This window comes from Eurytemora carolleeae, unplaced genomic scaffold, assembly GCF_000591075.1.
Source record: "Eurytemora carolleeae unplaced genomic scaffold, Eaff_2.0 scaffold544, whole genome shotgun sequence".
Lineage (NCBI taxonomy): Eukaryota > Metazoa > Arthropoda > Copepoda > Calanoida > Temoridae > Eurytemora > Eurytemora carolleeae.
The window spans coordinates 51,693-195,871 of record NW_019396452.1 but is presented as its reverse complement, the minus strand read 5'-3'; the positions used below and the strand labels follow the sequence as shown (position 1 = coordinate 195,871).

General features: G+C 32.1%; 7 protein-coding genes and 1 long non-coding RNA gene across 14 annotated transcripts; 4 read left to right on the top strand and 4 right to left on the bottom strand.

Annotated features, from left to right (window-relative positions):
- The first annotated feature begins 7,974 nt into the window (after positions 1–7,974).
- On the top strand, positions 7,975–22,478 carry LOC111703559 (uncharacterized). Its single transcript, XM_023475530.1, has 17 exons — positions 7,975–7,993; positions 8,383–8,439; positions 9,559–9,588; positions 10,332–10,386; positions 10,877–10,924; positions 11,035–11,116; positions 12,431–12,503; positions 12,987–13,023; positions 13,288–13,361; positions 15,924–15,965; positions 16,652–16,705; positions 17,226–17,292; positions 18,040–18,096; positions 18,858–18,908; positions 19,741–19,773; positions 21,531–21,614; positions 22,040–22,478. The coding sequence occupies exons 2-17, from the start codon at positions 8,388–8,390 to the stop codon at positions 22,119–22,121; spliced, it is 921 nt and encodes a 306-aa protein (XP_023331298.1). The 5' UTR covers positions 7,975–7,993; positions 8,383–8,387; the 3' UTR covers positions 22,122–22,478.
- A 7,664-nt stretch (positions 22,479–30,142) lies between these two features.
- LOC111703558 (GTP-binding protein 2) lies at positions 30,143–47,603 on the top strand. The gene is made up of 23 exons (XM_023475528.1): positions 30,143–30,249; positions 30,471–30,527; positions 30,922–31,013; positions 31,515–31,568; positions 32,095–32,227; positions 34,645–34,701; positions 35,189–35,284; positions 35,697–35,796; positions 36,276–36,343; positions 37,181–37,254; positions 38,267–38,348; positions 38,639–38,729; positions 38,850–38,914; positions 39,090–39,146; positions 39,355–39,435; positions 40,320–40,441; positions 41,096–41,192; positions 42,010–42,096; positions 42,918–42,976; positions 43,246–43,366; positions 44,698–44,811; positions 46,215–46,303; positions 46,925–47,603. The coding sequence occupies exons 1-23, from the start codon at positions 30,205–30,207 to the stop codon at positions 47,001–47,003; spliced, it is 1,920 nt and encodes a 639-aa protein (XP_023331296.1). The 5' UTR covers positions 30,143–30,204; the 3' UTR covers positions 47,004–47,603.
- A 2,725-nt stretch (positions 47,604–50,328) lies between these two features.
- On the bottom strand, positions 50,329–52,410 carry LOC111703552 (uncharacterized). Its single transcript, XM_023475522.1, has 4 exons — positions 51,919–52,410; positions 51,526–51,665; positions 51,135–51,221; positions 50,329–50,512 (listed from the first exon to the last, which is right to left on the bottom strand). Exons 1-4 carry the CDS (start codon positions 52,255–52,257, stop codon positions 50,392–50,394), a joined length of 687 nt encoding a protein of 228 aa, XP_023331290.1. The 5' UTR covers positions 52,258–52,410; the 3' UTR covers positions 50,329–50,391.
- Positions 52,411–60,581: 8,171 nt separating this feature from the next.
- Positions 60,582–80,663, bottom strand: LOC111703551 (uncharacterized). Of its 2 annotated transcripts, none has more exons than XM_023475521.1 (25): positions 80,645–80,663; positions 79,993–80,111; positions 78,509–79,152; positions 78,008–78,123; positions 77,498–77,606; positions 76,952–77,050; positions 76,133–76,221; positions 75,271–75,376; positions 73,888–73,991; positions 73,598–73,678; positions 72,612–72,778; positions 70,898–70,983; positions 70,196–70,291; positions 69,733–69,850; positions 69,280–69,410; positions 68,962–69,021; positions 68,366–68,487; positions 67,495–67,657; positions 67,072–67,185; positions 64,413–64,543; positions 63,564–63,696; positions 62,638–62,769; positions 62,120–62,253; positions 61,548–61,606; positions 60,582–60,670 (listed from the first exon to the last, which is right to left on the bottom strand). In XM_023475521.1, the coding sequence occupies exons 3-24, from the start codon at positions 78,797–78,799 to the stop codon at positions 61,558–61,560; spliced, it is 2,631 nt and encodes an 876-aa protein (XP_023331289.1). In that variant the 5' UTR covers positions 78,800–79,152; positions 79,993–80,111; positions 80,645–80,663; the 3' UTR covers positions 60,582–60,670; positions 61,548–61,557. The 2 variants fall into 2 exon arrangements, with proteins under 2 accessions (XP_023331289.1, XP_023331288.1); XM_023475520.1 differs by lacking the exon at positions 80,645–80,663 and adding an exon at positions 80,545–80,621.
- Positions 80,664–81,863: 1,200 nt separating this feature from the next.
- On the top strand, positions 81,864–109,643 carry LOC111703548 (neurochondrin homolog). Its single transcript, XM_023475514.1, has 30 exons — positions 81,864–82,000; positions 82,821–82,887; positions 83,569–83,651; positions 84,425–84,557; positions 84,794–84,872; positions 85,359–85,426; positions 85,674–85,708; positions 86,160–86,248; positions 87,285–87,401; positions 89,447–89,507; positions 91,903–91,949; positions 92,200–92,254; positions 92,406–92,493; positions 92,572–92,657; positions 93,271–93,331; positions 94,034–94,099; positions 94,617–94,677; positions 95,037–95,134; positions 97,994–98,103; positions 98,790–98,873; positions 99,050–99,145; positions 99,567–99,638; positions 101,994–102,074; positions 102,307–102,363; positions 103,108–103,188; positions 105,961–106,065; positions 107,384–107,512; positions 108,242–108,321; positions 108,645–108,783; positions 109,317–109,643. The coding sequence occupies exons 2-30, from the start codon at positions 82,839–82,841 to the stop codon at positions 109,443–109,445; spliced, it is 2,439 nt and encodes an 812-aa protein (XP_023331282.1). The 5' UTR covers positions 81,864–82,000; positions 82,821–82,838; the 3' UTR covers positions 109,446–109,643.
- LOC111703550 (uncharacterized) lies at positions 95,923–97,987 on the bottom strand. Its single transcript, XR_002765628.1, has 2 exons — positions 96,302–97,987; positions 95,923–96,124 (listed from the first exon to the last, which is right to left on the bottom strand). It is a non-coding gene; the product is annotated as an uncharacterized LOC111703550 (long non-coding RNA).
- A 495-nt stretch (positions 109,644–110,138) lies between the features above and the next one.
- Positions 110,139–123,775, top strand: LOC111703549 (uncharacterized). 4 transcript variants are annotated; one of them, XM_023475515.1, is made up of 12 exons: positions 110,139–110,145; positions 110,676–110,683; positions 117,389–117,444; positions 117,770–117,837; positions 118,447–118,511; positions 119,866–119,916; positions 119,962–119,997; positions 120,142–120,181; positions 120,845–120,894; positions 121,113–121,169; positions 122,170–122,235; positions 123,648–123,775. In XM_023475515.1, exons 3-12 carry the CDS (start codon positions 117,402–117,404, stop codon positions 123,649–123,651), a joined length of 480 nt encoding a protein of 159 aa, XP_023331283.1. In that variant the 5' UTR covers positions 110,139–110,145; positions 110,676–110,683; positions 117,389–117,401; the 3' UTR covers positions 123,652–123,775. The 4 variants fall into 4 exon arrangements, with proteins under 4 accessions (XP_023331283.1, XP_023331284.1, XP_023331287.1 ...); XM_023475516.1 differs by lacking the exons at positions 110,139–110,145; positions 110,676–110,683 and adding an exon at positions 114,268–114,293 and having other exon boundaries at positions 117,392–117,444; XM_023475519.1 differs by lacking the exons at positions 110,139–110,145; positions 110,676–110,683 and adding an exon at positions 115,344–115,362 and having other exon boundaries at positions 117,392–117,444.
- A 4,606-nt stretch (positions 123,776–128,381) lies between these two features.
- Positions 128,382–140,560, bottom strand: LOC111703546 (uncharacterized). 3 transcript variants are annotated; one of them, XM_023475511.1, is made up of 13 exons: positions 140,452–140,560; positions 139,747–139,815; positions 137,678–137,747; positions 136,743–136,816; positions 135,222–135,464; positions 135,135–135,164; positions 134,819–134,906; positions 134,070–134,160; positions 132,632–132,683; positions 130,815–130,844; positions 130,165–130,240; positions 130,030–130,118; positions 128,382–128,992 (listed from the first exon to the last, which is right to left on the bottom strand). In XM_023475511.1, exons 1-12 carry the CDS (start codon positions 140,541–140,543, stop codon positions 130,038–130,040), a joined length of 996 nt encoding a protein of 331 aa, XP_023331279.1. In that variant the 5' UTR covers positions 140,544–140,560; the 3' UTR covers positions 128,382–128,992; positions 130,030–130,037. The 3 variants fall into 3 exon arrangements, with proteins under 3 accessions (XP_023331279.1, XP_023331280.1, XP_023331281.1); XM_023475512.1 differs by having other exon boundaries at positions 128,382–128,946; XM_023475513.1 differs by lacking the exon at positions 128,382–128,992 and having other exon boundaries at positions 130,029–130,118.
- Positions 140,561–144,179: the final 3,619 nt, after the last annotated feature.

The following is a 144,179-nucleotide window of genomic DNA, read 5'->3' as shown; positions in this document are numbered from 1 at the left end:
ACGACGTTTTAGCGATTATTTCGGTGTCTCTTTCGCTTAGTATCAAACTGTAGTTGAACCAGTTAAACCATAGTTCAACTACAGGGTGTCCCATGACACATGACATTAGCAAGATGACTTGAAAGTGCAGTCTTTGAACCTAGAATTGATTTGTGATATTCAGTCTTCAACCTTCTTTTACATGTATGATTCTTGAAACATTAACCACACAATACTCCTTGTCCAGGCATTTCCAAAATGTGGTCTGCCTTTTCTGTGCTGTTAATTTTACCGGAGATATTAAGAATTTCGATCAGATTTTAATTTTATTAAATGAAAACAAAAATGTCAAAATCTAAACGAAATTCTTCATATCTCCGGTAATATTGAAAGCACAAAAAAGGCAGACCACATTTTGGAAATGTCAAGACTAGGGGTATTTTGTTAATATACACTTTAGAATTCCACTTCTGAAATTAGGTTTAAGAAAAATGCCGCAAATTATTTCAAAGATCAAAGAAGACCTTCCATTCGTCTTGCTACTGACATGTTTCGTGGGACACCTTGTACTTTCCACGACTACTATTTCTACATCTCAAAAATATGTCTCTAAAGATTAATTATTTTTCGTGAAAAAGGTTAACTGCATTTTCCATTATTAAAAGTTTATGAACATTATTTTGATATTTAACTCACATCTTGGGACGTTAACCCTGTAAAAACGCTTATAGATAATTAACAAAAACTTTAAAAATTATTATTATAAAAATCATTATTGGATCTAAGCGATACAATGAAAATATAACAGTAACAAAATCAAAGGGTAAATTATTTATCAGAAAGTGTGTATATATGTTTTTAATAAAAAAATAGACACATTTTAAAATTGTTTAAGTTCTTAAAAAATGTAAAAAAAATTAGTCGAGTTTAAGACAGAATCAGCAAAAACATTTGAACAAAATAAAAACAAAATTAAAAGATCTAGAAAAACATTTAAACAAAATAAAAACAAAATTAAAAGATCTAAAAACATTTGAACAAAATAAAATGATCAGCGAAAGTTTAAAATGAGGAAAATTGTTATCGAGGTAATTTAAATTTAAGAGTTATGAGATCAGTGGCCGAATTTAAAGAGTTTGAGCGGCGGTTTAAATTTAAGCCGAGGCTTAACTATGGTTGGTTCCACTTAAAATTGTATCAAATGTTTCAAGATTTAAACCGGCGCTTAATTTAAACCGGGTTTTGGTAGATTTAAACCGCGGCTCAAATTCTTTAAATTCCATCTCTGGAGATAAGATGCACATATATTGTGTACTTTTTTATGTATCAGTAAAAAATGGGCGTTTCACCAGAAATTCATTAACGTGAGCTAGCTTTGAGGAGAAATGTAAGCGAGGTAATCTAAGTTTGAGATTAAAAATGTGATGCATCTACATTACATACATTTACATATAGTCTTGGGCTAGTATGCATCCGAAATTCTATTAGATACTAAGGACTCAGTCTATGTACAAGCAATCTCATTTTCCTTGGTTAGTAAGCTCAGCTCATTTTCCATGTTGAGGTCAAATTAATATACAATATGAGCATACTATAGAATTGGCTTTTTCGTGTTTGAAACCAACAGCCATTTTTGTTGGTTAAATTATATCTGGTACATATTTAAGATTTCAGGAAATATTCGAAGATGGTGGTAAAAAATACCAGAAGAAAAGAACCAAAACAAAGACAATTTTAATTAACAAGGGGCGTTTCACCAATTACTAGTTTCGCGTTATATGCTCACTGGATGACATAGATCAAAGTATATATTGAGACGTAAGTGAGCAAATTTCGAGTATTTAGATCTCTGAAAGGCATAAAATTCCAAAGCTTTATTTTTAATAATTTGACTAATTTTCAGTAGGTTACAGTTAGATAATGAAAGAAAATGAGCTAGATTAGTCTTTTTTAATTTGTGATGTTAATAAAATTTAGACATGATTAATCTAGCAAGGCTGAAATAAATTGTAGCCTCAATAGTTGACGTTTCATCTAAATTATTGACGTTTTTTTAATTATGAAAATGGCCAATAATCGCGTAGTTTTTAAAATGTAAAAATTCTGAAGAATATTATCATTATCATTAAAGATGATTGCAAAAGTTTACGATTTCAAACCAGTTGTTAGGAGTTATCAACAGAAATTGAAAGTTTTCTAAATGAATGATTTATTTTGCATTTTCTTTAATCGATAATTTTCAATGTAAAAATTGTTGCAACGTGCTTTTATGTTGAAATCTCATCTATTATACATTTTCTGGGCTTCATTTAGATCTTTCATTCGTTTTATTCATTTAGATCTTTTCATTCGTTCTTTGTTTCTGTAGTGCAAGTAAGTGACAATTACGTGAAAACAAATCTATAATTGATAAACTCTAAGTTGGAAAATTGTTGCTTGATGTTTTTTTCCAGGATTTTTCTTCAGTGAAAATTTCGAAAATAACAATCAACAAAAATTTAGTTAAAAAATTATGAAAATACATTATTTGATTGAAAGGTAATTATAATGTAAAGATAATTATTTCAGAGGTGTACGCATTTTTCGTACTGCAGTGTACTGTCTTTGGGCGGTAAAGTAAACACAAGACGGATGTCACAGCCTGACATGGGATCCATTTTCACATAAAAAATCAATCAAATATGCTGGTCAGAGGAATCTATTATGTGGTGAATTATCAAAATTATCAAAATTGAATGCTTTTAACCTCCTTGGATAGTAGAGTAACACTGATGCATCTGTTCTTGTTTACAAACAACGCCCAAAGATCCCAGAGAGCGCCATTTAAAATATTATTTGAGACACTTTTGCAGAAATACGAAAAATGCGCAATTCAAGTAAATCGATAAAAACGTTTTTAATCGCTTTATGTTCTCTTTAAAAGAAAGAAACGCGAAAAATCTCTTTTAAAAGAATGGAATTTATGCAGAGAAAAATTGTGAAAATAAATTTCATAAAATTTTTATGGTGAGACCATCAAATGTTTATCCCCAAACTTTATCCCAGCTTTATCTACACTTTTTATCAATGGCTATTATAAAAATCTAAGAGAGAAACACAAAAAAAATATTAGCGTAAAGTGGCTTATAGATTGATTAATTGTCTCATGCTCGTTATAAATCATAATCGAAAAACATAAAAGATTTGATTTTCTGTATCAAAAACGGGTTGGGCATTTTTTCATTTTATTCAGGCTTGTATCTTATAAATTGCAGAGACTATACGCGTAATTTCAAGAAACATCCATACAATGTCCGATTTATAATGGTACATTTGAAAGCTTTTTCCGATTAAGTATAAATTAGATATTAATGTTTACGATTTTGAATTTCTACCGCGGAAAAAAAGTTTAGGAATTATCAAAAATATTTAGTTTTAAACCAAGAAAATCGACACTAACTTCCATATTAATGAACTGATAAGAGTTGCAAGGGCACCGTTGTGAATCAGACATTGCCATCTTTGCATGGAGGGTCCCTTCAAGTAGATTTCTGAATGTTGAAATAAAAAAATGAATAAACGGTGCCAAACATCCGTAGATTATAATAGCAAGGAAATTAAATGGAGAAATGAGATTCTGAAGGGTAGATGTGACGAAAGAAGAGAAATACATACACTTCTCCTCTCCCTTACTGATATAAGAAACCCTAACCGAAAGTATTTTCAAAGTATAACGATCATTTGTTCGAAATGTCAAGAATAAGCCACAAATTTTTCTTAAGGATGAGAAATAAAAATAAAAATAAGAGTGTAAACACCCTCCACATAAGGTTGTTAATCGCTTTTGAAATCGATCGGTTTAAAAACGACCGTTTTTAAAAAATGATTTTTAAAAATTGATCCTTTCATTTTTCGTTTTCTCGTCGTCATTTCATAACGAAACGATCGTTTTAAAAAAATGAAAACGATCTATCCCTACCTCCACAATGTGAAAGAAAACTGAATAAAAGTTTATATTTTTGTACTTTTGTATTTTTGTATTTTTGTATTTTTGTATTTTTGTCCCCTGCCTTACCTAGTGTTCTGTTCAGATTGGTTGGTGGAGTGAATACTCTCAGTATTTATACAATCTCGGGGTGGGGGGGTACTGCGGAGAAAGAGGCGCCAATTGTAGACTCTTTCACCGTCATAGAAAAAATGTGGGTTAGCAGAATGGTTTTCATTATTTTTAACATTAAGTTCTTTTTCTTAACAAAATGTTAAACATTTTCAACAATAAATAATTTTTTAAAGATTTTTGCAAAATACTGACCGCTTTATTAGAAAATCTAAACTATTTTCTATGCAGGTCCAGGTCCAGTTAATGCAAGGAAAAATTATGTTTCTTTTTTTTTTGCAATAAATTCTATTTTAACCCTTGTTTATTTTTCCAGAAATTTGTTAATCTGGGTCTAAGCAAATATATAACTCTTTAAACAACGTACAATTTCCCAGGCGTATTATAAACATTTCTAACTTACAGTGGGACCCACATAACTGTAGAATAATAAGACGATATGATGATCTTATTTGAATTTTAATTTACTAGTATACTTGAAAATCAACTTGTCAACTGAAATGGGCCTGTGTACAGTTACACTTCGCAATTACTGTGTTTAATGTTCATTTGACTCTTAATATGCCTGTTTGATAGCTATGCTCGTGTCGCTGTGTAGCGTTCAGAGCACGATTAATAGCTTGTTTGATAGGTTGGCTTGTTTTCGTTGTTTCCCTGTGTGGCATTTAGAGAACGATTAATAGCTTGTTTAATAGCTAAGCTTGTGTCCCTGTGTGGCATTTAGAGCATGATTAATAGCTTGTTTGATAGCTACGCTTGTTTCCCTGTGTTGTATTTAGAGCTCGATTGATAGTTTGTTTGATAGCTACAAAGTTCACGGGATTGTAACAGTGTGGATGGTGTCCTGGTTGACTTTGATAGCATACGGGTTGTACCTGGATAGATACGTGCTAGAGAAACCGTTCTGGAGTAGGGTATTTACTACAAACTTATCCGTTTGGACACTACCCAAAAATCTTTTTTTTTAAATGTTTTTGTTTTTTATTTGAATGATTTTTTCGCATTTTTAAAAACTCTATTATTAGATTGAAATTGCGTACTTATCTTGTAAACATCAAAGGTAGATATATCTGATAAGAATTCAGACGCGGTTGGATTCTAAACTAAACTTTTTGGATAACAATACAATCTACAGGGTATCATTCGTTCTCAATTCTTTTCCTTCTTTAGATCGTTTTTAAACAAATCCCAACCCTACGCTTTCTCAGTAGAATTACATCGTTTTCTTCTCAATATATTTCGCCAAAAACTTTGGCATCATCATCAGGAGTTCATCCTATAACTATTATTGAGTAAGCAAAAATCAAAAAGAATTTTAGACAATGAATCTTTAAAATTAATACTATCAAACACAAAACCAAAGAAAAAAAAAGAAAATTTTGTAGCAATTCACAACAAAGAATTTGTCAAATGAATGATGTCAAAACAAATAAAACTTGTGGATACAAGTGAAATACTAGAAAACCATACCTTGATTACATGAGTTCTATCAACACATCATATAGGAATTACTGTAAAAACAAACATATATTTCAAATACGAAAAGCTGAGAGTTTTTATAATAATAGTTTTCTATTAAAAAATGTTTCACAAGTAACACCGTCTTATGCACGCAGTTTAAACACGTGTTTTTAAAGAAATCAGGGGGCGTTTATAGGAAATAGAAATTTGACCTGGGCAACAATTAGCCAGTTTTTTCAGCTTCCAAATGGGGAGAAGATTTCTTACCCCCCCCCCCCCCCCGGGCCGAGGAAGGAAAAATTTTTTTAATATTAATGGGGGGGGGGGGGGGGGGGGGGCGCTTATCATAGTCCAAACCAAAGGTACCTGCAGCCCTAAACCAATTCCTTCATATATAATTTTACTCTAGATAAGAGTAAATAGGTTTCCAATATGGTTGCATATATTTTAGTTACCAAATACCTTTTGCAACGTATAAACGGAAATCATTAATGACTTCTCAATATTTGATTTGACGTTTCAATGCGGAAAAAATCTCTAGGAATCAAAAATACCTGACGTGATTTTACGTGATAAATTTTCTTTTGATACTTTGAGAAATAAGAGATTTTTCTCCAGACTTTTTACTTCCAGGTTTTTTATTCCCCCTCCCCCTCTCATCTTTTTTCTTGATATTATTTACACATTAACTTATTGAAAATATATCTATTAAAGCTCTTCACTGTATATTTATATGAAAGCTAAATCTCTCAGAATTTTTTTTTTCTTCAAAATTTGATTTTTTTCCCAAAAATCTAAATTTTTAAAAACATGTATTGAAAATTACACGGGCAACGCCGGACACTTGAGTGAATCCAGCTAGGAAAGTTATTAGGAAAGTTATTAGGAAAGTATTTAATAAGAAGTAATTGAAATAAAAACACCAGAAAAAAATCAGAAATCAAGGCCTTAAAAAAAACACATGAGATAAAATTTTTAACAATGACTTTTTAAAATAAAATAAAAATACAATATTTTGAAAAAAAGTACATATTTCCATGACTTTTTTCCGCAGGACTTTTTAGTGCCAGAAACTATGACTTTTTGGATTCTGACTTTATTGAATGTTACCACCAACCACATATATATAGCTAGTAATATCGGCTAGTAATATATTCATATAACACTAGAGAGATAAATCCATGAAATGTTTTGTAGTTTTTATACTTTAGAACTCTCTTAACATTTTCATTGTTGTTTTCTAAATATTATTTTTATGCAAGTTTTAAGTAAGATCTTTTGAGACCTGGAAAGATAAACAATAATCACATATTGACTTTACAAACAACGATTTTTACGTTTTTTGTTTAAAAAAAATTTAATTTACAATTGAATTGAAATAGATGTGCACGAAGCGCCCTGAAAGCCTAGTAATACAAATATGCATAATATATAAAAAACGTTTACATTATTTAAGAACTGAGCAGTGGCGTACGTGGGGAGAGGGCCCTTGGTGCACGGTTTCCCCCACCCCCTACATCTGGAAATAAACCTTGGATTCTTGATTTTGGAGGCAGTACATTTAAAGCTTTTCATTATACGTTTTAAGTCCATTTTTTTAAAGTAAGGGATCATGCTGTATTACTGTGAAATACACTCTTTGAACTATTCAAAGGGGTTGAAAAAATTATACCGAGGAAAAATCATCTAAAATATATTCTCTACGCTATGATGAAAACACATGGCAAAAGTAGACATTTCACGGGCTGTCGTAGTACATTTGAATTTCCGAGCTGGGTCAACCATTCCGGTCCCCGTTTTGTACTGTACCGCACGGACATTGGCTTCATTAAGCAGGCAATCAACAGGACTAGCCGGTTCAGCAAGGTTGACGCGATCAGACTTTATGCTTTATATATGTTGAATTTACTTTTACTAAAGGGGCAGAGGTGCGTGATTTGTTAGAATTATTGTACTTGTTTATTTCTTTTCGGAATTTAAATGACAATATTTGTTTACAAAATATTTTAAAATGTAAACTAAATGTGCAGTACACTTTGCTTTAAGCTTTTTTCAAGAAAGTGAAACGAGGAAACCCTTTACATTTGTTTAACAAACAAATGGTACTTCGGTTTTTGGCATGGAATTTTTATTAAACTCCACTTTGATTTTAGGGACTATAAGTGCAATCTTTGTTTTAAACTTATTTCCGTGTTATTTATAAATTAAAGCATGCAAAAAAATTTTAAAAACAAAATATATTTTTTCCCTAAAGAATATCTAACCCTGACATTAAAAAACCGGTTACTAGTTTTTTATTGCTAAAGATTGAGAGATATTAAAATCTGGTTTTGTAGTGTATAGAATTTCATCCCACGATAAGCATCAAATTTATATTTATACTTAGGTTAAAAAATCCACGAATTATTTTTTTAAAATCCTCCAGTTTAGTTTATCTGATTTACTCACACGGGAAAGGTATACAGTTAGATTCTTATAAAACAATATCTATATAATATACAAACAATTTTAAGTTTAAATACGGTGTTCTTTAAAGTTTAAAACTTGGTGATAACCCTGCCAACATTCCAGATATAATGAAATTATAAAATATTTGACATGTTTTTTATCATCTTTACACTATAGTTTAAAATAGCAATTAAAAATGTAAACAATTTTCTGCAATATGAAGGATGCACGCTTACATTTTTCTTCAGGTCAAATAAAAGTCAAAATTGTTTTATAGGTTTAAATGAACAGTTTTTGCTGCATGTTTATATAGTTTTTTTTTATAATATTATTTCATTATAAAGGATTCAAAAGGCTTTTATTTTAAAAAGTGACGACAAAAAAAAATTTTTTTTTAGATAAAATGCTAGAGCTTATTGATCCGTTGATTATATTTTTAAACTTACTACCAGCAGGTTACACGTTATTTCTTCATAACTATTCTTAGCCATAAGCAGAGGGGGCTATGCGGCTCAGCCCCTGCCCCTCCCCTTGTTCAGTGAAATATATGGGAGTCAGGGGGTTTTGGAGCTCCAACGGATGCTAACCCCCCACCCCGAAAGAAAGAAAATGTGAGCCCCCCCCCCCCGGACAAATACATGATTACGCCCCGGCAATAGGTTCTAATTTAGATACATTTTAATGTTAAAAATTGTCAAGTTTTTTTTTCATTCAAAACCTATAAGAAACGCGGTTTTAAAATTTAAACAATCAACTTTTTTTTCTCCTTTTAAAAACCAATATCAACGAGTAATCAAAAAACGTCTGTTTAGGTAATGTTTTGCAACTAAATAAGGGAAAATAACATTTTTCCTTTTGTTTTGAAACAGTTCCCACGGTCCCACCCCCACATCAAGATCGAAGTTTCTAAAAATTATGTAAAAAAGATATAAAGACGACTTAAATTTTAAGAAAATAGACTTTACACCTTAAGTTTGTTTACTACAGTGGCCCCCCACATAAATCGAAAGATTTTAAATAAACCAAATATAATATTTGTAATAGTTAAAAAAACAAGTAATTGAAAAAACTTCAAATAAAGATGCCAATGCTAAACTCTCATTCGTACCCTCTAAACCTTTGTCTGATCAAGTAAGAATCATGATATCAACGTTTATCATTTTGAAAACTGATTGTTTTCAGTTATGGTTTCTCTACTAAAGTGACTTGCGCATTTCTACTGCAGGGTAGCGCAGGGATTAGGCATTGCCATTTTTGCATGAAGGGTCAAATGAAAATACGCTTACAGTCCCTGTATAGCCCCCCCCCCACACTTCTTTTAACATTATTTCTTTTAAAACTTTCTAATCTGTTTTTCCTTCTCTTGTTGAACTCAACTTCATTTGAATTCTGTTGGGAACCATTTTTATTTGATTATTAAATTTCACTTTTCTTCAGCTTCCCCTTTACTTCTCTTACACAAGATTTTATATTAAAAAGTTTTAATATTTTTTATGAATTTGACTTTCTAAGTTGCCAGATGGTGCGGAGCAAACTTTTTTATTATAATAAAAATTATTTTAAAACTTTCTTAGTGCTCATGACGGAGTCCCAGCAAGAAATAGGTAATATTTAAAAAATATCTTTTTTCATTTGTTTAAATAAAAAAAATGTTGTACTTTGATTATAAATATATTAACATTAATATAAACCAATTATACAATGTTTACTCATATATATTTGGCTTGTTGGTTTGTTAGTATTCAATTAATGTGAAAATGATTGAATCTGGTCCAAATTTCTCGACAAAAATATGTAAAAACTAAAAACTCATTATAAATCCACAAACAAAAGCAGAAAATTCCTCAAAATTGTACCCTCCCCCCCCCCCACCATTAAAAAAATTATCTAGTGGCACTCAGGGTTGTTCAATAACTCATTATGAAAATAGATACATAGACAACTAAATGTTTTGTAATTTTTTAAGCAAGAAAACATTAAATGAAAAATAGAAATATTATCAACATAAGTTTTGATAATTGAAGTTTCGGTATAAAATGACAGGATGTTGAATAACTGTCAATCTTTTGGTTTATTTTATAAATAATGATAAAAATTTATAAAGAAGCTAAAGCTTTCTTCTTATCTGTGTGTATGTATGATAAAAAATAAGAAAAAATCTATCTCTAAAATTAAAAAATGATTAAAATTACCACACCGTATTTCCACCATCCAAAAGCATACTTCCTCGTAATTAAACATCCCATTAGGACGTTAAACTACCTTTTTAATGAGAAATGCTTCTGAGGAAGGATGTCTTTGAATGGTACAGAAGAATGTGCTAAGGAAGTAAATATTTTTTGTTTAGTTCCAAGGACGGAGTTTGTTGAATATAGGCCTGGTACTATTAACCTGGTAATCAGGTATAGATGATAATATTATCCTGGGGGGGGGGGGGGCGGGGGTTAACCTTGGACTAGGAAGACTTTAAACAGTCCCATGAATATGAGAAAATGCAATTGTATAGTGTGCAGTGTAAACAGACCCATTTAACTTTATAAGTGATTTAATAAGTTACTAGTAAAACTTTTTGCTTTGTAATAACATAATAATAATACCATAATTTGCTAAAAATATACTAATAACAATGTTTTAATTTGATATAGTAAACTTTTAATATCTTCTAATAATTGAGCATCTTTTCTATTTACATAAATTAGTAAATTCTCTTTTTTTTCTCCGAGTAAAACTCATAAACTCCTGCAGACCGATTTGCCTCAAACTTAAATCAAGGATCTTTGTAGCACCACAGCAGAATTTTAGGCCTAGTTTGGTTGATTTTTATAGGCAAAACTCCAGGCAAAGCTGGGATTCCATTTTCTAATAATTTTTAATATTTTTGTTTATTTCTAGTATTCCACATGGAGGAGAAATAAGACCTCTGTACTTAACCAATAGAAGGTAAGAAATTCTTGTTCTTGTTTTTATTCTTGTTATTATTAGTATTATTATTATTATTATTATTATTATTATTATTATTATTATTATTATTATTATTATTATTATTGAAGTGAAGGGTGTAGAATGGATGGTAACTGTGTTTACAAAAATGATGAATTGAGAACAAAATGTCCCCCGTCAAATATCTGCAAGGTAAGAAAATAATATATCAATTAAATGCACGTCTGAAGTACACTGTTGTTGACGGATAACAGCAAACACACCAGATAAAGTTGAACAATAGGCCCGTCGGAATTCTAGTGGGGGATATTTATTCTCCCCAGACAAATCTTTCCCGGTTAGCCGCAAACACACGCAACAGAGTAACCCCCCGTCTCAAGAAAATCGATAACAAAAGCTTTATTTCCTAAAAAATAACAGAAGTTCACTAATTCTTCATATAAAAATATTCTATGTTTAACTTTTGAAATGGATTCACAATAAATGAGAACAAAGAAAAAGGGGGCTGGAATTATTTGGTTTGGTGTCTCGGAGAGGGGATTTAAGTTAAAGACGACATTACACGGAGGTCTTAAAGTTAATGGTTAACAACTGTATCGTAAACTGTAAGATTCAAATCTTTATGTTTTCTGTCATAACACATAGCTTATTGTAAAGCTATTGAGAAGAGCAAAAAATTTCAATAAGTAACCTTGCTTATCTCATAATCAAAACTAGAGGAGCTACGAGGTCACAAAGTCGTAGCAGTAATGTCGCATAGATTTGACCCTCTTTTTCTGTCTTGTTCCCAGTGTATAACTTTCATGTTTTCAAACAAAACTCTATTTTGCGAATACCTTTATGTAAGAAGAAAATATACGCAATTACAAGAGTGTAAAATTTATTTTTTATGAGTTATGAGGTCTCAAATTAGATTGAAGTGAACTATGTGGCATGATACCATGTATGATCATTGATCATTTACATTCAGGCTACAGCTTTTTAAAAAATAATTTGCATCTACTTCCATATCCTCACCCGAAAACATATACATATTTTTATCGGTTTATAAGGAAAAAATATATTTTTATTGAGTTATATAAGGAAAAAACATATTTCATTGAGTTATAAGGAATAGATATTTTATAATGAGTTATAAGGAAAAACAAATATTTTTATTGAGTTAAAGGGAAAAAAATATTTTAACATAAAAAACTATTGGAAAAAATTCAACCGTTTTTTTTTTTTATTTTTTTCCATCGATATTCTCCTAGTTGTCATGAATTACATTTTTTTCAGTATAAAAAATACAAGACTCTTGAAGCGTTCTTGAATTAATGTTAATGGATTCTTCAACAATAAGCAATAATAACGTAAAATAACAAAGTTCCTGTGAACTTAACAATTTCAATTTTTTTTTGTTTTCTGCAACAATTCCTTTAAAAGTTCTAGATTTTTTTTACTTTGTTTTTCGTTTTCAAGAAGTAATTGGCAAAATTCTTATCGATGGAATTGAAATGTTTGTAGATTGTGACTGGTGGGGATGAGTTTACTGTAGAGCTGGGAACAGCAATGGTTCAACAATATAAACGGATTACAGGTGCACACAGTTTATTGATACTTATATATATATATATGTAGTAGTAATCTCTGTTTGTTTTTCTGTCTGTCTGTTTGTATTTCCGGTCATAACTCATAACTGGACTGATTTGCATAAAATTTTTATTTGGAACTCGGGAGCACCAAGGAAATGTTTTTAGCTTGGCTTTAAGATTCTAAATTAAGAATAAGACCGCGGGTAAACGGCTGGAGTAACTATGAGTAACTTGAGCAACTCTGGGTTCCCAAGTTAGTATATATATAGAGTAGTAATCTTTGTTTGTGTGTCCGATCATAACTCATTAACCCCTGGACCGATTTGCTTCAAATGTTGATTGGGGAACTTGGTAGAACCACGGGTTGACTTTTATAGTGAAAACAGCAGACATGTTGTAGCAGAAAGCACAAAGCCTGATGTAAAAACTTTTATCAAAATTTTGGTCTCTCTAATGCAATATATTTTAAAGCTGGTTTTTTATTTTAGGAGAAACCCCTCATGTTGTTGTGGCTAAGCTGCATAGGTTAGTTAAACATCATTATCAAGGATGGTTGTAAGCGATCTTTCAAGTAACCTTCGATGCAAAGATGGCAATGTCCTGCTTTGTAGATTAACAAGAAAAACTCCGACATTCTTTATTAAGGGTATTGTTGTGAATCGGGGATGCCTCTGCTTGCATGGAAGATCACTTGAAATAACGTGAACAGTCCCTTTAAATAAAAAATTGATAAATCAGGATGGAAATGTGAATTGTTTTGTTGACAAAATGTTTTATTTTTATTTTCAGAACCAAGGTAGATTTTAACAGGGGCGCAGACGAGGGAGCTCAGGGGGACAAGCAGGCTCTAGATATTCATAGAGGTAGGATTAGAATAGTTTAATTCCAGGCTCTAGATATACATAGAGGTAGGATTATAATAGTTTAATTTTAAGCTCTAGATATACATAGAGGTAGGATTAGAATAGTTTAATTCTAGGCTCTAGATATTCATAGAGGTAGGATTATAATAGTTTAATTCCAGGCTCTAGATATACATAGAGGTAGGATTATAATAGTTTAATTCTAGGCTCTAGATATACATAGAGGTAGGATTAGAATAGTCTAATTCTAGGCTCTAGATATTCATAGAGGTAGGATTAGAATAGTTTAATTCTAGGCTCTAGATATTCATAGAGGTAGGATTATAATAGTTTAATTTTAGGCTTCTAGATATACATAGAGGTAGGATTATATTAGTTTAATTCCAGGCTCTAGATATACAGAGAGGTAGGATTAGAATGGTTTAATTCTAGGCTCTAGATATACATAGAGGTAGGATTATAATAGTTTAATTCTAGGCTCTAAATATTCATAGAGGTAGGATTATAATAGCTTAATTCTAGGCTCTAGATATTCATAGAGGTAGGATTATAATAGTTCAGTTCTAGGCTCTAGATATTCATAGAGGTAGGATTATAATAGTTCAATTCTAAGTTTTATAATGGCCGTCGTTTTCGTGAACGTTTTTAACTATTCAATTTTTTTTAGACTTTTCAAAGGCTCTATAAGAATCTGAGATGTGAATCCTATTGCAAAATTACACGCTAGACAATTTTGCTTTAAAAGGGAGTGACCGGCTATATAAGGTAGTTGAACTGAGTATGAAGTTTTGTGGAAAGCTTCTTTCGGATTCATTTGAGACATATTAAACTATTTAAAGATCTGTAAAACCTGAGTTTAAGCGCAAATTCGACGTTCAAAACTCCTTCTTTGGGGGTGGATATGTTTTCAGAATTAGTTTTTTTTTAATTATTAAATAACGACAACGAAAAATAAAGTAAAAATTATACAGTAGTCTAATTAGATGGTTAGGAACATTTTTCTCAAAAGAAATTTGTCCATAAATTAACGCTCAAATCGATTATTTTGTTTTTATTATTATATTGAATTTCTAATTTTCTTTTTTGAATTTATTCGCAGATTTCTTCAAATTCTTCAAATGTCGTCTTTTCAATAATGATTTTAGAAAATCTGCAAAACTCTTTGTGAATAACGAGAAACTAGAAAAATGAGATAATAGAAACTAATAATTGAAAAAGATTACTTATTTTCGATGATAAGATTAGTTTTTATTTGCTAAACATGTTCCTATACATGACGTCTGTAGTTTATTGTAGAACTTTTTTTACATTTTATGTCGACGTTATTTAATAATTTAAAACAAACTAATTCTGAAAACGTATCCACCCCCAAAGTAGGAGTTTTGAACATCGAATTTGCGCTCGAACTCAGGATTTACAGATCTTTAAAACATTTAATATGTCTCAAATGAATCCGAAAGAAGCTTTCAACAACACTGCATACTCAGTTCAACTACCTTACATAGCCGTTCACTCCCTTTAATTACCATTATGCAACATTTTTTATTCTGACCTTATCATGACCAAATATCTGAACCAAAACGATGTTTAAAAACACCTGGATAATCGTTTTTCTTTTAGAAAAATTGTTTTGGTTAATTTTTTTGATAAGAGAAAATAATTTACATAATGTTAGTAAAGCAAAGTTATTGAGAATACAATTTTGCAATTTAATTAATAACTCGCATTTTTGTTAAACACTTTTAACGTCAAAAATATCTAAATGTCTGGAAACGTATCTCAAAAAGTTGTCAATCAATGGTTCTCAGGTAGTAAGGTCATTTTACAATAAGTTCATGATTTACTGTCAAATGACCTTATCAAGGTAATAATTATTATAATTCGTACTAACCTTAGAACTGAACTTAATTTTATTAGGCAATGTACTTCATGCAGTATATCGTGCACTGACTGTACTGATTGTAAACTTCCTTTCAGAGATATAAATGATCCTGCAAGAAAGTTCAACTGTTTTTTAAATCAGAGGAAGTGCGATTGCTAAATACAGTGTATTTAGCAGAACAAGAATATATACGTTTAGAGAACAGCAGAACTATAGAACCATTTCATTTTTTGTCTTGAAAAAGCATAAAGAAAATTTATTAAAAATGGTCTTAAAGGGATTGTAGAACTAATTTCAAGCGACCCTAAATTTAAAGAATGGGTATCCTACACTCACAACGGTAGTGTGTACTGCATGTACCCTTTAAACTTTTCTCTAAGCTATCTGAATACTCATCATTCCCAACTATGGGCTCAATATAATTGCGACTTGTACTTGTGGATTTATGCAGCAGAAACAGACAGGGAAATTGTCGAAATCTTACTCTTTTCTGAATAGAGATGACATTTTACTCACTGTTGCTGAGATACGGGTGTAAAGAGACTAGTGTAATTTCAAGAGACAATTACTTTTGGAAAGAGACACCACAATTGAAAATAATCAGTTTTCAAAATGCATTCCTTTAATTTCAAATATTGATTTTTTAAATTGTTGTGAAATTTTTATAAAGTTTATTTTAGATTACCATGATACGCTGAGAAAAGTAAAAGACAGTTTGAAAGGTAAGAACATAATTTTTTAAAAACATTTAAACCTAATCCATAATCAGCCGAATTTTCATAAATATGTCAATCTTTTATTCTTTTTTTTTGATTGATAAACTTCGTAAATGCTTCTGAAAACTTTTGAAATTAATTTTGGGATAAAGGATGTCCCAATATACATGAAATTAATTTTGGGATAAAGGATGTCCCAATATACATGAAATTAATTTTGGGATAAAGGATGTCCCAATATACATGAAATTAATTTTGGGATAAAGGATGTCCCAATATACATGAAATTAATGTGACGCACTTGTAAATTATTTTAGTAGCTGCATTCAATTAATTATTTAACAACAAAATTTTGAAAAAGTATAATGATCAATTTAAAAAAAATAAGGAAACCGGGATTTTTAAAAGATTATATATATGGTGTAAAATCTTGCACTGATACACTTTTTGTCATTTGAAAACTGTCAAAAATAAATGAAGATTTATAAGTTTTACTTAATTCCCATGGTTATTGGGACACCCTGTGTTAGTTTTGAGAACTTCTAAATACTAAAACAATTTTCAAAACCTCTGGAATACCATTTGTGTTAAATACTCTTTAAAAAAAATCAAAAAGAAAAAAAGATCATATCAAAATAAAAATACATGAAGGTCTGACTTGCTAATAAAAAAAATTGAATAAATAAAAATAGGTGTTGGGCTTGTTATTGATCTACACGGACAAAACCACGGCAAAAACTCAACAGGTTTAATAAGTTTTTTTTCTACAAAGATTTAAAAAGTATTTCAAACTGGAAAATTTTTCAAACTTAAAAATATAGATTTACATGGATACCCACAAAATATAGTCTTTTTAGGGCCATTTTATTGATTGAGCAAAGAAATAAATAAACTTACAGTTATAATTTTTTTTGGTCATACAAAGCTTTTTGGTACCGTTGGAGAAAAAATGAAAGCTTTCACTTGCAATTACGTTAACAGTCCCTTTAATTTAGAGTTATGGTACAGTCTCTTTAATTTAGAGTTAGGGTACAGTCCCTTATATTTAGAGTTAGGGTACAGTCCCTTTACTTCATAGTTAGGGTACAGTCCCTTATATTTAGAGTTAGGGTACAGTTCCTTTAATTCATAGTTAGGGTACAGTCCCTTTAATTTCATAGTTAGGGTACAGTCCCTTATATTTAGAGTTGGGGTACAGTCCCTTTAATTTAGAGTTAGGGTACATTCCCTTATATTTAGAGTTAGGGTACAGTCCCTTATATTTAGAGTTAGGGTACAGATACTTGACAGAGGAGCTAAATACAGGGATATTCACAACTACACCTAGCATTAGGAATATTTCAAATTTAGAATTTTATCGTATTTTTTAAACATTTATATATTTCTTATGTTTACATTGGTTTTATCAGTTTTCATTACAGCTTTATACCATTCAGAAATTCAAGGTTTCCTGATTTAATAATATGTATTTAATTACCTTAAACATGTTTTGATGTTTTCTGTTTCTGAATATATTGCTTTATATTTGTTTAAAACATGTCGTTTGATGTAAAAAAGGAATATATTTTAGTTTTGGACAACGCTTCTACAAAAATTACCAAACTTAAATTCAAAAACTCTCTATGTCAAGTGTAACTGTAAGAAAAAGAAAACCTGTTTTACGATTATATCATAATTGATTTTAAATTTTTACAAATGCTCTCCATTTTTCTGTTCTAATGAAACTTTCAGTTTAAAAAAATATTAAGTCAGAAATTGAAGGACTAATAAAAGGAAGTCTGAAGATAGCTATCCAAAATTTGAATAAATCAAACCCAATTGACTTCAAAAATGTTTAATATTACCTATGGAAAAGTTACAATTTCATTAAAATACAATGATTTCAAAATTGTTAAAAAAAAATTATGTTTTAAAAATCAGTTCTACGTTGTAGATCTTAGATTTTGTCTACTCAATTTTAAATTCATTTATAAAAAGTTTTTCATTAATTCTGATTATTTCTAAAAATGAAAATCTTTAAATAGATTTTTTTTATTTTAAATGAAAAAACAGAAAAATGTGATCAATTTGAAAATGAAAGGTCTCTGATGTCAAGAAAAGAATTGAACGTTGAAAATATACTTTACGGCGATGAAAGGTAAATTTAAATTTAAAACATAAAAATTATATTTGTTGTAACTGACCTTCCATTAAAAGCGCTTTTTTTCTTGAAAAGTTTAATAAAAGTTTAATCCATGGTTTCTGTATTTGTAGAGAAACTATGCAGTTACAAATAATTAATTTTCAAAAACATGGAAAACTGATTTACTCTTGATCAGACAAAGCTTCTGTAAGGATACCGTTGTCAATCAGACATGCAAATGTTAAACAGAGTTTCACTTAAAATTATAATAATAATATAATGCGATGATGTCGTCTTTCTATTCCATTGTTTTCTTTTGATTACTGTGCAATTTTTAAATATAAATCTTTTCAATTCATTATCATTTAACGAGAGGAATGAATATTTTGTTGTTCTTATACAGTTTAGCCCAGAACTTTAGAGATATTAACAGAATAAATAAAATGTCGTCATCTTATCCTACTGATTAATAATAATGGAATATGCTTCAGATATTTATTTTTTTAATTGATTATTTATATGGAGCTCTTTAAAACTGTTCCCGCATATTTCATAGCTATTTATTTATTTTTACTATTACTGAGATTTAGGTTTAATAGTGTAAAACGTGTAAAACCCATTGTAAAATTGTCAAGACGACATTGCATAAATTCTTTCGATTTCTCCGAATTTCTGAGTTAAACTGTACAATACCATCCTCGTAGAGCTGTAAAATTTCTGTAATATAGAAGAAAAAAAACAATATTTATTTATATGCTATCTTTATTATGTTTTAGTCTTGGAAAACTGTTTGAAGATGAAGGTTATAAAGCACTTCCGTCCCCGAGGTAGTTTTCGCAAAAATGAAAGAGAACAGTACAAAAATAGAATTTAGAAATTAGCGATTGTTTAAAATAATAAAGATTTCATGAATCAAAATGATATAGAAAAGGTGCTGGTTAAAAAGAAAGGATACTTAGAGAGACCCAATAAACTGTGGAATAGGAAGTTTAGAGCAAAATATTTCAACAGTAAACTTAAAATTCAATTTATTTAGAGAAATTGGGTACACTGCACAATATGGGTAAGCGCCGTGCCGCAACGCTATTTTGTGAGTCAATTGCGGGATGAAGGCTTGCCTTCCTACCCTCGTATTACTGTTGCCTTTCTATCACATAGTTTTATGCTTCTCACTGTAGTTGATTATAGAGTGGGGGGGGGGGGTATAATAGCTGTGTACATGCCAGACTTTTTAGCTGTACTGTACATATACAACTGTTTACTAATAATATGAAATAAGGAGATTGTTCCCTTCCCGACAAAGTCCAATAAAAGCTTACTTACTTACTTACTTACTTACTTACTTAAGCCTGTTATACGATGAATTAATTATCATATAATTATTTATAAGAACTATGCACGTCCTGAAAATGAATTAGTGAACTTATTTTATGTTTCAATGTAGAATAGGCAGAAAGAGAAGGTAGAATTTATGCCGTATTACTGCCGTAGTTTCCCTAGTTTTGATTTTAAGCAGAAGTTTAAAAAATAAAAGTTCTCCGGTTATTGGAAATTTATAAGTCTTGAATTAGAGGATTTCTAGGTGAAAACGCATAATACTTTAGTCTCACGTTTAAATTACTTGAGTCTATTTTCTGTTAATTATTGTTATTTTTTCAGGCAACCAAGCCCAGGCCAGGATAAGTATTACAGGTACAAATATACATTCTTTTGGGATTTTATTAAATAAATCGTATCAAACTTAAATTTTTAAATGTAATTAACAACATCACAGATTCTCGTGAAAAAACATAAAGGGACTGTTAGCTTAATTTCATGTGAACATTATGCAAAGATGGCAATGCTCATTCACAATAATACCCTCAAAAGCTTTGTATGATCAAGTTTGAATTATATGTAAATGTTTATGACCAAGAAAACTGTGGCCGAATTTAAAGAATTTGAGCGGCGGTTTAAATTTAAATCGCGGTTTAAATATGGTTGGTTCCACTTAAAATTGTGTCAAATGTTTCAAGATTTAAGCTTGCGCTTAATTTAAATCGGGTTTTGGCGGGTTTAAACCGCGGCTCAAATTCTTTAAATTCCATCTCTGATTACTTTAAATTGTTGTTTCTCTAGAAATGTGAACTGCGCATTTCATCTACGACGGTATCTTCCACATTAATTATAATGCTGTGCTTCGGGCATTGCCATCTTTGAATAGAGGGTCATTTCAAATTACGCTTACAGCCCCTTTAGGATTTAACTATCCTTAAAAGGCTTGATGAGAATCTATTATGTTATTTACATTTACAAATTTTGTTGTGAACAAACCACAGTTTTCTAGAGTTTTACTCTCAAAACTATCTAAAGGTCAAAACAAACAAAAAACAAAAATAAAAAACGGGTTTTAAATTGTTTTGGAATCTTCTGTTTTGTCGGAATATCAAAAGTCAAAATAAAACTGTATAATATCATTCAAATCATTTAATTCACTAAATATTAATGTTATAGGTCAAAATTCGTCTATGTATTCCTCTTCCTTTTACAACTGTTACATGCAAAGAATTTGAAAATGGGTCTTGTGCACTTGTATATTGTCTTTTTGTTTAGCAATACAGTTTCCAATTACAAAGTTGAATAAATTAGAACAGTAAGATTGTGTATTGTTTATGTTTGCCATTTGATCCAAGGCTTACATGTGCCTTGTGCTTAGCCCACGTCTAGAGAACATATGATCCTCAGATAAGATCAGATAAAGTTTATTGCTAAAATAAATGTATCTGTATACAGATAGAGTTTACAATCACAAAATTGATGACTATATTAACAGTACAAGTATAAAGCAATTAGGTGGAAAATAGCTCTTGGCTGTTTTGATTATTTTTTCCACCTAATGTTAGTAATAATAACAAAATATTTCAATTAAATAGATTTAAGGAGAACGATTAGAGATCAGGGTGCGAATTTATCATATGCAAAATAGTTTATACATAAATTCGAATAACTAGAGTTTAAAGTAATTTTCAGACATGTACACAACAAATATCAAAGCATATTAAAACATATCTAATTAGTTTTACATAAATAGCAATTCGGTTTATAACACATTGTCCTATAATTTTCAAAAAGAGAATTTAGTAGTCTTTTTTTAAATATACTTAGAGAGTTGCTTCTTTTTAAGAGAGCTTGATGGTAAATACTGTAATGAGCACATTTTGAGAATGTCAAGTTGATAGTTAAGAGATCTTTCAAAGTTTCCAAGCTTTTTAAAAATATTTTCAAGGCATAAAAACGTGTTGGTTCAACTTTATATTGCACTCTAAATTTCGAAATAAAAAAAAAATCATTTATATTTACCAAAGAATCACTTATTGACATATATATTTTCTTAATATCAAGTCGGGAGGAGAAGGGGTTGGGGGTTAATTATTAATTACAAAAGCACCTAAATTATGTAATATTTATAGAGGAGGATATATAACAGAAGAATATGGGTCTAGTCAAGGAGGTGATGTTGATGCTATACAGATAGAAGTTCCAGGAGAAATCAGGTACATAAAGTACATAGAGTTCATAGAGTATATAGAGTACATAGAGTGCATAGAGTACATAGGGTAAAAGATTACATAGAGTACATAAAGTACATATAGTACGTGGAGAACATATAGAGTACATAGAGTGCATACAGTACATAGATTAAATAGATTACATAGATTAAATACAGTACATAGAGTACATACTGTACATAAAGTACATAAAAAACTTAGAGTAGAGTTCATAGTGTACATAGAGTGCATACAGTACATAAAGTTTATAGAGTACACCACATACATTACATTGATTACATCGAGCACATATAGTACATAGCATACACAGAGTACATAGAGTACATACAGAACATGCAGTACATAAGTATACATACAGTTTTTACAGTTTCTACAGTACTTACAGTACAAACTAATATTTATCGTTACAGGAGAGATGAGATGGTTCGAGGATTGTATGCAGATAGTTTAGCGAGGATACTTAGCACATTCTTTAAACAAAACTATCTTTAATAATACGATAACAAAAACTACCAATAGTTAAGTATTATAAATACAGAACTATCTTTAATAATAAAATAACACTAACTATAATAGTTAAACATATTCTAAATACAGAACTATATTTAATAATAAGATAACAGTAACTATTAAAGTTAAACATATTCTAAATACAGAACTATATTTAAAAATAAGATAAGAATAACTATTATAGAGTTTAACATATTCTAAATACAGAACTATATTTAATAATAAGATAACAATATCTATTATAGAGTTTAACATATTCTAAATACAGAACTATATGTAAAAATAAGATAAGAATAACTATTATAGAGTTTAACATATTCTAAATACAGAACTATATTTAATAATAAGATAACAATATCTATTATAGAGTTTAACATATTCTAAATACAGAACTATATTTAATAATAAGATAACAATAACTATCAATAGTGAAAGATATTTTAAACACACAACTTTCTTTCTAATTTAATTGGCAAAAACCTTCAAATTCGAAACACATTCTTTTAACAGAACTATAAGATCTTTATTATTTAGTTAGTAATAACTATCCTTTACTCTTTAAACAGATTACTATATTTAATAAATAGATAGCAATAATTATCGAAGTTTTTCTGATTACGAATTTTTTTTTGAATTTATTATTTTAACCCATTGTTGTTAAAATAGAACAATTTAATAATTGTCAATATTAAAAAACATGCTTTCTGAAAATATTTAAATATTTAAATACATGCTTTCTGAAAATATTTAAATATTTAAATACAGGCTTTCTGAAAATATTAAAATGTTAAAATGCATGCTTTCTGAAAATATTTAAATATCTAAATACATCTTTCTGAAAAAAATATTGTTAACACCAAGTTAACAACCGTGAAGGTCTAGAATAAAATGAACGTTTAAAAATTCCTGATAGCAGACCTACTTTTAAAATTTCATAACAAATGTCATATTTGTACATTGTAAATTGTACATTGTACAGTGTACATATATATTGTTAGTATGCATAGTTAACTGTATCTATATGTTCCTTTGTTATTGAAATTATAATAACAATTATATATCTTAATAAATATCGCTATTAACGCATGGTTTTCATACAGTCAGGGCCGTAGGAGAGCATTTCTGTAGGGGGGGGGGGCACAACATTTTTTTTGTTGTGCCCTCTCTTGGCAACATTGTGCCCCCCTTAAAAAAAACTTTTTTGAAAAAATATTGATACCTTTTTTAACTATGTAAACTATTCGATCATATACACACTCATTAGATAATCCCTCTTAATACTGTGGTGTAAGCTTCAAGGGATGAAAAATAGAGATAGAAACGTTTCTAAAAAACATCTATATTTTCATAAGATCGATACACATTGTTTTATAAATTATGATATCAAATATATATTTACACTGAAGGCAGTATTGATTAAAGCTTTTTTTAATGAAACCTTTTCAGTTAACGGCAAAAGTGAGATTTTAAAGTATTTTTTTTTTTCGATGTAATTATACTTAAATGGAATACATGCGTAAATTCAAGTGACCCTCCATTTACAAAGTGGCATGTCCGATTTACCTTTGAAACTTTACTTTCTCCATCGTTTCTGAAGCAAGAAATACACGAGTCACTTTTGTAGAGAACACAAATAAAAATAATCAGTTTTCAAATTGGGAAACATGGATATTTAATGCAATACTGATTGTAGAGTACACATTTCGAAAATGTATAGGGTCAGAATTTCTTCTGGTTGATTTTACGGCTTAGTCTATCAATCCTCGTTTATCCTTTACTAAAAGGTATAGGAATGTCCGGTAGATTGAAACATTGAGGGTTTAATAACATTAACTCTCTCCATTAGCTCTTCAGGCTTGGATAAATATAAAAAATTCTCATTCTCTTTGAAGTATTATCTAGAATGGCCATCCCTTGGTTATTTGAGATTAAAAATTAACATATTTTTGCCTGAACTTAATGTGTTCAGCCGAATTTTGCCGATATCTCCTGAAAAGAACAGTTATCTGGTTTTTTAAATTTTACGGTCTAATAATAGGTTCCATTGGACTAAATCCTATCCTATTATAATAAAACCATGTTTTGAAAAAGTTTAATCTTTATTTTGGAAAAATTTGTAATTTTAATAATTTCAAAACCGTTTACAATTAAATATTCAAAAAGTGAAATTAAAAATTAGCTAAAAAGTGATATTGGTCTTTTCCACATGTTCCAGTGCAATGGAGCACCGGTCATTGTCGGTTGGGTTTGCCCGTTTTTAAAGGGAAAACTCCCGCATGGGTCCGGTGTTCATGGAGCTTCGGGGACCAATTTTCCTTTTTTGCTTGTCTCCATATACAACAAAACCCGAAAACCCGGTCATGATATTTATATTAATTTCATAGACCTTTAGTTTGCTTATGTTGAGGACCAATTTAAAAACCAAGTTGTGTTTTCATTTTCTTTATTGTGAAGATAAATTACTCCAATTTTGTTCCTGGGATTTCTACAGGTAAGTAATAAAGCTCTTTGTTAATTGTTGAATGGTTTATAACGTTTTTAACAAATTTATGTCTCATACTGACACTGTCAAAAACTGTTACTCCTGTAAACCTCCTTTTCTCTTTTATTTCCTTGTTTTTCGGTATTTTTGCCAGACTTTTAATGAATTTTAACGGAAAACCTTTTTCTTTCGGAATTGAGGTGACTATTTGATTTTGTCGACTTAGTTCTTCTTCAGATGTTGTATGTGTCCTGTTTGTTTTAAAATAACACAATCCTGCCATTTTCTTATATTTTGGGTTTACATTGGAGTTAAAAGGAATGACATCACATTTAGGGTTAGATTTTCTTCACACTGTAGTTACTGGTTTTGTAGTTGCAGGATTGTTGAAGATTTTAATATTCAGAAACCATATATTATCTTAGTTTCAACGTTGGATTGTATCGCATCTGGGTAAACTGTTGTTAAATTTTTTACTATTTTTAACATTGTTTGTGTATTTCCTGTCAGATGTAACGATACGTCATCACGAAATCTCAAATACCTCTTTACATTCTTATGTAGTTTTAGTTCCTGTAGTTTTTTAATATTTTTAATTCAAATATTCTGAGAACTATTTTGCTGCCTCTTGCTGCGGAGTTGTCCCCCATTGGTAAGCCTTTGAGTGTTTCATAAATTCCACTTCTTTAAAGTAAGAATGGTTCATTGCCATAGACATTTGTTTGGCTAATTTGCAGCTATCTCTTAAACATTTTTCTAATAAATCTTTATTTCAATTTGAATATAAATCATCGAAATCACCTTCTAGTTCTAATGATTCACCCCGGTTACCCCACGGGCAGCCGTAGTACATTAGAATTTCCGAGCCGGGTCATTTTTTCCGGTCCCAGTTTGTACTGTACCTAGCTCTATAGACAGTACTAGCCGGTGCAACAAGGTTGCCGTGGTCACAGACTTTATGCTTCATATAGGTTGAATTTACTTTTACAAGAGGGGCAGAGGTGCGTGACCCGTGTGTGTTTTCCTATTCCTCTCTATGGCCTCATCAATTCCAGTTACTGCAGGGTGATAAACGTCCATGTAGTCTCCAAAACTCGTTCTCCATACAATACAATAAATGACTGTATATTTATCCAACGCTTTTTGAACCATTTTTAACGGATCACGCATTGAACTATTGATACCTCTGCAATTAAGGTTTTTCACAATCTCTTTTAATATAACTTTTAGTTTCAGTATTTTAGGCATTAGTCTTAACGTGCCAAATTTAAGTTTTTGTTCTGTCTATTTAAAATCTGCGCTGTATATTATATTCGCCAATTCATTTGGGACAATGCTTTAAAGGGTATTGTTGTGAATCAGAATATATTTTATTTCTTTTCTTGATCTTTCAGTTTGGGTGAGTGCAATGCAATGCAATGTAGAAAGTAGATTGCCTGAGGAAGGGAAATTCAAGCAGATGTAATATTAAAAGAGCCCCCCTCATGGAGGCCCCCCCCTCAGGAGGGGCACGCGTAGGGGGCCGGGGGTCTCTTCCCCCTCGTAAGCCCCTGGTTCACTAGAAAACAGTGAACTGATTGCCGTCGTCTTTAATCGTACTTTAAACTATGAGACATGAATTTGGATTAATCAAATTTGTAACAGCTAAAATATGACTGAAATTGTTCAGGGGAAAGCTTATAAAATTAGCTTAACTAGGAAAAAGTAAAAGAACTCAGAGATGTTAATCATTTATTTTTTTTGATTACCACTGTTTAACTAGTTTGAATAGTGAACAATTGGTCCGATTTGAGGGTTTATGGACTTTGAAAATGTTCCACAAAATCTGAGAAGTTTTAAAAGTTTCGTTTATTTATTCTTAACCCCTAGACAAAATATATTCATTAAACGAACCAAACTAAACCCAAACTGAACCCAAACTAAACCCAAACTAAACCCAACCGAACGATCAAGAACGATCCCATCAGGGGCGTACGAGGGGGGGGCCGCGCCCCCCGCCCCCCTCTACGCGTGCCCCCCCTGAGAGGCTGATGGGGGGCATCCATGGGGGAGGCTCTTTTAATATTACATCTGCTTGCATTTCCCTTCCTCAGGTCAGGCACAGTGGTGTACCTAGGGGGGATTTGTCTGAATTCACTGTTAATACAAGGAGAGAAAAGTTTTAGCCTTCTAAAGAGAATACTTCATTACACAAGATGTACTATGACGGAGAGCAGACTTAACGATCTTGCACTTATTTATAGCTTTACACCCTGTCTGAGCTCTCTATAAAAAAGGTATTAATATTTTTTCCAAAAAGGGGTTTTTAAGGGGGGGGGCACAATGTTGCCAAGGGGGGGGGGACAAATTTTGCCACCCCCTAAACAAAAGCCCTCGTACGCCCCTGGATACCATTGTTCCAAAAAAAGAACGAACGCATAGAACGCGTTCTTAAAACTATTGGAACGGAACGGGTAAGAAAGAAATGGAACGGAATGGATATTAGCTTAAAAGAACGTTCAAAATTAGGAACGCATTTTTATTATCAAGAGAACACGTTCTAAGTCAGGAATGCGTTTTAAATCAGGAATGTGTTCTAAATCATCTAAATAATCTAACTCATATAAATCATTGTAAATTGTGATTGCTTATTTGTAATATCTCAAGTAGGTGAATAAAAATATGAATGAATGAATGAATCTAGAATTTATTAAAAGACCNACTCTATACCCCCCCCTTCCCCGGCCTCTCTCTCGCGCGAGGGAGGGGAGGTTCAGGTTGAAAGAAATTATCTAAGCTTATCCTTTAAACCCTAAATGTAAATCTTTTCTACAAAACTTTTGTCTTGGACACCCAGAGATCAAGAGATACATATAATAAAAGAGATAAATTGTAAAGCTCAGAAATAAACATAGTACTTGGACTAAGCAGTGTACAGGATTTAAAAAACATCCAGTATGACAGCTCTTAATCATATTCATTTTTCATTTCCTACATTGTACATTTTCTACATTGTACATTTTCTACATTGTACATTTTCTACAATTGTACATTTTCTAGAATACTCTGAAGAAGAAAAGACCAGGAAAACGGTCACAAAGCTTTGAAAAGCTGGCCATCACATTAAAATATTTGTAACTTTTTAAAGTGGACAGTTCTTTTTCAATTAGCTTATACACAAGAATATATAAGTACATGGTGTTTCAATAAACATGGGAACTTAGAGACGACTCAAGAATTGTCTTCGATTTCAGATCTTGGTAAAATGACATGGAGTATATCAATTCAGCAATCGGCTGAGCAATTAAAACAGTGTTATAAAGTTGTCTGATAATCCAATAAACGTCAAAACGGCTGAACCGATCGGGCCCAATTTTTTTGTGGGACCCCAGGGAAGGTTTATGAATGATCAAAATTTCAAATATTTGTCTCCATCAAAATTCGATCTTCATTAAATTTTTGAAAATTTTGAAAATCCACGAAATTTTTTGTGAAAATCCGCGAATTATTTCTGTTTTGTTTTACGAGANAGAATAATTGGAAGGATAAAGAGAGAAAAATTGGAGGGATACAGGGAGAATAATTGGAGGGATAAAGAGAGAAAAATTGGAGGGATACAGGGAGAATAATTGGAGGGATAAAGAGAGAATAATTGGAGGGATACAGGGAGAATAATTGGAGGGATACAGGGAGAATAATTGGAGGGATACAGAGAGAATAATTGGAAGGATACAGGGGACATAATTGGAGTGATACAGAGAGAGGATAGAGAGAAAATAATTGGAAGGATACAGAGAGAATAGTTGCGAGAGATACAGGGAGAATAATTGCAGGGATACAGAGAGAATAATTGGAAGGATACAAAGAGAATAATTGAAGGGATACAGGGATGATAACTGGAGGGATACAGGGAGAATTACTGGAGGGATACAGAGAGAATAATTGGAGGGATACAGGGAGAATAACTGGAGGGATACTGGTAGACTGGAGGGACAGGGAGAATTACTGGAGGGACACAGGGATAATCTGGAGGGATTCAGGGAGAATAACTGGAGGGATACAGGGATAATAACTGGAGGGATACAGGGAGAATTACTGGAGGGATACAGAGAGAATAATTGGAGGGATACAGGGAGAATAAATGGCGGGATATCCGGAGAATAACTGGAGGGATACAGGGATAATAACTGGAGGGATACAGGTAGACTGTAGGGACGTAGGAAGAATAACTGGAGGGATACATGGAGGATCTGGAGGGACAGGAAGAATAATTATGGGGGTTTGGAGGGAGAAAAAGTAAATTATTTAAGAAAGTTTATTGTCCTGTAGCCAGTACCCTGTAGGCAACAGACAACATGACGTCTTTGTATCTCTTGTTACTACCTCGAACCTGACAGTTTTTTTTTTACATCCGTGTTAGGTCATTTTGTGATTTTTAGTCACGTCAAAATATTTTGGAGATTAAGTTTTCAATAATACTTTTAAAAATTGCAATTGTAATTTTAATAAAAGAATAATGGTTAAAAGTATATTGAAAAAATGAGTCCCGAAAATGTTATCTAAAATCACACACCCCATTTACTGGTCTGAGACACTGAACACAGTACACTTCCAACTTTCAAGTTATTGACATTTAAATGTCAAAATTTGTTGATAAAGAAACTGTATCAAACTTGACATTTAAAGGACAAAAGTATTCATTTTGTAATATTATTTCGACCATTAACTTAATAAATTCCTCAACATTTATAAAAGAAAGTCGTTATCTATCGATTTTTATGTTTATAAATCCTATTTATAATTATTGCAACATGCTTCGCAACAGAAAGGTGTTAAATTAGTAATAAAATTATTTCTGCGTCTGACGAAATTTTCTTATCTGATAAAATAGATAAGGTTTTATTGAAGCAATACCTTTAACAACCTTCATAACACAAAGGACTTTTCAAGGTATATCAATATTGTCAGAACAAAAGTAGGGTACGTCCAAGTATACGATTTTTAGGGTCTGTCCTAGTATACGATTTTTGGACCCCCCCCAGGCCCCCCCCCCCTCCTATCAATTTTGTACATGACCATTTTTTTTTCAGCAAATTTATTATTATTTATTTTTTTGTTATTTAGGGTTAGGTTAGGTTAAGATACTTGGGACCCCAGGGAAGGTTTATGAATGATCAAAATTTCAAATATTTGTCTCCATCAAAATTCGATCTTCATTAAATTTTTGAAAATTTTGAAAATCCACGAAATTTTTTGTGAAAATCCGCGAATTATTTCTGTTTTGTTTTACGATGTACAGAAAGATAACATGTTCACAATTAATTTAATGCCTAAGAGGTAGGTATGACTTTATGGATGACCAATAAAGATTTTCCAAGTTTTGTTTAGAAACAAAGGGATTGAGAGAGAATAATTTGGGAATCAGAGAGAATAATTGGAGGGATACAGGGAGAATAATTGGAGGGATACAGGGAGAATAATTGGAGGGATACAGGGTCGGGGGGTCAAAAGTCGTTCTCTAGGACAGACCCAGATCATGTATTTCAGTATTGTTCAGTACAAAAGTATGTATTTCAGTATTATTAAGTACAAAATTTTTAAAAAATGGCTGGTTTTGAAGCGTTTGGACTGTTTGACCCAGGCTCTCAGGTAATTTGATAATTAACTTATCGGTACATTTCATGGTTGATTGCATTATCGATCGATTGATTGGTTGATTGATAAGTTAATCGATTTATTGATTGCTGGAAAGAGTGAACGATTTATTGATCGATGGCTTAATTGATTAATTTCTTGATCGATTGATTGATTGACTGAATTATTTTATGATCGAAAGCTTGATTAATTGATTGATTGATTGATTGGTGCAGGATGAACCTATCGATGACGATATATTTCTCTCTGCTTCTGAACTCCTGGAGAAAAAGGTAAATCAAAAATAAGTTTAGCATAATATGAAATGAAAATATAAAGGAATTAATCGGAAATATGATCGGAAATACAAACAAACATACAAACAGGCAAACAATCAGAGATTACAACTTATATATATTTATATATATATATACATTATTATTTTTAACTATAAAGCAATAATCAGCGAAGCGTCTCAGATTTCATATTTATAAATAACAATTGCTCCTCTTCAGTTAATAAACATGGTTACAATTATTAATTTAAGTTAAATAAATTTTCAGCATTCCATTAACTTGCATAGAAGAACTGTTTTAGCGTCCTAGTCATGAAAAAAAAACTTTTCCGGTAATGTTGAATTCAAGAAATTACAGTCACAATGCCATTACGAAAAAATATTTATTTCAGAAACCAAAAAAGACTACCTCTACTCTTGCAACCTCAATGACAAGATCCAAATCTGGATTGAACTTTAAGAAATCTACTACAGGTGTTTCCAGGTAGGCTAGAAAGGGACCGTGCGTGGTAAGTAAAATTGGTGCTAGACGCATGTATCTGATATTTGGATTCTATTGTTGCTACAGTGATAACCAGAAAACTGAAATAGGAAGACGACATTAAAGCAATACTTAAGCTTTGTTGATGTTTTTAGAATTGAAATAGTGTTACTAGAAACTTAATTAACCATGGTCATTAGGTTAAATGGGTCTGTTTACACTGCACAATTGCGGTTTCTCTTGTTCATTGGACTATTTAAAGTCAATCCCTTGAAAATCCTGGTTTCCTCTTGCTGTTAAAATCAAAACAATCTATTTTTATTTTTGTAAAATATTGTTCCGCAAAAACTTGTTTCCTTCGATAGTAATATTTTTATGTGTTTCTTCGCCAATTTTTATGATTTGAAACAAAGCTATTAACTCATTTTGATTTTTTTTTCAAAGCATTTCTTTTTTCAATGTCAGGAAATCTTTCTTATCAATTTTATAATTAAAATTGTTTAGGTCTGTTACCAGTATAGATCTGAAGGCAGCAGTCAGGGCGGGTAAAGGTTTAAGGTACGTAATTGCATCATCACGTATATTCTCGGTATCAATTAATCGCTTGAATAATTGATCGAGTTTAATAATTAATTGATCGAGTTTTTGTTTTAATTGATCTTTATTTTAATTAACTGATCGTTGGATTTATTAATTGATCTAGTAGTTAATTACTTGGATATGATGTTAAAGTGATTTTCAATGTAATTTCAAGTGACCCTCAATTTAGACAGACGGAGAGATATGCCTTGTCCGATTTACAACCTTACTCTCAACAATAATGTGGAAGATATCGTCGTTTTTTAGCCTGGAAATGTTTACCTTCTGACAATTTCGTCCATTGTTTTTAAAGCAAAATGCGCAAGTTAGTTTCATAGAAAAATTAAATTGAACAAAAATCAGGCAGACAAAGCTGTTAAGATTACAGTTGTGATTCAGACATGCCTATGAATTAAGGGTCACTTTAAATTGAGCCTACTACTGTCCCTTTGAGCTCTGGTCATTATTTATGAACAATTTTTATAGAAAAAATACTTTTGTTAAGGAATCGAACTCAGTCCGAGTTTACCGAAGAGGATTACAGTTATCTACCTCCAGAACCACAAATGGGGAACATTGAGTATAAACTCAAGCTAGTCAATCCTAGTGCTACCAGGCTAGAACATCTAGTCACACAGGTAGATAGTTAGGTAGATAGTAGGTATAGATGGTTAGATAGGGAGACAGGAAGATAGGTAGATAGGAAGATAATTAGATAGGTGATAGCAAGGTAGGGGGTGTATTGAACAGATTGAGAGCCGGGGATGCAGGGCTTGGAAATCGACGCCCAAACATCCATGGCTCTGCCACTAAATGGTGTCCGCTATGCCTAAGGAAAGGGATAGTTAACCACCTTTCGGAGCGTTGTATCCTGTCAAGCAGTAGCCTATGAGAGGTCTAAAACAGGGCTAGGAGCCCTTATGTCAGGGAGGCCACGGAGCAGTACGGCAATCCTTACTGGGATATTAGGGGGAGATAATGTCTCAAAGGAAGTGCTGCAGAAAAGGATCGAAAAGATAAACTTACTGCTGGAGCGGTGGATGGATTTGGCAGGAACAGCTTAAATGCGGGTAACTTTTCTTCGCCTAAAGGGTTGTTTGATACCAACCATCCAATGGAGTTAATTGATGAGCCACTGGCTGGATAGTATCACCTTTTTATCTTCTGACAATGGGCTAATTGTTGTGGGTATAAAGGTCCAGTTAGAGTAGGTGTGGGACGGTGCTTCCCATGCCTGCCGGCGGTCTGGGGGGTTCATAACGGGACCTCTTTTTCAGATTTCTTTTCTAATAGTTTCTAATAGGTGAGGGGTAGATAGGTAGATAGGAAGATAATTAGATAGGTGATGGGTAGATAGGTGGATGGGTAGATAGGTAGATAGGAAGATAATTAGATAGGTGATGGGTAGATAGGTGGATGGGTAGATAGGTAGATAGCTAGATAGGTAGATTGTAAGATCGTTAGATAGGTATATTAGTAAGATCATTAGATAGGTAGATAGGTAGATAGGTAGATAGGTAGATATGTAGATATGTAGATAGGTAGATAGGTAGATAGCTAGATAGGTAGATTGTAAGAACGTTAGATAGGTAGATTAGTTAGATCATTAGATAGGTATATAGGTAGATAGGTTGATAGGTTGATAGGTTGATAGATATGAATGTAGATAGATGTTAGTTAAGTAGATATGAGAAAAGGAGGATATAAGATGATATTTGTATATGTGGATGTAAGTTGATAAGAGTTAAGTTATAAGTGAAAATGTAGATAGGCAGGCTGATACCTTGGTTTACAGGTATAAAAATAAGTTGCTGGATAGCTGCGAAGTAGTTAAAAGGTAGATATTCTCATTCTATGGAATAGATTCGTATTTGACCTCTTTTTCAGATTTCATTTCAAATTAGTTCAAATTTGATGAAGAGAAAAAAGCTAATCGAGGATCCTGGATTAGGGTTTTAAGATTTATATTTAGAAAACTTATCTTCCCACGACGTACAGCTTAGTTTTAAGTTCAAATTTTCAAAATAAGAAGTACTTAATCAACATAATGTACTAGGTTTTTTATTATCATTTTACTTATTATCATTACTAATGTCTTTTTCCTCTTCTTGTAACAATTCTAATTCTAATTCTGTTGATAGTTAATTATTAATAACAAGCTGTAGTGCCCGGTGGAAAAAAAATTCAATTTTTTTTGTTTAACTTACGTTACCCTTATGGATAACCCTGGGTTTCCTAAAAAAATGTCAGCCCATTCGGTTCAGCCGTTTGGCCGGCTATATGAAAACTATATACGAATGTTTTGATTTCTTATATAAATGTTATTCTAGTTTTTTCCTTTTTGGGTCCAATTTTTTAGTGATTTGGGGTCAGTCGGGAATAAAAGATTAAGTTTTTTTAAATCATAATTTTTTTTTGTCTAAGAGAAAATGTTCGAACAATGTAGAAAAAGAAAATAATAAGAATTGTAAAATATAATTAGGAAGTGTATGCATCACTTTAAATTCCCCTTAAAGCTAACGTCCAATATATATGAATCTTGCTATAATTAGGTTAGGTTTCTTAATAACTTATCCATATTCTGATAATTATTCATTATTACTAAAAATACATTTCCAAGTTATTAATATCTGCAGACAGAGGTGGCTTAAGGGGGGGGATGGGGGGACCTCCCCCTCCCTGGAAAATGGGGGAGACGTAGACTCCCCCCCCCTTGTCCCTTTGATTTTAATTTCAAGAGTAGATCAACGTTTGGATGGAAAATGGACTTTTTCGTACTTTAATTTTTTTTAAAGTTCGAAATTTTAAATGATTACCAGTCATAAGTGATAAAGTATTGCGGAGGTTGAAAAAAATTTAGTTTGGTAAATATAAATTCCAGGAGATGCAGGTTGGAGTAAATGTACATTAGGTGATTTAGTTTGTACACATATTTTGGAAATGAATGAGTAAAGAAGTCGAACAGAGAGAGAGAGGGGTTGGGGGTGTTGTTTCAATAAAAATGGAAGTTGAGAATGGGAAAAGAAATTTATAAATGTGAAATGGATCTGTTTAGATGAAATGGAGATTGAGAGAAGGAAATGGAGAGGCGCTTTACAATATTGGAGTTGAGGTATTTTTTGTAGGTTTTAAAATGTTTGTATTTATTAAATACTAACTGAAGTGCCTAGCTGGCCGGAGTTGCTCATGGCATGGAATAAAATTCGTATTTTGATGATGTATTAAAAATTACAATTTTTTTATTTATTTATCTTACAAAAATTTTCAGCCAATTTGATTCAGTCGTTTGGTCAGCTTTAGCTAAATATAGCTAGCTTGAATCCACCACAGCAAACCTTATAGGCTTATACCGTTAGAAAAACGCCGAAAGAACGTCAAATATACGTCAGAAGAACATTAAATAAACGCCGGAAGAACGTTAAATACACGCCAGAAGGACATTAAATAAACGCCATAAGAACTTTAGATTTTTGGCATTTTTGGTCAGTGCAGTGCAGACTAAAAGAACCTTCAAATGAGGACGCACAACGGACTGTCCTACTAATAAGAACGCACAAAAGATGGACATAATTTCATCTTAATTTGAAGTTATATCCTAGGATAACGGTGAGATGACCGGACTATCTGACGAGGATATGTCCTGCTCACTAGATACCCTTCAGGAGATGGCTAGGAGGCTGGCAGCTACAGTACAGGTACACTATAGGACAGAATAGGACAGTTGTACTGGATAAAGTACAGGAATTAAGTACAGGATTAATTACAGGATTAAGTACAGGATTAAGTACAGGATTAATTACAGGATTAAGTACAGGATTAAGTACGAACCAATTATCAAGAAGTTCAGATAGTTCACAACCCTGCTTCCATAAAATGATAACGATGTTAATATTTGTCAGGTTCTACGGCAGCGACGTTTCCCTAAATGATAACGATGTTAATATTTGTCAGGTTCTACGGCAGCGACGTATCCCTAAATGATAACGATGTTAATATTTGTCAGGTTCTACGGCAGCGACGTATCCCTAAATGATAACGATGTTAATATTTGTCAGGTTCTACGTTAGCGACGTATCCCTAAATGATAACGATGTTAATATTTGTCAGGTTCTACGGCAGCGACGTATCCCTAAAACAGATGTTAGTCCTGAGAGGATAGTTGCGGAAATACTAGTCAGAAAAGTACCTGAGGATCAGGAGGCAATAGGTTAGTAACAAAAAAATTAAAGGGACTGTAGGCGTAATTTCAACTGATCCTGCATTTTAAAAATCCACTAGTCACACTAATGAAGAAACCATAATTTCAGTTAGAAAGACCATGATATCTCACTCATTGATAAGACAAAAATTCAAGAGTGCACCGTTGTGATCCGGAAATTATTCCCCTTATAAGAAGGAATAATTAATGGTAAATTTACCGGTTGATCCAGTGATCCATCAATCATGAATTGGATATTCAAAATGTGAAGTACAAATATTTAGCACATTTTTCAGGAATCATCTGTAATCTTGAAATAAAAACATTAATGATTACAAAAGAATATAATGTTGAATATGATATTGCTGAGGGCATAAGATATAAAATTTTGGTTAAATATCTAAGGTTTAAAAGTAGTTTTGCATATTTTTCTACTTTTTAAAAAGAGCTTCATAAACATTTCTGAAAATTAATAACCCTGTTTTTAGAATTACGGCTGTGTGTACTTGGGAGCGCAGATGTAGGGAAGAGTAGTTTATTGGGTGTACTTACACAGGTACTAGTACACAGTACATAGTACAATGTATACTAACACAGGTATTTGTACACTGTATACAGTGCAATATATACTAAAACAGGTATTAGACATAGTACACGGTACATTATATACTTACACAGGTACTAGACATAGTACACAGTACAGTATATATTTACACAGGTCCTAGACATAGTACACAGTATAGTAAATACTTACACAGGTACTAGAAATAGTACACAGTATAGTAAATACTTACACAGGTACTAGTACACAGTACAATATATACTTACTCAGATACAAGTACACAGTACAATATATACTAACACAGGTACTAGACATAGTACACAATACATTATATATTGTGCTGAACGACTTTATCTCATCTAAATTTTTCCATCTTTTTTTGTTTGTTAGCCTAGTACTCACTTTTTCTCCATTATCTCTCTTTTCTCTCTCTTCTTTTAATTTTTTTCTTGTTATTTGTAAAAGAATAAACTGTTTTCACTTGACCCTCCATGCAAAGATGACAAATCCCGATTAACAATGGTACCCTTGCAACCTTTATCTTATCAAAAGTGCTAAAGATATTTTCGTTTTTCTAGGTTTGAAAGTGTTGAATTCTAATACTTCCTTTACATTTTCCAGCAGTAGAAATGTGCATTGCGCAAATCACTTTTGTAGAGTTCACACGGCTAAAAATAATTAGTTTTCAAAATTTTAACATTGACATCTAATTCATACTTAAGCAGACAAAGCTTTTCACTTTTCAGGGTATCGTTGTGACTCGATCATTGCCACCTTTGAATTGAGGTTCACTTGAAGTTACGCTTACAGTCCCTTTAAATTTATATTCAGGGTGAGCTGGATAATGGGCGGGGGAAGGCAAGACTAAATATGTTCCGACATCTCCACGAGATTCAAACCGGCAGGTCGGCCATCTTGTTATAATTAAAGTAAATCAAATCATGCAGAAAGACACTAACAAAAATAATGTTAATTTTCATATGAAGAACGATTGTTAAAAATGTTTTTTTTTGTTGCATATAATTTGTTACTTAGCCACATGTTTTTCTTTATTTACACTTTTTCAAACCATGTTTTCATTGATTCATCATTCCATAGACCTTATATTTTAAACGAATGGTTATTTCATTTTCAGGATATTTATTGATTAGACACTTTATTTAGGACTAGTTCTTTATCCTACTATGTTTAGTTCTTTATCCTGTTCAGGACCTGTTCTTTATCCTACTATATTTAGGACTAGTTCTTTATCCTACTATATTTAGGACTAGTTCTATATCCTACTATGTTTAGGACTAGTTCTATATCCTACTATATTTAGGACTAGTTCTTTATCATACTATATATTTAGGACTAGTTCTTTATCCTTCTATGTTTAGGACTAGTTCTTTATCCTACTATGTTTAGGACTAGTTCTTTATCCTACTATATTTAGGACTAGTTCTTTATCCTACTTTATTTAGGACTAGTTCTTTATCCTACTATGTTTAGGACTAGCTCTATATCTTACTATATTTAGGACTAGTTCTATATCCTACTTTATTTAAGTCTAGTTCTTTATCCTACTATGTTTAGGACTAGTTCTTTATCCTACTATGTTTAGGACTAGTTCTATATCCTACTATATTTAGGACTAGTTCTATATCCTACTATATTTAGGACTAGTTCTAAATCCTACTATGTTTAGGACTGGTTCTATATCCTACTATATTTAGGACTAGTTCTATATCCTACTATATTTAGGACTAGTTCTATATCCTACTATGTTTAGGACTAGTTCTATATCCTGCTATGTTTAGGACTAGTTCTTTATCCTTCTATGTTTAGGACTAGTTCTTTATCCTACTATGTTTAGGATTAGGACTAGTTCTATATCCCACTATATTTAGGACTAGTTCTATATCCTTCTATGTTTAGGACTAGTTCTATATCCCACGAGATTCTGGGGTTTGACAGTGAAGGGAATTCACGAGATTATACAACTTGTAAAACTGCAGACGTAAGAAATTATGAATTTGCCTAAATTTGTTTTAAAATTTATATTGTCGATTTGAACAGCATTGAAACCAAACTTTACGGTCCCATCTAATTATAAGTCTAGTTCTAAATCTAAGTTCGCTTTGGCTTGATTGATAATGCAGTTTAGAATAAAGAAATCAGAGATAAGAGATTAAATTTTACAGCTCCGCAGCTTATTTGTCTCAAGGAAGTTTGAATACTTATGATTTTAGTTATTTTATCGAATGACGGGTTTTCATAATAATAATAATATTTAATTTTATTTTCCAGGAGATTGGTGAAACCTCAACGAAGATAATTACATTTATTGATTTGGCCGGTCATCAGAAATATTTAAAAACAACAATATCCGCTCTTACAGGTCAGTTCTTAAATAAATTATATTTTTATGAATATATAATTGTATGTATAGAAATAAATGAACTGTACTGTACTGTACTGTACTGTACTGTACTGTACTGCACTGTACTGTACTGTTCAGGATATTGTCCTCATTATGTTGTACTGGTTGTGTCAGCAACTGCAGGGGTTGTTGGAATGACTCAGGTAAAAAATAAAATTTAACCATGGATGAAAACTTAACATTGATAAATATGTTTTTATAAAAATTGATGTAAATTGAAGAAATTCTTTTACCCAGATGTGATTAATTGATTTGACTTATCCAATAATTGAATTTTCGAATGGTTCGAGTGATCGATTGATTGATTGATCTGTTTAGGAGCATCTAGGGATCGCAGTTGCCCTGGAAGTTCCTTTCTTTATTGTTATAACCAAGGTAAATTTATCCAAGCTAACTTATAATCCCGAAAAAATTAAAATATGTATAATCCCAAAAATATCTTGAAAATCTAATGATCAATCCTAGTTGTTGTTAATTTATACGAGATAGAAAACCTCTTAATATCCATCTATTTATTTAACATAGCCTGCAGGAAATGATACTTTGTACTGATAATAATAATGATGATAATACTTGTATTAAGATTGATGCAACTACAGCGGATAGGTTGGATAAAACCCTGGACTCTGTTGAGAAAACTTTAAAATCTGCAGGATCAAGCAAGGTGAAATTATACTGCATATAATATTATATACTAAATATTAAAGGGACTGAAAGCGTAATTTCAAATGACTCTCCATGCAAAGATGACAATGCCCTATTTACAACGGTACCCTTGAAACCTTAATCCGATCAAAAATGTGGAAGATAACGTTGTTTTTCTGACTCTAAAAGTGTTTATTTCTGTGAGGATCTCAATTGCTTCTTATACACATGAAATGCGCAACTCACTTTAACAAAGAAACATCAAAAGAAAAAAAACAGTTTAAAGAAACAAAAACATTGATATCATATTCATGCTTGATCAGACGTTTAAGCGTTTAAGGGTACCATTGTAAGTTGGACATTGCCATCTCTGCATGGAGGGTCAATTGAAATTACGCTTACAGTCCCTTTAAATTTGAAATCTTTTACGACCTAGTTAGACCTAATCCCAACATATTGCTGTTCAGTTAAAATACGGGGGTTCACCAAAAAGTAATCAATTTTCATTTTTAAAAACGATGTCCTGTGGCCGAATTTAAAGAATTTGAGCGGCGGTTTAAATTAAAGCCGCGGTTTAAATATGGTTGGTTCCGCTTAAAATTGTATCAAATGTTTCAAAATTTAAGCCGGCGCTGAATTTAAACCGGGGTTTGGCGGATTTAAACCGCGGCTCAAATTCATTAAATTCCATCTCTGGACGTTTTTTTCTTTTAATGTCATGAAATAACCTTAAAACCATAGAAGGCAAGTCGTGCTCCAGAACAGCCATGGCAGGAGGGTGGAAAATATTTAAAGACGACATATTCACCGTTGTTGGCTTCCTAAAAATTTGATGTGAATCGGTAACGACACTTTTTAAGTAATGGTCAGTTGAAAAAAAACGATAATAGTCCCTTTCTTTAGATCCCGCTACGAGTGAACTCCTCTGACGACTGTATAACCGCTGCTAACAATAGTCTAAAGAACAACACTGTTCCAATCTTCTGTGTGTCCAGTGTTACTGGCGTAGGACTGGATCATATTAAGTAGGTTCAGATTTATGTCAGTCCAGTTCAGTTCAGGGGTTTATCTGCTGAATTGGGGTAAATAATAAATTTTTGGGTAAAAAGTATGAAAAAGAATGAAAAAATGTGTCTTTTAACTTTTAGTTATCCCTCCCATTATTAATTGAAATATACAGCCCTGCGGGGCTGGTCCGAATATTCAGTTAATTTATATCATTTATCTTAGCACTCGACTGATTGATTGATTGAATGATTTTTATTTGATTTATTATTGATTAAAGAATTGTTAGATTGATTGATGAATTAACAATGGGATGATAGATAAAATTATTGATATATTGATTGTTTGATTGATACCGAGATTAGTTGATTGATTAATGAATTATAGGTTAATATTTTGAATTGAATTGACTGATTGATGGAGTAACTGATGAATTGGTAGATGAATCGATTTCTTTATAAATTGATTGATATATTGATTAATTGGATGTTTGTTGATGAATTATTGATTAATTGATTTCCATATTGACTAATTGGATGATATTTATTGATTGATTGAGTGATTGATCAGGCATTTCCTTCACCTGCTCCCTCCAGGGGTTGGGGAGAAGAAGGTGGAGAAATTGGAACAAGAAACTCCTGATATATTGATTGATTGATTAATTGATTGATTAGGAACTTCCTTCACTTGCTCCCTCCAGGGGTTGGGGAGAAGGAGGTGGAGAAGTTGGAACAAGAGACTCCTGAGTTTCAAATTGATGAACTCTTTGAGGTGAGATGAAAATAGTAATGTAAGCGCGGTCATTTTCGGTTTTTGAAATCACAAGGGTGTATATTTTTCAGAATCACCCTCCTCTTTTACCAATAATTTTTAATGATTTGGGAGAAAAAATGAAAAATTGAACATAAAATTTTAAGCAAGCATATTTAACTTCTGGGAAAAAATATTATCGGGAAAATATACAATACACCCCTGTAGATTAAGTAATAAGATTGCCTTTTTTACTATTAAAAAAAAAGGTTTTCTCTTTTTAAATGTTCAAAATAATATGTTTTCCATTAGAAACCGATGAAACATTTTCCATTAGAAACTAATGATTCATTTTCTTTTAGAAACCAATTATTTACGTTTTTCATTAGAAAATAATCATAGGTTTTCCATTACACCCCAATGATACGTTTTCATTTAGAAACCAACGATACTTTTTCAGCAAGAAACCAATGAAATTTTTTCCTTTGAAACCAAAACTTTGTTTTCCATCAGAAACCGATGAAATGTTTTCCATTAGAAATTGATGGTATATTTTCATTAGGAACCTATGATACGTTTTCCTTTAGAGACTAATGAAACGATTTTCATTAGAAAATAATATGTTTTCCTTTGGAAACCAATGCTATGTTTTCCATTAGAAATCAATAATACTTTTCCATTGGAAACCAGTGATGTTTCCATTTAAAATCATTTTCATATATTTTTCATTGGAAATCAATGATACTTTTTGAAATCATTAATACTTAGAAAAATTTAATGTTACTTTAAAAAAGAAAAACATTGATTGAGTTCCTGTTGGAAACCCTTGATTGTTTAGGTGCCAGGTGTAGGTACAGTAGTAGGAGGACTAGTCACCCAGGGATATATTGTAGAGAATATGCAGCTGGCAGTTGGACCATTTGAGGTAAGATATCAATATTTCTACAATTTTAGAATTTTAGATTAATTTGTCCCCGTTTTCCATAAAGCATGTTTGATTTACTTAAAGGGAGTGGACGCGGAATTTCAAGTGCAAAGATGGCAATGTCCGATTTACAAAAGTTCATTTGAAACCTTTGTCTGATCAATAATGTGGAAGATTATGTCGTTTTTTAAGTTAAAACGTGTTTTATTATGATATTTATTATATGTTTTTCTGCAGTATTTGTAAGTCACTTTTAAAGAGAAACCTCAATTAAAAATTTAAAGCTTTCATAATTGTTATCATTGATATCTAATTCATAATAGATCAGACAAAGCGTAAGGGTACCGTTGTGAATCGGGCAATGCATATTTGCATGGAGGGTCGCTTGAAATTACGCTTTTAGTCCCTGTAAACAAGAGTTTAGTCAGTTTTGCGTTTAGCACAATTTCTTTTGCCATAGAATTAGGAACAATTGATATCCTGGGGTAATGCATTTTTTTTGAGGGGGGCAGACTTACTTTTCGAGATAAGAAAATAGAAGGTTTAAATAAAAAAGTCCCATACAAAATTTGGGCCTGATCGGGTCAGCCGATAATGATAAAATGCTAAGAATGATAATGATGATAATAATGATAATAATGACAATAATGACAAAAATGACAAAAATGACAAAAATGACAAAAATGACAAAAATGACAAAAATGACAAAAATGACAAAAATGACAATAATGACAATAATGACAATAATGACAATAATGACAATAATGATAATAATGATAATAATGATAATAATGATAATAATGTCGATCTTGAATTGTCAGGATGGTAAGTTTCGTGATGTGAAGGTTACAAGTATAAGAAGGAATAAAACTGCATGCAGGTAAGTCGATTGTCGAATAAAAAGGAGAAATTTTTAAAATTTTCTATTTGTGGTCCAATCAATCAAGGGTTTACAACAGATGCTTTTTGGGCTTTTTTTTCTGAATGACGAAGAAGTTGTTTTTATAAGTTCCACAAATTTTGGCAATTTTCTTTTCTTTTCTTTATACAATACATCAATCAAAAATCAAAAATAAATATTAATTTAATAAGTACAACAAACAAGAAGAATCTCAATCTAAAAATTAGATTTTAAATATTTGGTTCTAGATTAGTTCGAGCTCAGCAGTCAGCTGCGCTAGCCTTAGATATTCCTCTGAATCAGCTGAGGCGTGGCATGGTGATGACGTCACGACAAGGAAATATGCCAAAACCATGTCAGCAGTTCCAGGTATGGTGGTAATGTTTAGTACAGTTCAGTGCACGTATATTGTACAGGACTATTTACTGATTAGATGCTTCCTAAGCTGAAATATAAACGGATAAAAAAAATTTGTAAATCGGTTATTTGCCATATTTGCATAAAGGGTCATTTGAAATTACGCTGACAGTCCCATTAAGACAAACAGAGAAATAACCTTTGTTAACCAATAGTCATCATTTTTGTTTAAAAACATGCGAGTTTTTTTCCATTAAAAGATAGGAATAATAAGACGAATTAAACAAATTGAAATTATCAATATTAATTTAGTTTAAAATGAAAAACATTAATTTGTAATTCAATCATGTATCATCATTCTGTTTTCACCAAAGATTTAAGAATTTTTTTAATGAGACAGATAGGTAAAGTTAACGATTTGGTTAATATTCAAATTCTTACACTGGTTCAAAACCTCATTTTTATCTTTCAATATTGGCAGGGGTGTATATTTTTGGAAAAGGAAGGGAAAGGGGCATAGGAAATGGAAAAGGGGAAGAGGAAAGGGAAAAGGGGAAGAGGGAAGGGGAAAAGGGGAAGAGGGGAAGAGGGAAGCGGAAAGGGGAAGAGGAAAGGGAAAAGGGGAAGAGGCTAGGGGAAAATGATAGGTAAAGTTAACGATTTGGTTAATATTCAAATTCTTACACTGGTTCAAAACCTCATTTTTATCTTTCAATATTGGCAGGGGTGTATATTTTAAAGGGAAAAGGGGAAAAGGAAAAAGGAAAAAGAGAAGGGAAAAAGGAAAAAGAAAATGGGAAGAGGGAAGGGGGAAGGGAAAAGGGGAAGAGGGAAGGGGAAAAGGGACAAGAGGGAAGGGATAAGGGGCAGAAGGGAAGGGAAAAGGGTCAAAAGGGAAGGGAAAAGGGCTCATTGACTCAAAAATGGTCTCAATTTTGAAAATCCGAACAAAGTCTGCATAGACCATTATGTGAAAACGGAGATTATCTTTATTTTTACCAAATTTACTTACTTAAGTTGGAAACTATAGGAGCCTTGAAAATTGTCATTTCTAGATCTACAACCCTAAAATTGGGCTCATTGAATCGAACATTGTACGTAGATTTAAAAAGATCTCAATCTTATTACATCAATCTGTAGACCCTGATTCCCAATTTTTTTTTGAGACATCCTGTTAATTTTTTTTTCAAAATTAATTTTTTACACATTCACACTTCGTAATTAAATCATGATTTTTTTAATCTTCAAACTTCTGGAAAGAAATATATTTTTTTCAATATTCATATTTCCTAAAATTTTTAGATTTTAAAAAATTCATTTACTAATTTGATTTTGTTTAATAGGCTGAGGTTTGTCTACTCTTCCATCCTAAGGGAATAGTAAAAGGATTTAGGACAACTGTTCACATAGGAAATATTAGGCAGACAGCTCACATCACAGAAATGACACCTCTTAAGGTATTATTATTATTATTATTGTTATTATTTGGCAGATTAAAAGTTTTATAAAACAAAAAATCAAAAGTCAAACTTTACAAATTAATAAATCAATTCATTATAGAGGTTTGATAAAATTACAAAATTTTGCATCAAAGATCAAAGGTAGATGTACATTAAGTACAATATTCAGAAATATATATCAAAATGTTAAGTAAAAAAGTAAAGAATCAAAAGATTTAATATTCTACATATTTGTCGATGAGATCAACAACTCAAATGTAATCTAAAGACGAGTAAAAATATCGGAGATTTGTTCCATTTCAAATCAACAATTTCCTCGCATCGTTTCACGTTTGTTTAAGTTATTGGAATCTGTAAATCTGATTTATTCTAGAAACTAGAGTTTAATCTCCTGATATATTCTAGAAACTAGAGTTTAATCTCCTTACATATTCTAGAAACTAGAGTTTAATTTCCTGATATATTCTAGAAACTAGAGTTTAATTTCCTGATATATTCTAGAAACTGGAGTTTGATCTCCTGACATATTCTAGAAAATAGAGTTAAATTTCTTGATATATTCTAGAAACTGGAGTTTGATCTCCTAATATATTCTAGAAACTAGAGTTAAATTTCTTGATATATTCTAGAAGCTGGAGTTTGATCTCCTAATATATTCTAGAAACTAGAGTTAAATTTCTTGACATATTCTTGAAACTGAATTTTGATCTCTTAATATATTCCAGAAACTAGAGTTTAATTTCTTGATATATTCTAGAAGCTGGAGTTTGATCTCCTGATATATTCTAGAAACTAGAGTTAAATTTCTTGATATATTCTAGAAGCTGGAGTTTAATCTCCTGATATATTCTAGAATTTAGAGTTTAATCTCCTGATATATTCTAGAATCTGGAGTTTAATTTTCTAATATATTCGAGAAACTAGAGTTTAATCTCCTGATATATTCTAGAAACTAGAGTTTAATTTCTTGATATATTCTAGAAGCTAGAGTTTAATCTCCTGATATATTCTAGAAACTAGAGTTTAATCTCCTGATATATTCTAAAAACTAGAGTTTAATTTATTGATACATTTTAGAAACTGGAGTTTAATTTCCTGATATATTCTAGAAGCTGGAGTTTAATCTCCTGATATATTCTAGAAATTGAAGTTTAATCTCCTGATATATTCTAGAAACTAGAGTTTAATCTCCTGATATATTCTAGAAACTAGAGTTTAATCTCCTGATATATTCTAGAAACTAGAGTTTAATCTCCTGATATATTCTAGAAACTGGGTCAATCTCCTGATATATTCTAGAAACCAGAGTTCAATCTCCTGATATATTCTAGAAACTAGAGTTTAATCTCCTGATATATTCTAGAAACTAGAGTTTAATCTCTTAATCTGATATTTTCTAGAAACTGGAGAGTTCAGACCGAGCTCTTGTCACATTCAAGTTCTTAAAGAACCCGGAGTTTGTCAAGGTTGGGACCAGGATACTTTTCAGGTCAGGTTTTTTTTGATTTTTGGGTGACCCAATTTTTATTTTTGGCCCTTTTTGTGGTATTAATCATCTTTTTGTGGTTGATGGTAACCTGAAAACAGTTTAAAGAGTTTCTGGGTCTTCTTTATTATTGAGTATCTCATTTGGTAACAGTATCTCTTTTGTTCTTAAGTATTTTTTTATTTAGTATCTCATTTGGTAACAGTATCTCTTTTGTTCTTAAGTTTTTTTTATTTAGTATCTCATTTGGTATCAGTATTTCTTTCAGTATTCAAATCTCTTTTGTTATTAAGTAAAGTATCCTTTTTTTATTTCATAAAAATGCAATTTATCTTTTCATATTTCCAGTTTTTTCAATTGTCAAATTTTTGGTCGTAGAAACAATTCAAGGGGCTGTAAGCGTAAATTATAGTAACTCTTAAAACCTTTATCTGATTAATAATATGTAAGTGAATTTTATAGAGAAACCACAAAAAAAATAATAAGTTTTAAGAATTATGAACATTGATATTTAATTCATACTTGATCAGACAAAGTTTTTAAGGGTACCGTTGTGAATCGGGCATTGGTATTTTTACATAAAGGATCACTTAAAATTACGATTTAAACAAAATAATTTGCTAGGGAGGGACGAACGAAAGGGATAGGACGAGTGACGACTGTGGTTCCGTTTAAATATCTAGACGCAAATCCAGACCGATAAACAACAACAATGACAACAACAACAACGACAACAACAACAATGGACGCAAGAGTATGTCAACCGAATTTCAAATATCTCAGAACTTTTAAAATATAAGTCTGTTTATTGTTAGAATTACGTTAATATCGTTTTTTTCCGTTCCCGTCTTTTCAAAAACTTCTATTTACAAACCACAACGGTAACGGTGTCCTAAACCGTTCTCTAAGAACACATGCTAAAGATATTTGAACGAATATTCTGGTAAAAAGAACTTCTTTTCGTAACATCACAATCATATTATTCAAAGTCTAATTAAAATTCTAGTTTTTAGATAATCAAAAAATTTGAATTTTATTCAAGATTTATTTAAATTCACGTTTTTTTGTTGTACTTAATGCAAGTGGTCCCATAAATGTAAGAATAATATTTGAAATGTGACATTAAACTTTTTAATCTAAACCGTTCTGCCGAACGAATCATCCTTTTTGAAGGCAATATGGAAAAACTTAAAACTTCCGTTAATTCCTATATAAATACGCTAGAAAATTATTATATTTCAATATTAACCAAACAAATAGTTATTACATCTACTTTATAGTCATTTTCAAATCACTATTTTCAGTACTTGATGCTTTGATTTAGATAAAAATAATTCCATCCTCAAATGCTCACTGATTTTATTTGAGTTTATTTTCTATCCCAACCTGCAAACTGCACAGACAGAACTGCGTAAAGTATATACTGTTATGTACACTGTACAGTGTATAGTCTATACTGTACGGTGTACAGTGAAAACAGTCGTAAATTATTGTGTTATTTAAATTAATTTTATGTATTAGTTTTAATCCAGTTTTTTGTTAGTTGCAATACACACGAGCTAAATTGTAAAACCAAATTTAAGCAATGTTGAAATTTTATTATCTAATGTTTTTTCGATTAATTTCCAAATATTTTTCCACTCAATCAACAGCTGCCATAGAAAAAAATAAGAAAATGTTTTAGTTAAATTTTTGTGTTGCTCATTCTAAGTCTTTCTTCATTTTATTTTGTTGTAAGTGTTCTGAATTATTGTAATTATTGTGTACATTGTTACACAGATAAATGGTATGTACATTCAGCAGTAATGTACAATTTTACCATGACATTTTACTTCCATCACTCTGTATTATGTAGATATATATATATCTCAAGTTTATTGTATTAGAAAGTTGCAAATTTTTGCGAAATTTTGTTAAAAAATCTCGTCAATTTTTTCTACTTTCGGTTAGTTTGGTTCATATGGATTGTTTAGTTTTAAAATCAGTGATTTTGAATGAAAATCCATATATTGTACATACATTCATAGTAAATATATATTTATCCCTTCATTTCAGTTTTTATCGAATTTCATCCTGCGTTAGAGAGAAAGAGGGTGTCAGCATATTTTCAATACAGGGTGTGTGTAAAGTACCGAACTAAAGGTGTGTACTGTAGGTATATACAGTACATACGAATCTCGGTATTTGTTTTGTCTAGGAGAGTACATTTGTTTATTGTTAATTGTTTACTTTAAAATAAGTTTATTGTGCATGTAATATATTTTTTACATATTTGTCAACACTATAATTGCCAAATTTTCATGCAAAGAATATAATTTGATTTAAGTTAACAAAAAATTATACTCGTTATTTAAGCTTCATTAATCGACAACATTGTTCTCCACTTTTCTTGACTGTAGTCATGTTGTGTGTCCGTACAAAAAGAATCTGTAAAGTTTACAAACTTGTCTGCAAAACAGCGCGACTGGCTTTCTCATGCCAGACCAGCGCCAGTTCCTTTCTCTTTATTCCTATTCCCAGGCCTGGGTTACCCACAAAGGATAACCTTTTAAACTTTCAGTTACTGCATCCTGCAGCTGCACAAGTTATTACTTTTTTGCCAAATTGTGTTGTTAAATAGTATTAAATGTAGTGTTATGCTTTGTTATTACAACGATATTAGTCAACCTTAGAAGCGAAATACTCAATTGTGTCAGAAAAAGACAACTTTTTTCGGATTTAGGGAGTAAGTCTCAATTTTTTCACTTCGCGCTGAATGTCGAATTCTGTTGTTGAATTTCAGCGATATTTTTACAATTTTAAGCAAGGGGCTGAGTGACTTGGGCAACTTTCCATTTTGACTTTTAACTGATAGAGAATTTATGTTGGCCTGTAATAAGGGCGAGAAAACTCTTCTTTACAATAATACATTAACATTTTGACTATAAAAGTTGGAATAACACACATTTAAAAATGTGTTAACACACATTCAAAAATGTGTAACAAGTATCAATATGCAGAATCTACATATTGGCAAAGCTAATATTGGTAATAAAAGATTAAACCTGTTCTGAGAAAGAAAGTTTTGAATTAAGCAATTTATTTATTCCAAGACATATCTTTAACCTCTACCTTTCAACATATTGCGTAGAATCATCTGAATCTTTACGGATAAACATTTCTTAAAAATACATAATTAAACAAATAAATATTTTGATGAAACCATATTTATTTCAAACATTAAGTTTAATAAAACAATAATAACCCTGCATCCTATTATCATCAATATATACAAATAAATAACAACGTTACAGGGGGAAAATTACAAGGTTGGATGCTAGGGAGAGATTTTAAAGACAAAAACATGATCTAAATCACAAGATATTTTCTTATTTATATTTAATTTTTGAATTCTATGATTTTACGCCTAATGAATAAAAGGAAAATACTGTTTTGTGGATAGTTAACGGACCCAAACATTAAATGAACTAAATAGAATTTTCTAGGGCCCTAACATTTGAGGGAGAATGAACTAAGAAAGGGGGAGAGGGGTGATCATGAAAAATCCAGCCCGCCTCCCCTTCCCCTTAATGAAGGCTCATTACTGACTACTGTATGTATAGAGTGTGTAATGTAGAGAGGAAAAGTGCAGATAAACACAGACACAGATTAAATATATCCAACATTACAAAATACCCTCAAATGAACAAAAAGATGTTACGGGGCATTAATACTTTTTTGGATGAAAATTGCTGGATCAAATCGCATTCGTACCTCCGGAGAAGTATGGTTAATTTTTAAATTTTCATTAAATTAAATAAATGTTTAAGAATAAATTCAGTGAATTAAGCTGAATGAAACAAAATTCACTTAAATCAGTGAGATAACAGCGGAAATTATTAAAATTGCGGCATTTCCGAAAATGTCGCAATTTTTTTCACAAGATTTTAAAGGAACCGGATTTTTCCTTAATATTCAGCTATGTAAACATTGGTAATTATTCTTAATTTATACTTCAAATAATGGATATTTAAAACTTTTATCCAATATTTTAAGATATTTTCGCTTTGCGCATTCATTTATTTGTTTTAAGCAAACTAAGCAGCATAAATCTATTGGAACTCCAATGGTTGCTGAAGAGCCCGACAAGCAGTGCATATATCCGAACCATTTTCAGCCTCTACGCAGCATAAAGTAGATCTGATTGTACCACGCTCCTCCTGTACTCCTGACCTATACACAACATATAAAAGGATAGACAAAATAAATAAAATAAAATTGTTTAGTCATCGTAGAAAGACGACTTTCGATTTCAATGTTTGACCTCTACCAAGCTTTTAAGAAGCATGGATACAAATAAACATCAAAACAAAGAGAAAATTTTGATTTACAGCTTCTCTTTGTTTACTTGTAACTTGTAATTTGAAAAACGGTTGTTATGTTTCAAAACTTGAATAGTAAATTCGTCTTCTTTGTATAAATATTAATGCCGACCACTTCTTTGTAGAATACATAATTATTTTTTCGGGACGTTTATCATTTTCTGTCTTCCGTTTGATTTTGAACTTTCAATTTCTAATTTTATTATTGGCAATATTAGGCTTCCAGAGCGCTTCGAGCACCTTTATATTAACAATTTAGCTTTACACCGTTGCTCTTCAAGCTGCCATTTTTTTGGTATTTTGTATTTCGCAGATTTCTTTGTTTAAATTGACGCACTTTCAAGAACAACAAGTTTTCAGGCAACGTTTTTGAAATTGGGGCCATGTGAGTTGCTACAAAAACCAGTTTTGACGTTTATTGGAAACAAACAGACAAGTAAGAGTATATATTTAAAGATTGGAGAGTATTTAACCTGTATGTAAAGTTTTCATCCACAACAAGAAGTCTAAATAGTTTTCTTGTCTCAGGGATTAATCTTCCTTGATGGTTTAACAGAAACCTTAATAAAACAATCAATCAATCAGGTATTACAGAGGTCCACAAAATTACGAAGAAGATTCGGAATTAAAGGTTTAAAATTCCACATAAAAATATTTAAAATATAAAAATACATAGCTACTAAGAACCTGTTTCATTCGTTTTTGCGCTTAAAAATGGGGTTACAAAAAAATTGAAAAGTGAAAAAAAGAAGAAAATTTATGGGTCTTTTCATAGATAGGACATTTCATAAAAGTAACAAAAGCAAACTTATTCTAAAATTCTTAACTTTTTGGGGACTCATTAAAAACCTAAATGTAACTAACCTAGTCTGATGAACTAGTCTACTAGCTGGATATCCGACACAGAGGCGTAGAGCAGCTACACTATCCAACAAGGGGCCTAGCTGACGATCCAGAGTAAACTGAGGGAACTCACGAGTAATATACGTGTTGTTCAACTCAACCTAAAGTAAATCTTATTTTGTCTTAAATCCTAAAGTTTTTGTCTAGTTGGTTTGACTCCTCAAGTGCTGACGGCTGATGTTTAACATCTATGTACAATAAATAGCTTCTATAAAAATACATGGACTGCTGCTCTATCTTACATTTTAACTCTATGATCAATCTACAATTGTAGTAGCTTCTACATATACCTTGAGCACTAGTTTGTCAGATATCTACTCTGTGATCTACAATAGTAGTAGCTTCTATAAATACCTTAAGCACTAGTTTATCAGATATATCTACTCTACGATCTACAATGGTAGTATCTTCTACATATACCTTGAGCACTAGTTTGTCAGATATCTCTACTCTTTGATCTACAATGGTAGTAGCTTTTACATATACCTTTATCACTAGTTTGTCAGATATCTCTACTTTATGATCTACAATAGTCGTAGCTTCTATAAATACCTTAAGCACTAGTTTGTCAGATATCTCTACTCTATGATCTACAATGGTAGTAGCTTCTATAAATACCTTAAGCACTAGTTTGTCAGATATCTCTACTCTATGATCTACAATGGTAGTAGCTTCTACATATACCTTAAGCATTGGTTTGTCAGATATCTCTACTTTATGATCTACAATGCTAACAGCTTCTATAAATACCTTGAGCACTAGTTTGTCAGATATCTCTACTCTTTGATCTACAATGGTAGTATCTTCTATAAATACCTTTATCACTAGTTTGTCAGATATCTCTACTCAATGATCTACAATAGTAGTAGCTTCTACATATACCTTGAGCACTAGTTTGTCAGATATCTCTACTCTATGATCTACAATAGTGTAGCTTTTACATATACCTTTATCACTAGTTTGTCAGATATCTCTACTTTATGATCTACAATAGTCGTAGCTTCTATAAATACCTTAAGCACTAGTTTGTCAGATATCTCTACTCTATGATCTACAATGGTAGTAGCTTCTATAAATACCTTAAGCACTAGTGGTTTGTCAGATATCTCTACTTTATGATCTACAATGCTAACAGCTTCTATAAATACCTTGAGCACTAGTTTGTCAGATATCTCTACTCTATGATCTACAATGGTAGTAGCTTCTACATATACCTTAAGCATTGGTTTGTCAGATATCTCTACTTTATGATCTACAATGCTAACAGCTTCTATAAATACCTTGAGCACTAGTTTGTCAGATATCTCTACTCTATGATCTACAATGGTAGTAGCTTCTATAAATACCTTAAGAACTAGTTTGTCAGATATCTCTACTCTATGATCTACAATGGTAGTATCTTCTATAAATACCTAAAGCATTGGATTGTCAGATATCTCTACTTTATGATCTACAATGGTAGTAGCTTCTATAAATACCTTAAGCATTGGTTTGTCAGATATCTCTACTTTATGATCTAAAATGGTAGTAGCTTCAATAAATACCTTAAGAACTAGTTTGTCAGATGTCTCTACTCTATGATCTACAATGGTAGTATCTTCTATAAATACCTTGAGCCATAGTTTGTCAGATATCTCTACTTTATGATCTACAATAGTAGTAGCTTCTATAAATACCTTAAGCACTAGTTTGTCAGATATCTCTACTTTATGATCTACAATGGTAGTAGCTTCTATAAATACCTTAAGAACTAGTTTGTCAGATATCTCTACTCTGTGATCTACGATGGTAGTAGCCTGAGCAGATCCTACAAAGGCGTGCGGCAGGGATGTGTTGAATGTCTGCACCTATTACAAAACAAGCATCAAAGGTTGTGGATATGACGAGGTCATATTTACCATTTAGGCCTTTGTATATTATGATTTTTAAGGTTCCAAGATCTGGTTGGGTAGGAGCATATTTTAGAATTTCTAACCTGTGGACACAGAAAGCTGCATCCTTTCTCATCCGTAGTATCAAGCTTCCAAACAGACTGGTGACTGGGTTTACTGGCATTCAAACTTCTAGATCCAGAACCACTTAATACAAACAAATATCAATAGAATATCTTTAAAAATCGCTAATCAATTGTGATTTGTGGGTAATTATTTTTTACTAAATCATTAGGGCTGGGCATGACTTCGTTTTAAAAAGATTTTTGCAGAGCCTTACAAGCTCAATGTGTTAGGTGTTTAATACCGAACCAAAGTAAACGTACAAAATTATTTGTAACTTTAAAAGAAAAGTCAGAAATCTATCAACTTTATTATGAAAAGTCACAGAACAGGATGGTTAACCACATCACAAGAGCCAGCTAGTTAAATGACCAGGAGTGTAAATTCTTCTGTTTGCCCCCCCCCCCCCCGGGCAGGGCTAAAAATGAGCTTTCATTGGGTTCTGGAGGGAAAAATGAAGAAAAAAGGAAAAAGGGGGAAGAGAAGGGGAAAAGGGGAAAGTGAGAAGGGAAAAGTGGCAAAAAGGAAGGGAAAAGGTGCGAGAGGGAAGGGAAAAGGGGGAAGGGAAAAAACCACAAAAAAATACAAAATTAAAGATAACAGTATCAGAATCGCTTTAAAAAAAACTCAGGGGGGACACTTTAAGTTGGTATTTTTAGGGCACCAAAACGCTCCATTTAATCTACTAAAATCCCAAAATTTTCTTTGCAAGGGGGGTTCCGTCCCCCTCCACCGCAGCAATTTTCTTAAAAGCTTGGGCGGACCTCGGAAACCTGTAAAATAAACCTGCATTTTAAGTTGTGGATTTCGGGAAAAAATATGGTTTTGAAAGGGGGGGGGGGGGGGAAAAATATGAGTTTCACAACTGATATACAATTTTTGAAGGACATAACATCTTGTCACAGAAAGTGAGACAGTCGACAGATAGAAGAGATGATTGGAGAGAAGAAAAGAAAGAGTAAAAAAAACAAACAGTAGAAGTAGGTGATAATTAAGAAAACGAGTATCAGTTTTTCTTTATGCTAACCTTTTAGAACTGTTGAGGATAGCCCCCACCTCCCCGGCCAAGATACTCCTGTTGATAACAAGACCGTCCAACTTCGTACACGACAAACACCTGTAGATAAAAATAAACTCATGGGGTCAACATTGGATTGGTTAATTCTTTGGTCAAAGATTGAATTGATCAACTTTTTTTCAAGATTGAAGAGGTCAACTTTCGGGTTCGAGATTTGAGATGTCAACTACTGGATTCAATATTTGGGAGGTCAACTACTGGTTTCAATATTTGGGAGGTCAACTCTGAAGTTCAACATCACGGTTCAACTTTAGAGTTCAATATTATGGAGGTCAATTCTTGGGTTCAAGATTGGATTGATCATCTCTTGGATTCAATATTGAAGAGGTCAACTCTTGGGTTCAAGATTGGATTGATCATCTCTTGGATTCAATATTGAAGAGGTCAACTCTTGGGTTCAATATTGGATTGGTCAAATCTCAGGTTTAATAATGGAGCGGTCAACTCTTGGGTTCAATATTGGAAAGGTCAACTCTTGGGTTCAAGATTAGGGAGGTCAACTCTTGGGTTCAACATTGGATTGGTCAAATCTTGGGTTTAATAATGGAGAGGTCAACTCCTTGGTTCAATATTGGCGAGGTCAACTTTTAGGTTTAATATTATGGAGGGCAACTCTTGGGCTTCATATTATGGAGGTAAACTCTAAAAATTTTAAATAAAAGACTAATTCTTGGGATCAACGTTAAAGAATTCCATTCTTGAGTTTAATATTATAGAGGTCAAATCCTGGGCTGTACATTTAAGAGGTGAACTCTTAGCATCAACATAAGACAGGTCAACTCTTGCCTTGAAATTGCAGAGGTCAACTCTTAGCATCTATATAAGAGGGTTAATTCTTAGCCTCCTCATTAGAGGTCAACATATTAGCATCGATATGAGAGGGGTATACTCTTATCCTCGACACTTGAGAGGTCAACTTCTTGTATTTACCTATCTGTAACCCTGCTCTCAGCCAAGAAAGTACAATCAACGGATCTAACTGTCCCAGCGTAAGTCCTTCCATGACTGCTAGTTCCTAAAAATTCAAAAATTCAATTATGCTCTTTTAAACTTTTCTTTGAGAGATTGACATAAGTTTTATCTAAATGGAGAAAATTTTTAAACAGTATTTAAAGGCCAAGTTTTAAAAGCGTAAGTATAAAGCCTACATCCCTAACTCTCAACTTTAACGTCAAAAATTAGACCCTACTAATTAAATTGAAAACTAATTTTTTTATTCAAAACTAAATAACTTGCCACGATAACTTTCTTATTACTAAATCATGGATTTCAGTCTACCAAATAGAATATAAAGTTTTAAGGTAAAACATCATGTATTCTTTTGGAAAAAATATTTTTCTTCAGAAAATTGTTTTTTGACATTTGACTACAAATCATACTCGGCATTCAATCTAAGAAAAGGTTACCAGGTAAACAATAATATTTTTTATAGGTAAACTTTACCTATAAAATTTGTATCAACAGTAAGAAAACTGTTTCCTTGAGATTGTTCTAAGGACTGGTTAACAGACTCAACCTGTTCAGGGCTAAAGGAACCAAAACAAGGTCTAAAATATATTAGAATATTATTATAAAAAATTCAAATAAATCAAAAAAGGGGACTGTAAGCGTAATTTTAATTAACCCTTCATGCAAAGATGATAAATGACGATGCCCGTTTATACTCAATTTCCGATCTAATTGGATATCAATGTTAATAATTTTATAAACTGATTTTTCTTCATTTTAGTTTCTCTGCAGAAGTGAAATGTGCATTTCTTCTGCAGGAAAACAGTAAGGAGTTATTGGAATCTAAATACCATAAAAACGACAATATCTTTGAGATTATTGATTTAAAAAAAAGGTTTCTAGGGTACCGTTGTATCTCAGACATTGCTATCTTTACATGGAGGATGAGGTTTTTAATATTAAAAGGAAATCATTTAGCAAATTTCTTTCTTGTCTTCTGCATGAATTTGAATTTATTTTTGCCGAGAACCCGTATTACAAAAGATCATAATCATTTTCGGTTAGACGAAGGGTTTGAACATGTTTTTGAGCCTGGTGTAATTCTTAAACTAAGGTACATTTTAATACTTCCGCACTTCCAAATCGGAAGTCATAAAAATAATCTGAGGGGGGGGGAGGGGGGTTACCTTAAACTGATAAGCTGATAAAGCAAACTAAGACTGCCTTCAGCTAAACCCTTCTCCACGATCTTGTTAATTATCTCGCTGTTGATCCTCCTGAAATAATATTTATAATATCAAAAGATCTTACTCACTATTCACTTCACATCCAACCTTAGTGCAGTCATCTGCAGATTTTAACAAAATGCTTGCAAGTTTATCTACTTCAAGATTCAGAGGATTGATGAAAATTACAGAACCTTGTGGATCTCCAGTACTTTATATTTTAATTATATTCACCTATCATTTATACAGAGGTAGCCAGTATCCCTAGATATATATAGATCGTATCTAAGTATTGCAGCTACATCTGGTTGCAGAAATGACAGTTTCCTAAACCAAAACCATTTATTCTAACTTTGAAATATTTCATTTCTTTGAAAAAGCTTTACCTCATTAAAAATAATTTTCTCCCAATTACAATTTAAAGAAAAGCCTGTCAAAATTACAATTAAGTCTGATCAATAATGTGGAAACTACTGGTCATGATCCATTTAATTGTAATGCTGATCCAGAATCCGCACTGGAAAAAATGGATCCGAATCCGGATCCAGGTCGTTTCTTAAAGATTTTCTGTATTTCTTTTTAACAAAGCAAAATTTTCAAATGTTTACGTTGAAATTTGATGAACCATTCAGAAATCAGGACATTTTTTAAAATTTCTCTTTTTTAAATAGTACAGCTTTTTTTTTTGCAGATTTTGGCTGATATTTTGCCCCTAAGATCCGCATATTTTTACGGATCTGGATCCAGGAAACCATAATCTTGCGGATCTAACGGATCCGGATCCTAAGCACTGGTGGAAACTTTCATATTTCTTATTTAGATTGATAAGTGCTTAGTTTTGACCTTTCATGGATTATGTAGTATCAATCAAAGGTTTCTAGAAATATCTTAAGTATCTTTAAGTTAGAAATGTTTAAAAGGATTACCATTGCTAAGTAGGAAACAAAATTGTTTTTAAGGTCAGAAAGTAAGCTGTAAACTTGGTTCAGACAATTACTAAAAATGGCGCACATGACAAGAAACTTTTTAAATGTAATATTTTCCAAGTATTAGAATAAATTTCCTGCTTGCTCCGTATCCGGGTCTAACTGATAGATGAGTAACTGGTTGTATGCTAACCAGCTCCCAGTCTCCTATATTACCACCAACCTCACCACCTAGAGAACAAATCACGTGAACACATTTTTCTGTTAAAATGTTAATGGTATATAATATATATGTATTATTCTGGAAAACCGATTATTTTTACAAAAAGTATGTTTTATTTGGGTCTTATTTGCTGAACGGGGAAAATAAATGATTTTTGGGGAAAAGTACTTGAATTTTAGGATACTAGAAATTCAGGGCGCTTCTCGCCCTTCTTTCTAGGCTTTTAATTGTGGCTTTATCTGTGAGCATCATCTCTTTGTACAGTATAAAACAAAAACAAAAAAAGTTTGCGGATTTCATAATATTTTTTTCGCGCATTTTCAAAATTTTACAAAAATAAAAAACTTTTGAACACAAATTTTGAAAAATTTCAATCATTCATAAACATTCCCTGGGGTCCCTAGATGTCCCACAAAAAATTTGGGCCCGATCGGTTCAGCCGTTTTGACGTTTATTGGATACAAACAGACAGACAAGCCAAATTTATATATAGATAAAGTACCAAATGAGATGGGAAAAGTCTTAATTCAATCAATTAATCAATCCCACCTGCCAAAGAGACTAGTTCAGCTCTGATTTTATCCATAGTTCCAGGAGTTTCCCCATCAAACATTTGTAAAGTAGCATCTTCATCTTCATTCTCACAACCTGCAAATATATCTTCGTTATTCCAATTTTCCGATTCCGATTCCGATTCCGATTCCGATTCCGATTCCGATTCCGATTCCAATACCAATTCCAATTCCAATTCCAATTCCAATTCCAATTCCAATTCCAATTCCAATTCCAATTCCAATTCCAATTCCAATTCCAATTCCAATTCCAATTCCAATTCCAATTCCAATTCCAATTCCAATTCCAATCCCAATCCCAATCCCAATCCCAATCCCAATCCATCCCAACCCAATCCGTTAAAATCCAATCCAATGCAGATAAATCCAATCCATTATTCAGAATATGACTAACTCAAACTAAATTAACAAACTATATCTTCCATTTTGAGGCTCTTGTACGTTCCAAAGAGATTTAAAAGAATTCCCGACTCGGAAACCACATTGTGCACTCCCCCCTCTACCTCACCTAGATGACTCTGATCCAGTTCCTGATCTGGTTGATCTCCTCCTTCTCCTCCTCCTGGGTTGAACTCATCATCTGAATTATTATCCAGCTCCAGACCACTCTCCTCCTGTTCAGTATCAACCTCCAGACCACCTCCAGCCTCCTGTGCACAGATAAATAGATTTAGATGGAGGATATATAGACATAGATTGATAGATAGGTAAATAGAGATAGATAGATACTGATAGATAAAAATACATTAAACTTGATTAAATAGCATTTTCATATGTTTTTACTATTTATTGTCTACATAATATATCAATTCTCTCTACTATACAAGCTCGTCATATTGTCTGCTGCTCTAAATGACGCACTTCCGACTCATATTCTCACCTTCTTGGCCAGGAACAGCTGATTCCATTAGTTTTTATTTCAATGAAACCGTGAGCTGCCGCCAAAGTATTTTTAGCTAGCTATTGTTACTGTAGAGCTCGTAGATTGAGAGAATTCATATTTTTGGCGTAGTGTCCTCTAAAACTCAAAAAATGTAGCAAAAAATGTTTCTTGTTTTTAACAATTTTCAGGGCAATAGATACATAATAATTTTTTCATGTTTTTCAAACTCACATGAAACCACAACAAAATCCGCGAACTTTCTTCTTCTCAAATTCTAAAGTGTCGAAAAGAAAAAATGTGTTAATGAATAATTTCTATCCATCCCCCTATAGATAAATAAAAATATTTGATACATCTACTATTGTATTATAGAGCAAGATGAACCTGCCGACTTGAAAGATAGATAGATAAATGAATAGAAAGATATTTCAACTAATTTATAAATTTTTTAATTTTAAGATAAAGCAAGGCGAACCTGAAGACTTCTAAGATATTCTGAGACCAGTCGGTTTACAAGATTCAGACGGAAATGTGACATCCTAAATAAAATCAAAATAATAAATAATCCAAGATCTATATCATTAAATCACTTAAGCTCTGAAACTGTTCCACTATGAAACCACCGTTATAAAGATTGTTATAGAAAAAAAACCCTCCAAAGTAATATAAGAAAATTGATTGAGAAATTAGAAAGGGTAATTTATCTATTTGTTAGAATTGGTTAATTAATAATTAATTTAGAAATAAATGTATTAATTGGTTTATGTAAAATAAAAAGAGAATTGATTGATTGAATAATTTTACCTGATATGAGACCTAAGCCTGGGTTCCTGAACGGATACAGCTGACAATGAATCCCTGAGTAGAAGGGAGTGTGCGTCCCTACTCCTTGTTCCATCACATTCCTGTATTATTATTATTTTTATAACTATCATTATTATTACTATTAAAGGGGAATTATTTATGTTTTCTCGATAATCATCAATGATAACAATAATAATAATAATAATAATAATACTTGCCTGTGAGAAGAGTGAGAGTAGAGCATGTATCCCAATAAATCCTGTAGAATCTGAACCTTTCCGCTGAAAATCCTTCTCAATCTCCAAACCTTTATCTGATATACTCTCCGCCAACTGCTCCGTCTCCAGAACATCTAAATGCTCCGCCCACTCTGACAGGGCGGAGAGGCGGGACATACTGAAGCAAACTTCTTTATCTAGGTAAAGACGACCCTCGCGAGATATTATCGGAATCTGAAAAAAGTTTGAAATAAAAAAACAATTTTAAGTTTGTAATAAAACTCGTACATAAATCATAAATCCTTTATATATCTATGTTTGTAATACGTTATCTGTACCCTAACTACGATCATTAATTTCTGAATGAACCTTTCGGTCTATATATTAACATGTACTATCCATTTCAATTTCGAATTCTATAAAGCTATAAATAAGGAACATAAGAAAATGAAATTTGAAAAAGAGGCCCCGCTATGAACCCCCGAGACCGCCTCCATTAAAGGGACTGTAAAGGAAAAATGAAATAGGAAATATAGGATTGAACCTGAGAATCTCAGGCGTTAAACGATGCATATAAGACATCTATCTGATGTTAATGTCTCGAGAAATGGATATAAAACGGTGTCAAAATTATACGAAAATTCATATTTATACAATTTTGTATAAAAGTAGTAGATTTAAACAGATCATATTCAGCAAATATGCAACCAATCTGAATACGACGATATCCCACATAAGCCTGAGCATCTCAGGTTTGCTCCTATTATAATTTTGAATTTTTATTTTGCATTTTTAATAGATATAGATAATATTATTACATATACTTCAGCCAATGGCAGTGCAGTATCATTGTCACGTGATACAGACGGAAATTACATGATTAGTACAATGCACTGCCATTGGCTGAAGTTCTGATGACGTATTACGGACTATACGGACTATGTCTATATGTAATAATATTGTCAATTACATCCATTAAAAATGCAAAATAAAAATTAGAAAATTATAATTTTTAATTCAAAATAATCATTTATTTTTTTAATTCAGAAATATCCACCTGACTAAATTTAAGAAAATATAAACCCAAATTGTAATATTTTGATTAAATCACCTTATGATTCTCAACCAACAGAGTTTCCTGATTTCCTAGAACTGCGCAAACAGAAAATTCTAAAATAAAAAATTAGCTAGATGTAGCTGAGCTAGAAACTAACTATATCTAGAAGTAGCTGAGCTAGAAACTAACCTATAGCTAGAAACTAACCTATAGCTAGAAGTAGCTGCGCTAGAAACTAACCTATAGCTAGAAGTAGCTGCGCTAGAAACTAACCTATAGCTAGAAGTAACTAAGCTAGAAACTAACCTATCGCTAGAAGTAGCTGAGCTAGAAACTATCCTATAGCTAGAAGTAGCTGAGCTAGAAACCAACCTATAGATAGAAGTAGCTGAGCTAGAAACTAACCTATAGATAGAAATAGCTGAGCTGAGCTAGAAACTTACCTATATCTAGAAGTAGCTGAGCTAGAAACTAACCTATAGCTAGAAACTAACCTATAGCTAGAAGTAGCTGCGCTAGAAACTAACCTATTGCTAGAAGTAGCTGAGCTAGAAACTAACCTATAGCTAGAAGTAGCTGAGCTAGAAACTAACCTATAGTTAGAAGTAGCTGAGCTAGAAACTAACCTATAGCTAGAAGTAGCTGAGCTAGAAAATCTCTTGTTGAGAAGGACTAGGAAGGACTCGTTGGACTCCAGGAGTAGGAGAAGAGCAGGAGCTGAGATGTAGGCAAACACTTCCTGCTGGTTGGATAGGTACACCTGCAATGATTACATCAGTTTGGTATCTCCTTATCTTATATACATAACTCGCCTGAAAAACCCAGCATTCTCTGGAAATCTAAACTTTCCTGCGAGAACTTAGAATTTTGAAAACCAACCTATCATTTCCGTAATTCTACGGAGTCCCAAATAAAATTTGAAAAACTATTTATTTCCCCAATTCAGCGAATAAAACTATAAAAATTAACATTAAAAAATAATTTTCAAAAGGGTGGGGGGACTATACGCCCCTGTAAAGGAGATCCAAACACACCAGAAAACAGATGTAAATGGTTGGTTAAATATTCCTGAAATTTTTATTTGATTTAATTTGATTTGTAGAAAATACATTTTTGATAACAAAATTCTAATTTTATTTCTTACCTGAGAGAAGTCAAGCCCAAGATCTGTAAGAATAGCGTTGAGCGGAAGAAATCCCTTTTTGTTTCCTAGAACCAAGCTCTCTAGTCCGATACAATCAAATACAGTTTTACGATGGAAATACATTCTACCAGCCTGATCAATATATACCATAGAGCACTCTATATGGGAACCCAGCTTTGCCTCGAGATCTATACAATTTTTTAAATCAAGCTAAGAACATTTCCGTGGTTCTAGCGAAATCTCCAATTAAAAAAATTCGGTCAAGGCGTTCATAAATTATGATCGGACATACTAACCGACAAACAATATATGTACTACTGTACTAGTTTGTAAACCCAGCTTTGCGTTGAAACAAAGTATTCTAAGATCCATTCTATTCAACTAGGAACTTTAAAACCAAGCTAAGAACAGATAAGAACATTCCCGTGGATCTAACAAGTTCCCCATTGAAAATTTGAGACAAATCGGTCATAAAGTTTATGAGAGGACAAGTAAACAAATAAGCAAAGATCACTACTGAAAATTAAAAATATACAACCACCTCATTAGAGGCATGTTTCAACCAATATCAATCAACCAATCAATCAATATAGACAAGGTCTGTACTGAGGTGTATCAGTGTGTAAAGTTTGAGACGATGTAATAACTTCCTTTAGAATATTGTCCCCGTTTTTTTTTTATTAAGTTATGAAGATTTACTTTAAACTATAAATAAATTACCCGATTTTAAATGGGCTTCATGTTTTGATTATTTTAACCCAAAATATGGATTTTAAATGGATTAACCCCAAAATCAATTAGTTTTTTTTTGTTGGGTGTAAAATTTCTTAGTTCTCTCCGGTTCTTAATATTTTTTTTATATTAATATCTTTTTCAATTATGATTATTAAATAGAAGAGCTAAACTATTCAGTGTTCTATGGGTTCCTTGATTTTGTATTTTAGATTAGGAAATCTGTTTGATATTTTCAGCGTGTTCTGGACGCAGCGTACTGATCCTTCTCCCGGTTTATTCAGTATATTTCTAGCGTGTGCAGCAAGAAGAAGTTCCTTCTTCAGCCTAAAATAATAAACAGATTATTTCATGTTCCAAACTTATTCACAATTTTTTTCAGATAGGTTTGAATGGTTTGAACAAACATTATCACAAATGAATTGAATATATAAAAGATAAGAAGCTTTTATGATGCTAATTTTCTTTTAAATCGGATTTTGGATACTGAGGATTCAATTTACTGTTATATATGTACAAAGGATCTAACGTAGTGTAATAAATACAGAAGATCCTACGCATTAAAATAACTGCAAAGGATTCTTTCACACGTTTTAAATACATAGGATCCTACACCGGCATAAATAATTAGAGAGTCCTACGCACTTACAAATGAATATGGATCCTGCACTCTGTTATAAGTGAAAAGGATCCTGCGCACTGTTATAATGCGGAAGATCCACACACTGGTCTAAAAGCGCAGATCCTGCACACTTTTACTACTGTGTAATGGGTCCTACGCACTGTAATAAATCGACAGAAAATCCTATGCTCTTAAATAAATGGGCAGAGGATATTTTTCAGGTTTTTAAATGGTTAGTGTACTAAATGAGCACTGTAATAAATAGGAAGAGGATGCAGTGCAATTTAATAAATGGGCAGAGGATCCTGTGCACTGTAATAAATAGGCAGTGGATACAGCGTACTGTAATACTAAATTAGCACAGAATCCTGCGCACTGTAATATTTTGGCAGAAGATCCTGTGCACTGTTAAAATACAAACCTGTGAGCTTTCTCCTTCTGTTCTGTCTCGTGTGAGTACTGGAGCAGTATAAGAGAACTACGCAGGTTGATGAATGCGTATTTACTGTTACGTTGCTTCAAGAAACAACTAACCACGTTTATACCACGATCCTAGAAAATCGATCAATCAATCAAACAAAAACGAATTTAATCAAGCAATTGAGTAGTTTGATGGAAAATTAAGTAGTTTAGAAACAAGTGATCTTATCAAGTCCTGAACTAAGTGAAGGTTAAATTAAAATCAATTAAAACGATGTCAATGGAAGGTTCTAAAGGGGTTTGAAGGGTTTGAAGATGTAATTTTAAGTGACAAGGAAGATCATGTAGTTTTTTTCAGCCAGAAAAATGTTTTATTCTGATTAATTCTGCATGGTTTTCCTGCTGTAGAAATGCGCAAGTTAATTTCATAAAGAACACACAATTGAAATTAATCAATTTTCAAAATTATTGACATTGATATCTAGTTCATAAATCATAAAAAAAGCTTTTAAAGGTTCCATTATGAATGTGAATCAGATATCTCATAAATTATTTTTATTATTAAAGGACAACCCATCATTCAATGAAATAGGGGTCGGTGCTTCTCGCCGCCGAAACGTATCCAAGGGCTGACCGAACAGGCCACCCTAGGCAAGGGTGTAATGCAATGAAAGTTAATTACGGTCGAATATACTTTGCGTACATATTGAAACCCTCTTTGGGCGGAATTTGTAAACAAGAATAGATGCATCAGTGTTCGTTTAGATCCGAGGAGGTTAAAAGCGATAATTTTGATAATTCACATAATAGTTTCCTACGATCAGAATATTTCATTGATTTTTTTATGTGAAAAATGGATCCCATGTCAGGCGGTAACATCCGTCTTGTGTTTACATTACCGCCCAGAGACAGTACACTGCAGTACAAAAGATGCGTACACTTCTTAAATAACTTTCTTTGCATTAAATCTTTGACCCTAGGGAAGGTATCTTGCGTATTCCGTATTAGTCCCTGAGATGCGGCCAGAGAAAAACAATAAAATGACAATACCTGAAGGAGCTTTTTGACGAAAGAGTTGGCTTTGCTTGGTGAGTTTCTGACAAGACTGGGATGTATCTCAGCCAGCTTCATAAGTTTTAGTGTATCAAAGTATACTACACCAGCCTAGATAGTTAAACAATAGTCACTGAGGTGAAATAGTAGAGCTTTGATAGTTAATAAAAGTCAATGATATCCTTGATAACAATACCTTAATAACAATAATAAGATTAAATATAGCGGTTATACTAGTAAATACGTCGATAATAGTTATAACAAATTCACCAGCCGATAAAAATCTTATTTTGACTTTGAGGAAATGCAAGGGGGGCCAAAAGCTAATTTTAGAAAATATTGGGTCACCAGAATACTATTGTAATGTGAAAATGTCTGATAAAAATAAATCCTATTCCTGATTGTGTGTTGATTACTAACCTGTACTTGAAACCTAATAGTTCCCATAGTTTTGAGCTGAAGATGTTTAATAGTTGTCAGGTTGTCAATATTTCCTTCAATAGTCTCCAACTCTACCAGGAGATCATCTAGCTCAACCCGTCCCAGCTCAGTAGATATATCAGGGACAGAACCCAGGATACACCTGAGATAATATAAATCAATCAATCAACAAAAACGAGGCCAGCATCCAGCTCAACCTGTCACAGTAGTAATCAGGGAAAATCAACCTGTCCCATTTCAAGAAAAGATCCGTAGATACATCTAGCACAATATTATCTATCTATCTATCAATCAATCAATCAATCAATCAATCAATCAATCGATCAATCAATCAGGAAGGCATCCAGCTCAAATCGTCCCAGCCCAGAAGAAATATTAGGGACAGAACCCACGATACACCCGCGATAATGCCTATCAATCAATAAACCAATCAATCCATCTATCAGCTAACCAATCTTATTCATGCACCCGAGATAATGCCAATCAATCAATCAATCAACAAACGAGGACAGCATCCAGCTCAACCTGTCAAAGCTTAGTAGTAATCAATAATCATCAACCTGTCCAAGCCCAATTAATAACAGGAAAAGATCCGTAGATACATATAGCACAATATTATCAATCAATCAATCAATGAGGTCATCCAGCTAGACTCGTCCAAGCCCAGAAGAAATGTAAGGGACAGAACCCACGATACACCTGAGATATTGCCAATTAGCCAATCCATCAATCAATCAACCAATCAATCAATAAACCAATCAATCCATCTATCAGCTAACCAATCTTATTCATGCACCCGAGATAATGCCAATCAATCAATCAACAAACGAGGACAGCATCCAGCTCAACCTGTCAAAGCTTATGCATCAGTGTTCGTTTAGATCCGAGGAGGTTAAAAGCGATAATTTTGATAATTCACATAATAGTTTCCTACGATCAGAATATTTCATTGATTTTTTTATGTGAAAAATGGATCCCATGTCAGGCGGTAACATCCGTCTTGTGTTTACATTACCGCCCAGAGACAGTACACTGCAGTACAAAAGATGCGTACACTTCTTAAATAACTTTCTTTGCATTAAATCTTTGACCCTAGGGAAGGTATCTTGCGTATTCCGTATTAGTCCCTGAGATGCGGCCAGAGAAAAACAATAAAATGACAATACCTGAAGGAGCTTTTTGACGAAAGAGTTGGCTTTGCTTGGTGAGTTTCTGACAAGACTGGGATGTATCTCAGCCAGCTTCATAAGTTTTAGTGTATCAAAGTATACTACACCAGCCTAGATAGTTAAACAATAGTCACTGAGGTGAAATAGTAGAGCTTTGATAGTTAATAAAAGTCAATGATATCCTTGATAACAATACCTTAATAACAATAATAAGATTAAATATAGCGGTTATACTAGTAAATACGTCGATAATAGTTATAACAAATTCACCAGCCGATAAAAATCTTATTTTGACTTTGAGGAAATGCAAGGGGGGCCAAAAGCTAATTTTAGAAAATATTGGGTCACCAGAATACTATTGTAATGTGAAAATGTCTGATAAAAATAAATCCTATTCCTGATTGTGTGTTGATTACTAACCTGTACTTGAAACCTAATAGTTCCCATAGTTTTGAGCTGAAGATGTTTAATAGTTGTCAGGTTGTCAATATTTCCTTCAATAGTCTCCAACTCTACCAGGAGATCATCTAGCTCAACCCGTCCCAGCTCAGTAGATATATCAGGGACAGAACCCAGGATACACCTGAGATAATATAAATCAATCAATCAACAAAAACGAGGCCAGCATCCAGCTCAACCTGTCACAGTAGTAATCAGGGAAAATCAACCTGTCCCATTTCAAGAAAAGATCCGTAGATACATCTAGCACAATATTATCTATCTATCTATCAATCAATCAATCAATCAATCAATCAATCAATCGATCAATCAATCAGGAAGGCATCCAGCTCAAATCGTCCCAGCCCAGAAGAAATATTAGGGACAGAACCCACGATACACCCGCGATAATGCCTATCAATCAATAAACCAATCAATCCATCTATCAGCTAACCAATCTTATTCATGCACCCGAGATAATGCCAATCAATCAATCAATCAACAAACGAGGACAGCATCCAGCTCAACCTGTCAAAGCTTAGTAGTAATCAATAATCATCAACCTGTCCAAGCCCAATTAATAACAGGAAAAGATCCGTAGATACATATAGCACAATATTATCAATCAATCAATCAATTTGGAGGTCATCCAGCTAAACTCGTCCCAGCCCAGAAGAAATGTAAAGGACAGAACCCACGATACACCTGAGATATTGCCAATTAGCCAATCCATCAATCAATCAATAAACCAATCAATCCATCTATCAGCTAACCAATCTTATTCATACTCTTCTAAGAAATTAATCCCACATGAACACATTAACAAATACTTAAATATATCAATATTTCCTACTTGACAGCATGTGTTGATATATAGTTGGCAATCCTTCCTTCATACAGAAATGCTTTCTCCAGAGGAAACTCAATCTGAACCAACAGTTTCTCCAACCTTTCGCTACTTTTTCTGAGGGCATCCTAGAACCAATTTCAATTTGACATCTTCTAGTTGTTGCATGTTATATATGTAACTTGTATCCATGCTGTTTAATAGCTTGGTAGAAATAAAAAAATTAACATCGAAAGTCGTTTTCATTGTATCGATATATACGACGACCCTGTATTGAATACTTTGGGTCAAAAATAAAAGATTTTTGTACGATAATGAGTTAAGCGCTCAAAAAAATGTATGTATGTTCGATTATAACTCAGGAACCCCAGGACCAATCTTGATTGGGAAACTCGGGAGAACCAGGGAAATGTTCTTAGCTTGGTTTTAAGATTCTAAGTTGAGTGGGTCGACTTTTTGAAGAAAAAATAGCTAAAATCGTGATTTCTAACCATGAGTGGGTAAACGGCGGGAGTGACTATTGAGTACCCTGGGTTCCAAAGCTAGTTATTATGTAAACGTCCTAAAAAGTATTTTTCTATTTATTTTTAGAATTTATTTACCTTGATATGAAGCAAACTGAAAACAAAATGTTTCTTCAAGAAAACCTGCCCATTTGCAACCTGGAAACATATCAGTTATTAATATTAAGAGATATAATGTGACTAAGGACTAATAGGTGGTTCTCAACAGTACCCCACTATAACCCATAACCAGTAATTTTTCTGTTTACAATGGATCAAATTTCGAAATTTTTTTAGTCTGCTGTGCTGTAGAAATCCATGAGTAGCCTTTGTCAAAGATTGTCTAGGGGTGTATATTTTTCATTTAAATGGGGAAAAATGAAAAGTTGAACATCAAGAGGTTATTTTTTATCCTACCTTGAAAGGAACCTGCATATTCTGAATAGCGACTGTTTTTATCTGTTGTTTACTTTTAGGAACCGGTTTGAGGTCAACTACTTTATGTACCGACTCAGGGGAACCAACTGGTGTTTCAACAAGCCCACTTTCTGTACAATCAACATTGAAAAATAGTACACAAAAAGGCAAGAGGGGGTGGGGGGATGGTAAATACGATTTCTTTGTCTGATCAAAAACAAATAAGATGTCAGGGTTTTCAATTAAAAAAAAAACTAATGATTTACAACTGTGGGTTTGATACTAAAGTGATTTGCGCATTTCTGCTGCAGGTAAACAATGTAAGAATGATCAAAAAACAGCGTTTGTATCTTCAATGGTACCATTGTGAATCGTGTATGTCCCTCTTTTAATGGAGTCTTATGAAATTACGCCTACAGTCCCTTTAAGATTGATTAAGTACAATGTGGTTTCCTTCAGATTCTACTCCAGAACTACTCTGCTCATCCTTAGTAATATTCTCATCCTTAGCCTCCTCTTCCTCCTCATCCAGATCATTCACTAGCTCATCCATCTCATTCTCCACCTCACCCTGCACAAACAAATCAAGAATTAAACAGAGATATGAACAGAAAACCCCTAACTTCCATATGCTGAGTCTAAGTTAAGTCCGGTTGAGTTACCTGTAGAATAATAAATCTGAATCTAGCTTAGGCTTGAGTCTTAGTTCGGGCTTTACATGGGCATGGACATACATGTTTCACTAGTACGGCTATAGACTTAAAAGTCATGTTTTACTCAGGGCTATGCTTTTAAAATATGAACTAGGAAAAGAAATGAGTTTCTATAAAATAAAATTAACATTATAGTGGAACAATAAAGATTAATAATAGATCACATTTCTTGTAAAATTGTTAACTGTTAACCTAATCTTCACCTGGTTAATATGTGCGCAAGGAGGAGGAGGGTTGGATGAGAACTGTTCTAGTCCAGCCAGCAATACATCTTGTCGACCAGGCATCACAAAGTTAACCTACATAATTTAACTAGCTTGAGAACCCAGCTTTAACTGGAAACTTAACCTAATCAATAAAAGTCGACTCACTCAACTTAGAATGTTGAACCGAGCTAAGAACATTCCCGTGACTCCACCGAGTTCCCCAATAAAAATTTGATAAAACTTCTGATTGGAATTACAAACAAACAGAGATTTCTTCTTTATTTTATTTATAGATCCAGAGTTCCCAATCCTTTGTGGGTAACCCTTTGAATACAATACTATGCTTTAATAGTCTTTACTGGCGAACATCTTTGTTTTTATAAAAAAAATTGGAGAAGTTATTGTGAAATTCATGTTTTGATAAAAATTGCTGCCAAAGTTTTTTCAAAAAAAAAAAATAAGTTTAAACTTGAACCAAAACTAAGTGAATTTCCTGAAAACTTTAATGACAACTTGAAACTTTTAACATGAAACATAACGAAGATAAAAAATATGGCCTGCAATGTTGTAATTCATGTGAAAAGTTCACAAGTTGGAGGAAATCATAAATGTAAGAAAAAAGATTAAATAAATCTCGAAAAATCACCTCTGCTGTCCCATCCTTTGTGGATAACTCTGCACCATTAGAGTCTAGATTACCTGGACTAATAGAGTGAGAGCATCAAGGCTGACATGATTCCTACGGTTTCTACCCGCAGCGCCACTTCGCCGACGAGACTTCTTTCCTGCAATAGTTCAATCATTTAGGATCAAATATATTAAAGATAAGTTTTGGCCACAAACTTAAATTTTTTAATCCCTATATCTTTGCAACCCGATGTCATAGACCTTAAATATTTCAAGCTACAAATTATGTTAGATAAAATAGTCTACGTTTGAAATATAAAAGGTTTGCACCATCAGGTTGAGAGGATATAAGAATTAGAAAATTTGAGTTTTGTGGCAAAACTTCAAATAATAAATAATTCAATATCTTAAAAATCAATTAATTTAGATTTAATATGGAACTAACTAACAGATCATTCAATAAGAGAAACAATTAAGCATGAGCAAAGTAGATTGAAAAAACTAACAAAAGTGAAAATCAAATAAGATAAATTTTTTGTTGAATATTTACAAAACATATCAAAATTTTGCTGAGAAATACTTCGTGATAATTTCACTTAAAACGAGTGATGAATGAATATATTACAGCTGTCTGGTAATTAGAGTACAAAAGGTATTAAAATCATCTGTTTTCATTTACTGAATCTACATCCTACACATTATATTATTCATTCCGTGTTGCCAACATTATCGTCATCAATTTCTTTTCTTTTCGTTTTAACTTTTACTTCAAGTCTTTTTTGTTTAAATAGCGAAATTATGGTTTACTTAGACATTCTTCTTTTTAGATATAAGATTTTTTCATTCTTCAAATCTTCAACAATAATTAATTTTTTTTTCTCACAAAATCTAAGAGTTCATGATCTAAATAACTTTTACATTACCAAAGGTAAATAATATTTTTATACAGCAAAGGAAAGGTCTGCAAATCAAATCATGCTGTCAGAGAGTCCTACTATTGATGTTAGGTACTTTCCCAAAGGATTTCCCCAAAATGGCAACTTCCCAAGGGTATTTTCCCAAGTGGCAACTTCCCAAATGTGCAATTTCCGAAGCGGCAACTTCCCAATTCCGTCCTAGCCGCAGTGCTCGACCCCCTAGCCTATCCTAGCATTAAGGCGTAATTTTAAATGACCCTCGGTTTGAAGAGTAGCATGTCCGATTCAACAGAGTACCATTAAAGCTTTGACAGATCAATTATGAATAAGATATACATGTCTGAGTTTTAGAAAACTGATTATTTTAATAAGTGATTTCAGTACAAGAAACAATAAAATTATAAAATAAAAGAATATCACTTTTTTCCTCAGTATTGATCAGATTAAGACTACATTAATTGGACATGTCCATTTTAAAAGATACCTAAGATTATTTCGTGTATGTTTCAAACACATGTACTACCCAACCACCAGCACTGAGTGTTGTCGGTCAAATGGACAAGTCAGATTTAATCAACCGAAATTGGGCAGGGGGAGGGGGTGAGAACTTCACTGAGTAGTGGTTATATTGGTAGAGTGGGATCTTGGGGGGGGGGGATGGGATAAACAAAAAACCGGAGCATAATTTCAAAAAAATAATTGAACACGTCACTAACTCATCATTGGCAACCTGGTGTCGTAGACTTTGATATTTCAAACTTATCAAAAAAGTTTTAGTATGAAATATTAAAAACCTGTTTAAGTTTTGGGCTGGTGTTAAATTTCTTCAAGAAAAACCCATTACAAATTAAGTAAGACGAATTTCCTACCTATATCCTGCTGCAGAAATTCGGCGGCTGGACTTAGTCCGTGCTCGATCAGTATCTTATCCACTCGACGATAGTTGGAACAACGGATTATATTTGTTTTGCCAATGGCCTCGAATGCCGCGCACTTCTCCAGGTATATTTTCCCCTGGTGATACATGAAGGGGATTCTAGGTAACAAGTCAAGATCTTAACAAAAAAAGGAAAAAAAACTTTTTTTGCTTTTGCGTAACAAAAAAGACATAATTGTTAAAATACAAATAAGCTCATAAAAAATAAAGACATCTCAACATACATTATTTCCTTCTATATTTTAATAAAATAAGATTTGTTCTACATGGTAATCCATATATCGAGGTTGTTCCACGAAGTAATAATAATAATAGATGATCTATAAGGGAACCCGAAATGGGACATAATACTTCATCATGGGAATATTATGTTGCTTAATATCATATTTCATGATAGGGAAATAATGAACATAAGGAAATGGAATCTGTAAGATACCACAATGTAGACCCCACCCCCACCCCAATGTGGACCCCCCGACCCCAATGTGGACGCCCCCCCAGACCGCCGTCATGTGTGTGAAGCACCACCCACACCCGTTCCAATGCCGGGCCTTTAACCCCCCCACAAGCTTTTCCCCAGCCGGTGGTATCAAGGAGATACTTGGTGGTTGGCAAACCAATTAAATCCATCGGTTAGTGCGTGAAAGGGATATAATATTGCATAATAGGGACATTATTTTTGCATGATTGGGACAAAACATTGAATAAGAGGGACACAATATTAGAAAACTGTAACATAATATTGCGTAAAAGGAATATAATATTGGAGAACAGGGATATAACATAATATTGCAAAAAAAGAAACATTATATTGCGTAACAGGGACATTTCATTGCAAAACAGGGACATAAAATTGCGTAACAATATAATATTTGAAAATGGGGTGATAATATCTGTCTAATAGTCTTGAATTGTTTCCTTTGATCCATGAGGTTTAGAGTATGCTCCCTAGTGCAGCAGCTCAGGATAAAGTGATATGTACGCCCGCACTGTATGTTACTAAACAGTAAATTAAGTATATTTTAAAGGGATTGTTTGAAAAATTCTAAACTTGTGTTAACTTTTATGACTCTTTGTCATAATTTGAAATGTTTTCTAAATATCGATAGCAAGGATTTTTCCCTTTAAAATTTCACTTTTCTACATTTATTAATTTCATTTTATATGATTGATCAAAAATAAAATGTGTAAGAAAACATTGTACTTACTTGCACTCTTTGTAGGTTCGTTTCGGTACATAACTTGAATCCGCAACATGTACAGTTTCAAGAGTGGATTTAGACTCATTATCGGTACTGTCGTACGTACATGCCTAAAATAGTCAGCTAAAGTACAAATTATTCAAATATTTTGCATAAAAATGTTTAAAAAGAAAAGCTGAAAAAAATTAATATGAATGTTTAAACAATCTAAGAAATATTCAACTGATGGTCTATTTAGGGTTATAATTCTTTATATGATTTTAAAATTATCGGCCCACCCCCTAGGGCAAAAAATTATTTTTGAGTGGAAAAATGAGTTCTTAAAGGGAGTGACCGGCTATGTAAGGTAGTTGCATTGAGTATGCAGTGTTGTGGAAAACTTCTTTTGGATTCATTTGAGACATATTAAACTTTTTAAAGATCTGTAAACCCCGAGTTTGAGCGCAAATTCGACGTTCAAAACTCCTACTTTGGGGGTGGATACGTTTTCAGAATTAGTTTTTTTCTTTAATTATTAAATAACGACAACGAAAAATAAAGTAAAAATTATACAGTAATCTAATTATAAACTAATTCTGAAAACGTATCCACCCCCAAAGTAGGAGTTTTGAACATCGAATTTGCGCTCAAACTCAGGATTTACAGATCTTTAAAAAGTTTATATGTCTCAAATGAATCCTAAAGAAGCTTTCCACAACACTGTATACTCAGTTCAACTACCTTACATAGCCAGTCACTCCCTTTAAAAAAATTTCTGAAATTATTCTGAAGTTGACGTCTCATTTTTAATTTTCTACTCGTAAGCTATGAACAAAAAATGTTCCAGGGGTAAATTCAAAATTGTTCATAAACTTTTTTCTCAAAATTTTATATTTTCATGTAAAAACTTAATTCCCCAATTATGATCTCGATATTTTGTTAATCTTTAATCGTACCTTGAAGAGATAACTGAAATGAAGAAATTAAGGATGGATCCACAAGTAACATTAAAAAGTGATCACAGTGTATATCGATATTAATCGATCGGGTATTATTGGCATCCGAAACATTGACTAGCAACCGCCATATTTAATGCGTCAATTCTGTGTACTGCAGTGGGAGACCAAAACAGAGAATACAGGGGGGGGGGAGTTTATCAAGATCTGCGGCATGAATCGTGAAAACATACGCTTTAAAGACAGGAAAGTGAAATGACTGTTAGCAAAGAAAAAATCAAAATGATTTCTTCGATATTTATTGCCACAGCACAAGTTTGAGAACATGACTGGCTTTTTTTAAAGCTTTGTTCCTAGTCTAGAATTTGTTTATATTGTTCCCAGACAGTACAGTTAACAGCACGTTTGAGTTTGGCGTTTCTACTCCTAGTGTAGTTCCTTGACTTAAACCAACCTGCTCTGTGATTCTCTGTCTGTTGATCATAGAGACGGTCTGCTCCATCTCCTTTTCCATTTGCTCCCTCTTCTCCTTCACACCCTCAACCTGCTTCAACAGGTGCCTACACATGTTAATAACTGTACATCCACTGTAACATAGTGATTTCGAAAAATTGTAACATAACATCGAAACATCAAAACATTGCACCATTTAAAACGTAATATTGTCACATTTAAGACGTAACATTGTAACACTTAAAACGTAAAATTGTAATGTAACATTTCAAACGTAACATTGCAACACTGTGAACTGTATCATTGCAACATTGCAACATTGCGACATTGCAACATTGCAACATTGAAACATTGAAACATTGTAACATTGTAACATTGTAATATTGTAACATTTTAACATTTTAACATTGCAACGTTGAACATTGTAACATTGTAACATTGTAACATTGTAACACAGTAACATTGTAACATTGTAACATTGTAACATTGTAACACTGTAACATTGTAACGCTGTAATATTGTAACACTAACATTGTAGCACTAACATTGAAACATTGTAACATTGTAACATTGTAACATTGTAACATTGCAACATTGTAACATTGTAACATTATAACATTTAAACATTGTAACCGTAACATTGGAACATCTACCTTACCAAACCGAAAATCAAAACAAAAATAAATAAAGATCAGAAAGGAAAAGCATTACATTTACCAAAAATAAAAAAATTAAAAATTCCTTTAAAATAGTACTTAAAGGCCCCAAATTGTATTTACCTGGAACAAGTAAAAAAAGGCAGAGGAAAACGATTTTAGGCCAACGCAAACAAAATTGAAAACAGATTTAGTGGATTATCCCACCTGAGAACAGATCCCAGTTTGGTGTCCTTGACCTGCTGCTCAATATCCTCGAGTCTCATCCTCATCTCACCATCCACTACCCCGTTCACCTGTAACAGTTCAAGTCCATGAGTATATATTATAGCCAGTGCTTGGGGGATCTAAATCCGGTTCAGCAAAACTATGCTGATCGACGGATCCGATTCCTAAGGGCAAAATATTAATCAAAACAAATCAAAATTGTTAACAAATAAGAGATTAATAAGAAGTTCCTATTCTCACTAAGCTTCAGACTAAAAATACGCGAAAAAAGAAAAAAAGGATTGAACACTATTGATTTGATAAAAAGAAAAAAAGGATTGAACACTATTGATTTGATAAAAAGAAAAAAAGAATTGAACACTATTGATTTGATAAAAAAAATCATGATTTTCCCAATCCGGATCCGCAACAAAATGAAAAGGGTCCTAAATTTTTCTCTTTCTATATTTCAGGATGTTTCTTTAAATTGCAGAATTTGGGATAATAAATTAAATTTAAGATTGAGTTTTGAAAAGTGATAAACATAATGTTTTAATAATGTTCGGAGAGTCAAATTGCGTAATGTTAAGATGAGACAAGTCAAAAATAAAATGTTCCAACATAGCATAAAACTCAAAGAAAAATGATTGATCCATAAATGTCGAAAAAAAGGTGTAAAATAAACTCAAAGTGTGTAAAAAATATATCAAAAATACTAAAAAATGTCTAAAAAAAGGCTGGAGTTCATTGCTCTAATAAATCCTGTTTTTTTAGTAAAGGTTTGTCAAAGACGGTATAAGAAAATAAACTTGCGAATACCTTGTATAGGTTTGAATTATTTCTTCCTGGTTTAATAGTGTTTACTTCCTCTCCGCGCTCCCGGCATACGCGCATCACATCTTCACAGCTCAGAAATACCTTACACAAGCAGAATTCAACATAAGCGCAATGAAATTAGATAGAGGGAGAGAGGTGGGAGGATATTAGTTTTAAATATATATGAAAAACTGGATGAGAAAACAAATCAAGACAAACTTTATTAAATTCAAATAATATTAACAAACAGCAATAGTTCTTTATTTAAAAAAAAACAATATGACCTTCTTTTGATTTTTTGAAAACGTTTTAAAATTCATAGACGGAGAAAGTCCGACAACTGTTCATAAAGTCAGTTTTTGGCTTGTCATTTGCCTGATTTAACAAATATTCCAAGACGTAGTTTTTAATATGCATGTTGATTGATGTATTAGAAAAAAAACCACTTGCACCAGGAAATTTCTCTTTTCTTTTTCGAAGTATTTAAGATTTGCTTTTGCATAAGTAATAAAGATTTATTTTTGCTGTTACGTGTTGAATCCTCCTTTCCTTGCCGTACTGTACATAGAACTGTATTCCCTGGTTTCCTATCTTGAGTACACCATTCAGGGTGCATAATTCATTTTCACCATCAAATCGGGGACTCTTACCAAATGGTCTAAAGCAGAGTTAAATAGTGTTCTATTCTTAATATAGGCTCCCAAAAATGGATAATAAAAGGGACAACAAGCCTAACTTTAAATGACTCTCCATGCAAAGAAGGCAATTCCAAATTCACAATGATACCCTTGAAACCTTTAACTGATTAGCGATCATCAAAAACGTGGAAGATATTGTTGTTCTTTGGGTTAATAAGTGTTTAAGTGTAATAATTCCAATGTTTTTCTGCAGCAGAAATGCGTCACTTTCAAAGAAAGAACAGAGTTAAAATTAATAAGTTTAAATAATTAAAAACATTATTATTGAATGTCTTCTTGACCAGACAAAGCTTTAACCAAAATCTTAAGTTGACTATTTTTAAATAATTATTTTGATAAGTAAAAAAAGTCAAGTGAATACCTGTAGTGGGAAAGGATATTCCCCAGTGCAAGATCATAAAGTGATCCTTTTAGGAGTAGCTTCAGGGACCCCCAGGATATTAATGAACTTTTCAGAGGTTCTCCTCTGTTCTGGGTCTGTGAAATTTAACAAAATTGATCAACTAAAGGAATTGAGTATTTGCCAAAAACTCCAACTTTCTGTTCCTTAAATCTTAGCAACCTGATTGTTTAACCCTTTGATATTTTAAACTTAAGACTATTTGATCTAACAGGATTAAATATTTGAAATATCAAAGGTCTACGACAAATGGATTAGATTTTTTTTAAGATAAAAAGTATTAAAAAAGGGTGAAAAAAATTTTAAGGGAAAAAGTGTTATGAAAGGGTTAACAACACTTTTCAGAGAAAAGTATTATAAGAAGGTGAAAAAAAACACTATCATAATCTCTCACCCCACACAAAACGTTAATATTTTTTTTGCTAAATTTCTTTTATAGTTGTTTTGAAGAAGCATCCTCACCTGTAAACTGTTAATAATTTGCTGTAGATCAGCAGCAATTGGAAGCCAAGCTCTAATCAACGCTACCACAGCAGCTGTACTGAATAGCAGGATTTTACCGCAACGACGATACGGTATATCTGTACCAAACAGCTGAACAGTGGGCAGTAGCTGCTCCTGTACACGCTGCCCTTGCTCCAAGCTACCAGGGCTGCTGTCGTCACTATCCTTCTCCTGTTTAACTAAATTGTTCAAGTCGATCTCGACTTTGGGTTTCTTAGCGCTGGGCTCAAAATTGTTTTTGTCCGGCATTTTGTCAGACCGATTGTAATGCTTTAAAATCTTTGGTTTCTATTCCCAATGATCAGTCTTAAGCACTTTTCAAACCACCATAAAGATAACTACCCGAGTAGATACCTGGTATGGATATAACTATCACTAGCTCACTGTAGGCTAAACCTCTCTTCTAGAAGCGTAGACAATTGTTCAGTAGCCGTGTTACTATCACTAGAACTGCATTTAATGAAAGTTACTAGGGCCCTGTTGGGCCTGCTGAATACTAAAACCCCCGCCTCCAGGCATATAATCCACACAAACAGATACTCCCAAGTAGTCCTTCACACCAGAGGTGGATGCTGATGCTGCTGATGTACCCCATATACTCCCTAGAAAGGTTAAAGGTACTGTAAGCGTAATTTCAAGAAACCCTCCATGCAAATATGACAATGCCTGATTTACAACAGTAAAGTTAAAAGCTTTGTTTGATCAAATATGAATTATATTATATATATTAGCACGATTTTGTTTATTTTTATTTATGGGTTCTCTGTATAGGTGACACGGCATTTCTTGCTTTTGCTCCGAATAAGATTTCAAGGGTTGTAAATCTAACATTGCTGTAACTGCATGCAGGGTCACTATAAATTACGCTAACCGTCTCTTTCAAGCTTGCATTTCAATGCATTTCATTATGATTTCCGAAAATGAGATCCTCGGGAGTGTGAGGAGTGGCAAGTTATTTTTCTACCTTAGATTCTTAATATCCAAAAATGTATCTACAAACATTTCTATCAAGTTAAGAACAGGCGGGGGGAAGGGGTATTATTATCCAACAAAATATAAACATACTCCTGGTGTTTTCTCAGATTACCACTTCAAAACTTACAAAAGGACATTTCTTAATGACATTAAGGACAAATTCATGTAAAAAAAATTATAGTTTTGCTGAACAATAAGGGGGCGCGGGGGGAGGTCCAAAAATCTATCTCTCAGATAGACTCAATTCCCTTGGATAAAAAAGTAATTTGAAAACATTTAAATGCAACGCTGCAGCCAGTAATTCATAAGTTATCCAGATTTAGTCAAATAGATTTGATCAGCGACCAAATTTTTATAAAATGCTATGAATAGATAAACTACGTAGATAAGTTGAAATTCACAGGTTTCATTTTAAGAATAACTATCTACGGATAATTTGAATAGGCAAATTCCAGCTGTTTTCTTACCTAACCATAGTGTCGGTATTGCTATTGTTGTTATTGCTGCCATTTTAAATCACAATTTTTAACTTTTAAAAACACTTTTACCACCAGTAATTGGAGCGAGTGAACACCTGTACGTAGACCTAAAAAGTAGGATGGTAAAATTTTATTACATAAATCTCATTCACAAAGCAAACAAAAATACCGTTTTTTATTTCAAGGGTCTGTCCTAGAGAACGATTTTTGGACCCCCCCCCCTCCTATCAATTTTGTACAAGACCATTTATTTTTCAGCAAATTTATTATTATTTATTTTTGTTAATCAAATTTTAGTTATCGTTTTATTTAAAGTTTAAATTGGTTAAAAATGTTTTTTTTTTAATATTTTTTTTAAGTTGCTTCGTAGCTGACCATAAATTAAATTATATTTTAGGCTGTGGTAAATGTGAAGATTATATTTTAGGCTGTGGTAAATGAGAAGATTATACTGTAGGCTTTGATAAATGTGAAGATTATATTTTAGGCTGAGGATAGAGTGATGGGGGGGGGTCCAAAAATCGTATACTAGGAATATACCTAAAAATCTATTCTGATTAACCGTATTTAATGATATTATTTAAAATATGGCCTAATTCAGTTTATTTGATATGTTCTACTTTTTTAACCGTTAACTCACTTCCCGACTTCCTTGTGTAAATTGAGCGCAGTCATGAAAAAATGCCGCGTTCAAAAATGTTTTAAAAAAGACGACATATTTTGTAAAAAAATACTTAAATGTTGAATTAATGATTCATTGCCTTTTCAAACAAGCTAATTTTTATACTTTTTAGAAGCTTAGAGTTTTATCTTAATTATTTCACATATTTTCTGTTATTTTTTGTTTCATTGGAAAAATTTAATTAAAATGCGCACTTGCCGCGTTGTGTTCTTACAATTAAATTTTAGGGGTATGTAAAAATATTTTTGTTTTTTCACTTTTTACTATTTTATGTTGTAATGTGCATTTTGTTACTATTTTATTATTTAGAAAAATTAAATTTTAAATATCCTCCCCCTTTTCATATTTTTGGTCTTTCTTCGAAAACGTTCTGCATAAAAATCAAAACACGCGGGCTTTCTAGGATTCCTGGGGGATTTCGCTCTAATTTTAGGGGATTTTGGGACTTTGCCAACTTTTTAATGAAAGTGCTTATGCAGCTGCTTTATAAACTTACTCAGCAAAAATAATTTTTTTTATCCGCAGTTCTCATCATAAGTGATCTGAAATATTACGAGTCATATTTGATAATATATTATTTTTCCATTTTTATTTTCATTTATTTCGAAAGACTGGACCAGCCATAAGCGCTGAACCATTGAATCTCAGTGACCTATTTAGTACCTCAATTGCGTTTCTAAATAATACTAAAGCATTTTTAGTAAAGATTTAAAATGAAATGTTTAATTAAGTAGTTTGGNGACCCCCCCCCCATCCTATCAAATGTGTACATTTACTTTTTTATTATTGAGGGTTAGATTAGGTTAAGACAATTACTGGGCCGAGCGCTGCGGTTAGCACAGGCTAGGGGGTCGAGCGCCGAGGCTAGGACAGGCTATAGGTGGCCAGCGCTGCGGCCTCATGATCAATTTTACAATATGTACAAAATTGATAGGATGGGGGGGGGGTCAAAAATCGTTCTCTAGGAAATTACTAGTATTTTAAAAATCTTAGAATGTTATAGCACATCTCATTCCCGAGGTTCTCCAGAGTTTCCTAATCAAAATTTGATGCAAAGGTCAAAAGGTTAAAGAGTTATGATTGGACAAACAAACAAACAAATACTGTATATGCGAATATTGATGTTAAGTTGACAATTTGATTAGATATGCTTTCATTTTATTCATTAGTCTTTCATTTTCCATTTTTTCAGATCACAATGGTTGTTAAGTAGTGAATAATTAATTTATTAAAGGTTGAACTAATTCTATTTTCCAAGATAGTTAGAATAAACAAAATAACATCTTCATGAAGTGAACAAATTATATTTAACAGGTATGTAATGTATTCAAGATAATTAAATGTATATGGTCTTTCAAACTAATATAGATATTTTGCTTTTATTATTAGGTAAAATTTTAAAACGTCGACAACAATTTTAAAAACTTTATATAAAAAAAGTAATATTTTGGCATGGTTTTCTTCAGTGTACGTTTTTAATGATATCAATTTGCATGGTAAATGGAAGAATATTTTTAAATTAAAAATATTTTTAAAACTAAATGTATATAAAGAAGGTTATATTCTAGGTTGCGGTAAATGTAAGAATATATTCCAGGTTGTGGTAAATGGAAGATTATATTCTAGGATGTGGTAAATGGAAGAATATATTTTAGGCTGTGGTAAATGGCAAGATCATATTTTAGGCTGTGGTAAATGGCAAGATCATATTCTTGGTTGTGGTAAAAGTTAAATTATATTTTAGGCTGTGGTAAATGAGAAGATTATACTGTAGGCTTTGATAAATGTGAAGATTATATTTTAGGTTGTGGTAAATGGGAAGATTATATTTTAGGCTGTGATAAATGAGAAGATTATACTGTAGGCTGTGATAAATGTGAAGATTATATTTTAGGCTGTGGTAAATGGGAAGATTATATTTTAGGTTGTGGTAAATGTGAAGATTATACTGTAGGCTTTGATAAATGTGAAGATTATATTTTAGGCTGTGGTAAATGGGAAGATTATATTTTAGGCTTTGATAAATGTGAAGATTATATTTTAGGCTGTGGTAAATGGGAAGATTATATTTTAGGCTGTGGTAAATGTGAAGATTATACTGTAGGCTTTGATAAATGTGAAGATTATATTTTAGGCTGTGGTAAATGGAAGAATGACAACATCTCTTACAACCACCAGAATGGCCTCAGACGGTTCCCAAGGTGCAAGATAATTTTTTTAACACTAAGACCCATTCAAATGTGGAATAGAAAGATGGTATTTCAGCAATTTTATGTGTATTTGAAGCTGTTTTAACGTAAATAGTTTGACCAGTCGCCTGAAACCCAATCTGTGTAAGTTCACTGCACTATTGCTGTGTCAAATATAAATTGGACTATTTTATAAATAACTTGAGTCTAAAGGACGTCTTCTTATTCCACAGTTTTAAGAGCCTCACTTATTGGTTTATTTTGAACAAAATTAGCACAATTTGTCTTTTAAGTAAAGAAAATAATTTTTGAATTTGCTTTTTAAACAAGCTACGTAGGCTAGGGTTTGGAAGGTTGTTTGTTTTAGATTTAAGAATGTTCTAACTTCAATATAGTTCAATATGGTAAATATCTTTTGGACTCGATACCTAGACTTTTACAGAGATGGGTCACATGGGGGGGGGGGGGCATTTTCTCTTTGTAAAATATAAAACAATGACATAGTTTTATCATATTATTTTGTAAATTTCAAAATTTTACGAAGTCAAATTTTTTGAAGACAAAATTTAGTCAAAATTTGCCTCAAAAATTTTCTTATCATGTTTTGCGTTTATTGGACACAAACAAACAGACAGACAATCAAATTATATATTTTATATATAGAAGTCCAATATACAATGTTAATCCATTTAGCCGGGTATTCTAACTCTCCTTCAGAGACCTCAGCCACTGAGAGCAGATCACATTTGTGCGAACCTGTCAGGAAATGTATAAAGGTTAGAATTTTTTCGAAAAATAATTCCCCCCTCCCCCCCTTTGAAAATAAGTTTATTGGTCCAGAAGTTGTTTCTGCAAATTTTTTTTAGGGTTTTATTCATTGAAATGAATTTTTGGGTAACAAGTTTCAAAAAGAATAAAGATAAGTAACCTTTTGTTGTCAATTTTTTTTCCAAAATCATCAAAAATCACCCCCCCCCCCCCCCCCCCTAGAAATTACCTTTTTGATCTCAAAACACAGATCGCAAATTCCTACTGACGTCTGGTTTACCCTAAACAGACGGGGGGAGGGGGTCACCTTGACCTCCCCATCTGTTTCCATTTCGTACCTTGCAATGATTGTTGTGACATACTTTATGAAAGTGAAAGTGTCAATGGAAAAAAGTCTTAATTATTTTACTATTCTTGGATTTACCCTATTTTTTATTTAGTTGTCATTCCATTTGAAAGATTTTTTCTTGGATTCAGGTAAATCCAATGCGGAATTTGTTCAAAATAAGCGCCATTTTGTGTTTACATTGTGCACCTGCTGTGTACACTGTACGGTATTTTTAACAATTCATGTATAATTTTTTTTTAAAAATTTAACAAAAGTTTAAGAGCGGTGAATTTTTTTTTTCCTTAACTGTTTTGTCTTCTTTTTCTCTGATCATACATTTGTTTTCTGTTCTTCTCTTTTAGATCTACGCATTCTAATCTCTTGAAAGCTTGATGTACACTGACACTGTATGGTAAAGATAATTTTTTGCGGCATTTTAAAGTTTATGTACAGGTTCTGGAGAAAGCAGAGACAGATACAGAAAGGTTTGCAGCATTGTTCCTGGTACCTAAACTAGTCAAGACAGGGGATTGTGATAAAAAAGCAAGGATGCATTTAGTCGAAGCCATTGGATATTCATTTCTAGGTAAAGATTATCAAAACTGTTATTAAAATTAATGGTTTTTAAATCTCAAGTAAGTCTGAAGGATTAAATGTTTAAGAAAAAAAGATTTAGACAAATATAAGCATTTTTCATTTATTTATTTCAAAATCATTAATTTGCAAATTTGTTATGTTAAATCTGAAGTTCCAAACTTTTAGTTTTGAAAGCTCTTTAAGGAATGAAAGCTCTCTCTTTTTTATTTGTTTTGTTTATTTTAGCTCGAATGCTTCGGAGTAAAGATACCCCAGAGGGATGTTCACCAAGAATGTATCAATCCGTTGCTTTATCAGTTCTAAGGTATTAAGGGCATGTTTCGCCAAACTCTTCTTCATAATTTTTTTAGTTTGAATTTGGGGGGGGGGGGTTAAACAATTCTTGTTTTAAAATAGGCCATGAAAATCTGCCAAAATCAAGGTTCCGACTAAAATTGTTATAATGCAATTTATAATGTATTTACAAACAAAACGTTTTGTCAACAGTTTTTATAAACTTACTGTTCTAAAAATCAGTGTTTATCAAATTTTATCTACCTTTTATATACTTGCGGAAAAACAGAGTGATCATAAAAATCTGTTGAAATCAAGGTTTCGACTTATATCCTGTTAGTTCTCTTTGCTTGTAATGCACTTTATAATGTATTTACAAACAAAACATTTGGCAAATGTCTTACTTCTTACGGGTTCTTTATATGTTCTAAAAAACAATGTTAATCAAATTTTAGTTATCGTTTTATTTAAAGTTTAAATTGGTTAAAAATGTTTTTTTTTTAATATTTTTTTTAAGTTGCTTCGTAGCTGACGAAGAAATAATGACGAATCCTTCAGTGCTTTTCAATCTACCCGAACTGCTAGGAAAATTTCAAAAAAAAAACTCTATTTTTGACATTTTTTCTGAATTTTATTTTGCCATCAGAAAAAACATGCTCAAGTTAAATATTTTTTTTATTTTAACAATGGTATCTAAATAAAAAAAAATTTCACTACGATGTTTTTTTGACAAAAAAGGCGAATAGAGATTTTCAAATATTTAAAGTAATTCTTATTTTTGTTAACAAAATATTTTAGTGATATAATATTTTTAGTTGAAACTTTTTTATAGATATCATCGGAGATGCAGACAACGAAATATTCGAGGAAATAATCAACAACAAAATCGTCAAAATACGCAAACTTTGAAATGATGTTTTTTAAAAAATCATCTGAAAGACTTTTTTCATGTTAAACAAAATTCTGGCGAAATTATATATTTTTGATTAATATAAAGATATCTTTGATTTTTTAGAATATAATTTCAAGTATTTTTGATATTAAATAGATAATTGTTTTAAGATTTTAGAGATATCTTTAATCATTATGAAAACAATTTCAAATCTTTTTTGATAATTTTTACTGTTAGGACAATTTTAATTATTATTAGCATAATTTTGATTATTATTAAGATAGTTTGGATTATTATAAAGATAATCTTGATTATTATTAAGACAATTATGATTATTACTAAGATTTTTTTAATTATTATTAAGATAATTTTGATTATTATTAAGATTATTTTAATTATAAATAAGATAATTTTGATTATTATAAGGATAATTTACTGCTGATAAATGATGCGTATCAAGTTATAATGGCGGTAGTGTCTACGCAGAAAGGGCGCTTAGCTTTTATCTCTAACAGGGATCATACATTTATTCAATAAAATATTTTTAGTTATAAACATTTTTTCATTAAAGTTATAAGCAACAAATTTTTTAAAACCAGGCATCTTTTCTGTAAAAATAACAAAATTCCTGTTTCATTGGTGAATTTTGTATCTATAAATTATCCAATTTTGAATTATTCAGACATTCATTCATTTAATTATTCATCCTATCTTCTCTCCAGCAATATTAGCAATATTAGTAATTATTTGTAATGTCCAACATTATTAAATTCATTGCTTTGATTAAATTAGTTAATTTCTATCATTACGGATATAATTAAACTTGATTTCTGACAGTTGAGGTAAAATTTGATTATCTTGTCAGTTAGGATCTGTAATTAAAAATAGTTTCTAGACAATTCATTTAATTTTATTATATAAAATGTTTTACCTAAAGTTAATACTCAGTGAACCATCTCTCTGATAGAGGATGAATAAAAGAATGAATGAAAATATAACAGGGTAAATGAAAGGATAATGAATAAGTGAAATGATGAAAAGTCAAACAAATAAATATATAAATGAATAAATGAATGTATTTATAAATGATTAAATGCTTGAAAAAGGAGAAGAATAAATACATAACTGAATAGATGAATAAATAAATAAATAAATAAATAAATGAATAAATAAATAAATGAAAAATTGAATGAATAGAAAAATAAATAAACTAATGAATTAATTAATAATAAATTAATAAATAATTAAATAAATAAATAAATAAATAAATAAATAAATAAATAAAAATAAAAAAAATAAATAAATAAATAAATAAATGAGTAAATGAGTAAATGAGTAAACAAATGAGTAAACAAATGAGTAAATAAATGAGTAAATTAATGAGTAAATAATTAAGTAAATAAATGAGTAAATAAATGAGTTAAAAAAATGAGTAAATAGGTGAATAAATGAATTAATGAATTAATGAATAAATGAATTCATGAATTCATGAATTCATGAATAAGTAAATGAATGAATAAATGATTAAACGAATAAATGACTGCCATATAGAGGAATCCATTACCTATGTGAGATCAATGTGAAACAAACCTTCCAATGTGAAGACGCTCTCAAACTTATTCTAAATATTCTCACACTAGAGGGACATAAGTGCTGGCACTACTATAGGAATATAACACCACTCAGCTAAATGTTCTTAAACTTGACATTATTTTTGATTTTGACATTATCTTTGATCTTGACATTACCTTTGATCTTGACATTTCCATTTATCTTGATATTGCCAGTAATTTTGACATTAACATTGATATTTACTTTGCCACTGATCTTCTCATTACCTTTGATCTTGACATTACCTTTGATCTTGACATTTCCAATTATCTTGATATTGCCATTGATTTTGACATTAACATTGACATTTACTTTGCCACTGATTTTCTCATTACATTTGATCCTTAAATTGTCTTGATCTTGACATTAAAATTGATATTTACTTTGCCATAGATCTACAGAGTGAGTAAAAAAAAGGGGGAATAGCGAGATCTTGCATATATTAAAGCATTTTTTGGTAATCTTATTTTTAACAAATATGTATGAATTTTTTTATATTTATTTTTTGAAAAGCAATCTGATAGACCATATAAAAAAAACCGTGAAACTATTTTTTACTTACTCATCTTTAACAAATCTGTATGAAATTTTTGAATTTTATTTTTGCTAGGCAATCTGATAGACCCTAAAAAAAAACGCGAAACCATTCGTTCACTCAAAATTAAAAGAAATGAAAAACAAAAGTGCGGGAATATATTATTTCTATCACAACTTAAAATCTTAAACAGATCAGATCTGTCGTTTCGGAGAAATGCAAGAAATTAAATTCAGAAAATCCGAAATTTTATTTTTGAAATAAATCATTTTGATACATATTTGTCAAAAATGAAATTACCAAAAAAATGCTTCTATAAAATGCATGAATTCGCTATTCACCCTTTTTTTACTCACCCTGTGTATATTGCCTTTGATCTTGATATTGCCATTGCTCTTACATCACCTTTGAACTTGGCATTTCCTTTGATCTTAATATTGCCATTAATCTTTACTTTCCCGTTGATCTTAACATTGCCATTGATCTCAGCCTTTCTATTGATCTTGTCATTGCTATTAATCTTTTGCTTTTGATCTTTACATCGCAAATGATCTTTAAAGTGCCATTTATTTTAACATTGCCATTTATCTTTGCCTTTGATACTTGGTCTATGTTCTTAATATTGTCATTGCTCTCGACAAGGCAAATGATAATGGCATTGTCATTGATCTTGGAATTGTCATAGATCCTAATATTGCTAATGATATTGGTTTATCCATTTATCTTAACCTTGCAATTGGTCTTAATATTGCCATTGCTTCTTATATCGCCAATCGCCATGGACATTGTCTTAGGTCTTGACATTTTCATTAATCTTAATAATGCCAGTCTGGAGGTTCCACTTAGGCTTTCCTTTCAGATTTACACCTGATTTGATTTAATCCAGATAGAGCCAATAAATTGCTTTGAATGTCGAGCCATTATTTTCATTAATTTTGTCATTGTCATTTAATCTGACATATTGCCACAATGACGTCTATCTTGACTTTGACTTCGATCTTATCTGTAACAGTGAAGTCGATCTTGATATTGACCTTGACCTACACTGACGTCTATCTTGATATTGACATTGACCTAAAATGACGCCTGTCCTGACATTGATCTTAACCTACAATGACGTCTATCTTGATATTGACCTTAACCTACAATGACGTCTATCTTGATATTGACCTTAACCTACAATGACGTCTATCTTGATATTGAACTTGACTTACAATGATGTTTGTCCTTATATTGCTCTTGACCTAAAATGACGTCTATTTTGATATTGACCTTGACCTACAATAACGTCCGTCTTGGTATTGATCTTGACTTACAATGACTTGACAATGAACTTAACCTACAAATATTTCTATTTTGATATTGAACTTGACTTATAATGATGCCTGTCCTTATATTGATCTTGACCTACAATGACGTCTCTCTTGATATTGACCTTGACCTACAATGACGTCTATCTTGATATTAACCTTGATCTACAATGACGTTTATCTTGACATTGACCTTTACTTCTACATCAACGGGTTGACTCATATTCCCATCAGCTTGATGGGGTATATGTGTTCAGTGGACCTGAGGATTTCAACAATCTGATGGTGAAATTTTGCCGCGAGTTTTCCATACTGCAGGTATAGGAACAAAAGAAAGACAATAAACCAAAGTCTGTAAATCTTTTTTAGATTTTAGATGTAAGATATTTATACTCTTCTCTTGCCTCTATTTATAGAAGTTAATCCAAGGCTTAAATTAAGTTTATTAGATCCAGAAAAATAGAAACCACTTCCTCCTCCACCTTTCTCCCCCCCATCCCCCCCTCCCTCATCTTGTTCAGACAGTGTGGCCAAAGTACTAAAGTCCACTTATCGTAAAAATAGTTTTGTCTGTTGACATATACAACGGAATAACTTAGTGTCTAATCCCTGTATACTAGCAACTTGATAGCGTAAACCTTTTCATATTTTAAAAATCTAAGGGACAATGGGTTACAAAGATATAGAGACCAGAAAATCAGAGTTTGTGCCAAATACTCAATTTTTTTACTTAAAGCTTCTTAAACCCCTAGCGGAATTACTTTTTATTTGAACACCTTTGTTTTCCCTAAATTCAATTTAAAGTTCCTAAATTTTATTTAAGAGTTTGTAGTTAATATTACTACCATGTACCAGCATTTATTAATGAATACCATCTTTAAATTTTACCTTTTAGAAATAAAGGTCACGTGATAAGTCGGACCGTACCGATTTTCCCTCCATGTTTATTTACTCCGTGAATCTCCATGGAGGATAAATTAATTTAAAATCTAATCTTGTTTGTCTTTTTCAATTATTTATTCTAGACATTTTCATTTCCTTTATCAGGTTATCCAGCTATATCTGTTTATCTAACTATTAGTCTATTTATCAATCTATATATCTGTCTATCTGTCTATCTATCCCTTTATCTATTTATCTATCTGTCTATCTGATTATCTATCCCTTTATCTATCTATCTATCTGTCTATCTGATTATCTATCCCTTTATCTATCTATATATCTGTCTATCTGATTATCTATCCCTTTATCTATCTATCTATCTGTCTATCTGATTATCTATCCCTTTATCTATCTATATATCTGTCTATCTGATTATCTATCCCTTTATCTATCCCTTTATCTATCTATATATCTGTCTATCTGATTATCTATCCCTTTATCTATCTATCTATCTGATTATCTATCCCTTTATCTATCCCTTTATCTATCTATATATCTATCTATCTGATTATCTATCCCTTTATCTATCTGTCTATCTGTCTATCTGATTATCTATCCCTTTATCTATCTATATATCTGTCTATCTGATTATCTATCCCTTTATCTATCTATATATCTGTCTATCTGATTATCTATCCCTTTATCTATCTATCTATCTATCTATCTGATTATCTATCCCTTTATCTATCTATCTATCTATCTATCTGATTATCTATCCCTTTATCTATTTATCTATCTGTCTATCTGATTATCTATCCCTTTATCTATCTATCTATTTATCTGTCTATCTGATTATCTATCCCTTTATCTATCTATATATCTGTCTATCTGATTATCTATCCCTTTATCTATCTGTTCACTTGTTAATCATTTTATATTAAGTATTAATCTCTGTTTGTTTGTTTGTCCGATTAAACTCAAGAACCCTTGACCAATTTGTTTGAAATTTCCACTTGGAATTCTAAGGCATGTTTATAAAAAACTTTCTTCACAAAAACCGGAGTTTACATAATTAAAAATTTTTTTTTTACCTAACTCGGGCAAATTTCAATGTTTTTTGATTCTTAAAATTGATTTGAATTCAGAAATTCAATTCGGTTCAACATTATACCCGATTTGATAAGTTTCTTAAAATTTTCACTTTCACTTTCATTAGTGACTTTTTTCACATTTTTTAACATTACCTAGGCAGACTGAGCCTCCACTTTGCAGGCCGTGCCTCTGCTATGCAGACCGTGCCTCAGTTATGCAGTAAACGAGCCTCCAATATACAGCACAGCTTTTTGTCTGTCTAAGAATCTGCGTTTATGTCTGCTTGTCTAATGTCTAACCGTATTTATGTCTGTTAATTTTCGTAGATTTATATCTGTCTGTTTTTACTTTCCATCCATTTTTCTACTTGTCTTCATTCTTTCAAATTGTATATTGTTCAGAAGTTACGTTTGATTGTTTAAAATTATTTTATTTTTATACAAGTTTGAATGTTTATGTTTATCTTAACTTTGATTGTCTGATTGACCTTAAGTTTGATTATTTTAATTATCTTAAGTTTGATTGTTTTGATTGATTTTAAGTTTGAATATTTTGATTGATCTTAAGTTTGATTGTTTTGATTGATATTAAGTTTGATTGTTTTGATTGATCTTAAGTTTGATTTGTTTGACTGATTTTAAGTTTGATTTTTTTTATTGATTTTAAGTTTGATTATTTTAATTGATCTTAAGTTTGATTATTTTGATTATTTTGATTGATCTAAAGTTTGATTGTTTAGGATGAACTAAAGTTTGAGCTCTGTGATGTGATCAGAACAATTTTAAGGAAAACAATAAAAAAAAATATTTTAATTTTTTAATATTTTAATATTTTACATGATAGGTAAAAATAGATTAAATTCCATAGAAATTCAGTATTTTGAAGTTTTGGATATTGTACCAAGTTCAAATAAAAAATTATATTTCATGTGGGATAGAACTAGAATATTTTGTTGAGATTTGTTTTTCTCTTCCTCGTGTTTAAATATTATTCACATTTTGCGCTTTCTTGTGTACATTTTTTTTATTGATTTTAGAAGTTTTCCAAAAAGTAATTTTGACGATGAAGCATGGTTACCCTGGCTTCAGAAGGAAACATTAAAAACTACATTAGAATAAAATAGAAAAATTTTCATGATTTTTTTTCATCGCTAAAGTTTAAGGCTATCCAAAACAAAAGTTTCAAAGATTTTCTTGTAAATTTGGTTGATTTTGACCTAAGTTTTGAATGTTTCTGGTCTAGGGTTTACATGATATCCTATTTTCTAAAATTACAAAAAAACAAAGAGATCCAGCAATGATGCTGGTCGCATCCGTTATTGAAGTCTCAGGTACAAATCTTCTTAGTCATTTTTTGCTTGTGCATTTTAAATATTTGTTTGGCGCATTTATTAGTTTCTGTTTTGTAGATTTTGAATGGTGTTTGACGGATAACTCTGAGACCCAGGAGCGAAGTAGATTCTTTCTTATTATTCTTAATCTTGCTACAATAGAGGTATAGTTTATGTTCTAAGCTTCAAGTTTCTTTTTTCTAATCAGATATGCCGTATAGGCAAGATACATTCTTGGTTTTACAATGGCCCCTTTTGAAGAGCTATACTGTTTTCAGATTAAGTTATGATATACCCCCCCCCGTCAAAAGACAATCAATTTTTTTAAAAATTCTCAATCAAGCAAAAAAAAAACTTACTTTTTAGATGTTTTCAAGGGTTTAGTGCTGTTGTTATATTAATTATATTGTTGTTGATATGTTATTGAACAGATAATGATGTTGTTTAGGTTGTAATATTTTACCATGTTGCTGTTGTAGTTTTTTGTTTAATAATGTTGCTTATTAGTTGAATGTTGTGCTTCATATAACGTTGTTCTACGGGGATTATGTTATTTAGTTGATAATCTTGTTAAGTTGATAATGTTGACCTATTATGTGTTTTTGTTGTTCTTTAGTTAGTAATGTTGTCATCAAAGTGATATTTTTGTTGTTCAGTTAATAATGTTGGTGTGTATGTGACGATGTTGTTGCTCAGATGATAATGCAGGTGTTTAGGCGACACTTGTTGTTGTTCATAAGATAATGTTGTCATTCAGATGATGATGTTGTTGTTTAGGTGATAATGTTGTTAGAAGAACTCACATTAGATGAAATCATGGCTAACAGCGAACTCTTAGGAATCTTGACTATTTAGTATTTATTGGAAATGGTTTTTTTCTAAATTACGCTTTAAGATATTCAATATTCATTTATAAGTTCATAAAATCTTTCAATTATATAATTGATTCATGTCTTCTTTCCAATTAGCTTCCCATACATCTAAACCCTTTCGCAACAAGAGGTCATAATTGGGCTGGCTTTGCACTTGAAAGCTTCTTTAAAAAAACAAGTAACAAAGTGGCTATTCAAACCTTCAATTGTATGATCATGATTTTAGAAGAAAAAACTTACTAAGTGCAACATTGTTTAAGAATATATGAAATAAATTTTTTTTTAGTTTTTCTGTATTTCTGGACACCAACATGCATTTCCCCGTTGGTGCTAAAGGGCTAAGAAGTTCCTTTTTATCCCCTTTTTATGCAATATGTCAATATTCATTAATGATTTTGTTACGCAATTATGTAAAGAGGCTAGTTGCTAACAAACGAAAAAACTACTAAGGCCAATAAAATTTCCGAGTATTAGACCTGATTGTCTTATTTTGGTTTTGGAATCTAATTTGAGCTTGTAAAAGTTCTCAAATAATGGGTAAAAGAAAAATTAATTGTAAAATTGCAACAATAAAAACCATTAATTAGGATGTGGACTGGCCAGTGACAATATCTATGCACTAATCTGTGAAATTGTATTTCAAGCATAATAATAGCCAATGTTTTCAGTTAGCTGTTATTATATAATAGAGAGTGCTGTATCCTACATGGCAAGTGATAGGTTGCTCTTATTAGGTAATAGTTGCGTTTTAATTATTTAGGGGGATGTCAATGATTGATGATAAAGGTTTGAAATGTCAAGGGATTGGCTGAGATAGAGTATAGAGGTGGACTAGCATGGATGGGTTTGACAGAAAGATGTAAAATGTCTGTGGAGGCCCTTTAGTGCTTGATTTGATTTGATTTGATTTGATTTCTTGTTGTTGTTCATATATAATTGTCACATCGGGATTTGTACATTTTGATTGAGGTTGAACTTTTAACATGAGCTGTTAGTTTGTTCTTTACATCTGGTACTCAGAAACAAAAGAAATTACTGCTCCGAATTCAAAGAATTTGAGCAGCAGCTTAAATTTAAGCCGTCGCTTAAATATGGTTGGTTTTACTTAAAATTGTATTTAATGTTTCAAGATTTAAGCCGACGCTCAATTGAAACTGGTTTTTGGCGGATTTAAGACGTGGCTTAAATTCATTAAATTCGGACACTTCATATCAAAGTATTTAAGTGACAATGACCATAAAGATTTTCCAGATCATGGACAGAGAGGGCAGTTATATACAGCTATGAAGAACGGATTTGCTTCAATACTAAGGTACACCATAAAGGAGGGTTCAAACTAAAATATAAGTGGTAGAGAATGAACCAAAATTTAGTCATGCTACTTTTATATCTAACTTATATGATACCTCATAGGAAAGGAGTATCTCTTGTTAGTTAGCTAAATCAGAAAGAAACTAGTTACCAATGCAATTTAGGGTCCATATACAATATACATGGATTAAGGTAAATAACAAACTTTCCATATTCAGGAATATCAATAAAAAAGTAGTGCCATTTGAATTATGAATCAATTATGATTTATCCTATATCCCTTACTCAATTAAGATTGCACAATCCAAATACCCTGACTATTGGAACCCAGGAAATGCTAAACTAACCAATTACTTTTAGATTTCTGCAAGAATTATCAGAAACCCTGGGTAACCAAACACATCATCTGGAAGATCAACAGAAGAAATATTTTGTTTGTGCAACCATTCGTCTATTAGGTAAGCAATAGGGGCTTTTTGTACATTGATCAAATTAAACATGCAAGTATTTATGCAAATAAAAATGTGTTATCTTGTCTGTAATTCTTTTAAAATGTTCCAATATTTCTACCAAAAGATGTTGATTTTAATCTTCCCCACTGACCCTACATTTCAGTGGAAACCAAATTAGTGATAATGACAATCACTGGAATAACTGCTTGTGAGGTAGTGGGCACACTTGTTTCATTTCAAGTTTATTTGCTATTTACTTCTGATTTAAAAAGTGATCTCTAATTTGAGGAAGAGATGGGTAGATAAATAGATGTTAATGTGGTTGCAAACTCTTTTGGTTCTGAAAAAACATCAATGGTGTCAGTAAGACCTGTTTGAATTGGACCTTTCTGAACGGTTGAAACAAGAGTGATGTGGTGTGTGCCAATTTACAGCAAAGTCTGAAAGAAATGTTAAAAGGCTTCATCCATAATTAAATTTGAAAATGAACCGTTATAATCTATAGGGAGCAGCCAAATTCTGTTACTCATGAATGCCAAAATAAATTATAAGAAGAGAGAGATAAGTATATATTTTAGGGTTAGGTTAGGTTAAGACACGTTCTGGGCTGCGTGCTACAGCTAGGAAAGGCTGAGCACTGGGGCTAGGACAGGCTTGGGGGCTTAGCGCCATGGCTAGAACTGGCTCCCTCTGTCTTATAATTCATTGTGGCATTTTTGAGTAACAGGGTTTGGCTGCTGCCTAATCTATATAGCCCTCTTTTTATTTTTTTGGGAACACAGTAAGCACATAACTGAAATTTATATATATATATTTTAATTTAACATGTGAATAATTGGTAACAGCTACTTGGTCTGCAACAAGAATTTCAATTAAACTGGAGCATAATAACCAAATAAGCAATGGAACTGCTGACTATGGTCATAAAGGTTGTCTTCTCCACATAAAAGAGCCCAAAAGCATCGAATGGGTCCTCTTTGTCTAGCATGTTGATGACTAAACAATTAGTTAATATTATAAGGCTTTTTATTCCTGATTTTTTTTCTTATTGGGAAATTATTCAAATAGGAGTTATGTTACAAGTCAAAGTCCCATTTTTCCCCTTATGCTTTAGGGATAAGCGGATGTTGAAAATTTATACCCTGTAAATTTTACTATTAGTAATAAAATTACCTATTTGGATTCTAATCATATCAAATTCATCACAATCTAAAGCCATCAAACTAAATATGTTTCATTTCCAACTTAAATTCTAAATTTATAAATAGTTTTCTCAATAGGTTTGACAGAGTTGGATCACCAACTGCTTTCCTGAGATTTTAATGTTTTGAAGTTTCTTATGTAAAACAACATAATTTTCTTAAAAAAAAATTGAAAAATTAGATATAAAGAATGTCATAAAATGATCAACTTTTGTCTTTTAAGAAAGAATTTTAACACAAAAAAACCTGAAAAATCCTTGAGTGCTCAGGTAAAATGGTTAAAAATTATGCTCATAATATGTACCTCAGATTGTGACTAAATGATGACAGAGTTTGATGAGATTCATCACAGAAGCTTATAATGTAGTAGATAAGTAGAAGCATATTCAAGACACTTAGCACATCTGGTACTAAATACTGGTACTCTCCCTTAGCTACACCTCTTATGCCAATAAAAGTAATGTAAAGCATGTATATTGTCGTAAAAGAAAGTATGGTGAAGAGTAGAGGACTGAATCCCCTTTTTATTCTTCTTGTTTTCTCAACATGGGTAACAGACCTTTTAATCATTTCATGAACATCAGATATCTGTATGTTGGTTCCCTCTTCTATGATTGGTGAACAAACAAAGCTAATTACTAGCATGTTCACAGTAATTATTATTACATTTAACAAATAGGAGGTTAAAATTAAAATTTGAAGTGATAAATTATTGGAGGAATTGGAAACATTTATAACAGTTACAACTGCAAACATGATGACATACAACAGTAGCCAATGCTTTTTGGCTAGTTTCTTTCTGCTCAGTGATACTTGAGACTTGTCCAGTAAGTGGGCTGTAAAAATTGGACACAACAACGAAACTACAATATTTTGAATGCTGTTAAAGTAACCAGCAATCTTTGCCATTAAATTTGTCTGGTGTCCTGAAGATATTTCATCAGAAACTTGTATATGGGTATAAACTAGGCAAATGGTGGGTAAAATACCAAATGCCAGATATGCCATGACAGTTTTCCATGACAAAACTTTGAACTTCAGGTATCCTTCTTTATCCTCAGAAACTGGAATCAAACCTAGAATGATAAGAAATAGACCTGAGAAGGGTTATTTGTCCAACATGAAAAGAACAGATTCCTTCGGGAACAAAACTGATTTTGCTCGTTAATAAAATTTTTAATCCATTTGGAAAGAGGTTTTTTTATATATGTAACACCTTTTTTTTGTTTTTAACAGAAAGATGGGTTCCAGAACAGTCAAGGTATTTTTAAAGAAATGTCTACTTTGTTTTAATAATAATAATAATTGATTATACCTATGTATACAAGAAATTTGATTATATTAAAGGATCTCCAGTAGTCAATAAAGTTTGAAAACATGATAACTGTGTGTAGGTTCTACTGTACTGACGACAGCAGTGCAACTATGTAAAAAGGTTTACACAAGTCCTGCCCTTAGCAAACATTTCTTTTTCATTATCTGTTATTTTAATCAATAAGTTATTGGACATTATAGTGAGAATTTGGAACATTAAAATAAGGAATATGTTTTTTATAGTTGCATTTTTCATAATGAATCATAATCAAATTCATGATAATGGTGATGTATAACATTAAGGTTATGATCATGATGATGGTCTCTATGATAACTAATTTGATGCTAGGTGCCTGGTTGTCTGAAGAGAGTATGGCAATGAGAGAGGAGGTGTGTGAGATTCTACCATTTATCCTCACACTCTCAAACCAGACCTTTGAAACTCAAAAGCTTACAAAGGTACTTGTTAAACCTAGATCTAGCTTTAAGAGTGACACCCTAAACTATGCTTTCAGTGCGTGCAGCAGTGAAAAAGCTCACAAAGGTACTTGTTAAACCTAGATCTAGCTTTAGTCCTGACACCCTAAACTATGCTTTCAGTGCGTAGAGCAGTGAAAAAGAAAAAAGTGCGATTTTAGAGTGAGACACCTCATTGCAACAGTTCACCTCCCCCTAGTGTTTACACCATTTTAACTCAATTTTAAGACATTAAAATCAAATTTTTTACACTTTCCTAATATTTATTAATGTATTTTGTTGTTTGAACAAACAGGTTAATAATTATCTATGTCTCGGAAAGGAAAACAACAGTTGTGAATAAATTACTTTAGTAGTACATTTTACTTTATTAGTACATTTTACTTTATAAGTACATTTTACTTGATAAGTACATTTTACTTTAGTAGTACATTTTACTTTAGTAGTACATTTTACTTTAGTAGTACATTTTATTTGCATTTGTATTCTAAATGTGTGTCTAACATTGTGTGTTGAAATGGTGAAAACTCTTTTGGGAAGTGAACTGTCGCAGGAAGGTGAAATGATGCAGGTCACTTTCAATGAGTAATTTGAATAAAGAATGCTTTGAAACGACAGAAAAGGTTGTTACTGAGTTTTCAATAATTTAACAACATTGATTTTCTTAGTTATCTATGCTACCCGGAAGAGGGTATACAGACTCAAGTGATTTCACAGAATCCAATGCTATGATGCAGGGTCAAGGAGCACAGGTAACTAATATTTTATAAAGGGACTGTATTTGTAAGCGCAATTTAAAGTGACCCTCCGTGCAAAGATGGCAATGCCCTATTCACAACAGTACCCTCTAAAGCTTTGTCTGATCAAGGAATTAGATATATATGTTTTTGTGCAATGTTTTCAATCTACTGAATTCATGTTGTTCTAGATAACCCCGGACACGCTAAGGTTTCTACTCCCTGCTCTTTGTCATCTTATCTCAGAGGAACCCTCAAGGCAAATTCTTATTGAGATGAAAATTCAGGTAAGAGACAAGATTGTAAACTAATTGTTTACGTTGATGTTGACATTGACGTTAACATTGATAATGACGTTGACTTTGACGTTGAAATTGACGTTAACATTGATAATGACGTTGACGTTGACGTTGACGTTGACGTTGACGTTGACGTTGACGTTGACGTTGACGTTGACGTTGACGTTGACGTTGACGTTGACGTTGACGTTGACGTTGAAATTGACGTTAACATTGATAATGACGTTGACGTTGACGTTGACGTTGACGTTGACGTTGACGTTGACGTTGACGTTGACGTTGACGTTGACGTTGACGTTGACGTTGACGTTGAAGTTGACGTAGACGTTGACATTTTCAATGCTGTAGAACGAAGGGTCCTAAATTTATTAAGTTGATCACAGCGTGACATGATTTTCTGAATTTTTAGGAGATTTTGTACGCTTACCTCTCTTACCATTGGACGATATTTGACAGCTATAAGAAGTGGTTAGATGACCAGGTATACTAGAATATTGTTAAAATGATCTGTAACTGGAGATCCATGCTTTATCCTAAGATTCACGGCACAAAAGTTCTTACTTCTGTGCAGTTTTTCTTTGATAAACTTTATCTTTCAAAATTATTGTTTTTGGATTAGATTATAAGTGGAAACATAAAAGATAGCGGTAGAAGTACTAAATGAAATTTTTGTACTATAGTTCAGTTATTATTATTATTCGAATGTTATTGCGGAACAAGATCCGTGTTCCAATCAAATTAATCTTACGGTTTTTGTAAACAAAAGTGAGCTAACGAAAGGGTCATTAATTTTACAAAATTTAATATTGTCTTAGCATAAAAGTGACCTATATCAAGAAATATTTAAACAAACATAATTTCACAGTAGAGTACCACTGAAACATTTTGTATTCATGCCAGAACGAAACTTTAAGATGATGCTGTGAAAACCAATTAAAAGCGGAATAATTGTCAGCTTTGTTCATTCATAAATAAAAGATACCGTTAAGACGACAGTCATGGCACAATATCTTTGTCACCACTATAGCCAAACAAACGGTGCTAGAGAGCAGATTGTATGTCTTGTGCATTGTACATGAACCAGAAATAATAATTTTATCCTTACTTCTATAGTTCTTTGTGAAAATATCCCACCTTTTCTTGATATTTTATCCGCAGAATGACCAGCCTGCCATTTTTAAAGCCAATTTTTCATATGCGCTCATCTGGAATTATAAGTTTTTGAGCGATCAAAAAACCTAAATAATATAATATTAAAATCTTTATACAATAATGATCTACATACTTATGTTAAAAATATATCCTTCCTAGAATTTGCCAATCTAGAAAAAAGGTTAGAGTTTAAAATATTTAGATTTTTCTTTTGTTAAGTTTTTAATCAGTTTAAAATTAATGCATAATAAGGAATCTTTAGTCTTTGAACAATATTAAAATGCAGAGGACACACAAGGACTTACGTTGGCAACATCCAGGCTAGACTTCTCCTGTTGATGCTTTTTCTGTTTAGTGGAGTTCCTTGATTAGTAGAATCCTTGACCCGTTTAGAGGTGGATCCCGAATCCTCAGTAGTTGAATCCTTGCTCCTTCATGTTTAAGTACCGATCAGTAGTTGAATCCTTGCTCCTTCGTGTTTACATACCGATCAGTAGTTGAATCCTTGCTCCTTCGTGTTTACATACCGATCAGTAGTTGTTAACCTGCACAGTTTTTAAAATGTTTACTTTTTCTTGCCTTTTTCGGATTATGCTCAAGTTTAATGCTCAAATTTACTCTATTTTATCAATGTTTTTAAAAGTTATTTTTGACCTTTAAGGTTAGAAGAATATCCAAACTTATGCCGATTATCCTTGCATAATCACTCTGAAACATTAATACTTCAAATATTTAAGAATAAAATAAGTTTTTTACTTCTAGTTTTAAAAGTTGTGAGTGGTGAATCACAAAAAGTTTCTTCAAAGTTCCAAGAGCTCATCAGTGTCTGGTTTGTTCTATCACATGTTTCTGTTCACTTCACCTTAACATGGGGTTTATTATTTTTACATTCTTGGTTTTAAATTCGATTTGGGATTTAGATAATGTATCTAGAAGATTAGCAGACTTCTTTTCACAATCCAATCATGGAATTTTCTCGGTTATACAACATAATATATCACAGTCTTTTCATTTTGTTCTGGGGGAAGGTTTTTGCGAAGGGGGTTGCTCATGTTGATGGGTTTAAAATGAAACATTGAACGGTGCCGCGTTTTCAAATATTAAATCGATTTTTTTATAAAACTTTTTTTAACCCTTCAAAGGCTGGGGGGTCAGGGGAGAAAAAAGGCCTTAGAGAATAGGTATAGAGTTAAAATGCATGTTCACAGTCCAATTTTTCAAGGCCAGCTCATTGAAGAAAAAAATTAGATCAATAGCTTGGATGCTAGGAATAATGATAATAATTTGGATACTAGGAAGGGTTGAAAAAATCCCAAAAAAAGAGTTTAAAAAAATGTTTTAAAAAATTTATTTTATACAAATATCAAAGTGTGACTCATGTTGCTACATCCATTGTTCAAGGGCTTTTCAAAAATATAGTTTTTAGATCTGTAGCTTTAGTCATAAAAAAGTTATGGGCGTTTTTAGGATTTTTTTTACACAGACCAGACTGACCTTACCGACATGTACCCTACTCTATGCATAAAAAAAATTTAAACCCTTTAATTTTCTATTTATTAAAAGTCAAAAAACTTCACGGTGATAGGGCCAAAAATGATAGTGCTAGGGCAACAAAACTAGAGGGGGGAGGGTCGCCTTACACCCCGCCCCCAGCCTCTTCAGGGTTAAATATATATTTTTTTAGGCTGAAGCAGAGGACAGTGCTGACGTGGCAGAACCATTTTATATGATTGATAATGCTAAATTCGAGATGGTTAATTCTAAAGTAAGTTTTCCTTTTTTTCATAAAAAGTTTTGTTTTACTTGTTTATTTCTTTAATATGAATAATTTATTTTTTGTTTCATTTTTTATTTATTATTTTCTTATTATTTAGTCTTAAATCTTAAATTCCTTTATTGATTCACAAATTTTTTTCAATAATTTTGTTATTGTTTTGTTCAATACTTTATTATTTACTAATATTTACTTTATTTATTGTTCAAATTGGTTTGTTCAGTATGCGATGACGACTATCTGTAATATTCTGATGAACCTAATTGTCCTCGAAACTAAAGTAAGTTATTATTTTTAAAAAATTTAGAAAAAAAACTCTTAGACTTCAAATTTCAATATTTTTCTGTGATTAATGAATTTTTGAAAACAATCTATCTTGGGGATACAAATTTTTCAATTATTAAAATCATGACTTGAATATTTTTCCTGTAAAAAATTTATTTCTAAAAACAATCCTTTCATCTTTGGAATACATTTGTTTCCATTATTTTCGCAAGCTTTAAAAAGTAAACTTTTTTTTTATTTTGACATAATTGATTTTCTATGAAACAACCTTTTTGTTATCATCATTATGGGATACAAATTTTCCATTATATTCGCGAGCTTTTTAAAATGAACTTTTTTTCAATACCTTGATTTTTTTCCTGTGAATATTTTATTTTTGAAAACAAGATTTTTGTCATAATCATAATAACAAGTGACCTATCCTTTAAAGAGATGCATGTTTGATTTAAACGGTACCCTCTAAAGCTTTGTCTAAGTAAAAGTGTTAAAGATATCTTTCATTTTTGATTTAAAAAATGATCATTTTAAACTGTGGTTTTTTTAAGTAACTTTCCAATTTTGTGCAGGGGAGCTTTTTACAACGAGAATGCACCTCGAACAATGGGAGGAGAGTGGCCGGTGGGAGGGGGGGGGGGTTGTCATTATTGCTTTAAATTGCGAATACAAATTTATTTTCCCTTTTTCATGCTTCTAATTTTTGATGTAAATATTTCATTTGAAAATAATGCATTTGTTGCAGGCAATAGAGGAGGAACAGATATTTTTTCATCTTCTAAAGTTTATTATGAATACTCTTCCATCACTGGAGAATAACGGAGAGGTAAGTTGTTCACTTTACTGACTGACTTAATAAGAATGTGTCGAAAAATTTTCGATGATTATACGTTGTAATATCTGAATGATTTGTTTCGAATTAAATTGGTTTTTTTTACGATCTGAGTCGTATGTTGCAACTTTCTGAATTTGTATGGACGCTACGTTCTTCGGTAAGAGTCGTTTTTAACAAATTTCTCCTTAAAGACGCAACAGATAGAATTAAGAATTAAGTAGCTTTCACCATCGATAATTTTTGGCCGGAAGCCTATACCCCCTTTCATTTGTCGCGAACACTCCATTTAACTTCTATCTTTATGTACTTATTTAAGGCTTGTCTGTCAAACTCTATTCAAAAAACGTAAAAACGGCCAAATCAGTCGCGAATTTTGTGTGGCAACTATTATGACCCCTATAAAGGTTTATGATCGGTCAGAATTTCAAAGTCATACAAATTTAAACGGCTATGAAATTTATCAAGACCGGATCGACTTAAAAGTGTCGCCTTTGGTTTGACCTTAATAATGAACTTATCCTTATTTTGTGGCCCTAGATATGTACAAATATTTTAAAACATTAATAAACTTGCTTTTAAACTTCAGTTTTTAAGAAGCAATTTTCATATATTTTTGCGTGAGAATTTACAACCTTTGGATCACTGTGATATATGTTAAGGTTATTGTGCTGTATTTTTTAATGCATTTTTTTACCATTTTGACCATCCGTAAACATTAAAGATTTCCCTTGGGTGATATAAGATCCCGCAATAAGTTTGGACCCGATCTGTGTGCTATCTAAAATTTTTGAGATACTCTAATGTGATAGCATAAACATTATTTGCACTTGTCAGAAGACTGCCACCCTTTATGCACTACATTTGATGAACAACTTGTTGGTTATAATTTATTCATCTTCATCCAGTGAAAAACTAAAATATTTACAATTAATTAGATTCACAAGTAAACAATTTCTATAAATCTTAATGTGTTAATTTAAGATAAAAATTATGGCTGCACTTTTTAACCAAATAAAACATTATTTAAAATCTTAATGTGTCCATTCAAAATTGCATATTATTGTAAAACTTTTAACCAAACAGAACATCTTTAATAAATCTAAACTTGCCTATTTGAAACTGAAAATTGTGTCCAGACTTTCAAGGAATTTAACTCACTTTGATGGTCTCTAAGTGGCTTCTTGGTATCTCTATAGATCTATCCTCGTAGATCTGGTTTAGATTTCTCTGGGATAGTTACCAGATCTCTTCTCCAGGTACTCTTCTAAATAAGTTTGGAGATTTGTTTAATCTGGCAGGGCTCACACTCAGTGAGAATAGGCTGATAAGTATCTGCTTATTTTTATCAGTGATAATCTTCTAGCTGATTATCTTGATCAGAACATTTTCTAGCCCTGTTCTTCTTAGTAGTATCCAGGGGTATAGCTGATTTGACCCATTTCTTCTTAGGACAGCTGATTGCAGGTACAGACAACTTATAACTTCAGGGTTTGGTCTGCAGTCTCTCCATATACATCTTAGTAGAGGATTGGCTGAGTAGACCGAGGAGGATAGTGGCTGATTATCTTAGTAGGTTAGTTGCTACTCAGGCTGACACATCTTAGTAGTAGACTGAGGGCAGAATAAATAGATGCTGGGGGTGATGATCTTTGAAGGTTACTTTAATCCAGACTCATACATCTTAGTAGAAGACTGGAATATTTAGGTGGAGGATTGACTGACTGTACATCTTAGTAGAAGGTTGCTCAATTGTGTTGGCTGATTATCTTGATAATAACTCTGGTTCACTATTTCTTAGTAGGAGACTTATAACTCTTAGTAGGTGAATTGGGCAACTTGGTAGAAAGCTGATCAGTATATTAGCTGATTATCTTGGTGATAATTCCAATCTGCTACATCTTAGTAGGAGACTTTGACATCATAGTAGAATGATTTAACTGTCCAGGCTGATTATCTATATTAAGGTTTCAGCTTAGGGCAGTTTACCAATCTTGGGAAGATTCAAAGGTTTAAAAGTACACTTTGCAGAAGGTTGAGCATTTTCCCTGTAAATATAAGGGTATAGATCTCCTTTAATGAAAGTCTGGGACACGGCTGTGGAATAAAACATTTACAAATATAACACAAATTACAGAATATATATATCTAAAATGGGTTGATAAAATTGGCTTCAGATTTCAGATCTTCTGGGTTATCTGTCTTCTGAGTTGGTTACAGATTCATCTAAAATAGTAGTTGTAGAAATAGCTGGTTTTACAATCTGTTCAGTCGTTTTGACGTTTATTGCATACAAACGGACAGACAGACAGACAAGCAAAGTATAGTATAATTAGATACTAGCTTGGGAACCCAGTGTGGCACAACAACAAGAGAGTCTTAGTTGGTCCAACCGTTTACCCGCTCCTTGTCATAAATTACAGTTTTAGCTATTTTTCCCGTTCAAAGTTGACCCACTCACCATAGATTCTTAAAACAAAGCTAAGAAAACTCCCGAGGGCCTCCCGAGTTCCCCAATCAAAATTTGAGGCAAATCAATCCAGGGGTTCCTGAGTTATGATCAAAGAAACAAACAGAGATTACAACTTGATATATATATAGATATAGATATAAATTTGGAGATCTCATTTCTAGGGGTCTTTTTAGATTTATCTTCTTATTCTTATTCTTATCAAGGACGACCTTCAGGGCTTCAAGTCGTCTTACTACTTTCATGTTTCGTGGGACACCCTGTATCTGTTTGAGGTCTTCTATAATTATGATTAGGTTCTTGTGCTGTATGGGAACCTTGTTGTGCTGGGTCTACTGATTCTACAGAAACACAAGAGAAGGCCTAAATCTACAGATTATTCAATCTTCAGATATATTCAGGTAGATTTAGATGATATGTTATATTTATAAATATTATATTTATATTTGAATAATTTTAACTACTGAAAATCGTCGTGAGAACGATCCATTTTGTTAAGTATAATTCTTTTTTGAAAAAATATAGAGTTTAAAAACGGAAAGAAATATTTTTATTTAATCTAACTCGATGCTGCCGAGGAGTGTTTAAAACACGAAACAATATTGTTCAGCAATAAAAAAAAATGGAAAAATAATCTACTAAGTATATAGATTTAATTTAATAAAAAGTAATTCAGCAAATATTTATATCGGTATAACACATAGCATAGTACAAAGGTATTTTAGATTGACTATAAATTATAATGCTATTACTTTAAAGGGGTTTCGAAGCGCCATAAATTCTTATAAATGAGTTTAAAGTAGGGAAAATTTTAATAACCAGAGTATGAAATGTTGTATGTAGAAGAAATATTTACTTTACTATTATTTTAAATACTATTAATGGCATAAACAATTCATATATTAAGAAGCAATTAGTAAATTATATTTTTTACGCCATTAGATCATAAAGTTCGTTTTGCTTACAATGTCATTCATGAAAAATAAGCACACAAAAACCAGATTACAAGCTACAGAAATATTGTTTATTTTATTTTTTTTATACTTTATATTTTATTGAAGATCTATTGAGAAGAACTTTCTAATACATAATAAATCAATCACAACTCTGAAGATGCTGTGTGGTTTCCTTTTGTCTATATTGGAGTGGAATATACATTTTGTGATAATTTTATAATTTTCATAATTTTCATTACATTAATTGTCGTTCTTTGCTGATTATTTCTTAAGGAGGCCTACCCTTCACTTCTACGGAATAATGGTTGATTGTTTATAATTGTTTATCTCGTATTGTTAACTTCCAAACCGTGCAATTTCCCAAGCGACAACTTTCGAAGTCCGTCCTAGCCGCAGTGCTCGGCCACCCAACCCGTTCTAGCCGAAGCGATCGGCTTTTAGCCCATCTTTGTCTCAGAGCTCGACCCCCATTGCAGCCTTGGTAATTGGGGTCCATTCTCAATAACGCAAAAATAGCGCGCAAAACTTACTATGTAGCCGGCTAACTTATCTAAACAAATTCAAAGATTAACGTGTTGCATGCCACAGCAAACAATCGTATGGTAGGACATTCTATGTTGTAATGGATATTAATTGGACATTATTCCGCAGAAACTTCCACCAAAAGTTTTGCATGTTTTTAAGGATTTTTTTAAAAATTAACATAAATGTAATTTTTCTTAATTTTGCGCATGGCAATCTTATATCTGTGTTGACCCTCTAGGCTGTGGTGAGGTTCCTCTGGGACGCCCACAACTGTGAGGAGGCAAGAGAGGAGGAGGAGCTGGTCGTCTCCGCCCCTTACATCGAGCACTGGAACGATCTCATCGATCTCTGGTACCTGGGGATGCAGGTCAGCAGCTGACACTAAATATTATAATTAGAAATTTTATATTTGGGACGCTAGATATTAGACTGCGACGTTAGACGCTATATATTAGATATTTAACATTTTGAACACTAGACGTTGGACTTAGACATGAGATATTAGAATTCACATTTGGGACACTAGATATTAGACACTAATTATTTGATTTATAGACACCAGATTTTACACACGTAAAAGTAGTTGCAAGTAGGGTATCTAATCGGAATTCTGTTGCGCGGAATTAAGCGCAATTGTTCTCGTATTGTGCGGAAGTTTGAGGAATTGCACGGAAATTACAGGGCCCGCAATTGCGCGCAAGCCGCAAGTAAAATCCACTTAAGTTGGAAACCCTAGTTGCAAGTGGCTGGAATTAAACACAGGATTTTAGACATTTTATTCTTGACTCGAGTCACTAATAACAGACGTTAGACAATGGATAATAAACACTTGAAACCATGGTATGCATGTCAAACTAAAGTAAATCTTATGTAAGATTTAAATATTTTATGTTTTCAATCACAACTCCTTGATAAGATTTAGAGAAGACCAAACATGTTTGAAATTTTAATTTGTAAATGGATAATTTTCATTTCTAAAACTTATCCGTAAAAGTCGCTCAAATATTGTCGCAAATTTTACATCTCCTTCTGTCTAGTTTTATTGTGCTTGATCTTTTTAAAATTTTTATTATCAATATTGTTTACAAACATGTAGGTTCTCTCTAACGTACTGCAAACAGTTCCCTGGCTGACTGATTTTATTGTGGATTCTGGTTGGGCCCAGGAGATTGTCAGGTAAAAAAATTCCTTTATTCCTGACTTCTAGAATTTCTGACATTTTGATATTGCATTCCCCCCTCCCCCTCTTTCATTAGAAAATGTACACCTGTTTAAAAAGTATCCTCCAAAATGTTCTGTGTACATTTATAAAGGGGGGGGGGGAGCTACTACTATTTATTGCTAATTTTACAATTATAGTTACTCATCTTTATTGTTCTACTTATTGGTCTCATTTTGACCAGTAGTCTCTGTTTTTGCTCTTTCATAGGATTTCTTAAAACCTTCATTCACAATTCTTTTAAATTGAAAACAAAATAAATCCACAAATTTTCTTCCAGAACCCTTGGTAAGGTTCGACCCAGTCGAGTAGAGCGCGGAACATTATCTGCCTTCGAGGATTTTCTCTCCGCCCTCGTCCGCGGCAACTCCGAGGTGGCAGCTGTCCTCAAGGAAAACGGAGTCATCAACGTTTGCCAGGTATTTGCACTGTCCNCCCCCACCCCCTCTATGTGTGTTGCAAGGATTGTTTTTGCTTTTTTATCTTTGTTTTTTCCAAGAAATCACTTTCCAAAAAAATTGAATATTTTTATTAAGGGACTGTTAGCTTAATTTCAAGTTACCCTACCTGCAAGATGACAATGCCCGATTTATAACGGTTTTTGTCTGATCAAGTATGAATTAGAGATGAAGTTTATAATTTAAAAAAACTGATTAATTTTTACAGAGTTTTTTACAACAAAAGAAATCTTGCGCATTTCTACTTTAGGGAAACATGTGAAATTTAATAATCGGAATTAAATGACAATATCTTCTACATTAGTGATCTATTAAAGGTTTCAAGGGTACCGGTGTGAATCACGCACAACCATTGTGCGTGTATGGTCACTTTCAATTACGCATACAGTCCCTTTAAAGTTTATTCTGAATCATAAATAATGTGATCATGGTTTTGAGACCCTTGAATGATTTAGAAAGTTACAATTTAAAAAACGCACATTTTCTTTTTTTAGTTACATAAGATGAAAGAGTTGAGTTCTGTGCTACAGGGTGTAGAAGCAGAAAAGAAATCTGCTCTACAGGGTGTAGAAACAGAAAAAAAATCTACCCCAGAGAAAGATGCTTCTAACGGAAAAGAATAGAAAAAAAAGAAAAATATACAGGGTTAGCATATACTGACGATACAATCGTTATTTTAGTGTGGTTTTTTTTCAAATATTTTCGCAACAAATTTGAGTTATGTTGTACTAATACATCATTTTCTATCTGAACGGTACCATGCATAATTTCGATTCAACTACATTATACTTACAGTGTACATGTCATATGCAGCTAGTAATGTGCAATGTGCATCGTTTTCATACATTCAGGGTTTTTTCTTTGTATCCTATAGATAAATCCATTTAGCTTTATTGCAAATTTTTTCTACCAAATATTTAATCAATCGTATTTGTTGAAATATTTGGCCAGGTTAACAATTTTGCAAAATGTAATAATATAATGCATTCAATTTTTGAAATGCGGTAAATATCCTTGACATGCCTTATAAAAGTTAAATCACTTGGAAATTGTTTAAACGAACCTGAAAACAGAGTTACTCAGTACTCATGCCAATTGTCAATTTAGTACACACTACACAGTACACATTTAAATATCATCGATGGAAGAAAAACTTAGTATTCGGGGAATCAGAACTAAAAATAAATACATTTTAACCATTTTCAACCATTTTACAATATTTGTTAATGTTTTGATAAAACTTTGTCCTGTGATGTCCTAATACATGGCAGTGAAAACTCTATCCCACTCTTAGTTTAAATACTTCATTGTTGCTTTATTCACGTTATATTGAATTTTTTTCATCTAAGGTTCTGGGGTAAATAAAATGGAAAGTCAACTAAAATGGTGAATTTTTTGATATTTAAAAATTTACATGTACGTTAACATAACATGTTGTACAATATACATAAACAAATTGTGCGTAGATATAATGAGCATAGTTTTTAGGCCCGTTTTGATATTAAATGATTTTATACTTTTAAGAGGCTCCAAAAGAATCTGAGATTTGAATCCTATTTTAAAATTGCATGCTCGACAGTTGACACGTTTGTTTTGTTACATTATGCTAAACTTTTATTCTGACCAAAGTTATTAAAGGGAGTGACCGGCTATGTAAGGTAGTTGAACTGAGTATGCAGTGTGGTGGAAAACTTCTTTCGGATTCATTTGAGACGTATTAAACTTTTAAAGATCTGTAAATCCAGAGTTTGAGCGCAGATTTGTTTTTCAAAACTCCTACTTTGGGGGTGGATACGTTTTCAGAATTAGTTTTTTAAATCATTTAAATAACGACGACATAAAATGTAAAAAAGTTCTACAATAAACTACAGACGTCATGTTTAGGAACATGTTGAGAAAATAAAAATTAATCTCGTCATCGAAAATAAGTAATCTTGTTCAATTATTAGTTTCTATTTCCTCATTATTCTGGTTTCCCATTATTCACAAAGATTTTTGCAGATTTTCTAGAATTATTATTGAAAAGACGACATTTGAAGAATTTGAAGAAATCTGCGAAAAAATTCAAAGTAAATAAGAAATTAAATATAATGAAATCGAAATAATCGGTTTTAGCATTGATTTATTGACAAATTTCTTTTGAGAAATGTGAATCCGAAAGAAGTTTTCCACAACACTGCATACTCAGTTCAACTACCTTACATGGCCGGTCACTCCCTTTAATACAAACGATTAGAAAATCGTTTTAGTTAATATCTTGTATTTTTGTGGAACCCTGTTCACATTAAAAAAATCTAAATGTCTAAAAATGATGCCCATTACCATATGTATGCTGCTATTGTATACAGAAAAAGAAATAATTCACAAATAGAAATCGTATTTAAATGGAAGAAAATGTTCTTTTGTTTTACATATATTACATGAGAAAAATTAAACCCTCGCTTTATTTTGTAGAAAGAGAATATGTACTGAGATTAGTGTCAGCATTTTTTTTTACTTTTGTAATCTTTCTTTTAGTCAAGATTATGTATTTGTTTTTGCTTGTTATAAGTCTGGGTTTAGTTTAGTTTCAATCTTGTTTAAAATAATTTTCTATTATCCCTTACGCAAATCTGCCCCTTTAGTAAAAGTAAATTCAACCTATAAGAAGCATAAAGTCTGACCGCGTCAACCTTGTTGCACCGGCTAATCCTGTCCAGAGAGCTAGGTACAGTACAAACTGGGACCGGGAAGGTTGACCCGGTTCGGAATTTAAATGTACTACGGCTGCCCATGGGCCTTCATACAAATCCACATTTGTTTTTGTGTGAAAGAAATTCGGCTTTTAAACATTTTAAAAATATAATTTCCAAAAACTCGCTAAGTTGTTCTTAAAGCAATGATTTGCAATTAAAGAGTTATTAACTTTGCTGTATGATACATCGTACCACAGAATACATATTAAATACTTAAGCAGACTTTTATCCATTGCACAAGCCTAAAAAGGTAATTTGTACTTAAAAACCTAATACAATATATTTTGTCTTTCTCATGTAAAATGTGTTTACAAAATACTTATTAAATATATCGCCTAAAACATAATTTATTACACAGGATTGGTGGTTGCCTTTTCGTTGAAATATAAATACATTGTGTCAATAATTAGTGTTTAAGATAGAGAACACGAATCAGGCTTTAGTTCAATACAGGGTGTCCCAATATACATGGGAATTTGGAGACGACATTAATAAGGTCGTATTTTATTTTGAATTATTGATAAGTGCTCCGTAAAGCTATGGCCTTTCGTCCTGCGTGGATAGCCTACCCCCTATGTTTTTTAACTTAACGCAATGTTAGATTATGAAGGACAAACATTTAAAATCATTTATTTCCATAAATAAATGCAAATTTAGTTCAAAAATGTATTACTTAAAGGCGAAAACGAAAGTAAAAATTATTTCCTCGTAAATGTTGTCTTTCTTTCAAATTATTTAATTTTTTGCCCATCAAAATACATAAATAGATATCAACAAGTGTCAAAACAAAGATCTTAAAGATATAATTTTTTAACTGTACGTAATACGTATGTTATGTATCATCAACGACTGAAATGCGGTTTTAGTTTTGGACTCGCTGTACTTTTCTAATTCGCAAGATGTCCTTTTTTGGATTTTTTTTTTTTAACTCCAGTTTTATTAAATATTTTTTTCTTTTTTGATTTTCGAAAACACTCCCTTTAAATCTAGCCTGAAACTTGAAAGACGTGAAAAAGTAAAAATGTTAAGCATCTTCGTGGTTAAAGGAGGAACAATAAAACAGATGAGAAAGTATTTTTCTATGAAAAAGTTTAAAGAGGGGTCTAATATTTTTTGTAAAATGTTTGATAAAAGAAGAATAAAATTCTTGAATTTTATGCCCATTCGGGGAAATTTTACAATTTTTCCAAATTTTGGTCCTGAAACTTTTCTGTTTTCAGGGATGCTTCCGGGGAATACTCATGTAGGGATTCATCACACAATCTTTCTATAGTTGGCCCCTGAAAAAAAATAATAGAAAATAAAAAATAGCTTGTAATGAGCTTCGCACTCCCTTTCCCGTTAACCACCATTACCACTTTTAACAGTTGCTCTTCAAATCCACATTTTTTGTGAACAAAATTTCACAGATTTTTAAAGATGGTGCATTTTCAAAAATGATAATTATCAACATTTTTTCCGGGATAAATTTTTATCTTTGACCACGTAAAAATCACACTCATAAACTTTCCCTCTGGGGTCATGTGGGTTGCCACAACAAAACATGGATATTCATACTTTATCAAGGGTACCGTTCTAAATCGGACATGTCGCTTTGTTAATAAAGGGCCTCATTTACAATTAAGTGTACAGTTCCTTCAAATAACTATTATGTTAAACTTAAACATATTATCTCCGGAGCTTGGAAATTCTAAGATATTTATTCAACCTAATCTATTTATCTATCTATCCTACCAAATCTATTTATCTACAGGGTGTCCCACGAAACATGACAGTATGCAGGACGACTTGAATATCGTCTTGATTTTTGATATAATTTGCTGCGTTTATTTGTCAACCTAATTTTAGAAGTAAATTTCTAGAGATAATAATCACAAAATTTCCCTTGTCCTGTCATTTCCAAAATGTGGTCTGCCTTTTTTGTGCTTTCAATATTGCCCGAGATATGAAGAATTTCGTTCAGATTTCGACAATTTTGCTTTTATTTAACAAAATTGAAATCTGAACCAAACTCTTTATATATCCAGTAATATTGAAAGCACAAAAAACGCAGACCACTTTTTGGAAATGCCAGGGCTAGAAGAATTATGTGATTAATGTTTCAAGAATCATACATGTTAAAGTAGATAGAAGACTAAATGTCACAAATAAATTCAAATATCAAAGACGACTTTCAAGTCGTCTTGCTATTGCCATGTTTCGTGGGACACCCTGTATCTATCCTACCAAATCTATTTATCTATCTATCCTACTTAATCTATTTATCTATCTATCCAACAAACCTAATATATTTATCTTTCCTTTTTAATCAAGTCACCCCATTCTCCTACTAGATTAAAAGCCAATTGTAAACTGATTATCATGGGATTTAATCAGTTTAAGCTTTTATAAGTAACACTTATGTAATACTGGAACAAAATGTAAAAAGAGCATTTTAAGATCCTTATGTAATAAATACAATGGCAAATCCCATAGTTACATATAGATCAATTACATTGCACATTGTCTGTAAATCTAAATACGCTTATCAGAAACTACGCAAATCTTCTATTGCGCTTAACCAAACCTAGCTATGTCTGTAAAGAACTACGTCGAACCTGTATTGTGACTAACTTAACTACGTTGATTTATAACAACGTTAAACTTGTAATTACGTCTATTTATACTTAATATGTAACCTATAGAACCCAAAGTACATTTAGTTGGAATGGGCTCCTGAACGATTACCAAGTGAGAGTGAGTGTTCCTCGTTTAGCGAACAAGAAGCGTTCTCAATTAACTTCTTAAAAGATAGAGATAGATTGGGAATTGTTACTGATAGATAATGTCCGGTTTGACATTGATAGTAAAACATTGAACAGATAGATAATGTCCGGTTTGACATTGATAGTAAAGCATTGAACAGATAGATTGTGTTCTGTTTGACATTGATAGTAAAGCATTGAACAGATAGATTGTGTCCTGTTTGACATTGATAGTGAAACATCGAACAGATAGAGCGTGTCCGTTTGACATTGATGGTAAAGCATTGAACAGATAGATTGTGTTCTGTTTGACATTGATAGTAAAGCATTGAACAGATAGATTGTATCCGGTTTGACATTGATAGTAAAGCATTGAACAGATAGATTGTGTTCTGTTCGACATTGATAGTAAAGCATTGAACAGATAGATTGTGTTCTGTTTGACATTGATGGTAAAGTGTGTTTGAACTGATTAGTTCTTATGCCTCGTAGACCAATGAGAGGGATTGAGTTGTACCTGGATTGATCCAGGTCTAAACGGATTTATTGAACTTGGCATATATTACACCTTACACCATCTATATCGTTGCAACCACGGCCCGCTGTATGTATAATTCTATCTACCGATCTATACTATTCTGTGCTAGTGTACATGTAACTTTATCGGTGGGCTACACAGCTGTTATATCTCAGTGGACCCTAGATATTTTTAGGAAATTTCTAAAACCTCTACATAGCAAATTTTAGGTTTTACTATTACAAATTTTTTTTCTGGCTATTGTTCATTCTATGAAAAGAATTTGTACTTTTAAAAAAGTTTGAAGTGAATTTCAGGGTCCAAGTTAAAGAAGAACTTTGGTAGATAGTGGGCCCTAGAGTAAGCAGAAATGAGATACTGTATCTAAAATCTTGTGATCATAGCATTTTCTTCAAAGAGTTTGTAGCATCAAAGGCGCCTTGTTTTCAGAATTCCAAAATGTGGTCTGCCGTTTTTGTACCTTAAGAATTGACCAAGATATTGAGAAATTTGTTTAAAATTCAAAATATTAAATATCAGCAAGGTTGTTTAAATCTTTAGTATCTCCAACAATTTTTATAATACAAAGAAGGAGGCTAAATCTTATCAAGTTTTAAAGACTTACAATGTTTTTCTATACTCCTTTGACATCTATTAACTTTATACGAAAACCAAAGAAAAATTGTAAGTTCCAGGGTCCAATGTCTAACGTACTGCATAACACCCCAGCGAAAAAATTACATCAAACCTTGACTATGATATTATATATCCATGGTTGCAACCCAATATTATTTAGGGATTACAGAAATTTGATTTTGTTGCAAGAACTTAGTTGAAGTTAAAATGTGAAGTCGAAAAAAAAATATTAAAAAATGATAAATTTCATTGATTAGATGTTAGTTGAATAAAAATCTTTAATTGGTTTGGCGTAGATACGAGTGGCTTGTCCCTCATATTATAGAAAACCAATTCCCACCCACAAGTCATGTAAAAAAAGCATCAACTATCGAGAGTGGGCTTTAAACCCTTTGACCACGTAGGTTTGACCTTACCCTGGGACTATTGCTTCATTGTAACCGTGAATTTACCAACTTTAAAGGTACTTGTATCCAACCCCAGGTACTTTAAAGGTACTTGTATCCAACCCCAGGTACTTTAAAGGTACTTGTATCCAACCCCAGGTATAAAAAATCCCTGATATTTTGCACATGATCCAGACTGCTATGAAAAGTTGCATCAAAAATTGATAATCCAATTAGTCAAATTTAGTTCATCCGATGCCCAATTTTGAGAATTTGAGCTGCGGCTTTAACTTGAGACACGACTCAAATATGGTTGGTTCCATTTAAAATTGTATTCAATGTTTTAAGATTTAAGCCGACGCTTAATTGAAACCGGTTTTTGCCAGATTTGGGACGCGGCTCAAATTCATTAATTTTGGACTCCGGTTTATATAAAGTCGGGCATTGTTTTCGTTAACGAACAAATAAATTTGTGAACCATGGTGTCGTTCAGAAAAATTAACGAACTTTTTTGTCATACGAACGAAAAAATCTTAAATCGCGCGAAATTGTTCAGAATTTTCCGATCGTTGTTCCATAAATTCAATCTGTTTCAACCTTGAAGAGCTGGGCTAGCTTTGTCTCAGAAGTAATTCTTAGAGCTTAAGCTGTTAATCTCCTCTAGCCTTAATTCTTGGAATTTTGTTAATCTACAGATCAATTTAATTTTTATATGAATGTGTTTGTCCCTGAAAAATTTATCCAATGAGAGAATAAAGAGATTTGGCATATTCAAAGTTAAGAGATAAAGCAGATACTTCAACAAAAAAATCAAAAGTGTTCACTTTGGATATCAAGTGCTAGCGTTGAAGCGATCGGAATTATGGATCGAGATTATGGGTCAGGATTAAGGATAGGTATTATGGATCGGGATTATGGATCAAGATTATGGATCAAGATTATGGATCGGGATTATGTATCGGAATTATAGATCGGGATTATGGATCAAGATTATGGATCGGGATTATGGGTCGGGATTATGTAATGGTATTATGGGTATCCATTACACAACTAAAAAGTCTCTGTGAGAAGTCTAAACAACATAGTTTTGATTTGTGAACCTTTCATAGTTTTGAGCGAAAGATATTTGGGTTTTTAACACATTGTGTTGGGATCTTTTAACACATTGTGTTGGGATCTTTTAACACATTGTGTTGGGATCTTTTAACACATTGTGTTGGGATCTTTTTTTTTAATTTTATAAGCAAAGCAATTTATCTATTATAAACAATTTAAAAACATTTTCTTTTTTACTTTATGTCAAATTATTTAAAAAAAGAGAAGAAAAAACTAAGTAAAAAGATTCAACACTACATGAGACTTCTTTCTATCAATCTGTTTGTTTGTATTTTATAAATGCCAACACGGCTGAAGCGATCGGGCTCACATTCATTGTATAGTACCTCAAGAAACGTTAACGACGGGATCTAAACTCTAAAAGTTGCCTTTAAATAATTTCAACTTCAAAAATTTTAAATTTTTTTCTGAAAACTTTAACTAAAACTTTTTTAGATCCAGAATTATGCAAATTTTCTTATGCCTTCTTCAACTTCAATTAGCCGTAGGTATGAAAAAACATGAATTTGAATCCAGAACCTCCATTTTACATTTGGATCGAGTAATCTAACTTTTCGATATCGTCGTACCCTGCAGGGTAATTGTTGGATCAAGCATTGATCCTCTAATTCAAACGTGTCCACTTTGGATATCAAGAACAAGCATTCAAGATTAACGATACTCAAAAATACCCGACCTCTGAATCCAGCTGATTATAATAAAGGAAAAAGAAAGGAAAGAAGGAAAAATCTATTTTTTAGCCAAAATATGTTACAGGGTGGGTAGGTTACAAAACTTACAAATAATGATAATAAATAAAATTATGATATTTAGGCCATCTACTCCCATTCGCCCTACAATCTCAGCCATCGGCAGTTGAAATATCCTCGCCTATGATTGAGGTGATACCAACTGTAAACATATATTTTTTATTCATGGCTAATTATTCCATCTGAGGCATGGTATTTTACACCGAGGACACTAATTACTCCATCTGAGACATGGTAGTTTACACTCAGGACACTAATTACTCCATCCATTTTCTCTATAAATACATTGAACAAACGGCAAAGTTCTCGGATTTTATATGTAAAGCTCCACAAAAAATTGGGCCCGAACGGTTCAGCCGTTTTGACGTTTATTGGAAACAAACAAACAAAAAAACACAAAGACACCCAGACAAGCAAAGTATATATTTATACCGGATAAATATATTTGCATTTCTCACACTTGTGTGAGGTCACAAAGTCGTAAAGTGACGTCTCATAAATTTGACCTTATCCTTCTTCTCTGCTGTGTTAAAAGCACTTACCAAACCATTTATTTGATATTTTTAAAAGTAATTTACCACTTTAAACAAAAATAAGAATTGCATTTAAATTTGATTTCTTTAACAACGGATGATTTAAAATAAACCATTTGAAAACATTATTAATAAAATCTTTCTTGCAATAATTAAAAAAAAAATATTTAAAGAAACAAATATAAGAAAGTGAAGATTTCTATATCAGGATCTAATGGAAGCTGAACGGAAACAGCTCGCTGGTCATAGAACTCTTTTCCCGATATATAAACGGTAATATTTGTTTCCTATCAATACATTACCATCTACATTATCTTTAATTATCTTAAGTTACCCTCCATGCAAAGATGGCAATGTCCGATTTACAACAGTACCTTTAAAACCCCTTTATTGTGGAAAATATTGTCGTTTTCCTAGGTTTAATAGGGTTTAAATCTAATTATTCCTGTTTCCTAGGTTTAACAGTTTAAATCTAATAATTCCTGTTTCCTAGGTTTAATAGAGTTTAAATCTAATTATTCCTGTTTCCTAGGGTTAATAGAGATTAAATCTAATAATTCCTGTTTCCTAGGGTTAATAGAGTTTAAATCTAATTATTCCTGTTTCCTAGGTTTAATAGTTTAAATCTAATAATTCCTGTTTCCTAGGTTTAATAGAGTTTAAATCTAATTATTCCTGTTTCCTAAGTTTAATAGGGTTTAAATCTAATTATTCCTGTTTCCTAGGTTTAATAGAGTTTAAATCTAATAATTCCTGTTTCCTAGGTTTAATAGGGTTTAAATCTAATAATTCCTGTTTCCTAGGTTTAATAGGGTTAAAATCTAATAATTCCTGTTTCCTAGGTTAAATAGGGTTTAAACCTAATTATTCCTGTTTCCTAGGTTTAATAGTTTAAATCTAATAATTCCTGTTTCCTAGGTTTAATTGTTTAAATCTAATAATTCCTGTTTCCTAGGTTTAATAGGGTAAAAATCTAATAATTCCTGTTTCCTAGGTTTAATAGTTTAAATCTAATAATTCCTGTTTCCTAGGTTTAATAGTTTAAATCTAATTATACCTGTTTCCTAAGTTTAATAGGGTTTGAATATAATTATTTCTGTTTCCTAGGTTTAATAGAGTTTAAATCTTATAATTCCTGTTTCCTAGGTTTAATAGTTTAAATCTAATTATTCCTGTTTCCTAAGTTTAATAGGGTTTGAATATAATTATTTCTGTTTCCTAGGTTTAATAGTTTAAATCTAATAATTCCTGTTTCCTAGGTTTAATAGTTTAAATCTAATTATTCCTGTTTCCTAGGTTTAATAGTTTAAATCTAATAATTCCTGTGTTCTTTTATGTAGTATAGGGTTGCGCGTCACTACAGAAACCACTTTGAAAAAATAATATTAAAAATTTTAAATGTCTAATTTATACTTTATTAGACAGGGGTACTGTTATGAGTCAGACATTGCCATCTTAGCATGAAGAATCACTTGAACTTACGCTGACAGTCCATTTAAGGAAAAACATGTTTCAATCATGTTAAATAATTTTAATAAGATGTTTTGCATAAAGAAACCATTAATGTATTACAGGTCCAGATCAAAATATATGAAATAATAATTGACATTTTTCTTAAATTTTTAAGGTCTTTCCAATCTTTACCAGACTACACTTTGGATGATCTTGTTTATTTGAGGTAATTATTTTTATTATTAATATTGTTATTATTAATATTTTATAGAGCGGAGTACGATGAACTGAGCTCTCTGTTTGACAGGTTTGCGATTTTCTCATTGAAAAAACTCTAAAAAAATTTCAAGCTTTTCTCATTTAAAAACCAACAACATATAAATATAAAAAATAATAATATTTTTTTACAATTTCCATACTTCTTTAAAGCAACACTTCATGCTTTTTCCAGGTTCGCCCAAGCAGACTTATACAATCCTAAAATCAAGAAGGTAAAGAACTAATAATGGAGTTTGGTTTTCCAATCGCAATTCCGTTGTGCGGAATTCCGTTGTGCGGAATTAAAGGGCTCGCAATTGCGCAATTTCGTGCGCTAAAAACCCTAAATGGAATATACAGAGGAAAGAATAAAATTTTTGATCATGAACACATCGGTCAGAATATTAACGAGCACAGATATAACAGTTCCTCAAAATACTGGAACAACCAGAAATGAACGAACTTTGAACGAATATTTTATGGAATGACAACAACGTTTTATCTTGCTAAAGATCGTGATATGTTGACAGTGTGTTTTTTAATTCCAACTTTGCAATTTAGTCTTTTAATATCATTCTGAAACCATCGCAGTGAGATGCTTCCTGCTACTTCAAGTTCAATAAATGATTGGTTAACACCTAAATGCTTATTGATAACAAATATTAGAAAATTGTTTATTTATTTTATGCTAATTAAACAATATTTTAGAACAAGTTGTCATTCCATGTTCATTATTATTGTTAATGATTCATAATGAACAGTTCAAACAGAGTTCTTTAATTTTCCGAATAGTTATTGGAATCTTCCGTTTATTATTTGAAAAAATTGGGTCCAAAAATCTCGTTTTTTTGCTTAATTTTCTCGTTGAGATTGATTTAATTTTCTTCTGTTTCTAGAGCAGTGCCAATAATGATTATTCTGAAGCTGATGACTCTGACTGGATGAGGTAAGCTAGTCCTAAATTAAGACGACAATTTAAAAATTGACATTTGCGGCATTTGCGCATGAACATGTAATCAATGATTCTGTTCTTTACCTGTATTATAAGTTACCTAAGAAAAATTAGAACAAGGCTAACTTGAGCATTTTAAAATCTAATAGAAAACCATCAAAAATATGAACAAAAAAGTTTAGTAAAATTGTAGAACATATTTTTTGTTGTAGGAATGCAATTAGAAAAATCAGATCTCCATCTATTAGAACTGCAAGAATCACACGAAGGTATATATTTTCTCCTTCTTTGCAATTATTTTCATCCATTGCGTCTGTCGAATTCATCGTCATTTAACAAAATAAAAAAGTTTTCAAGGATTTTTCTGTATTTATACAATACGGAAGGGAAGGGGCAATGTGACCCCTTTCCAGCATAAAACCTATACACTGTACTTTGAGCCCACAGGGTCTAAAATAAAGAAGCCGAGACAGGGTTAAATAAACCATATAGTAGTTTCTTGAAGAAAATTTTGTGCTTTAGTTAATTTTGGAAAATTTAAACTCCTGAATAGGGCTGCAGCTTGCAGGCAATATTCTATTCAAGGGCGTATACAGGGGGGGGGGGCAAGGGGGGCAGTATCCCCCTTGAACTGAGAGCTAGCACACTTTTCAGAAAAATAAAATCATATATTAGTGTTTTGAATTTACAGTTCAAATTTTGCCCCCCCCATGAGCTCCTAAGGGGGGGGGTGCAAAAAAAATTTGCGCTTAGTGCATTTTTGGCCTCCCTAGATTTGTTTCTGTTTATGCCCTTGGTTCCAGTAACAAACAGTAAGTTTTTGAAAATCAAGAGAAGAGTCTGTTAACGAATGGCTAAAATGGTAAATTTTGAACTGTTTAAAAACGGAAATAAAAGTAGTTTTTGAATAATTTAACTCACTGCTCGTCAACAGCCTAATAAAAAGTCTGAATCCGACCCCGGCCCTTCTTAGATTTCAAGAGACTATTAGCCAGTATTATTAGAAGAGAGAAGATTTAAATAGTTTTTCTCTGCATTTAGCTATTTTCAAGCTCTCACATCATGGGGGGAGATAGTTTTCTTACCCCCCCCCCTGAGAATACCCTGAAAAACTCAGGGTGGGGGGGGTTAATGGGGCTCAGCCCCCCTGAATTAGTAAATCTATGGTTTCCAGGGGGTTCTTAGACCCCAAGTGGTGCTGAGCCTCCCCTAGAAACAAAAAAAAGCCAAATTCCTGATTTTCCCCTGATATCAGCATTGTATATTCAGAAGCTCAGGAAACCAGGCCAGAAATGTTAGAGCTGCTGAAAAGGTCCGAACCGCAAGAATTACAAGGTAAAGACAAAATTAAATCAAATTTGAAATAATCAACAGAAAAAACAAACAAGAAGAGTCTTTCCCACCAACTCCATATTTATGATACCTTTATCTTTGCAGCCCGATGGTGTAAAACTCTTATATTTCAAACCAAGACTATTTGATCTGGCAAAATATTTAGTTTGAAATAACAAAGGTCTACGACATATGGTTGCAAAGATATAAGGATTAGAATACCAAAATTTGTGGCAAATACTGGTAAATTTAGCCCTAATATACTCCAAATGCAAAAATAGTCCTGGTTAGAATAATATAAGGGCCTGAACAGTGAACACTGAGAGTGAGACTAGAAAAAGAAATGTTAGTCTCTCAGTAGTTTATCATGGCACCCATTATCCTGCCAAGTTACAATATTGAGAATATTTACCTTCTAAACTTTCCAAAATAAATCCTTTTATCATGTTCTCTTGGGAGAAGGAAGAAAACATTAAAATATCTAGTTTCTAAATCTTTTTAAAATAAAACAGAGTCATGAGGTTCTAAAGTTATATACAGGGTGTCCAAATTAACATGGGAATTAAGCAACAATTTTGAGATTGTCTTTACAAATGATTTCTAATTTTGATTTTCGTCTGCTAGAATTAATTTCTTTTTTTTATTGCATTTGTAAGCAGTAAAAGAAGAAAAGTAAGCTTGTCCGTCTGCACTGTTCATTACAGACATTACAGACACAACGTTACAGCCTTTTACCGTTTTTAAAAATAGATTCTAGCAGACACAATTACATTAGGACTTTTTGAAATGAGGTATTACATTACTTTTTCGTAACAAAGATGAACTCATCACATTTGTTTCACAATTTCTATGTTTATTGGGACACCCCGCATGAGATACTGGTGAGGTTGTAACATTTGTATACAAATAGTGTTTTACTGCCTGTATATACTAATATTTAAGTTTTCATAAAAAGCCATCATATATTTTTTCTTCAAAAATCTTCCAAAAATTCTCAAAATTATCCTTAGTCAGCTTTTGGACAACAAACGGCAGGGAATAAAGACCATAATCAAGTTTATCTATATATACTTTGCTTGTCTGTCTGTTTGTATGTAGCCAATAAACGTCAAAACAGCTAAACCGATCGGGCCAAAATTTATTGTGGGACCTCGCGTGACCCAAGGGAAGGTTTATGGATGATATAATATTCAAAAATTGATTCTAACAAAATTCGATTTTTTGAAAATTTTGAAAATCCACAAAATTCTTTTAATAAAATCCGCGAAATTTTTGTTTTGTGTTTGTTTTCAATATTTACAAAATTCCTCTTCTCTAACATGAGTCTGATTTAACCTTATCAATTAATTAAAATTCCATATTTGGTTAACAGATATGTTGTGACATTTAAAACATTGTTTTCTATTTCTTTTTAGATAAGAACTTGAGGCAATGAACCCCTGGACAGTAAACAGAATACTGAACAAGATTATATATGTTTAAGTTAGAACAGTAACATATCATACCAAAGTTGAACTGATATAATAAATATTAAAATTTTTAATGTATCTTAATTCTGTTCATGTTCATCTTGCATCATCTTTATTCTTGTTTTATTTTCGTGTATAATGAGATTCACATATCTTAAATTAACCCACGCGGGTCCAATCCTGGCCTTGCATTATTTGTATAGTCAACCCAGCACAGATAGTGTACTTGGCTTGATAATATATCTTCCATATAAAGTTTAGAATTCCCTAAAAAATACCACATATTTTCATTTATGTTAAAATTCATTAGTATTAGTATTTGTTTTAAAATACCAGTAGAGAAGGAATGCATATAAATATTTTATTAAGAATTTCTAAAAAATGAAACCAACACAATATGTAAGGGTTCTTTTAACAAAGTTATGAAAATGAAGGAGGCTCAGGATGAGCCATGAGTAAGTTGTACACTCGTTAAATTTTATGAATGCTAAAATTTTGAAGAAATATGTATGTAAATCCCAACTAGATAAGCTTTTCTTGTTTTACTACGCCAGGAGAAGCCCTTGGTCAACAGCAAATTTTACATTACATCGTATTTAGTAAGCTTATAATGGGATTTTATTTATGGGATTTAACTTTCTTGTGACAAATGCAATACTTGCCAAAATACTAAAAGGGACTGTAAGCATAATTTCAGTGACCCTCCACGCAAAGATGGCAATACTCGATTCACAAAGGTATCCTTAAAACCACAATGGAAATAAAGTGAAAGATATCATTGCTTTTCTGTGAGTTTTTCTATTGCTTCTTAAAAGCAAGAATTGTGTAAGTCACATCCACAGAGAAACTGCAAATAAAAATAAACAGAAAATATTTATATCTTATTAATACTTTATCAGACAAAACTTTCAAGTGTACCGTTGTAAATCGGGCATTGCCATATTTGAATGGAGTGTCACTTGAAATTACGCTTACCACGGGCACCCGTAGTACAGTTGAATTTCCTAGCTTGGTCAACCTTTCCGGTCCCAGTTTGTACCGTATCGCCCAGACATTGGGTAAATAAAGCAGACACTTAATAAGACTAGCCAGTGCAACAAGGTTGATGCTGTCAGACTTTAGGTGGAATTTACTTTTACTGAAGGGTCAGAGGTGCGTGGTACATGTACAGTCCGCTAAAGGGATTTGTTTAGGTTATGGAACGCCACAGGAGGCTGCTCTTTTTAAGAAGGCAGAATGTAGGGGGGCTTCCACAACATATTCAATAAGAAATTACCAAATATCTAATAATCTAATACAAAGTGGAAAGATTAATTGAAATTCAGAAACTGAAAGGTTGGTTAGATACGAAAGATTTAATGAAAAGAAAAAAAAGACTAGTTGAGGTGGTCATGTAGCAAATATTGAGGCCTATTGTACCTTGTTCACATAGTTAATGTGCCAGTAGTAATTACGCAAATCCTGTATTACGATTAACCCATTCCATGTACATTGATAGATATATAACTCCGTCATATCCATATTGTTATTGTCTAACTACGTTATATATATAACAGCACATAACTTGTAATTACGCTGTTGATGACCTAATTCTAATTTGAACTAAGAAATACACCTCAGTTGATAGAATAACTTTGTACTGTTTACTGTGAGAGATTTAACGCCAAACCCTGTTTTTATAAACCGGTAGGATTGTCCCCGTTAATTTGCTTGTTAGCTAGACGGAAACCCTGTTTTTATAAACCGGTAGGATCGTCATCATCATTTGGGATCAATATATAGCGCTTTGCATAGCTAAGCTTGTGTCCTTGTGTGGCAATTAGAGCATTGGATTCTCCCCATCATTTGGAATCGATATATAGCTTGTTGTATAGCTAGACTTCTGTCCCTGTGTGGAATTTTGAGCTGATCAGTAGCTGGATTTTGATAGCTACGCTTGTGTCCCTGTGTGGCATTTAGAGCCTGGGATTCAGCCTTGGTTGAATTTGACAGCAAACGGATTTTACCTGGATAGATACGTCTCGAGAAACTTGTTATGAAGTAGGTGTTTACTACAAAACTGACGGCATTGGCGTGAATCAAGGAACCCAGATTAGATGTAAATGTCTAAAACTCCAAGGAAGACAAATCAAGTGAGTACCTGGTTTAATGGGGTACTGAGAGAAACAAGACGAGGAGATATCTTCGAAGATGAGACAGCAACAGCAACACCATGGATAGCTACCGAGTGAGGACGGTTTAGAAATAGAAACAGACATGACAGAAGCAGCAGGAGGGGGACCCCCCCCCCCCCCAACAGCAGAGTTACAATTATAATTCGTAATGCAGAGACTAGAGCAAATGGAGGAAGAGAAACGAGCTATGGAGGCAAGATTGGGAGCAATGCAGATCTCAGACGTAGAAGAGGAAAAAATGAAGAAAAACAAGAATCGTATGTGCAAACATGGGAAAACAATGGGAAACCTGAGAGTCAGGATCCTATTCCAAGAGAAACAGCGATGCTAGAGAACCCCAAGATCAAGGAGTACCTGGATATAAAAGTAATAAGTGGAGAGGCAAATGAGGACACCTATGAGAAACTAGGTGAATTTGAAACTGCCCTTAAGAAAAGAGTAGTAGCTTTTATAAAAAAGGCTCCTCTAAATGCTGGAAATCCAAAAGAAGTGTTTACCTGGTGTGAAAGGTTGGAAAATAATTTTTCTTATGATGAGTGGCAAACATTACCAGACTAGGGAATTAAGAAAATGTTGTTGGCGTGTATAACTGGAGGGGCTAGACAGGAGATAGTACTGTTGCAGCCTACAGGGGAAGGGATAGCATTTGATGCGTATAGAACGGGAGAGTTCTTTACAGAATTATTAATAAAATTCTCCAAAGAAAAGACGAAGAAGGCAGGAGACTAGAATTCAACTGTTTCGTGACCAAATCTGGCCAATAATATCAAAATATCAGAATACCTAGTCATAGTCTACGTGAGTTGATTGGAAAGTCTCTAGGCTTCATAAATTCAGGACTTCTCTTCTATGAATAAAAGGCTCTATGCTAGAGGTGCACAGTTCAATCTAAAAAGATTGGACCACTTTATTGAATAAATACGAATAAATGAACACATGTCATGCAGGATGAATAAATACGAATAAATGAACACATGTCATGCAGGATGAATAAATATGAATAAATGAACATATGTCACACAGGATGAATAGATATAAATATAAGTATATTAATCACAATAACTAAGCAAGAAAAATGAATATATAAGTCAGAAACTTTTTAATAGGCATACATATTCAGTTAAATCAAGTCATTTTAATGGACTAAAAACTTCACAAGGTCTTTACAATAAGCCCCCCCCCCCCCCTGTTAAATCAATTTGTTGTAAACCATCATAAAAAGTACCTAATTGACTCAAACGTAGATCTAGACAACATAATGTGAGTATCAAACAATTTGCTAATTCTTAATGATTTCAAAAATCTCAGACGACCATCGCTCCGAGCCATACCAATATAGATAGAACCGGAAAATGAGGATCCGTCTGCTGCTAATTTCTCCAAGTTCAATTGAAATTCAACGCAGTGAGGGAGGGAGTCCAGAGTTCCTCAAATAGTAATCACCGCCACCCAAATCTGTTTTGCGGCAAGCGCGCTCCTCAATTGGTAAATCTCCACCACCTCAAATAGTAATCAGCCCAAAAAAGCATAAAATTAAATCGTTTATTTCTTAGAAATAAGACCATATTGACCTCTTTTAATGGCCCTATGGTGTACAATATTGTTATAGCTTTCATTATTGCTCCATAGTTTCGAAAATAAATCAATAAATATGCCACACTAAGTGCTAGAAATATATTACGTTTTTTGGTTTCAAGTTTCGCTTTAAGAATGTTTGCGGCATTTTCCTCTGAATGATGTTTTAAACTCCTTATATAGAGAGGAAACTTTAACCCATTATTAGTGGACTAAATACTTCATTTTCAGTAGTTGGTGTGATGAGACTAATTTTTCAAAATTTTATGTTCTTTCTATGCATATAATTAGTTTTGTTGTAGATGTTGAACTCGCGTAGGCGAATACAAAAATCTAAACACTGTAAAGGTTTTTTGAAAATATCTTTTAAATGGAGATGGATATTACTTTACGTGGTATGAGATAATTTTTAGTAAATTTTAAGTACTTTCTATGCATATAATTAGTTTTGTTGTAGATGTTGAACTCGAGTTGGCGAATACAAAAATCTAAACACTGTAAAGGTTTTTTGAGAATATCTTTTAAATGGAGATGGATATTACTTTGCGTGGGATGAGATAATTTTTAGCAAACAGGCAGCCTGACCTTTTAGTATCTTGACGTCAATCATGAAATGCAGTCATTAAAGTGGCGAACTGGATCTAAGATTCGGCTAAAATGAACTGTGCCTTGATTCTCAGTTTTTGTTGACCAAACAAATCTGAAAATAATTTGAAAATTTAGTTTAAGTCAATACAGATGCCATAAAACCCCGATAGATGTCGAAAATTGTGTTAAAAGTGCATTAAATTCAAATCACAGAAAACAAAATTTTACGGTGATTACTAATTGAGGTGGTGGAGATTACCAATTGAGGAGCGCGCTTGCCGCAAAACAGATTTGGGTGGCGGTGATTACTATTTGAGGAACTCTGGACTCCCTCCCTCACGCAGTTCTCAGTCAAAAAATTTCTTTCTATTTATACTGTTATTTTTATTTACTTTAAAATTTTAAGTAATACCAATATTTTTCAACTCTTGATTCAGACTTTACAGTACGTGTTTGTGTGAGTACCAATTAGGAGGTTTGACATACTTTTCAAGAGGATCTTTCACTTCCGTTTTTGTTTTGGCGAATTAGTTTTTCTCTTCTTTTCTAGTTCTGAAAAACTATATCAAACCTCAAACCGTATCTATCAAACTGCTGTACCCTCTGTATAAATAATTTATGTTTCATGTGTTCGTAATTTTGTTGCTAGCGAAAGCTCTCTCTCCATCTAGTCTAGATTTGCAAGAAATAATTAAGAATTTTAATTTTCGCGTAGTATCTCAAATCCTCTAAACGCGCGTAGCGAAAAATAACTGACAAATAGTGTACAGTGAGGCATGGTTTACAAAACTTATACTCAATATAACAGGTTTCTTCATATACAGCCTGTACTGCAGTATAAATATCGTACTGCAATCTCTCAGGGGGCTCATCTATACACCAGTATCTTGTTATGGAGTAGGTGTTTACTACAGTCACACAAAATCATTAAATATTACTCCTTTACTTTTTTTCCTGAATAAAAAATGTAAATTTCCATCAAAGAGAATAGAATTTATATTAGAGGGGAATTTACTAGAAAAAAGTGTAAAACCATGGATTGTAAAACGGCCATTTTGTTGTACTGTTTCCATACTGCAGGTGTACTTCACATATTTATGCTATATAACCTTTGGGGCCCTAAAATATCATTTTATAGAAAATCTAAAATTTATGTTTAAAGAAAACCAAATTATGAAATAGGCTGGTTTCATAATGGACCAATGATCATTTCACATAGACTCTTTGCCTTTCACTTTACAAACGATGATTTTCCGTTATAATTATAAATCAAATGATGTTTTTTATTCAACTAATTCATTAAAAGTTTATTTAACAGCTTTAAAAAATTCGAAATTGTAATGAATAGTCTAGGGAACATGCTGTATTAATGTACTCTACTGCATATAATTTGTGAACATTTACATGATTTGTACACTTTGAACTCCCTTTCAGGCTGAAAGGGACTGAAAAAATTCATACCGAGATATTCTTTAAATTCCCCTCTAATATATATTCTATTCTCTATGATTTCCATGCAGAAGGTATTTTTTTCATTAAGAATAAAGAGACACATAAATCAAAATTGTTCATCTCACGAATTATTTTTAAAAAAGCTTTAATTATAATGATATTTTATTGTTTCTAATGCTGTCAATATGAACTGAAGATTTTTTTCACTAAAAATTAAAAGATCAAAATTAAAAATTAAAGAATTTACAAAAACACAGTTTGAATTTAAATATGTGGATTCAAGCTTAACTTTTGTTTTCTCTACGAAGAAACGTTAAAATGACATTTTTGAACCTTAAGTGTTCTTTTTTAAAAAGTAATTTCTCAGCTGTTACACTATATGAACGAAAAAAACTAATTATTTCAATGTGTGCGTCATACATAAATTCTATATTATTACTTTTGGATTTATATTCAAGCCCTCACATGTTTTTTTCCGTTTTTGATGAAAGTAAAGTCATCACCATATTTTCAATAGTGAGCTTTAATTTGAGCCTTACCAGATTGTTTAAATCAAGGGGTTTTCGCAGGTGGTGATTTGAGTACTTAGAGACTTTTCAAAAACTGGAGAGGCTGGATAACTACGATCCTGAAGCAAGAATAGATTATTTCTAGTTTTGTTTTTAAGAATTTACCTCTAGTTCGTAGCAATAGTAGATTCTGCCTCCATCATGACCAACAAATTTAGTTCTACATTTATTACAAACTTCACTGTAGATACATATATGATTTTAGTAGGGAGGTTTAATATAGGTTCAAGTCCGTCTAATATTGCTGATACAAACCCAAAAATATTACCCTTTACAATTAAAATAGCAATTCAAATAACCAAAATATATAACTATTGTTTATCAAAATACAATGAAATCAACTCTGACCTTACATATTTCACTTTTTGGCAAAATTTACTATTTCAAATCAATTTATTTGGGGATCATAGTTATAATTCTGATGACTTTTTCAGATATTTCTGAGGGTTTTTGTTAGTTTTTTTTCTTCATATTTGTAACATTGCATTTTTACCCCAAACAGTAAAAGATATTGTTGCTACTTTCAAGTTATGTCTAGCATTGATCTATCATGGAAACCATGTTTTTCCTGCAAATTCAGTTTTCCATATAAAACTTAGAACTTTTGAACCAAGCTGAGAGTATTCTTGTGGTGTTGCCCAATAAAAATTAGAGACAAAGCAGTCAAGGGTTCCTGAGTTATGATCAGACATCCAAATAAACGGACAGACAGACAAATAGAGATTATTGCTGCCACTACTAATCATATGTGTTTCCTCGGTGTTTGTGCAGGTTTTCTCATGTTCCTGCAAAAATTGTTAAACATTAGTATATTTTTATTTAAAGATTTTAAGATTATTTTTTTTTAGACTTACAAGGCTTATGAAACCGATCATTACATTTTTTGCCCAAGATATAGGGTGTAGGGGCAAGTACTGTAATGATGGTACAACATTTGTTGATCTTTTAGCGGTCATTGGCTCAAGGGGTTTTAGTTTCGTTGTGATCGTTTTTATAACAATCCTCTGCTGATGGAAATATAAACCTAGAGTGTATATATCAATGACAGTTGAAATAATGCTAAGTTTGCAGTTATTTTTAGACCAAGCAAAGCCGAGTTATAAATAGATCAAACGATGCCATCCCTTATCTCAGGGTAGCGTAGTGCAAGGGGTATTGATCCGCCGAGTCAGGGAACTAGGGATGGAACCCTAGCGGGAGATGGCGGGTCAAACAAATGCTTACAGATGGGGCAGTTCGTTGTGAACCCTTTCGATGAGCGGAGGCAAATTGGTTCTATAATTTCTCAACAGTATTCTACCTCATTTTCGCTACTCGATTGTATAGTATATTTTGATTTTGTCTGTATAAAGTAATAATAAATTGTAAACCGCCTCTCGGAATATTATTAGTAATGAGCAGTTGATTTACGTAAATTTTGGTGTATTTAACAGTACTTTGGCAAGGGAGAACAGGTACATATATGCATACATGGGGGTTAATTTTTACATATTCTGAGGGTGGGGTTAATTTTTACATATTCTTAGGGTGGGGTTAATTTTTACATATTCTTAGGGTGGGGGTTAATTTTTACGTCTCAATATTTTCAACTGGTTTTGGATTTGTATTGTCAATATGAACAACTTTGCGTCTTTAAAGTTTAACTTGCCAAGCAAAAATGGCCTGAAGGTAAAACATCAAGAATTTCAGCAGTATTTTTTCTTTCTATCTTCAAATACTGATATGGGTACATAAAGATGTGTTAGAAGCTATGCACTGAAACTGTCCAATTGTTTTCATTTCGCAATTTTAAAAATAGTTACAGGTCATTAAAACAGAGCTTTTGACCCCTAACTTGTTCAATTTTAACGGATTTTTACGATTTCAACGTTTCTGAAACTATTATTCTAACATAGATATTTTGACATGTTTTGAAGAAATTTTTTTGCACAAAATTGCGCATGAATACAGAATTTAAGTAATAATTTGTGCATGATCTTAAGCACAAATACTAATTGTTAAAGTTTTGCATGAAATTGCGCAATGCACATAAATATTTGTAAATTTTTGTATAATATTGCCCATGAATACAAAATTAAGTAATATTTGTTACATGACATGGTGCAAAAAAATAAAAGATTTAAATATTGGACAGTATGACATCTTTGTATTAATCTATATAGATATGTATGTCTGTCTGTTTGTTTATTACCTATTTCTATCGGCTATATCAAATTCTCTTAAATTTTCTGAGTGATTAATTAGTATGAGTAATGACATTAATAACTGTATAATCAGTAGAGTCAATACGATCCTGTGAAATAACTCAAGCCTCAAAATACAAAATAGCAGGAAATAACGAAATATTCAAAAATCAAGATTTTTGTCAGAATTTTCACGAAACAGATTTTGTGCAACAGTGTGAAATTATATCACAATTTCTTGCAATTTTAACTTGAAACACAATTTTTAAATTTTTATTGCATGATTTTGTGCAAACAATTTCTAATGGAAACCCTACCCCATGGCTACTGAAATTGAATCAATTTAGTCATGTAATGTTCATGGTTGAAAATCGTTTTGATAAACTTACGATTTGAAATATTTATCAGAAGGAGATAAATCAAAACCAACAGTCCATACGCCTATAATTATCATTACTTATATTTACATTTGAATCTACATGAGCATTATTAAGAATAGACACATAGTCATGACTCTTAACATACTCTGTTCCATCAAGGCCAATAGCCCATCCACACAACTGTGATAATTCTTAAATTATAATAGTTATGCTTTTGCTTTTTGTTCACAAATTTTCAGGGATTTTTCTGTTTAAATTGTTGCATTTTAAAAAAATTTCAACATTTTCTGGTCTATCAACCTTCCCTGGGCCAGTCATCATGCGGGTTGCTGCAAAATAACTTGAGCCTTATCAATTCAGACGTTTTAAGGTTTATTGGATAAAGACTGACAGACAAACGAACGGACAGGCCACATTATTTTATAGAAAAATTAGGTACCAGTACAATGAAACGTCGGACCCACACACGTCGGACGTTACAAAGGTCGGACAGTACAAACGTCGGACTAACAAACGTCGGACTGCTACAAACGTCGGACTGGTATAAACGTCGGACTAACAAACGTCGGACTGCTACAAATGTCGGACTGGTACAATCGTCGGACTGAGACAAACGTCAGACTAGTACAAACGTCGGACCAGTACAAACGTCGAACGGGTACATTTATAAGAAAAAACGTGAGACTTTGGTTGAGTTTGAAAAAAAAATACCATTGCTATGAGAAATAAATAAAAAATCATTCACTTATTGCGATAAAAATCACCTGAACAAAGTCTCATCCTTTGAAGGTGATAGCACTGTATAAAACAACAGACCAAAAAGGAGTTGAGTTCAATTGTCACAAACTCTAATGTTTCAATATACCAATATCTTTGCATATATCTTCCGTATAACCTTTAATATTTCAGCCTATGAACTCTATGAGATCAGTTTTAGTTCAAAAGTAGTAATACCATTACCAGGTTGTAAAAATTTAGGGCTGAGAATATTTGAGTTAGTGACAAGAACTCAGTAACTTTTGGTATGATTTGTATTTATCAGTGGATAAAAGGAAATAACCTTTAAGAAAAAATCTTAAAATTCAAATATTTTTTTTTACTTAGTCCAACGTTTTTACTGATCTGACGTTTTTACTGGTCTGACGTTTGTACTGGTCCGTCGTTTGTACTGTCCGACGTTTGTACTGTCCGACGTTTGTACTGGTCCGACGTTTGTACTGGTCCAACGCTTGTACTATCCGACGTTTATAAGTCTTATGTTTGTACCGTTCGACGTTTGTACTAGTACCAAAAATTATCCTGTTAATATTTGTTATATTAAACTGAATAAAGTGATTTGAAAGAAAGTTTAAAAATGCATATCAGCTCTGAAGTTGATTTGTATCTTTGTGGGTAGCAATAATGTGATAGATTTTAAGACTGTAAGATATTAATTATGGGAATGATCCTGGTGGTGGTACTGGGGTGTCAGTGCATGTCACTGATACAATCATCCCTGTCATGTCCAAATCCATTGCTGGGTACCATTCATAGGCTGCCTGAAAATGAGTGTTCATGACATGGAAGGACATGCAATAAATTTGATTTTAAGATTAAAGGTTTTTATATTATTCATTCTAATTCACTTAGTTATTTTCCCCCCTCCATAGTTTAATAATTTCTTTAATTTTTCTTTAACCCATTTTGTCCACTGGTTATTGGCCTTTGTTTTAAAAATCATTTAAGAAAAGTTTCTGTTCTTTTAAAAGTGGAAATGTGGAATCCTTTATTCTTGTAATAATTTACCAGTTCAGTAATTCTTTATATAATAATTTTTGTCTTCAGTAATTTTTTTGTAAGTTATGAAATTGAGTTTTGTTTTAATAGCGGATTATTAAGTGGGATTTGAGCCAAAAATGCGACAATGATTCTAATTCGGGATTTGTTGGAAAATGGAAAACCCCCAAAGTCTTGAAAATGGTCAAGGGTTTTTAAAAATCCCCTGTGTTAGAAATGGCCCTAACCCTGGTTTGGAATTAATGTCCCCAACGGTTGTGGCAATTAGTTTGGTATCAAGTCTTTGGGATTCCAAAAGGAATCCCAAAGATCTGAAAATTGGAAATGTTTTGATTTTCTATTCTATAAATAAATAAAAAGAGAAGCACCTGGACTTTTAAAGCAACAGAACCTAACACTAATGGTACTCATGGTACTTACTTTTGGATTAAAGCATTCACAGTCAGCTTTCCCCCTTTTTCCAGGTATAAGGTTGGCATAAGGGCTTTCACACTCTATACAGCAGTCACTTTATGACATCATATATAACTATTTTTTACTTGTAGGTAAAAAAAATTTTTTTTAAACAAACATGATATTTTTGACAGAAAAAATTCAAGAATTTTGAATAATTAAAAGTAAAAAGAAAAATTTAAAGTCAGGAAAAGGTAGAATTATTGCATGTATGACATAGTATTTGTTAATTTATACATACATAATATATATAAATATAAAAAAGATAAGTTGTATAATTTTCCTGGTTGTGCTAGCGGATTTCATTGATGACCTAAATAAACAATATTTAAATTTGTTTATTTATATTGATATAAATTGATAATCTTACTCATAGTTGATATCTGTTACAAACATCCATCCAGGCTCATTTGGGATAGATGTAGTTGTTGTAGGAGTTGTGGTAGTTGTTGTAGTTGTAGTAGTTGTAGTTGTAATTTTAGTTGTTGTTGTAGTTGTAGTTTTAATTGATGTTGTAGTTTCCAGTGGTGGTTTTGTACTAGGCAATGGAGGGATAGTCGTGTACTTATTCTTGATGATATTGGTCTCCCAAAACTTTGCTTCGGGGATCCTCCTGTAAATTAGAACTTTTATTTTTAAAGGAATTGTGTTCACAAACAATTAAAGATGATGTAGGCTAAAACAAGTCAAATTTGAATTCGATTGCTACTAATCTATCTTAAGGCGGAATGATGGTTGATTTAAAAAAATATATTTATGGTTTGAAACACGAATAAGTCTAGTAAATTGGCAAAGTTTACAATAATATCATTGTTGCTCAGTAGTATGATGTGTTAACTACATTCTATTGACCAGAATACAATAATATTATTGTTGCTCAGTAGTATGATGTGTTAACTACATTCTATTGACCAGAATACAATAATATTATTGTTGCTGAGTAGTATGATGTGTTAACTACATTCTATTGACCAGAATACAAATCTATTGTAATATTTTAATAATCAGTAATGAAAATATGAATATGAACGTAAGTCTCGTATGTTCCAACTTAGTGCTCACACATGGACTCTTCCGTGTCTCCTATCTTAAAGGGAGTGTCAGGCAAACCTTTGGTGCTTGAACTGAGTATGCAGTATTGTAGAATTGTATTTAGGATTCATTTGAGACATTTAAAACGTTTCCACGATGTATAATTACCGAGTTTGAGTGCAAAGTCGACGTTCAAAATCATGAATTTGGGTGGGTACGTTTTCAGAATTGGGTTTTTTAAAAATTAGTATATAACGACGACAAAAAATATAGTATGTTCTTTAGTAAACTAATTAAATTTTTAGGAACATATTTCTCAAAAGAAATTTGTCAATAAATCAATGATAGAATCAATTATTTCGTTTTCATCATTTTATTGAATTTTTTATTTTCTATGAATTTGTTCGCAGATTTCTACAAATTCTTCAAATGTTGTCTTTTCAATAAAAATTCCAGAAAGTCTTTGTGAATAATGAGAGATTGTAGAAACTAATAATTGAATAAGATTACTTATTTCGATGATAAGAGTTAATTTTATTTTTCAACCTGTTCCTAAACAACTAATTAGTTTCTTGTAGAATTTTGTTATAATGAAAAAAACCGTTTCTGAATACGTACTCACCCAAATTCATGATTTTGAACGTCGACTTTGCGCTCAAACTTAGTAATTTTACATTGTGGAAACGTTGTATATGTCTCACACGAATCTTGAAAATGTTGTTCACAACACTGCATACTCAGTTCAACCACCATACATTGCCGGTCACTCCCTTTAATCTGAAGCAATTTATTAAAAAGCCATCAAATATTTGTATATCATATCTCAAAAGCGACATGATGACCTTTATGCATTATTTACCTAAAGTATGTTGATCCAACCTCTGGAATAGTATTTTCAGCATCTTTCTCTGAGATAATGTAACAAAGTTTTTCCTGAAAATAGATAAAAGATTTTAAAAAATAAATATCCAAAAAGGCACTTACACATGTAAAGTAGTATAAACTTAATAGAAACTCATATCTAAAGAACTCAATAAAGGAAACTTTACAAAGAGAAACTCAATATAACAAGCCAGATGGAATCGATTAAAGCACTAATTTTGCACGGACATTTATTTTACATTATTATTAAAATACAAACTGAGGATCAACCGAAGTTAATCCTGGATTCATAGATGGAGCTAATTCTCCTCTCGGAGCTACTGGAGCTGTTATCGACCGCTCTCTTCTGACACTTCATCAAGACTCACCCTTTTCTCGGGGACAAAATGGACGTTCAGTTTGCTTTCTCTTCCCACGAAAGCATCGTTATCCGTGTTCCCCCGATAAGGATTCCCAGGGTTTGAATCTTGCTGCCCTGGAAATTTCCTCTCGCCGTTGGTACCAGCTCCAGTAGTAACGGGTTAAATACAATCAATATTATTTGTTTGTCCAGTTCTCAACTCATGATAAAACTTAGCTTGGGTTGAATGAACTAGAATCAACGTATACATTTCTGGATGGGTTTACAGTAGTAATCTCTATCTGTCTATTTGTTTGTTTGCATGTCTAATCATCACTTATTAATGCCTTGACCGAGTGGCCTCAAATTTATTTCTGTTTTCTTTCAGGTGCCCCCCTCCCTCCAGAGGAACAGATCTTCCTCAGACATGAAACTCTCCCTTAGTATAATCTGAGAAACAGATCTCCCTCAGACATGAAACTCTCCCTTAATATAATCTGAGAAACAGATCTCCCGTCAGACATGAAACTCTCCCTTAGTATAAACTGAGAAACAGATCTTATTAAATACACCTTAATAACGACAGCTCCACACCCTGGTGTTAGGAAGCATTTTTCCTGGCACTGATGATCCAAACCACGGCTGAAAATAAATTAAAGATTTAGGTGTCTCTCTCGCTCTCCGAATTTTACAGATTTCTCTGTAAGAAACACCTAGCGGTTAAAAAATCCTCCTCCAAGTACCTTCATATATCTAAAAATAAAGATAACAAGATTAGGATATGTAAATTACATTAAACTTATTTAAAACACTTTCAGAATTCATAATTTGAAATATTTATCAGATTAGTTATAATTATATAATGAATGATTTAAACTTTGACTGTGGTATACCGGGTTTAGTCTATACTCTCTTTCATGTTTTGCAAACTCTCCCTAAATATAATCTGAGAAACAGATCTCCCTCAGACATGAAACTCTCCCTTAGTATAAACTAGGAAACAGATCTCCCCTCAGACATGAAACTCTCCCTTAGTATAAACTAGGAAACAGATCTCCCCTCAGACATGAAACTCTCCCTTAATATAATCTGAGAAACAGATCTCCCCTCAGACATGAAACTCTCCCTTAGTATAAACTAGGAAACAGATCTCCCCTCAGACATGAAACTCTCCCTTAGTATAATCAGAGGAACAGATCTTCCTCAGACATGAAACTCTCCCTTAATATAATCTGAGAAACAGATCTCCCTTCAGACATGAAATAGCCAAATAAATTTCAGTTTTCAGTTAAATTCCCTTCAGCAGTATGCAATAATTGACCTTTTCTATCGATTTTCTATTTTTGTAGAACCTAAATTACTAGTTTAAAACATTTAAAACATTTGTCAAACCATTATAAATTACCCCCCCCCCTTCCCGTATCCGGTCGGCTTGTTGTATAGAGATGGGTATCATTTTTGTGAACGAACAAAATTTTTCGTAAACAACGGTGTCGTTCTGAAAAAAACGAACGATTGATGAACGATTTGGATTGTTTTTTTAAAACGAACAATAAAAAGCAAAAACAAACGACTTGAAATTGTTCAAACGAATATGAAAAAACGATAGTTTTTTACTGAACTAACTAATTTTCCAATAGATTTTGAAAAAAACAACCGATTTTAACTGAATATGCCAATTTATTTTAAACATAACTTAAAAAAACGTTCGTTTTTTTCTGAACAAAGGATTTTATAAATCAAACATATAAGAAAACAATAGTTTTTTACTGAAAGAATGGTTTTTACTGAGCGATCATTCAGTGAGAAAACGAATGAAATAGATGGTAAATAAACGATAATTTTGAAAACGTGGGAAATCAAATTTTTTTGAACGATTGAAAAAAAACTTACAAATTGGGTCGTTCACAAATTGTGAAAACAAAAAACGAAATTAGGCGGAATGCGCCAATCTCTAGCATTTTAATTATTTATCAAATATCAAATGAATCACTCATTCATGATAAAGGGTGGATACAGTTAAATTTTTAGTTTTTAACAAAGAAATGACCCAAAAATGAGAAAATGTCGCATATGTCAAATCATCAAGTAAAAAATCAGGCCCACCCCACAATTCTTGTTTCTTTTTTGGTTATATTTCACCAGAGGCCGAATTCAAAGAATTTGAGTCGCGGCTCAAATTTGAGACGCGGCTCAAATATGGTTGGTTCCAATTAAAATTGTTTTTAATGTTTTAAGATTTAAGGGACTGTAAGCGAAAATTCAAGTGACCCTTCATTCAAAAACGACAATGCCCGATTCACAACGGTACCCTTGAAACAGTTATCTGATCAAGAATGGGGAAAATATATCGTCCTTTTTTTGAGGATTGAATGTGTTTTGTCCTGATAATTTCAATATATTTTCCTGCCGTAGAAATGAGCAAGTTATTTTTGTAGAAAAACCACAATTAAAAACAATAAGTTTTAAAAATTATAATTAATATCCTTGCATGGATGGTTACTCGAAATTACTCTTATTGTCCCTTTAATAGATCTACTATTTACTCCTTACTTTCTTTTATTGTCCCTTTAATATATCTAATATTTTCTTCTTACTTTCTTTTATTGTCCCTTTAATAGATCAAATATTTTCTCCTTACTTTCTTTTCTCATCTAAAGTAAAAGAAGGATGATCACCCACTGCCATTGTATTCCATCTGGGATCATACCTTTGACATAAGTAAATGTACAGTAAGAACCAGAAAACTCTGGAATAGGAAGACGACTTTTACACTCAAGTTGTGACGTTAAATAGTCCAATAAACATTAGACACAGCAAATGGGCAGTGTAACTAGACCCATTTCACTCAATAAGTGATTTAATAAGTTACTACAATAAACTATCTGCTTTGTAACAATATCAAATATCTATCCTAAATATCGTCCACCCATTCCACAGTTTTTTGTTACTCACTGCATACAAACAATCTATAAAGCCTTTTAAAGATATATCTTTCATAATAATATTATAGTAATTTGTCGCATAGGTTATTTGATATTTTTACCGGGACAATTAAGGAACTGGGATTTTGCAGAAATTTTATATTTAATCAGTATATCTTTGCAACCCGGTATGGTAGATCTTTGATATTGAGAATTCTGTTATGTTAAAAAGTCTAAGTTTGAAATATCAATGGTTTAAACCATCAGGATCGCAATGATATAATAAGTATTTATATAATTCTCAAACATGCAAAATCATCTTATTACGCAAAATAAGAGATCGTTACTGCAGGAGGTTTTTAAAAATTTACAATCCCCCGACACCTCCCCTCCCTCACTAAATATATAGTTGCGCATCTTACCTCTCCACCACTCCTCTCCTTGGTGGGGGCAGGCCTGCATTTGCCCCACTGTTAAATAATAAAATTAAATATAATATAACAAACCACACCATGGTCCTTGTTCTTTTAATTCTATTTACTCTGGTAGACTTAACTACAGGGTTACCCACAAAGGATAAGACCTGAAACTCGATATCAAGTTTGAATTAAGTTTAATGCCTTAATGTATTGTCTTGTATGGATTATTTAATGATTTGACATAAGATAAAGAAATAAGTTTTTAGTTTAAGAGAATCGTGAAAAAAAGGCATACAATTATGAATTTTGTACAGTCCCACCTGAAGTCTCATTCTTATATTGGGCACCCTGTAGTTTAGAAAGTTTGTTGAAAACTAACAATTGTGATTATTTATTTATCATTGGTATTGGTAGGGTTTCCGTTCACAAAACTTTTGCGTTGCATGACATTTTTACCCGAAAATACAGTACTTTGAGCATTCGTTCACTAATATTAATTTGCACAATGGGCTTACTTACTTTCTACATTCACAGAAGAGAAAAGTAAAAATTCTAAAAAGTAGATAAAAGATAAAAAATATGCTACAGATTTCTGCTAGATTAAGTTGTCAAAGTTAAGAATATCAAAGAGTTTGATTCAGGTTGCAAAGATATATTGATTCGAAAATTTGAGCCTGAGTCGAGTAATCAGTTTCTTTACTAAGCGAATTCAATATAATACTATTATAAACTCCCTACACAAAAGATCCCATAATATTCATATTTTTTGGTGATGTTTTCTGGGCCTTACTGTCTGCCTTTTTCGCACACAATGTTATTTTTTTATGCTCAAAACATCCACCAAAATAACACCCAACTTGCGGTAAAAATCGCCATTTCGGGAAACCCTAATAATTCATGGGTCAGGCTTTTCTCAGGGTTAAATATGGAAAAGTGTGAAGGAAATTTTATAATTAGCTTTCTTTTCTTTTTTATGTAAATTTTTCTTCTTTTTTTGTTTCAATTTTCACATTCAAGTTTTATATTTATATCATTAATATTTCTGTTTTCTTTCAGGTGCCCCCCTCCCTCCCCGAGCGTTTACATCTATCTATTTTATTTTTAAGCAATTAAGTCTTTGCCACAAACTTTGATTTTCAATCCCTTGGAACTCAATGTCAGTGACCTTAGTTCTTTTAAACTATGAATTCTATTAGAACAATGAGTCGTAGTGTGAAAAGTCAAATGTTTAAACCATTAGGTTGGAAAGATATAGGAATAAGAAAATTTGAGTTTGTGTTTCATATTTTATTTATTCAATTCTAGTGGGGGAACCCAGCGTTCCCCAGAGGCCGAATTTAAAGAATTTAAGCCGCGGCTCGATCAAATATGGTTGGTTCCACTTTAAATCGTATTCAATGTTTCACTTCAGTATGCCGAGTCCATTAGCACCTGATCAGGGGCGTAGTGGAGGTTTAGCCTAGGGGGGTGCACTTTTGCAATTTTTTTGTGCACCCCCATAATGGTTGATGTTCACCCCCCTTATAAAACCCGTATTAGGAAAAAAAAGCTTAAAATCTATATTAATCTACCCTAACCATAATTACCAATCATACCATAATAAAATCTAGAAGTAAAAGAGCAAAAAAACTTTGATAAGAGGTAAAAAAACAGTAATTATTTAAATGTTGAAGGGTTGGCTCAGTGCTCAATAATATACCAAATTATTATAATATTGATGGCTTGTTCTTGTGTTTACAAAAACTATACTTCAAACAGCTTTAAAATGTATACTGTCAACCCCTGTAAATGGAGATATTTAATTCTACCTTATTAGTTTAGGACAGAAAATGAAAGATGGGGACAGAGAATCAGAATTTAGGATGAAAAATGAATTTTGGAACAAAAATAATCTTCTAGCATACAAAAACTTACTAGTGGAATTTGAAAAATTTCTCTGAGTTTTGGGACAGAAAATGAAAATTTTGGGACAGAAAATGTAAGTTTAGGAACTAAAAATGGAAGTTTTGGGACAAAAAATTAAAGTTTTGGGACAGAAAATTAAAATGTTGGGACAGAATATGAGAGTTTTGGGACAAAATATGGAAATTTTGGGACAAAAAGCAAGAAACAATTGGGACAGAAAACAAAATCTTATGGCTGGAAAATGAAATATTTTGGTTGGGAAATGAAATATATGGGATGGAAAATGGAGTTAAAATCCGCATGCGAAGTAAGGACTAGTGGAATTAAAAATATTTTTGAAGGTTATGGGATAGAAAATAATTTTTTTGGGACAAAAAATGGAAGTCTTCAGGATTAAAAATGAATTTTTGAAACAAAGAATGAAATAATTGGGATAGAAAATGAAATTAATAACTGCAGCATGTATAAAAAGGACAAGTGGAATTTGAAATAATTTTTTGGGGTTTGGGATGGAAGATAGAATTTTGGGACGAAAAATGAACTTAATGGGACTAACCTTAAAATAAAAATCCAGGTCATGAAAGGAATGACTAGTGGAATTAAAAATAATTGTTTTGATTTTGGGACAAAAAATTAAACTGTTGGGACGAAAACTGAAAGTGTCAAGACCGAAAATTATTTTTTTCTGGGACAAAAAATAACTTGGGATGGGACAAATAATCAATTTTTGAATTATATTGACCCCAGTTCGGGGAAATACGGCTCGGGTCTAAGCTGTCGCTGGACTTTATTTACGGCTTGAGCTTTCAGAGTCAAGCTGCATCTTATTTTCCACTGAGTTGAATTCAAAAAACCGGTTTAATATTCTATTTGGCGGATTTTCATGGTAGGAATTGGCGCATTCCCAGTTTTTATGAGAACAAGACGCAACATTGAGCCTTATTCTCCACTAAAACCAACCAAGGTCGGTTTTATTTTCATTGGGCCTTACTCCTTAAGTCGAGCCGAAGATCTTGCAGCTGTCAATCAAGTGACACAAGCTGTCGTTAAAGTTGGGTCGAAGATTGGGTTTAAGGAATTACGACTTAAGCCGAAGTTTTTAAATCGCGGGCTCTGGACATGCACCAGGTAAAGATATCTTTTTCTAAAAGTGCGTTTTACGAAACATTATTTGCAGACTAGTAAAACAATATCTTCAGATGACTAGGGCTAGGACTAGGGTCTGGAGTAGTGATAGGCATTTCATTTCATTTGTTTTCAAGACTTTTAAGGATTTTGGACTTTTAAAAGGTTCCAAAAAAATTAAGAAGTTTTACAAATATCTTTTCTCAGGGTTGAAATTTGGCAAAGTGGAAGAAAGGTTAATGTTTAAAATAAACGGTTTGAAATTTGTTAAAATTCTCAAAATTTTGTGAAAACTTATCAAAAGGGGAAATCCCATTTGTTTATTGAAAAATGGTAAACAGCACTTAGCTAATTTAATTAACAATCTAAATAAAATCAACTGTAAATATTGGTATGCATTATAAGATCTAATTATACTACACATGAATATTGCATGATTTAAAGTTCTAAACATATTGTAAATAACAAAGTGTACTTGAATTTAAAAAGAATGGGAAGCATAGTAAAATTTCTTTATTCCAAATGATTTATCTGAACTCTGAAATTTTCATGCCAACCAGCAAAAGATTAACATACTTGTTCTTCAGTAAGTACTACACCAATAGTCACCACAACAAGTACAAAAACAACAACAACAACAACAAAAACAGCAGCAACAACAGATACTTCAACTCGCCCCCTCCCTCACCCACCTCCAAACC

Bases quoted from the DNA above. Each gene is read 5' to 3' on its own strand.
- LOC111703552 (XM_023475522.1), bottom strand. From the start codon at position 52,257: ATGCTTAAGGTATATGTAGAAGCTACTACCATTGTAGATCATAGAGTA. The intron at 51,666-51,918 runs GTATTTATAGAA...GATTTACTTTAG, and splicing joins CTGATAAACTAGTGCTTAAG to GTTGAGTTGAACAACACGTA. The intron at 50,513-51,134 runs GTTAAATACTCT...TGTTGTGTATAG, and splicing joins GATGAAAACTTTACATACAG to GTCAGGAGTACAGGAGGAGC.
- LOC111703548 (XM_023475514.1), top strand. From the start codon at position 82,839: ATGACAACATCTCTTACAACCACCAGAATGGCCTCAGACGGTTCCCAA. The intron at 92,255-92,405 runs GAAACATTAAAA...TTTCTGGTCTAG, and splicing joins GGTTACCCTGGCTTCAGAAG to GGTTTACATGATATCCTATT. The intron at 99,639-101,993 runs GTATACTAGAAT...ATATTTTTTTAG, and splicing joins AGAAGTGGTTAGATGACCAG to GCTGAAGCAGAGGACAGTGC.
- LOC111703558 (XM_023475528.1), top strand. From the start codon at position 30,205: ATGGCTGGTTTTGAAGCGTTTGGACTGTTTGACCCAGGCTCTCAG. The intron at 30,528-30,921 runs GTAAATCAAAAA...TATTTATTTCAG, and splicing joins CTGAACTCCTGGAGAAAAAG to AAACCAAAAAAGACTACCTC. The intron at 42,977-43,245 runs GTAAGTCGATTG...ATTTGGTTCTAG, and splicing joins AGGAATAAAACTGCATGCAG to ATTAGTTCGAGCTCAGCAGT.
- LOC111703549 (XM_023475515.1), top strand. From the start codon at position 117,402: ATGCAAATTTTCTTATGCCTTCTTCAACTTCAATTAGCCGTAG. The intron at 117,838-118,446 runs GTGATACCAACT...TTTCTATATCAG, and splicing joins TATCCTCGCCTATGATTGAG to GATCTAATGGAAGCTGAACG. The intron at 119,917-119,961 runs GTAATTATTTTT...AATATTTTATAG, and splicing joins GATGATCTTGTTTATTTGAG to AGCGGAGTACGATGAACTGA.
- LOC111703551 (XM_023475521.1), bottom strand. From the start codon at position 78,799: ATGCCGGACAAAAACAATTTTGAGCCCAGCGCTAAGAAACCCAAAGTC. The intron at 78,124-78,508 runs GTGAGGATGCTT...TAAATTTCACAG, and splicing joins AAATTATTAACAGTTTACAG to ACCCAGAACAGAGGAGAACC. The intron at 77,051-77,497 runs GAAAGGAGGATT...TGCTTGTGTAAG, and splicing joins TCTATGTACAGTACGGCAAG to GTATTTCTGAGCTGTGAAGA.
- LOC111703546 (XM_023475511.1), bottom strand. From the start codon at position 140,543: ATGGTGTGGTTTGTTATATTATATTTAATTTTATTATTTAACAGTGGG. The intron at 130,241-130,814 runs GAAACACATATG...ATGTATCTACAG, and splicing joins AAACCTGCACAAACACCGAG to TGAAGTTTGTAATAAATGTA. The intron at 130,119-130,164 runs GTAAATTCTTAA...TTCTTGCTTCAG, and splicing joins ACTATTGCTACGAACTAGAG to GATCGTAGTTATCCAGCCTC.
- LOC111703559 (XM_023475530.1), top strand. From the start codon at position 8,388: ATGCTAGAGCTTATTGATCCGTTGATTATATTTTTAAACTTACTACCA. The intron at 10,387-10,876 runs GTATAGATGATA...GTTTATTTCTAG, and splicing joins ACTATTAACCTGGTAATCAG to TATTCCACATGGAGGAGAAA. The intron at 18,909-19,740 runs GTAGTTTTCGCA...TTATTTTTTCAG, and splicing joins AAAGCACTTCCGTCCCCGAG to GCAACCAAGCCCAGGCCAGG.